At 42.1% G+C, this 144,179-nt stretch overlaps 3 protein-coding genes across 7 annotated transcripts; 1 reads left to right on the plus strand and 2 right to left on the minus strand.

The window, feature by feature from the left end:
- Nucleotides 1–864: 864 nt before the first annotated feature.
- LOC110494319 (rho guanine nucleotide exchange factor 25) lies at nt 865–74,405 on the plus strand. Of its 3 annotated transcripts, XM_036950397.1 has the most exons (16): nt 866–1,288; nt 30,522–30,841; nt 31,118–31,222; nt 42,078–42,205; nt 42,598–42,664; nt 42,926–43,029; nt 43,532–43,601; nt 47,311–47,400; nt 47,621–47,713; nt 48,188–48,238; nt 48,477–48,554; nt 65,561–65,752; nt 65,954–66,134; nt 69,646–69,851; nt 70,843–70,950; nt 73,023–74,405. In XM_036950397.1, the coding sequence occupies exons 1-16, from the start codon at nt 1,195–1,197 to the stop codon at nt 73,137–73,139; spliced, it is 2,004 nt and encodes a 667-aa protein (XP_036806292.1). In that variant the 5' UTR covers nt 866–1,194; the 3' UTR covers nt 73,140–74,405. The 3 variants fall into 3 exon arrangements, with proteins under 3 accessions (XP_036806294.1, XP_036806293.1, XP_036806292.1); XM_036950399.1 differs by lacking the exon at nt 70,843–70,950 and having other exon boundaries at nt 865–1,288; XM_036950398.1 differs by lacking the exon at nt 31,118–31,222 and having other exon boundaries at nt 865–1,288.
- Nucleotides 74,406–75,567: 1,162 nt separating this feature from the next.
- LOC110495185 (transcription factor Sp5-like) lies at nt 75,568–78,067 on the minus strand. The gene is made up of 2 exons (XM_021570502.2): nt 77,703–78,067; nt 75,568–77,316 (listed from the first exon to the last, which is right to left on the minus strand). The coding sequence occupies exons 1-2, from the start codon at nt 77,775–77,777 to the stop codon at nt 76,159–76,161; spliced, it is 1,233 nt and encodes a 410-aa protein (XP_021426177.1). The 5' UTR covers nt 77,778–78,067; the 3' UTR covers nt 75,568–76,158.
- Nucleotides 78,068–94,094: 16,027 nt separating this feature from the next.
- LOC110494320 (beta-1,4 N-acetylgalactosaminyltransferase 1) lies at nt 94,095–119,946 on the minus strand. 3 transcript variants are annotated; one of them, XM_036950401.1, is made up of 12 exons: nt 119,893–119,946; nt 104,184–104,276; nt 103,702–103,924; nt 103,418–103,594; nt 103,023–103,129; nt 102,417–102,454; nt 102,090–102,270; nt 101,861–101,953; nt 101,538–101,725; nt 101,213–101,353; nt 95,315–95,555; nt 94,095–94,718 (listed from the first exon to the last, which is right to left on the minus strand). In XM_036950401.1, exons 3-12 carry the CDS (start codon nt 103,914–103,916, stop codon nt 94,501–94,503), a joined length of 1,599 nt encoding a protein of 532 aa, XP_036806296.1. In that variant the 5' UTR covers nt 103,917–103,924; nt 104,184–104,276; nt 119,893–119,946; the 3' UTR covers nt 94,095–94,500. The 3 variants fall into 3 exon arrangements, with proteins under 3 accessions (XP_036806296.1, XP_036806295.1, XP_021424951.2); XM_036950400.1 differs by having other exon boundaries at nt 119,867–119,919; XM_021569276.2 differs by lacking the exon at nt 119,893–119,946 and adding an exon at nt 119,033–119,395.
- Between the last annotated feature and the right edge of the window lie 24,233 nt (nt 119,947–144,179).

The following is a 144,179-nucleotide window of genomic DNA, read 5'->3' on the forward strand; positions in this document are numbered from 1 at the left end:
AGGGTTTGTGCATGCCTGTGTTAAACTTGTGTGTGTGTGTGTGCACCTATGTGTGTGTGCTGCTGAATGCTGTTGATATGCGCACGTGTTTACATTCAAGCGTCTGTAAATAAATGAGCCTCCTCAAAGATGTCGCCCTGGACTAGACATTTTATATACACCCAGTTATAAATATTGAACTGTATCATTCCTTATACTCTAATCAAACATTTAGGCAAAGATATATGCACTTACATGGAGACCTTAACAACACTACCAGGAATAAAGGAGAACAGAAAGTATACAGTAAACAGGCATACCATGAGGCCAATTAACAATGAGTATTATAAACAACAGATACTTTCCTCAAATGGAGGACATAGGAAGAGAAAGAGTGAGGCAGGGCTGCCAAGGTAATGTCTGGGTGAGAGAAGCAGACCCTGGGTAAATGAGAATGAAACCTGTATGGTGTGGTGAGGGAGAATGGGAAGGATAAAAAAGAGAGGAAAAAACAAGGGGAGGAGGGAACTACATGCTGGAATAGCCAGCGAGCAGAGCTGTAGACTCCACCTTCCTTTCCTCTCTCCATCCCATCTCCTCTTCCTGCCTCCCTCTCTCCTTATATTTCTCTCTCTCTCTCTCTCTCTCTCTCTCTCTCTCTCTCTCTCTCTCTCTCTCTCTCTCTCTCTCTCTCTCTCTCTCTCTCTCTCTCTCTCTCTCTCTCTCTCTCTCTCTCTCTCTCTCTCTCTCTCTCTCTCTCTCTCTCTCTCTCTCTCTCTCTCTCTCTCTCTCTCTCTCTCTCTCTCTCTCTCTCTCTCTCTCTCTCTCTCTCTCTCTCTCTCTCTCTCTCTCTCTCTCTCTCTCTCTCTCTCTCTCTCTCTCTCTCTCTCTCTCTCTCTCTCTCTCTCACATACAGAATGTTAGCCCACTATCTAACCACAGAGAGAGCTCAGTGAGTCGTGGAAAGCATATTGTTTCTCCACGTCTCTCTCCCTCCCTCTTTCACTTTTCCACATCTCGTCTTTGGATATCCTCCTCCTGCTTTGTGACTTAACAGAGAGTGGAACAAGCTTTCTTTCCTATTGTTTGATTTTTTTTATACTGATCTCTTCTGGGGATTACCACAGGAATGCGTTTGTGTATTTGTGGGTGAGTGTGTGTGTCCTGTGCCATGCCCGTCCCTGGACTTTTCGGGACAAGCGGTAGTGAATCAGCATGAAGGGGGGTCACCATCAGCGGGGGTGCGGATGTCAACACCTGTTCCGAAAAGTGCTGGCCATGTGTGGCTGCTGCTATGCCCGTGTCCGAGGTTGGTACATCTCTACATTATGTCCATCATTTTAACCTAGCTACTTCTCTTCACTTTCCTGGTCTCAGATGAGATGGGAGTTTAGTTTGCTTTCCCAGTTATACGTCAGGTGGTCTGTGCAGTCGTGAAGTCTGTGTTTTTCCCTCCGAGATGGATGGCAAGAGATAAAAGTGATAAAAGTGAGATCAGATGATGCAAGAGAATCAGCAGAGCTCAATCGTTTGTTGGTTGATATTCAATCTGTTTTCAGGCCAGGTAACACTAGTAAAGGGGCACCATTAAGTGTAGCTTACTCTTCTCCACTGTCCCATGCTGTTGTTCTGTGATCAGATATTGAGACAGAGATGGTGTGTGTCACTTTTACTGATGCACTGCTACTGATTTGGGACCTCTTACAGCCTCAACTTTACTCACCAACTCTGAGCGTAACCTTCCCCCTGAACCCAATGGAATCTGAATACCGCTCTTCTTATGACTCCATCTCTGAGCGTAACCTTCCCCCTGAACCCAATGGAATCTGAATACCGCTCTTCTTATGACTCCATCTTTCTCCTACACTTTCATTCTCTTTTTGTATCAGTCTGTCTGTCCTTCTTACTCTTGTCTCCTCATTCCTTTGTACTCTTCTCTCCTGCTCTCTCTACGGGCAGAGACAGTAGAGGAGAATTGATAGTGATGTTTTGCTCTTTGCTCAGACTCCAACTCCTCCAAAGGAAATTAAATTAAACACATTTGGGTCCTGGATGTGTTTGCTCTACTCTGGTGTTTGCAGGAGACACAGTGCTAGTCGTATGCTGTGAGCTGTGCAGTGTGTGAAAATATATCATTTTAGACATAGTGTTAGAGAGAATATCAGTTAGGTTATATATAAAGTTAGCTATTGGGTTTAAGTTTCTTGGTGTCCACATCACCCACAAACCATCATGGTCCAAACACACCAAGACAGTCGTGAAGAGGTTACGACAACGCCTATTTCCCCTCAGGAGAATTTGGCATGGGTCCCCAGATCCTCAAAAAGTTCTACAGCTGCACCATCTGGTTGCATCACCGCCTGGTATGGCAACTGCTCTGCATCCGACCGCAAGGCGCTACAGAGGGTAGTGCGTACGGCCCAGTACATTACTGGGGCCAGCTTCCTGCCATCCAGGACCTCTATACCAGGCGGTGTCAGAGGAAGGCCCTAAAAATTGTCAAAGACTCCAGCCACCCTAGTCATAGACTGTTCTTTCTGCTACCGCACGGCAAGCGGTACCGGAGAGCCAAGTCTAGGTCTAAAAGGCTCGTTAACAGCTTCTACCCCCCAAGCCATAAGACTGCTGAATAGTTAACCAAATGTCTACCCAGACTATTTGCATTGACACCCCCCCCCCCCCACCTTTTTTGTAGGGTTTACATATACACTGTGGGCTCTATTTTAACAAACCTAACTATCTATCTAGCGATAGAGCTATAGGATCCGAGGGTGTGTCAGAAATATTTTTGTTATTTTCACAGTGGGGATGATTGGTGTGGTGGTGTGAAAGGTCTGGGTTTTGATTAATAAACAAGTTTTAAGTAGAGAACGACCAATAATCGGCCGAGATAATATCCCGGGCCGATTTTGGCCACTTCGAGTCTATCAGCAATTCTCTATAGATTTTGCCTATAGTCCATCTACACAGCAAGGCTGCTGTTGTGCCAGCCGCCACTCATCGCCTGAGTCACAAACACTGCAGAATGCAGAGGAATATCTAGCTGGGAGAATAAGCAGCAGCAAGCGATCTCATTCTCCAACAGAAAAGTGCAGTATTCAGAAATTGATCTCCTTTTACAAATATTAGTTTAGTTAATTCACTAATAGTGAGGCTTGTGTACGTGCCCGGACATGCATGCAATAAGCAAACTAGCTAAGCAGATAGCTTGTTAGGAAAGAGTAGGATAACTAATCCTTTCATCTGTGGCGTTAGCTACAGTATCTAGCTACTATGCTAGCTAGCTGGCTAGATAAACCTATACAATCGTAGCAGTAGGATCAAGTTACAATCTGCCTATTTTTTGACAGATAGCTGAACTAGCCAATTGAGTTGTTTCAAATGTTTTCCTGGCAGCTGAGATGTTTAGAGATGCTTCCTGGTAGCTGAGTTGTTTATAGATGCTATGTGCATTAGTTCATTATAGCCTACAGTAGTTTGTTAAATAGCCTACAGAAACTAAATCTAGGCCTATTCCATATATTTTTTAATATGTTAAATATGTTTACTGTCCACGTTTTTCTAAGTAATTTCATGGTTTCAATATGGAAATATATGATTAAACATATCATTCACATTGATATAGGCCTACTGTAAAAATGCATTATGTCTGAGCTATGGACTTGCCAAACGTTGTCAATAAGCAAGATGGTGAACAATTCTAATCAAATTCTTATGAAACGAAACAACAACTTGTTTTAAATAGGCTATGTTTAAATACAGTTACAGGCAACATAATTCCTCCCGTGGTCCTATAATATTAAGACAAGGTATATGGAGGGTTTAAGCCACATCCAAACTTTTCACAGGAGCTGGAAAAAGATCCAATATAAAGAGAAAGGGGGAATGTTCACTCACTGCTCCCAAATGTATATCGCTATAGCCTACCATTGCCGTTGATATGGCTAGCAGTGAGTTTGCCACGTGAAAAGTAAACAAACTAAAGTCAAATGGCCTACAAGTGGATTCTGCACCGTTGACGAATTCCCGCGATTTGACAGTTAGGTCCAACAGAGGAAAGTGAAAAATGCATTTTTTAAACAAAATTATAAATAAAAACAATAACCAGTCTTTTTAGTAAATAACTAGATGTTTCTAAACAGACTACCTAAAGTCACTGACACCTTTCCAACCGTGGTGCAAGGGATGGAAAATGTAAAATTTGACACTAGCGCTGCCTTAAAGCCAGTCGAAAATAGAGCCCTGTGACTCTGATCAGGGATGGAGCGTTTACATAGATGCTGTGACTCTGATCAGGGATGGAGCGTTTACATAGATGCTGTGACTCTGATCAGGGATGGCGCGTTTACATAGATGCTGTGACTCTGATCAGGGATGGAGCGTTTACATAGATGCTGTGACTCTGCTCAGTGATGGAGCGTTTACATAGATGCTGTGACTCTGATCAGGGATGGAGCGTTTACATAGATGCTGTGACTCTGCTCAGTGATGGAGCGTTTACATAGATGCTGTGACTCTGCTCAGGGATGGAGCATTTACATAGATGCTGTGACTCTGATCAGGGATGGAGCGTTTACATAGATGCTGTGACTCTGCTCAGTGATGGAGCGTTTACATAGATGCTGTGACTCGGCTCAGTGATGGAGCGTTTACATAGATGCTGTGACTCTGCTCAGTGATGGAGCGTTTACATAGATGCTGTGACTCTGCTCAGGGATGGAGCGTTTACATAGATGCTGTGACTCTGATCAGGGATGGAGCGTTTACATAGATGCTGTGACTCTGATCAGGGATGGAGCGTTTACATAGATGCTGTGACTCTGATCAGGGATGGAGCGTTTACATAGATGCTGTGACTCTGATCAGGGATGGAGCGTTTACATAGATGCTGTGACTCTGATCAGGGATGGAACGTTTACATAGATGCTGTGACTCTGCTCAGTGATGGAGCGTTTACATAGATGCTGTGACTCTGCTCAGTGATGGAGCGTTTACATAGATGCTGTGACTCTGCTCAGTGATGGAGTGTTTACATAGATGCTGTGACTCTGCTCAGGGATGGAGCGTTTACATAGATGCTGTGACTCTGCTCAGTGATGGAGCGTTTACATAGATGCTGTGACTCTGCTCAGTGATGGAGTGTTTACATAGATGCTGTGACTCTGCTCAGGGATGGAGCGTTTACGTAAATACTGTGACTCTGCTCAGTGATGGAGCGTTTACATAGATGCTGTGACTCTGCTCAGTGATGGAGCGTTTACATAGATGCTGTGACTCTGCTCAGTGATGGAGCGTTTACGTAGATGCTGTGACTCTGCTCAGTGATGGAGCGTTTACATAGATGCTGTGACTCTGCTCAGTGATGGAGCGTTTACATAGATGCTGTGACTCTGCTCAGTGATGGAGGGTCTAAACAGACAAACACAGAGTCAGCGATATGCTCGCATCTGGAACTCTGCAGTGTCTCGGAATGTGCTGCTCTCGGATCATTGGATCATGGAAACGCTTGAGTCACAGAGTCACTCTGCCTACATTCCTTCACCCCAAAAAACGTAACCCCCCCCACACACACACACATACACACACTCTGAGCAGCTATCCTTTTCTAAAAAGAAAATGTCCTGTTTCCAAGAATAGAAACAGGATTTATGGGGCGCTGTGGTGAAGAAATGTTATGTTCATTATTTTCTGACTGTCCACAGAAGCCCAGAGCTGATGGCTGGTGGATAGAAAAATGCTTATGTGCTCTAACTTTGGGGCTACAGGTTCTGTGGTGTGGCTCCCGTCTAGTTATGAGGCACATATATCTTTACGGCAAACAGTTGGTTATTGGGGAAAATAACATAATAGGTTGCTGACCACTGTGGTCTATTAGTATGCTGTGGACTTTACTAGAGTTTAAATAGAACATAGACCTTTGACCGGTGTGATACTCTCTCCTCTTTTTGACTAGAGGTCCTCTCATGTCATCAAAGCTCTGCTTTTGGCACCGTATAGCAGTGCTGTGATCCTGCCCTGGCAAAGGAGCCGTACAGGAGAGCTCTCCTCTCCATGAGTTAAAGATGTCACAGAGCTCCTTCCCTGCCAAAGCAGACACATTCATTTCTAATACAGTAACCAGGCAAATGTTATTACTCTTGTAACCACGGCTGTGTGTGTGTGTGTACATGTTTAAGTGTGTTTATACAGTGTAGAGATAATCTCTCTCTCTCTCTCTGCCAGCGCTGTTTTGATTCATTTCCTAATTTACCGCTGGCTAAATATAAAGGTGCTCAGGCTCGAGGCAGAACTGCTGCCTGGCTGACTGAGGATTACATCCGTCTAGTCCTCCATCCTTCCTGCACACATCCTCAAATAAAAACCAGCACACACATACACACACATGCATACATGCATGCACACAGACTGCCGCTCTAACAACCTATTTGGGGTGCTCGTGTTAACCTTTTAACATGTCAGTATAGAGATGATCTGCAGTGCATTCGGAAAGTATTCAGACACCTTCACTTTTTCCATATTTTGTTACATTACAGTCTTATTATCCCCCCTTTCCCTTTCCCTTATTCTAAAATGGAGTAAATACACATTTTCCTCATCAATTTACCCACAATACCCCATAGTGACGATGTAAAAACAGGTTTTCAGAAATGTTTGCAAATGTATAAAAATATATATATATATATATTTACATAAGAATTCAAACCTTTTCCTATGAGATTTGAAATTGAGCTCAGGTGCATCCTGTTTCCATTGATCATCCTTGAAATGTTTCGACAACTTGATTGGAGTCCACCTGTGGTAAATTCAATTGATTGGACATGATTTGGAAAGGCACACACCTGTCTATACAAGGTCCCACAGTTGACAGTGCATGTCAGTGAAAAAACCAAGCCATGAGGTTGAAGGAATTGTCCATGGAGTTCTGAGACAGGAATATGTGAAGGCACAGATCTGGGGAAAGGTTACCAAAAAATGTCTGCAGCATTGAAGGTCCCCAAGAACACAGTAGCCTCCATCATTTTTAAATGGAAGAAGTTTGGAACCACCAAGACCCTTCCTAGAGCTGGCCGCCTAGCCAAACTGAGCAACCGGTGGAAAAGGGCCTTAGTCAGGGAGGTGACCAAGAACCTGATGGTCACTTTGACGAGCTCCAGAGTTCCTGTGTGGAGATGGTAGAACCTTCTGGAAGGACAACCATCTCTGCAGCACTCCACCAATCAGGCCAGTAAAAGGCACATGACAGCCCGCTTGGAGTTTGCCAAAAGGCACCTAAAGACTCTCAGACCATAAGAAACAAGATTCTCTGGTCTGATGAAACCAAGATTGAACTCTTTGGCCTGAATGCCAAGTATCACGTCTGGAGGAAACCTGGTACCATCCCTACAGTGAAGCATGGTGGTGGCACCACCATGCTGTGGGGATGTTTTTCAGCAGCAGGGACTGTGAGACTAGTCAGGATTGAGGGAAAGACGAACAGAGCGAAGTACAGAGAGATCCTTGATGAAAACCTGTGCCAGAGGGCTCAGGACCTCAGACTGGGGCGAATGTTCACCTTCCAACAGGACAACCACCCTAAGCACACAGCCAAGACAACGCAGGAGTAGTTTTGGGACAAGTCTCTGAATGTCCTTGAGTGAACTAGCTAGAGCCCGGACTTGAACCCGATCTAACATCTCTGGAGAGACCTGAAAATAAGTGTGCAGCAATGCTCCCATCCAAGCTACAGTAACAGAGTTTGAGAGTATCTGCAGAGAAGAGTGGGAGAAAACACCTAAAATACAGGTGTGCCAAGCTTGTAGCGTCATACCCAAGAAGGCTTGAGGGTGTAATTGCTGCCAAAGGTGCTTCAACAAAGTACTGAATAAAGGGTCCGAATCCTTATGTAAATGTGATTTTTCAGTGTTAATTTTTTTATACATTTGCAAAAGTGTCTAAAACCTGTTTTTGCTTTGTCTTTATGGGGTATTGTGTGTAGAGTGACGAGGGGGGAAAAACAATTTAATCTGTTTTAGAATAAGGCTGTAACGTAACAAAATGTGGAAAAAGTTAAGGGGTCTGAATACTTTCCGGATAAACTGTATATATATACTTTATCAACAGCCCAAAAAATGTACACGTTATCATTGTTGTGTGTGTGACAAATTATATTTCTAGGGAGTGAGTAAGACCTTTAAACAGGTCAACATACACAAGGCTGCGGGGCCAGACAGATTACAAGGACGTGTGCTCCGGGCATGTGCTGACCAACTGGCAGGTGTCTTCACTGACATTTTCAACATGTCCCTGATTGGGTCTGTAGTACCAACATGGTTCAAGCAGACCACCATAGTCCCTGTGCCCAAGAACACAAAGGCAACCTGCGTAAATGACTACAGACCCGTAGCACTCACGTCCGTAGCCATGAAGTGCTTTGAAAGGTTGGTAATGGCTCACATCAACACCATTATCCCAGAAACCCTAGACCCACTCCAATTTGTATCCCGCCCAAACAGATCCACAGATGATGCAATCTCTATTGCACTCCACAATGCCCTTTCCCACCTGGACAAAATGAACACTTATGTGAGAATGCTATTCATTGACTACAGCTCAGCATTCAACACCATAGTACCCTCAAAGCTCATCACTAAGCTAAGGATCCTGGAACTTAACACCTCCCTCTGCAACTGGATCGGGGACTTCCTGACGGGCCGCTCCCAGGTGGTGAGGGTAGGTAGCAACCCATCTGCCACGCTGATTCTCAAAACTGGAGCTCCCCAGGGTGCATGCTCAGTCCCCTCTTGTACTCCCTGTTCCCCCACAACAGCATGGCCAGGCACGACTCCAACACCATCATTAAGTTGCAGATGACACAACAGTGGTAGGCCTGATCCCCGAAAACGATGAGACAGCCTATAGGGAGGAGGTCAGAGACCTAGCCGGGTGATGCCAGAATAACAACCTATCCCTCAACTTAACCGAGACTAAGGAGATGATTGTGGACTACAGAAAAATGAGGACCGAGCACGCTCCCCTTCTCATCGATGGGGCTGTAGTGGAGCAGGTTGAGAGCTTCAAGTTCCTTGGTGTCCACATCAACAACAAGCTAGAATGGTCCAAACACACCAAGACAGTCGTGAAGAGGACACGACAAAGCCTATTCCCCACCAGGAAACTAAAAAGATTTGGCATGGGTCCTGAGATCCTCAAAAGGTTCTACAACTGCAACATCGAGAGCATGGTTGCATCACTGGTTGCATCACTGCCTGGTACGGCAATTGCTCGGCCTCCGACCGCAAGGCACTACAGAGGGTGGTGCGTAAGGCCCAGTACATCACTGGGTCCACATCGACGGGACAGTAATGGAGAGGGTGGCAAGTTTTAAGTTCCTCTGGGTACACACCACAAACAAACTGAAATGGTCCACCCATACAGACAGTGTGGTGAAGAAGGCGCAGCAGCGCCTCTTCAACCTCAGGAGGCTGAAGAAATTCAGCTTGTCACCAAAAACACTCACAAGCTTTTACAGATGCACAATCGAGAGCATCCTGTCGGGCTGTATCACCGTCTGGTACGGCAACTGCTCCGCCCACAACCGTAAGGCTCTCCAGAGGGTAGTGAGGTCTGCACAGCGCATCACCGAGGGCAAACTAGCTGCCCTCCAGGACACCTACACCATCCGGGCCACTGCCTGTCCACCCCGCTATCATCCAGAAGGCGAGGTCAGTACAGGTGCATCAAAGCGGGGACCGAGAGACTGAAAAACAGCTTCTAAAATTTGATTTGATTTGGGACTAAGCTGCCTGCCATCCAGGACCTTTACACCAGGCGGTGTCAGAGGAAGGCCCTAGAAATTGTCAAAGACTGTTCTCTAAACTCCCGCATGGCAAGAGGTACCGGAGTGCCAAGTCTAGGACAAAAAGGCTTCTGAACAGTTTTTACCCCCAAGCCATAAGACTCATGAACAGGTAATCAAATGGTTACCCGGACTATTTGCACTATTGGTTAGAGCCTGTAAGTAAGCATCTGTTGTATTCGGCGCACATGACAAATAAACTTTGATTCGATTTTTCCTAGCCACCGTGCTTCTGCACCTGCATTGCTTGCTGTTTGGGGTTTTAGGCTGGGTTTCTACACCTGCATTGCTTGCTGTTTGGGGTTTTAGGCTGGGTTTCTACACCTGCATTGCTTGCTGTTTGGGGTTTTAGGCTGGGTTTCTGTACAGCACTTTGTGACATCAGCTGATGTAAGAAGGGCTTTATAAATGAATTTGATTTGATATTAAATTATTCTCACACTGGGCCAGATGAGTACAATAGTGCATTTGGTCCAGTGTCAGTTAGCGTCAGTGTAGAGGGCGATTTGTCTTTGCTCTCATCATAAGGCCGTCTCTCTTGGTTTATGAGCCATCAAAAGCATTAAGCTAGCCATGTGGAGAGATAGATCCAGAGTAATGGAAGCCACATGATGAGAACACAGACAGACGGCAGACAGACAGTGAATTGTCTCTTTCACAGTACAGGCTAGATTGTGGTAGTGATAGGTTGTAAAATAAGTGGTTTGCGTCCCAAATGGAACCCTATCCCCTATATCGTGCATTACTTTTGACCAGGACCCATAGGAATAGGGTGCCTTTGTATTCATCAAAGTGCAGGGAGGTGCCATATGAACAAGTGCTCTGTGCCGTAGTGCAGTAAAGAACACCAGGCTGTTATAATCTGACTGGGACGATCCACCTCTGCACCACCAAGATAACACTGATCTATTAGAGAGCTTATTGCCCAGTGTGTGTGTGTGTGTTGGGGGGGGGGGGACGATTAAAGATCAGCTCTGTCCATGCTGCAGAGACAGAGACACTGCAAATCGAAGGTGTGTGTAAATACACACACAGACAGACATTTGGACAGGGACTGGACGTCTAGTGCCTTCGGAAAGTATTCAGACGCCTTGACTTTAAACCAGAAATATATACAGTGCCTTGCGAAAGTATTCGGCCCCCTTGAACTTTGCGACCTTTTGCCACATTTCAGGCTTCAAACATAAAGATATAAAACTGTATTTTTTTGTGAAGAATCAACAACAAGTGGGACACAATCATGAAGTGGAACGACATTTATTGGATATTTCAAACTTTTTTAACAAATCAAAAACTGAAAAATTGGGCGTGCAAAATTATTCAGCCCCCTTAAGTTAATACTTTGTAGCGCCACCTTTTGCTGCGATTACAGCTGTAAGTTGCTTGGGGTATGTCTCTATCAGTTTTGCACATCGAGAGACTGAATTTTTTTCCCATTCCTCCTTGCAAAACAGCTCGAGCTCAGTGAGGTTGGATGGAGAGCATTTGTGAACAGCAGTTTTCAGTTCTTTCCACAGATTCTCGATTGGATTCAGGTCTGGACTTTGACTTGGCCATTCTAACGTTTTGCATTGTTGCCAAAAAGTTCCATTTTGGTTTCATCTGACCAGAGCACCTTCTTCCACATGTTTGGTGTGTCTCCCAGGTGGCTTGTGGCAAACTTTAAACAACACTTTTTAAAGATATCTTTAAGAAATGGCTTTCTTCTTGCCACTCTTCCATAAAGGCCAGATTTGTGCAATATACAACTGATTGTTGTCCTATGGACAGAGTCTCCCACCTCAGCTGTAGATCTCTGCAGTTCATCCAGAGTGATCATGGGCCTCTTGGCTGCATCTCTGATCAGTCTTCTCCTTGTATGAGCTGAAAGTTTAGAGGGACGGCCAGGTCTTGGTAGATTTGCAGTGGTCTGATACTCCTTCCATTTCAATATTATCGCTTGCACAGTGCTCCTTGGGATGTTTAAAGCTTGGGAAATCTTTTTGTATCCAAATCCGGCTTTAAACTTCTTCACAACAGTATCTCGGACCTGCCTGGTGTGTTCCTTGTTCTTCATGATGCTCTCTGCGCTTTTGACGGACCTCTGAGACTATCACAGGTCAGGTGCATTTATACGGAGACTTGATTACACACAGGTGGATTGTATTTATCATCATTAGTCATTTAGGTCAACATTGGATCATTCAGAGATCCTCACTGAACTTCTGGAGAGAGTTTGCTGCACTGAAAGTAAAGGGGCTGAATAATTTTGCACGCCCAATTTTTCATTTTTTGATTTGTTAAAAAAGTTTGAAATATCCAATAAATGTCGTTCCACTTCATGATTGTGTCCCACTTGTTTTATATTTATATATTTATATATACAGTTTTATATCTTTATGTTTGAAGCCTGAAATGTGGCAAAAGGTCGCAAAGTTCAAGGGGGCCGAATACTTTCGCAAGGCACTGTATATTATTTTAGTTATTTATATTTATATTTATATATTTTAGTTATTTATATTTGATACATTTGGTAAAATGTCTAAAAACCTGTTTTTGTTGTGACATTATGGGGTGTTGTGTGTAGATTAAAGAGGGGAAAAAAACAATTTAATCCATTTTAGAATAAGGCTGTAAGGTAGCAAAATGTGGAAAGAGTCAAGGGGTTTGAATACTTCCAGAAGGCACTGTAAACTTATGTGCACACTATAGAGGGATAACTCTAGCAAGCATTGTGTCGTGAGGGAGTCGTAATATACTAATTTAATAGTTAATGTAGGAGGACAGCATCATCTCTAGGCCATGATGGAGATCCCCAGTGTATTCAACCACCATTCCTCTTGGATGAGCTCCTATTTTTTCTACTGTAATTATCATAAAGCCTGTCAAACAGTGAGAAAATGCTCGTGTTAATGTGACAGTGATAATTAACACTGCCTGCCTGGCGTTTTAAAATAACCCTGTCTGAGTGAGGTCACCATCACCATGGTATTATAGTGTGTATATTCTGAGAGAGAGAGAGAGAGAGAGAGAGAGGGGGGGGGGGGTCTTCTTATCCACCACCCTCCTAGCTCTCTCTCTGTCCCGTGGTAAGCCTGGTTCTGATTTTGTGTGTGTGTTATTGACATGGCTGAGTGTTAGGGTCCGATTTGTCTCTTCTTGGAGCTTTCTGTCCCCCTTTCCACTCTCTCTCTCCTCTGTCTTTCCACCCTTTCCACTCTCTCTCCTCTGTCTTTCCACCCTTTCCACTCTCGCTCTCCTCTGTTTTTCCACCCTTTCCACTCTCTCTCTCCTCTGTCTTTCCACCCTTTCCACCCTTTCCACTCTCTCTCTCCTCTGTCTTTCCACCCTTTCCACCCTTTCCACTCTCTCTCTCCTCTGTCTTTCCATCCTCCACTCTTTGGACACTCTCCTCGTACTTGTAGTTTTCTATTCCTCTGTGTCTTCCTGTTGATCCTTGACCTCTATTCCCTTCCCAACCCCCTGGTGTTTGTTAGTCATCTCAAGACTATATCTATCCCTCCCCACTCTCCCTCTCTCTCTCTCTCTCTCTCTCGCTCTCTCGCTCTCTCTCTCTCTCGCTCTCTCTCTCTCTCGCTCTCTCTCTCTCGCTCTCTTTCCCCTTCTCTCTGTCTCTCCCTCACTCTCTCATCCTCTCTCTCTTTATCCCCCCACCCTTCTCCCAGTTCATCTAAGGAAGTGTAATGTGACTGTCTGTGTGTTAATGTGAACATTGTTCAGCAGCTGTTGTCTGTCAGTGACCTCAGTGTCAGAGATGCAATCATTTGTGTGCATAAATAGGGGGGGGGGGGGGGGGGGGGGGTGCCCAGTGATGTCACTGCATTTTCTCTCTTTGTCATCAGCTTATAAGGCGAAATCAAGTCCCCTCCTTTCATCATGGAAAAATCTGTAGGGGAAACCAGTGTTGCTTGTCACACATTTTACTCTCATGTGTAGTTCTCAGCACCAGTATATCTTACAAGACCCTTTTCAATGAATGAAAGATATTGGGTTGAATTGGGGACTGTCTTTATTCTCATATAGTATTCCAACATGGAGTTATAAGCCATCAAACACACTCTGTCCACTTTTGACAACCAGCCCCATTGTGGGGTTGGTTGTCACAAAGTACGGGGTTGGTTGTCACAATGTTTGTTGCAAAGTACGGGGTTGGTCGTCACAATGTTTGTTGCAAAGTACGGGGTTGGTTGTCACAATGTTTGCTTGTAGCTTTTTCCTTTTTATAACAGGAAATAAAGCAATATAATATGCAGAGTCTTAGGAAGCCTTTTGATGGAAGGATATTCCTAACAAAATTCAGCATTTAATGCCTTGAGAACGACATATGGCAGTTTGAATAAATGTGTGTGTATGCATGTGGGTGTGATAGAAAGAAATGTGTGTGTATGCATGTGGGTGTGATAGAAAGAAATGTGTGTGTATGCATGTGGGTGTGATAGAAAGAAATGTGTGTGTATGCGTGTGGGTGTGATAGAAAGAAATGTGTGTGTATGCATGTGGGTGTGATAGAAAGAAATGTGTGTGTATGCATGTGGGTGTGATAGAAAGAAATGTGTGTGTATGCATGTGGGTGTGATAGAAAGAAATGTGTGGGTGTGAGACAAGAAATGAGAGAGAGGCAACAAACCCAGATGGCACAGATTCCTCTGCCCAACGGATGTATACATGATGCATCTGGAAGATGCAGTTTAGACATTGTTTGCTAATTGTCAAGACGTCTCACAGATGTATTTAGAATATCTACATTCTATATTCTACATCGCTGTTATAATCTGACTTCTGACTGATACGATCCACTTCTGCACCACCAAGATAACACTGATCTATTAGAGAGCTTAATGCCTTACGTCGGCCAGGCATCAGCATCAACCAGACCTCTCTTCACAATTCCAAAGTCCAGAACAGACTATGGGAGACGCACATTACTACATAGAGCCATGGCTACATGGAACTCTATTCCACATCAGGTAACTGATGCAAGCAGTAGAATAAGATTTAAAAAACAGATTTAAAAACACAGCGGGGACTGTGAAGAGACACACACACAGGCACATAAACATGATAAGACATGCACTCTACATACACGTACACATGGATTTTGAATTGTAGATATGTGGTAGTAGAGTAGTGGCCTGAAGGCACATACAGTTGAAGTCGGAAGTTTACATACACCTTAGCCAAATACATTTAAACTCAGTTTTTCACAATTCCTGACATTTAATCCTAGTAAAAACTCCCGGTCTTAGGTCAGTTAGGATCACTACATTATTTTAAGAATGTGAAATGTCAGAATAATAGTAGAGAGAAGGATTTATTTTAGCTTTTATTTCTTTCATCACATTCCCAGTGGGTCAGAAGTTTACATACACTCAATTAGTTTTTGGCAGCATTGCCTTTAAATTGTTTAACTTGGGTCAAACGTTTCGGGTAGCCTTCCACAAGCTTCCCACAATAAGTTGGGTGAATTTTGGCACATTCCTCCTGACAGAGCTGGTGTAACTGAAACAGGTTTGTAGGCCTCCTTGCTCGCACATGCTTTGCAGTTCTGCCCATACATTTTCTATAGGATTGAGGTCAGGGCTTTGTGATGGCCACTCCAATACCTTTACTTTGTTGTCCTTAAGCCATTTTTACACAACTTTGGAAGCATGCTTGGGGTCATTGTCCATTTAACTTCCTGACTGATGTTTTGAGATGTTGCATCAATATATCCACATAATTTTCCTCCCTCACGATGCCATCTATTTTGTGAAGTGCACCAGTCCCTCCTGCAGCAAAGCACCCCCACAACATGATGCTGCCACCCCCGTGCTTCACGATTGGGATGGTGTTCTTCGGCTTGCAAGCCCCCCCCCCCCCCCCCCTTTTTCCTCCAAACATAACGATGGTCATTATGGCCAAACAGTTCTATTTTTGTTTCATCAGACCAGAGGACATTTTTCAAAAAAGTATGATATTTGTCCCCATGTGCAGTTGCAAACCGTAGTCTGGCTTTAATATGGCGGTTTTGGAGCTGTGGCTTCTTCCTTTCAGGTTATGTCGATATAGGACTCCTTCCAGCATCTTCACAAGGTCCTTTGCTGTTGTTCTGGGATTGATTTGAACCAGACCTGCGGAGGTTTACCATTTTTTTTCTGAGGTCTTGGCTGGTATCTTTTGATTTTCCCATGATGTCAAGCAAAGAGGCACTGAGTTTGAAGATATGCCTTGAAATACATCCACAGGTACACCTCCAATTGACTCAAATGGTGTCATATAGCCTATCAGAAGCTTCTAAAGCCATGACATAATTTTCTGGAATTTTCCAAGCTGTTTAAAGGCACAGTCAACTTAGTGTATGGAAACTTCTGACCCACTGGAATTGTGATACAGTGAATTATAAGTGAAATAATCTGTCTGTAAACAATTGTTGGAAAAATAACTTGTGTCATGCACAAAGTAGATGTCCTAACCTGACTTGCCAAAACTATAGTTTGTTAACAAGACATTTATGAAGTGGTTGAAAAGCGAGTTTTAATGATTCCAACCTACTGTAAGTGTATGTAAACTTCCGACTTCAACTGTATATCCTGTTTCCACTGATCATCCTTGAGATGTTTCTACAACTTGATTGGAGTCCACCTATGGTAAATTCAATTGATTGGACATGATTTGGAAAGGCACACACCTGTCTGTATGAAGTCCCACAGTTGACAGTGCATGTCAGAGAAAAAACCAAGCCATAAGGTCGAAGGAATTGTCTGTAGAGCTCCAAGACAGTATTGTGTCAAAGTACAAATCAGGGGAAGTTTACCCAAAAATCTCTGCAGCATTGAAGGTCCCCAAGAACAGAGTGGACTCCATCATTGGAAGTGGAAAACGTTTGGAACCACCAAGACTCTTGCTAGAGCTCGTCAGGGACATGAGCAAGAACTCACTGGTCACTCTTAGAGAGCTCTAGAGTTCCTCTGTGGAGATGGGAGAACCTTCCAGAATGACAACCGTCTCTGCAGCACTCCAACAATTAGGCCTTTATGGTAGAGTGGCCAGACGGAAGCCACTCCTCTGTAAAAGGCACATGACAGCCCGCTTGGAGTGTGCCAAAAGGCACCTAAAGACTCTCAGACAATGAGAAACAAGATTCTCTGGTCTGATGAAACCAAGATTGAACTCTTTGGCCTGAATGCCAAGCGTCACATATGGAGGAGACCTGGCACCATACCTACGGTATGGCAGAATCATGCTATGGGCATGTTTTTCAGCGGCAGAGACTGGTAGACTAGTCAGGATCGGGGGAAAGATGAATGGAGCAAAGTACAATAGAGATCCTTGATGAAAACCTGTGCCAGAGGGCTCAGGACCTCAGATTGGGCGAAAGTTCACCTTTCAACAGGACAACCACCCTCAGCACACAGCCAAGACAATGCAGGAGTGGCTTCGCGACAAGTCTCTGAATGTCCCTGAGTGGCACAGCCAAGAACTCGGACTTAAACCTGATCTAACATTTCTGGAGAGACCTGAAAATAGTTATGCAGCAACGCTCCCCATCCAACCTGACAGAGCTTGACAGTATCTGCAGAGAAGAATGGGAGAAACTCCCCAAATACAGGTATACCGAGCTAGTAGCGTCATACCCAAGAAGACACAAGGCTGTAATCGCTGCAGACTCGAGGCTGTAAAATGTGCTTCAACAAAGTACTGAGTAAAGGGTCTGAATACTTATGTAAATGTAATATTTACGTTTTTCAAAATTTCTAAAAACGTGTTTTTGCTTTGTCATTATGGTGTATAGTGTGTAGATTGATGAGGAAAATAAACAATTGAATCAATTTCAGAATAAGGCTGTAGCGTAACAATATGTGGAAAAAGTCAAGGGGTCTGAATACTTTGAAGGCACTGTGTATGTTTATACTATCCTATGAAAAACACAAATTCCACTCATGTCATTATTTTGTCACGCTGACAGGAACTGAGCAGGTGGATGAGTTCTTTCAAGTAATTCACACATTTTAATCTTAAAATTATTAAACATAACCCTCTAGATTGGGAGCAATAAGCACTTTGAAAACCAACCCATTAGACAACCAACCCCAGTCTCCCCTATTAACAGTTTAATAGGTCACAATTGAAAGAAATTCTTGGCAATTCAATTGAATGCTGGTGATATGTTTATGCAGTACTTGTACTTATCCAGGCCACTGACTTTTCCTCGAACTTGCTCAAGCAACCCAATTGCTCACTCATTTTGTTAATCACACACACAATATTTTCTTTCTCTCCTCCCCATCCTCTCTTCCCTCGGCTCAAAAATTAGTGATCTGTTTATAAACACAAAGTGAGAAAGACTGAGTATGTTATGGAAATGTTTTGCAAAACGTGCTTTGAAACACACAGAGCCCTCCCAGTGAATTTAGCATCTCTCCGACTCCTAAACTACTGCAGCACATAAACTCAGACTTATTACCCATTACGTGTGTGTGCGTGTGTGTGTGTGTGCGCGTGTATGAGCTCATCACTTCCGGTAAATGTAAAAATAAACCTGATACAGAGTAACTAAAAAGGAAATGATGGGGATAAAGTGTGGTTGTGTTGGCACTCCCTCGCTGTTCTCAGTGTGAAAGCCTCTGCTGTGAGTTAGATGGAACCAGGGGAGCTGTCCTGGTTCAGCTGCTCTGGATGGATTGTCAAGATGAAGCAATACTCAGTATGTTGTGTTCACTGCTTCACCACATTCTGACACACTTTCCTAACACACACCAAATAATGCCCTCTGTTTATGATCAGGGCCTGGACTTTTTCATTTTCTTTATATCACGACTCAGGATATGACCCAGATACAGACACAGGAGGCGGATAGTACAGTTCTCAGATTGTTTATTATAAACACTGGGCAAAGGGCAGGTTGAGGACAGACAGAGGTTTGTATTCAGGTCAGAGTCAGGTAGGTACAGGCGACAGGCAGGCCCGGGGTCAGGGCAGGCAAATGGTCAGCACTGGGAAAAACTAGGAAACAGAACTTGAGAAACAGGAAGACAGGCTGGTAAGACCTGACAAGACGAACTGGCAACAGACAAACAGAGGACCCTGGTATAAATACAAAGGGGATAAGGGGCAGATGGGTGACACCTGAGGAGGGGGTGGAGTCAAGCACAAAGACAGGTGAAACAGATCAGGGTGTGACACTTTAGGGTGAACTGGCAAGACAAAAGATTTAAGTGCCTTTGAATGGGGTATGTTAGTAGGTGCCAGGTGCACCAATTTGAGTGTGTCAAGAAATGCAACGCTGCTTGGTTTTTCACACTAACCAGTTTCCCATGTGTATCAAGACTGACCACCACACAAAAGACATCAGACCAACTTGACACAACTGTGGGAAGCATTGGAGTCAACATGGGCCTGGTGGAATGCTTTCAACACCTTGTATAGTCCCTGCCCTAATGAATTGAGGCTGTTCTGAGGGCAAAGGGGGGTGCAACTCAATATGTTTTGTACACCGAGTGTACAAACACCACATATACAGAAAGTATATAGAAAGACCCCTTGACTTTTTCCACATTTTGTTACGTTACAGCCTTATTCTAAAATTTATAAAATAGTTTTCTCCCCCTCATCAATCTACACACAATACCCCATAATGACAAAGAAAAAACTGTTTTGTAGAAAATGTTTGCTAATTTATGAAAATAAAAAATATGGAATTACATTTACATAAGTATTCATACCGTTTACTCAGTACCTTGTTCAAGCACCTTTGGCAGCGATTACAGCCTCGAGTCTTCTTGGGTATGACGCTACTAGCTCGGCACACCTGTATTTGGAGAGTTTCTCCCATTCTTCTCTGCAGATCCTCTTAAGCTCTGTCAGGTTGGATGGGGAGCATTGCTGCACAGCTTTTTTCATGTTTCTGCATAGATGTTCGATCAGGTTCGAGGTCTGGCTGGGCCACTCTTGTACATTCAGAGACTTGTCCCGAAGCCACTCCTGCATTGTCTTGGCTGTGTGCTTAGGGTGGTTGTCCTGTTGAAATGTGAACTTTCGCCCCAATCTGAGGTCCTGAGCCCTCTGGCGCAGGTTTTCATCAAGGATCTCTGTACTTTCTCAGTTCATCTTTACCTTGATCCTGACTAGTCTCCCAGTCCCTGCCGCTGAAAAACACCCCCACAGAATGATGCTGCCACCGCCATGCTTCACTGTAGGTATGGTGCAAGGTGACACTTGACATTCAGGCCAAATGGTTCAATCTTGGTTTCATCAGACCAGAGAATCTTGTTTCTCATGGTCTGAGAGTCTTTAGGTGCCTTTTGGTAAACTCCAAACAGGCTTTCATGTGCCTTTTACTGAGGAGTTCTTGGTCACCTTAGCTTGACCTGGCGGCCAGATCCATGAAGAGTCTTGGTGGTTGCAAACTTCTTCCATTTAAAAATGATGGAGGCCACTGTGTTCTTGGAAACCTTCAATGCTACAGAATTGTTTTAGTACCCTTCCCCAGATCTGTCTCTTGACACAATCCTGTCTCAGAGCTCTACGGACAATTTTTTCTACCTCATGGCTTGGTTTTTGCTCTGACGTGCACTGTCAACTGTGGGACCTTATATAAACAGGTGTATGCCTTTCCAAATCATGTCCAATCAATTGAATTTATCACAGGTGGACTCCAATCAAGTTGTAGAAACATCTCAAGGATGATCAATGGAAACAAGATGCACCTGAGCTCAATTTCGAATCGCATAGCAAAGGGTCTGAATAATTATGTAAATAAGACATTTCTGTTTAAAATGTTTAATACATTTGAAAACATTTCTAAAAACCTGTTTTTGCTTTGTTGTTATGGGGTATTGTGTGTAGATTGCGGAGGATAAAAATAAAAACATTTTATTGAAAAAGCCTGTAACGTTTCAAAATGTGGAAAAAGTCAAGGGGTCTGATAACTTTCCGAAGGCACTGTATAATACTAAAGAGCAATATTTTGATGCGTTGCACTAGAGTTGGCAGTGGCACTTCATATGTAAGATGAACGTATTGGATAGGTGTGCCAAGTTGAATTTAAGACTCCTCTGTCTACACCTGGAGTATTGTACGAAACATTCTGACACACACAAACCCACACACTGACCGGAAACGTCATTTTCATGACATTCCGGTTGTGATCCGGATGGCGTCCCAGCTGTTGCTCTGTTTGAAAAAGGCTGATTACATAACGTAAGCATTTCAAACAAACACCATGAACCCGGTCACTCGCTTCACTCAGGCTTCGCACGTCACCGCTAAAGGTCACCACTTCTGATGAATGAGACACTTACTAGAGCGTACCTAGCGTATTGTAATACTGTAATATTAATAAGATGGTGCCGTACTGGATGGCTGCTGTTTTGCGACCTCTGACCCAACTTATCTACTTTGGTGTTTCCTTTACTTTACTTTCACAAAATGTATCCCCTATCATTTCTTGTAACCGATGATCACTTTTTAACATCAGATTGGCAGTTACTTACCCCAATTCCGGCTTCAATTTAGACTCCTCTGCCCTGGGCTCTTTCTGTAATTACAACCCAATGTTCGGGGTATCAAGAGGAAACGCCTGCGTTAGAGGCAAGAGAGAGGGAGTCCTAGAGAGATTAAGGCAAAGGGAAAACCGACCACCTCTTCCCTCTAGTCTATTGGCCAATGTACAGCCACTTGATCATAATATGGATGACCTCCGAACTCAGATTTGCTACCAATGGGACTCGATTAACTGCAATATTCTCTGCTTTTCTGAAACATGTCTTTCGGACAAGATACTCCCCATGGCTATCCAACTCAATGGACTCTCTATTCGCCGAGCTGACAGGACAATAGAGTAAGGGAAATCGAGAGGGGGAGGGGTTTTCCTCTTCATCAACAACTAATGGTGTGCTGAATCGAGCGTAGTGGTAGTCTCTACTCATTGTTCACCTGTCTTGGAATATCTGATGGTCAAAAGCCAAAACCTTCTTCCTCCCGAGGGAGTTTTCAGTTGTTATCGTGACTGTTGTATACATTCCACCTCAGGACAAGATATATAACAAGCTGGCACTTAACAAACTGCACGAGGCTATAAACAAGCAGTAAAACTTACATCCGGAGGCTGCCTTTCTTGTCACCGGCAATTTTAATTCTGCATCATTAAGACATGTGATGCTCAACTTCCATCAACACGTCTCTTTCACCACTATTGTCAATAAAGTCCTAGACCACTGTTGCTATACCCACAAGCAAGCATACAAGATCCTCCCTCATCCGCCATTCAACAAATCAGATCATAAGTCCATATTCCTGCTTCCTGTTAACAAGCAGAAGCAATAACCGTGACTCACTCTGTTGATAAAGGGTCATCATAATCAGAGATTATGCTACAGGACTGCTTTGCTAGGGGAGATTATGTTCTGAGACTCCACCGATAACATAGACGAGCTAACCACCTCCAACGCCAGCTTCATAAGGAAATGCATCGCTGATATTGTCCCCACAGTGAAGGTTATCTGCTTCCCCAATCAAAAGCCCTGCATTAACACAAAAATTGGCACTAAACTAAAGGACAGGGCTACCACACACAAGGCTATCTCAGACAACCCTGAAGCTAAGGCCGAGGACAGGAACAAGTACAAGTAGCCCTCAGCAGAGTCATAAAAGGAGCAAAAGAACAATATAGGAATAAGGTAGAATCACACACCACACGCTCTGATGCCCGCTGCATGTGGCAAGGGCTACAGTCTATTACGGATTGCAGAGGAAGACACATCCATGATCTGCCCAACGATGTCTCTATTCCAGACGAACTCAATGCATTTTATACACGCTTTGACAATAACAACACGTACCGTGCTTGCGGGCCACACCGACCCAGAGGACTGGGTGATCTCACTCTCCGAGGCCGACGTGAGTAAGGTCTTTAATCAGGTCAACACTCGCAAGGCCTCGGGCCAGACGATATTCCAGGGAGCATTCTCAGAGCATACGCAGATCAGCTGGCAGGCATATTCACAGAAATGTTCAACCTCTCTTTGTCCCAGTCTGACTATCATCATTCCTGTTCCTAAGAACTCTAAAGCTTCATACCACAATGACTAACGCCCTGTAGCACTCACATCTGTAATCATGAGGTGCTTTAAAAGGAAGGTTATGGTACACATCACCACCATCATCCCAGACACCCTAGACCAAGTCCAATTTGCATACCGCTCCAACAGAGCTGTAGATGATGCAATCTCAATCCACACTGACCTCACCCACCTAGATAAGAGGAATACCTATGTGAAAATGCTGTTCACTGACTACAGCTCAGCGTTCAACACCATGGTCCCCTCCAAGATCAGCACCAAGCTTAGGACCCTGTGACTGGACCCTTCCCTCTGCAACTGGATCCTGGACTTACTGTCGGGCCGTCCCCAGATGGTGATGGTAGGCACGTCCGCTACGCTGACCCTCAACATGGCGGCTCCACAGGGGTGTGTGCTTAGTCCCTTCCTGCACTCCCTGTTTACCCACGACTGCATGGCCACGCACAACTCCAACACCATCGTCAAGTTTGCTGATGACACAACGGTGTAGGCCTGATCACCGGTGACGATGAGACAGCCTACAGGGAGGAGGTCAGTGAGCTGGCAGTGTGGTGCCTGGACAACAACATCTCTCTCAACGTCAGTAAGACCAAGGAGCTGATTGTGGACTACAGGAAATGGGAGGAGTGGGCTAGCACGCCCCCATCCACATTGACGGGGCTGCAGTGGAGCGGGTCGAGAGCTTCAAGGTCTTCAGTGTCTCTAAGCACACTCCCAGGACTCTACACACTCACGCACACTGACACTCCAACACACTCATAACATGCACACACATTTATACTGACCCTCCACACATGCACAAACAATCATCATTTCCGCTGCTGCTTCAGTACTGTTTACCATATATCCTGATGCCTAGTCACCTTACATGTGTACAGTTGAAGTCGAACGTTTACATACACTTAGGTTGGAATCATTAAAACTCGCTTTTCAACCACTCCACAAATTTCTTGTTAACAAACTATAGTTTTGGCAAGTCGGTTAGGACATCTACTTTGTGCATGACACAAATAATTTTTTCCAACAATTGTTTACAGACAGATTATTTCACTTATAATTCACTGTATCACAATTCCAGTGGGTCAGAAGTTTACATACACTAAATTGACTGTGGCTTTAAACAGCTTGGAAAATTCCAGAAATTGATGTCATAGCTTTAGAAGCTTCTGATAAGATAATTGACATCATTTGAGTCAATTGGAGGTGTACCTCCAATTGTGGATGTATTTCAAGGCCTACCTTCAAACTCAGTGCCTCTTTGCTTGACATCATGGAAAAATCTAAAGAAATTAGCCAAGACTTCCGAAAATAAATGATAGGCCTCTACAAGTCTGGTTCATCCTTGGGAGCAATTTCCAAAAGTCTGAAGGTACCACGTACCACCTAGAGATTAACATACTTTGGTGCGAAAAGTGAAAATCAATCCTAGTACAACTGCAAAGGACCTTGTGAAGATGCTGGAGGAAACAGGTACAAAAGTATCTATATCCACAGTTAAACGAGTCCTATATTGACATAACCTGAAAGGCTGCTCAGCAAGGAAGAAGCCACTGCTCCAAAACCGCCATATTAAAGGTTTGCAACTGCGCATGGGGACAAAGATCATACTTTTTGGAGAAATATCCTCTGGTCCGATGAAACAAAAATAGAACTGTTTGGCCATAATGACCCTCATTATGTTTGGAGGAAAAAGGGGGAGGCTTGCAAGCCAAAGAACACCATGACAGCCGTATATAATCTTTAAGACACCACATATATAATATTAAAGAGCAATCATTTGATGCATTGCACTGGAGTTGACAGTGGCATTCTTCATATGAATGTATAGATGAACTTATTGGATAGGTGTGTCAAGGTGGATTTAAGAACCCTCTGTTGTCACCTGGAGTAGGGTACTAAAACATTCCGCCATTCAAAACACACACACAAACACGCTCTCCACTGAAAGGAAAAAGGCTGATTACGTAAAGTAAGCATCTCAAACAAACACCGTGATCCCAGTTGCTCGCTTCACCCAGGATTCGCACGTCACCACCAGGTCTAATCACCGCTAAAAGCCACCGCTTCTGAGAAAGCCGCTTCTCAAATGAGACACTTACCAGAGTGTACCCAGCGTACTGTACCTACAGTATCTAACGCTACTGTAAAGACGTTCCTGCTCTTAGTGGCCTCGTGACCAAATGGGAAAGGGAATAAACAACATCATATCTAAATTCCATTATGACCTTAGGAGGCCAGATGGCTGTTTGTTCAGAGTGCTGGGGAGATGTGCCCCTTGCTCAGGGTGGTGTGTGTGTTCATGCGCTCAACGTACAGTGTTTCATGGAGTCACCTGAGGTGAGGTGGGGAGTGGAAGGGAGGGGAGGGAGGATGATTTCCAGTTTGCTTAGCTCTCTGGCAGCTGGGGTGTGTGTGTTGTTTTAACCAGTAGGTCTGATTTCCCACTAGGCTAGCCTACTGCTGGTCTCCTGGAACTGTACGATAGGGTAGGGTATGTGGTGAACACACACACAGCCTGACTGTCTGTGGTGTGTGTGATGGGACTGGACTGCCCCTCTTCTGCCCCAACCCAATCTCTCTCTCTCTCTCTCTCTCTCTCTCTCTCTCTCTCTCTCTCTCTCTCTCTCTCTCTCTCTCTCAGTGGTTCAGAGTGTTCCATCCACTGGCACTTCTCTGCTCCTGTCACAGCGTTCCCTCTCACTCGCCTCTCTCCACTGAGCCTCCCATGTGGATATGACATATGGGCAACATTCTTGCATTTACCACCAATTTTCCTATTCACTGACACTCTGTCATCACTGGTCTCGCATACTATTTGGCGACTCAAAGGTTCAGTGTGGGGCTAGGACAGATCAAACTGAATTACAGTTTTTCTCAATTGCTAAAACACTAAAACCCATTGGCTGAACAAAGTTCTCAGTTGCCTGGACTCATTTAGCTAATTATGCAGTCTGTTGTCAATACCTTAAACCATTTCACATGATAAAACACAATTTGCAGATCTCACTTAGACTTTTCTGCAAAACTCTAAACACATTCTCATTCTCAAAACACATTCTGCACTCTAATGCACATGTCATCCATACCGGTAAACACAAGTGGCGAGTGGTAGAGAACATATGTCACTGATTGAACACAACCACTCAATTGATTTAACCTGTTTCAAATGATGCGACACAACTAATATAAGCCAGTTCAGAGAGCAAACAGGTTGTTGAAGGTGGGAAGGAGAAAGTCTGAGAATGGATACTGTAGTACAGTGCATTGTAGGCTGTATACTGTACAATGGACAAATTGTATGGCCCTGAACATTGTGCTTTCCATTTATTAACAGTACTAACTGCTCAATAGATTTTGACTGGTTGCAGGTTCATAGAATTACAGTATCACAGAGACAAAGGACAAGTTTGTGAGATGCAGGGTACAGTACTGTAAAAATAGGGGTACAAGGAGGAGGAAGAACATAAAACAAAATTGCAAAGAGCAAAGCAGAGTAGTAATTTCTGATCAATTTTGAGCTACTATGATAGAACATGTTTTATTTCATCAAAGGACAACGACAGAAAAATATGATTTTTTATTTTTATTAAAAATGTACTTCTCCCTGAGAATTGTATGTTTTGAACAATGTGTTTTCTATTTCCGGTGTATTGTTTACTGACTGCTTGAGAGTGTTATATAATTTTGATCACTTTGTTTATGATTTGAGAGCAGTGTTTGATTTTGAACACAGGTAAAACTGTTTTGAGGTGAATGTTTCATTTTGCAAGAGGAGTCAGAGGTTATGTAAATAGTGCTCGAAGATGAGGTTTTGTGTTGAATGTTTTCAGGAAATGGAGAAACGTTTCAGAAATTGTGTTTTAGCATTTGAGAAAAACTGTAATATAATTTCTCACTCCTCCCCTCTTTAATCCTCCCCGCCATCCATCAGCCCATTATAGAAATTAGTTTGTGTTGTTCACAGCAGCACGGCAGCAAGTGCTAGATGATACATTACTATAATTACAATGGCCCATCTGAGTTCTGGGTTTAAAATGAATGGCTGCACTTTCCTGGGAAATGTGTCGTTATTTAACAGATTCATCTTCAGTCCATCTTACTTGACCTGTAAAAGTATGACGTGTATTGCAGCAACTGTTTCATATAAAGAGGGGGAAAGTTGACGTAGGTGCAACCAATTTTAACAGACATAAATGTTTGTAGATAAATAAACTCAAAACCCAAATTTAGCAGAACAGTTCGGCCATTTTCCACCAAAGAGAACAGGGCCAAAAATATTGCCACGTTATTAATGGTGTTACCGGCAGCATGGTCTCCTAAAAAAGGGCTGCGTCAGACATTTAGTGTAGAGCTCTGAGTCTCCGCTTTTCTCTGGGCCCCTGAGGCCCTGTTATTATGATTACAGCTTACATCAATATGCTGACAGGACATAGTTAGATTCTGGGAGGTAGCCAAGGTGACAGAAAAGAGCCACAAAGAGCTTAAGCCTTCACTAAGATCAGCAGAACAGAATCACACGTTATTGTTGGGGCAGTGTGTGGGAGATCATGCTGTTTTCCCTAGACTAGAGGCTTAGTGAGCTGAATTCATTTTGTGGTGTGAGTGTGTGACAACACTTCTATTAGCCCACTAATGCTATGCTAGGAGGACAGGATATTATTGGTAGGACCGAGTGTGTGATTATGGCTACTTTGGCTGTCGTGATTTACAGTACATCAGCTTCTTTTTCATCACTACAGAACAGACAGACAGTGTCTCGGTCAGCCTGCTCTTGCTGACTGTGTGTTTTCTCAAGGCCTCTTTCGTCTTCCAAGAGAACCAGACTCTTCCATCTTGTCTTCTTCTGTCCTCTCAAACTATTTTACTGTGTGCTCATCGCTCCATCTCCTGCCTCTGAATTCCTCTCACTCTTTCTCCCCCCCCCCCCCCCCCCCTTCATACCCCTTCCTTTCCTAATTTTCACTGTCATTGCAATGTCTCACTGGAATCCAAATATACATTGGGGTCAGCCAGTATACACCATTCAGTAAACATCAACTCCTTACCCCACTGAGAGAGAGGACGAGGTGGGCTGGGCTCATTGCAACATGGTAACCATACTCTCTTTGAGGACATATACAGTATGTCTTAACATAAACCAACTCCAGTATGTTTACCCCTTTCTCCATGTGGACTCATTCCACACTAGGGTTGAATATTTTCCCAGTATTTTGCAAATGTTCCATCCTGAGAATAATCCCTTTTCTCCCGGGTAACCCAGTATTTCCCGCCAAAACCAGAAGTGTCATTCAAAAGCATTATAAAGCATAGAAATAGGCCTGTCTGGATTTAATTTGAGATTTGGTCGAAAATTCTAACCAAATGCTACCTGAGCCTGAGGAGCCATACATAAAATACATTTTATGAGCCCTACATTAAAGACATTTAATGATCCATACATGAAATACATTTTATGAGCCTTAAATTAAAGACATTCAATGATCAATACATAAAATACATTTTATGAACTCTACATTAGACATTGAATGATCCCAAGCCCAAAAAAGCTCAAATGACTGTGCCGTTATCCAATACATATACTGTATGATATAGGCTACTGCACATTAAGCACAACATAAAAGCATAAAAGATGTAGCTAGCTATATGCTCTCTTGGGGAAATACATGAAACTAGCTGCAGAAGTGTCACGCTCGTCATAATGATTGGACCAAGATGCAGAGTGGTATGTTTCCATCCCTTTTAGAGGGACTTAAAGAACAAAAACAATATAGTGAACAAACGAAACGTGACGCTCAGAGTAGTGATCGCAGGCAACTATACCTAGACAAGATCCCACAAAGCACAACGGGGAAATGGCTGCCTAAATATGATCCCCAATCAGAGACAACGATAAATAGCTGCCTCTGATTGGGAATCATACCAGGCCAAAATAGACATATAATTCCCCTAGAGAACCCACCCTTAATCACACCCCGACCTAACCAACATAGAGAATAAACAGCCCTCTATGGTCAGGGCGTGACAAGAAGGCTAAGATTTTTGAGTGTGAACTGTATTACTGTACTGTATTGTATTATACTGCATTATATGGACTGGAATTAAAGCAATGATATTTGAGTGATAGGTTGTTTTAAAACTCTGCAGCTGCAAAAAAAGATTAAAATCTTTACAATTCAAAAATAAGGTGACCCCCTAAAGCCAGATGGAGCCGGGGAAATTAGACATTAGCATAGACTATGCTGCAGAAAATGCAGGCCTACCTGTCACAAGAAAAAAAGTTACCATGATGAGATGATAGGTCTACATGTGTTGTGAACTGCGCTCTATAGTGAGATGCGCTGTCTGTCCCCACCCCGAGCGTTGATGATTCATCATGCAGAGGCCGTAGAAAAGACAGATTTAGATTGCATATCATTTAACAGTTACATTCCAAGCCATGCTGTTCACATAAATAATGTATTATAATTTACGGTTTCTCGCAGTTATTTATTTTATTTTGTGGCAATAAATCCTGGTAAATCTCCTGTTCCTCCTCTTCCTGTCTCTCTCTCAGTGATAAAATAAATAAATAATAATAAATATGTACATCCAACTTATCGGGTGCAGAAGAAGAAAGTATCAAATGTATCCGGGGCGGCAGGGTAGCCTAGTGGTTAGAGCGTTGGACTAGTAACCGGAAGGTTGCGAGTTCAAACCCCCGTCGTTCTGCCCCTGAACAGGCAGTTAACCCACTGTTTCCAGGCCGTCATTGAAAATTTGTTCTTAACTGACTTGCCTGGTTAAATAAAATAAAAATAAAATAAAAATCCGCAACTCTAGTAAGCTCCCAAGGTGATGTAATCAGACACAGAAAAAAGACAACGTTTCCATCTGAGTTGGATCATGATAACCTAATGAAGATCCAACTCGGATCGAAACATTGTCTTTTTTCTGTGTCTGATTACATCACCAACGGAGCTTACTAGAGTTGCAGACATTCCTTTTCACTCTAAGTGATGACATCACATCGGCAGGCTGACTCGATGGCTGTCGTGTATGAACTCATTTTGGATGTCTAATCAACAGTTCTCGCCAAAGCTTAATTTAGAACGCCTCCTACTCCCCACGGCCCACCTCTCGCTGACTATTATCTAAGCCTGCCTCAAAGCAGTACCCTTCTCTTCATCTACTGCCTTCCATTGTGCTGTAGTAAGTACACAGCAAACACACAGATAGCGCTGCTGTAGATAAACACTGTCCAAATACATGTCTGAAGTATCTAGTTCTTTTAGTTTGTTTCCTTACTCTGTGGAGTGAGTTTCCACCTGTCACTTCCACACAGTCAGAGAATGTGGTTTATTTCGTCCCAGCATGTGACTCCCTGTGCTGCATTGGTAGAAATACTTTATTGGCTTAAAACAGGAAATTGAAGCACATTTTTGTGAGGTGGAAAGGCAATATCTACCTGAGAGCTCTGTGTGGGTTAGAAAAAGGGCCTGGTTGCTGAAGTTAGTAGAGTCATGTTATTACATTAGTCTATAATTCCAAGGTATTCAAAGGAAATAACCAACAGGAAAACCTGTGGGAGCCGTCCATCAATTTTGTCGGACTCAATAACCTCAATATCTGAATAACCAAAACATGTATCTCTCTCTCTTTCTCCTCTGTAGAGTCATACTCGGCGGCGGGCAGTGAGGGCAGCATTACCCTATCCGTAGGCTCCATAGCCCCCCAGGCCTCGGGCAGCTCCAGACCCTGCTCTCCCTCCTCCCCAGGGGGATCGCGGCACTCTGTCAGTGCCCTGAAGAAATGGCTCACCATGCCCGTCTGCAAGCTGAGTGTGGGAGGAGGGGATGGGAAGGGGGTCAATCAGGTCCACAGGCTGGATGGGAAGCAACCCTCTACCCATCTACCTCTCGGCCAGGCCCTAGGAAGGCCTCTGGAGCAGGGGGAGAACTACACCATCCTCCCCTGCACTGATGGAGACCTGGTGAGGCTTCACTATAGTATAATTGCCCTAATATTGCTGGACCCCAGGAAGAGTAGCTTCTGCCTTGGCAGCAGCTAATGGGGATCCATAATAAATACAAATACAAAATATAGCCTGGGAATCCACACAAGGGTTTTTATAAAACTGCAGTTTATGGTTTTAGTTACATCACCTGTTCAGGACAAACTCCTGGCTCTACCAACGACAATATGCATTACGAAGTAACCAGAATATATTAAGTGTGTTTGTGTGTGTTATGTTGTGTATGTTGTGCAGGGGTGGAACGATGGTCTGGTGAGTCCAGCAGCATACTCCCCAGCACACACCCTCTGCCATAGCTACCTATCTGACCTGCTGCAGAACAGGGACACACATATTCTGGTAAGGAGTACACAGGAGTACACAGACAGTGGACACTGCAGTCCTTTGTTAGAGCTCTGAACTCAAAGACTGATTCTGTGTTGGTTGAGAGAACAGAGAGAGAGACTACAGCTGTCAGATCACTCATGTCCCTGTTAGTCAAGCACTGGCACTGAAGCTGAAAGAACTCCCTTTGAAACCCCCATTAATATTTAATAAGGAGGGAGGGAGAGAGGGGGGAGAGAGAGAGACAAAGAGGGAGGGAGAGAGAGAAAGAGAACGAGAGAATCCTGACCCACAGAGGAAGTGAAGGAGAATGGACCATAAGTAGATGTAAAGTCAGAAACAACAAGTCTCTCCTCATGTAACCTGGGCAACAGCTTATTGATTATCGCAACAAAAAAATAGGAAATTAGAGCATGAACATAGAAACAGATCACATAAGCAATGCTAGAGTCATCAACCAAACCAGAGGAGAATTCTAATGTTTATCAAACAAAACAATTTCTCCCACAAATACAATCTGGGAATGCTGTACAGCATATTCAGTATATTTGGCTCAACTTCACCCAAACCTTAACTTCCAAGAACAAATTTGCCTTGTCAATCATTGTACACATAAACACACACAAATACACACTCTCTCCCTCTATCTCTAAACAGGAGAAACCTGTCGACCACCTTCCCAGTAAGCAAAATGACATTTTAGGTGCTGAATGAAAGGTGAAAAGACATCCTTTCCAGACGTCGAAAATGTGTATTCTCCAGATGTCGAAAATACAGTACCAGACATACCTACTCATTCAAGGGTTTTTCTTTATTTTTTACTATTTTCTACATTGTAGAATAATAGTGAAGACATCCAAACTATAAAATAACACATATGGAATCAGTAGGAGTGTGCAAAGCTGTCATCAAGGCAAAGGGTGGCTACTTTGAAAAAGCTCAAATATAAAATATATTTAGATTTGTTTAACACTTTTTTGGTTACTACATGATTCCATGTGTTATTTCATGATTTTGGTGTCTTCACTATTATTCTACAATGTAGAAAATAGTAAAAATAAAGAAAAACCCTTGAATGAGTAGGTGTGTCCAAACTTTTGACTGGTACTGTATGTATTTTTACGGATGTTGAACTCAGGTGAATTTTAGGTGTTGGATGAAAGTTGAAAATACTTATTTTTCAGTCATTTATTTTATGTCCAAATTGCAAATACATTCTCAATTAAGTAAAAATGATATCAGAATCATTTTTCAAGCCTCTTAATACAGGTAAAGGAGCCAACTAAAGATTGCAACAGAATATTTATTATTGCTCCCATTTGTCCCATGTACTTAAGTTCGTTTTTTTTAAAAAGCTTTAAAACTGACAGCGATGATGTGCGAAGTAGTCAAGTCCACAGACTAAATCAACAGACCACTTCAACTACAATGACATACTCTGTAACTGTTACAGATTTATTTTCATGCTATGACTGTGATACATTGGTTGAATGCACTGACTGTACTGTAAGTTGCTCAGGATAAGAGCGTCTACTGAATGACCAAAATGTAATTGTAAAAACAAACCATTACAAAGTATGCTGTGTATTATTGTAATGAGCCCCGCCACCAAACAAGTACACATTTTGGTTGGTGTCCAAGTCTGAACAAATCATAGACTTCTAGGCTATGTTTCCCAAGTTTGAACATTACAGTACTGTACTGCACTGTTTAGTACAGTGGAGAACAGTACAGTACTGTATGGTACGGTACAGGACAGTAATTTAATTCAGTACAGTAGAGTACAGTGCAGTATTGTTTAATTCAGTAGAGTACAGTACAGTAGAGTTTAGTTCAGTAGAGTACATTAAAGTAAAGTAGGGTACAATACAGTACACCATACTTTATTTTTCTTTACTGTACTGTACTGTACTATATTCAACTTTTCTTTACCGTACTGTGTACTGTACTGTACTGTAATGTACTGTATTCTGTATGTTTGGACCGAATATAGGCCGGTCCGGACCGGACGTCTGTGGACATTGAAAGCAATGCCGGTCCAGCCCGGACCAAACCTGAACCAATTATATATGTCTATGTTTGGGCAAGTCGGACTGGACGTTTGTTGACGTTGAAATCAAGCCTGGTCCAGACTGCACCAAAAAAAAAACGTTGCCATCTGTTAAAACTAACCAGCTATCACATAATGTTCTAAGAACCATATGTTTCTTACAGCTTGGTGGGTTAAAACTAACCCAGCTAGCACGTAATGTTCTGAGAACCATATGTTTCTTAGAGCTTGGTGAGAGAGTGGTTGTCCAATGGTTATTTTGTATACAACCTTCCCACAACATTCTGTAAGGGGTGCATGATAGTTGCTTGGCTTTGGAACATTCTCAACCATTCTCAGAACGTTAATAAAACCATCCAGGAAAACTTTCAGGGAACCATAGTATACAATTCTCTGAACCACCATATAACTAAAAATGTACCATCCCAGAACAGGCAAAATGTTCACTTCGGTTCTAAGAACGTTCACATTTAAAATAAATATTTTTCCGGGCAGGAAACGTATATCTTCGTCTCCACAACCAATGGGAACCCAAAAACGTACATGTGATAGCTGGGAAACAACCTTTTGAAAGCCATTGCCCAGTGGGATCAATAGTGTCGGTTATTCCAGGCCGCATTTGGAAGTGATCAAGTAGCAAAGCAGCAGTCAGCCCCGGACAGCCTGTTGCCTCCACAGATTCACTGGAGAGCTGAAAACAGGGTCAGGGCTGGGGGTGAAGGACTGGAGGGGTGGGTGGAGTGGGTAGAGTGGGGTTAGTAGAGTAGAGGTCCGTGGTAGACTATGGTGTGGGGGTTAGAGTAAGGGCCTACAGGGATGCTGGATAGAACAGGGATAGGAAGCAGACCTAGGGGCAGAGAGAGGTGGAGGGAGGAGAAGTGGGTAATTGTGGATAGAACAGAAACCAGGGAAGGCTGGGAGGCTGTCAAGGGAAGGGAAGAGGGAGGTAAAGGAGGACTGGAGCTCAGAATAGGGTATTTTGGATTAGTCTAGATCAGGCTTGGAGAAACTGGAGAATTCAGAGGAAGGAATTAGAGGAAATAGAGGAAGGCTTTAGGAAGTGATAGGGGGACTAGGCCAGGGCTAGAAATGTCTACTCATTCACTCCTTCCTCTTAACTTTTACCAGAACTCCACAGTTTACACAATGGCACATTCTGACCACTGAAACTCTCCATGACTCAGGAGGGTCAATAAATATGTAAATGTTTAGGGCTCTCATCACTGCCCTACATTTACCTCCCCTCCACGGTCAGCAGAGACGTCACCGGGCTGACGTGCCATGAATAGGCTGCTTCACTAGGTCCATCAGGAGCTCTGCCATCCCTTTAACACAGATTAGGTACTGGTGAATATACCTACTGTCTGTGAGCTGCCTGTCAGTGGTAACATTAGGATATGAGGAAGCATGAGCCAAATGCACTACGGACATTATGGACATCAGCGCTCATTTGTGTGTGTGTGTGTGTGTGTGTGTGTGTGTGTGTGTGTGTGTGTGTGTGTGTGTGTGTGTGTGTGTGTGTGTGTGTGTCAGTTTGGGATGTTTATCATGACTGGTCACTGAGAAGGTGGAAGTGATGGAAGGAGGACTTTACCCAGCATTGAAAAACTGATTAAAGGAGAGAAAGAAAAGGAGAACGTGGAGATGCCAGTTCATTGAGATAGAGTGAGAGGGCATGTGAGCTAACGTACAGGGGCATAAGGGAGGATGAAGGGGGACAGCACAAGGCCAGGAGAGAGAGAGTGCTTGTCCATAAACTGACTGAATGGGAGGATAAGTGTAGTAAGGTAGAGAGAGGGATTGTCCATAAACTGACTGAATGGGAGGATTAGTGTAGTAAGGTAGAGAGAGGGATTGTCCATAAACTGACTGAATGGGAGGATTAGTGTAGTAAGGTAGAGAGAGGGATTGTCCATAAACTGACTGAATGGGAGGATTAGTGTAGTAAGGTAGAGAGAGGGATTGTCCATAAACTGACTGAATGGGAGGATTAGTGTAGTAAGGTAGAGAGAGGGATTGTCCATAAACTGACTGAATGGGAGGATTAGTGTAGTAAGGTAGAGAGAGGGATTGTCCATAAACTGACTGAATGGGAGGATTAGTGTAGTAAGGTAGAGAGAGGGATTGTCCATAAACTGACTGAATGGGAGGATTAGTGTAGTAAGGTAGAGAGAGGGATTGTCCATAAACTGACTGAATGGGAGGATTAGTGTAGTAAGGTAGAGAGAGGGATTGTCCATAAACTGACTGAATGGGAGGATTAGTTTAGTAAGGTAGAGAGAGGGATTGTCCATAAGCTGACTGAATGGGAGGATTAGTGTAGTAAGGTAGAGAGAGGGATTGAGTGGTGGTGCAAATAAATACAGAGGCGGCTTAGAAACATAAGATTATATTCTTATTCCTATTCTGAGATGACCCTGTGTATGAGGTGAAGACTCTCACTATTTCAGCCTGATATCACCTAGGCCAGTGTTCCCTAACTTGTAGCCCTGGACAAGTACACTTGTCAACTAATCATCAAGTTCTCAATGAGTAGAATCATGTGACTTTGTCTGGGTCTACAACAAAAATGTACAGTGCATTCGGAGTGTATTCAGACCCCCTCCCCTTTCCCACACTTTGTTACGTTACAGCCTTATTCTAAAATGGATTAAATTAATAAAACATCTTAGCAATCTACACACAATACCCCATCATGACAAAGTGAAAACAGGTTTTAGGAACAATAAAAAAAAAAAGATTAAAAAAAGAAACATGCGCACTGTTCTTGATAGTATCACTGCTCTTGATAGTATCACTGCTCTTGATAGTATCACTGCTCTTGATAGTATCACTGCTCTTGATAGTATCACTGCTCTTGATAGTATCACTGCTCTTAATAGTATCACTGTTCTTGATAGTATCACTGTTCTTGATAGTATCACTGCTCTTGATAGTATCACTGTTCTTGATAGTATCACTGCTCTTGATAGTATCACTGCTCTTGATAGTATCACTGCTCTTGATAGTATCACTGCTCTTGATAGTATCACTGCTCTTGATAGTATCACTGTTCTTGATAGTATCACTGCTCTTGATAGTATCACTGTTCTTGATAGTATCACTGCTCTTGATAGTATCACTGCTCTTGATAGTATCACTGCTCTTGATAGTATCACTGTTCTTGATAGTATCACTGCTCTTGATAGTATCACTGCTCTTGATAGTATCACTGCTCTTGATAGTATCACTGCTCTTGATAGTATCACTGCTCTTGATAGTATCACTTCTCTTGATAGTATCACTGCTCTTGATAGTATCACTGCTCTTGATAGTATTACTGTTCTTTAATGAGCTTTACGTATCGGTACAGATGTTGTACCCAGTGATTTATGAAAACTTGCTTGATGGGTCGATGTCCTCATTGTGGATTTACAGGCGTATTTAATACATTTTATGTACACACGTTAGAATATTTATGTAATGCGCATTGTTATATTTGGTAACCCTTCCTTATTTTCCCTCGACTCCAACACCATTCGATGCATTAAACAGATGTGGGTGGAGCTATGGCTACATAAGGGTGCTAATAAAAACTCACAAAAGCTCTGACGAAGGCCTTTAGGCCGATACGTAACGCTTATTAACAAGCAGTGATACTATCAAGAGCAGTGATACTATCAAGAGCAGTGATACTATCAAGAGCAGTGATACTATCAAGAGCAGTGATACTATCAAGAGCAGTGTGCATGTTTCTTCTTTTTTCTCATCTTATACATCTGCTAACATGCACCTGCAAAAAGATAACTCAGATGTGCAAGTGCCTTTTGAATTTTGAATTACAAAACAAAACAGAAATACCTTATTTACATAAGTATTCAGATCCTTTGCTATGAGACTCGAAATTGAGCTCAGGTACATCATGTTTCCATTGATCATCCTTGAGATGTTTCTACAACATGATTGGAGTCAACCTGTAGTAAATTCAATTGAGTGGACATGATTTGGAAAGGCACACACCCTACGATATAAGGTCCCACAGTTGACAGTGCATGTCAGAGCAAAAACCAAGCCATGAGGTCGAAGGAATTGTCCGTAGAACTCCGAGACAGGATTGTGTCGCGGCACAGATCTTGGGAAGGGCACCAAAACATTTCTGCAACATTGAAGGTCCCCAAGAACACAGGGGCCACAGTGGCCATTCTTAAATGGAAGAAGTTTGGAACCACCAAGACTCTTCCTGGACCTGACCGCCCGGCCAAACTGAGCAATCGGGGGAGAAGGGCATTGGTCAGGGAGGTGACCAGGAACCCGATGGTCACTCAAATCAAAACAAATAACAATTATAATATATTTTTTTAAATCAAAAATATACAATTTTATTGGTCATATACACATGGTTAGCAGATGTTAATGCGAGTGTAGCGAAATGCTTGTGCTTCTAGTTCCGACAATGCAGTAATAACCAACGAGTAATCTACCCTAACAATTCCACAACTACTACCTTATACACACAAGTGTAAAGGGATAAAGAATATGTACATGAAGATATATGAATGAGTGATGGTACAGAACGGCATAGGCAAGATTCAGTAGATGGTATCGAGTACAGTATATACATATGAGATGAGTAATGTTGGGTATGTAAACATAAAAGTGAAATAGTTTAAAGTGGCTAGTGATACATGTATTACATAAAGATGGCAAGATGCAGTAGATGATATAGAGTATAGTATATACATATACATATGAGATGAGTAATGCAGGGTATGTAAACATTATATTAAGTGGCATTGTTTAAAGTGGCTGGTGATACATTTATTACATCCAATTTTTAATTATTAAGTGTCTAGAGATTTGAGTCAGTATGTTCGCAGCAGCCACTCAATGTTAGTGATGGCTGTTTAACAGTGTGATGGTCTTGAGATAGAAGCTGTTTTTCAGTCTCTCGGTACCAGCTTTGATGCACCTGTACTGACCTCGCCTTCTGGATGATAGCAGGGTGAACAGGCAGTGGCTTGGGTGGTTGTTGTCCTTGATGATCTTTTTGGACTTCCTGTGACATCGGGTGGTGTAGGTGTCCTGGAAGGCAGGTAGTTTGCCCCCGGTGATGCGTTGTGCAGACCTCACTACTCTCTGGAGAGCCTTACGGTTATGGGCGGAGCTGTTGCCGTACCAGGCGGTGATACAGCCCAACAGGATGCTCTCGATTGTGCATCTGTAAAAGTTTGTGAGTGTTTTTGGTGATAAGCCAAATTTCTTCAGCCTCCTGAGGTTCATCTCCTTTGTTTTGTTGATGTTGAGTGTGAGGTTATTTTCCTGACACCACAATCCGAGGGCCCTCACCTCCCTGTAGGCCGTCTCGTCATTATTGATAATCAAGCCTACCACTGTAGTGTCGTCTGCAAACTTGTTGATTGAGTTGGAGGCGTGCATGGCCATGCAGTCATGGGTGAGCAGGGAGTACAGGAGAGGGCTGAGAACACATCCTTGTGGGGCCCCAGTGTTGAGGATCAGCGGGGTGAAGATGTTGTTTCCCACCCTCACCAACTGGGGGCGGCCCGTTTGAAAGTCCAGAACCCAGTTGCACAGGGCGGGGTCGAGACCCAGGGTCTCGAGCTTAATGACGAGTTTGGAGGGTACTATGGTGTTAAATGCTGAGCTGTAGTCGATGAACAGCATTCTTACATAGGTATTCCTCTTGTCCAGATGGGTTTGGGCAGTGTGCAGTGTGATTGCGATTGCGTCGTCTGTGGACCTATTGGGGCGGTAAGCAAATTGGAGTGGGTCTAGGGTATCAGGTAGGGTGGAGGTGATATGATCCTTGACTAGTCTCTCAAAGCACTTCATGATGACGTAAGTGAGTGTTACGGGGCGATTGTCGTTCAGCTCAGTTACCTTAGCTTACTTGGGGACAGGAACAATGGTGGCCCTCAAAGCATGTGGGAAAAGCAGACTGGGATAGGGATTGATTGAATATGCCCGTAAACACACCAGCCAGCTGGTCTGACATGCTCTGAGGACGCAGCCTTGCGAGGGTTAACACGTTTAAATGTTTTACTCACATTGGCTGTGGTGAATGAGAGACCGCAGGTTTCGGTAGTGTGTCGTGTCGGTGGCACTGTATTGTCCTCAAAGCGAGCACAGAAGTTGTTTAGTTTGTGTGGGAGCAAGACATCAGGGTCCGCGACGGTGCTGGTTTTCTTTTTATAGTCCGTGATTGACTGTAGACCCTGCCACATACCTCTTGTGTCTGAGCCATTGAATTGTGACTCTATACTGACGCTTAGCTTGTTTGATTGCCTTGCAGAGGGAATAGGTACACTGTTTGTATTCGGTCATGTTTCCGGTCACCTTGCCCCGATTAAAAGCAGTGGTTTGCACTTTCAGTTTTGCGCGAATACTGCCATCAATCCAGGGTTTCTGGTTGGGGAAGGTTTTAATTGTCACCGTGTGCACAACATCACCGATGCACTTGCTAATAAACTCGCTCACCGAATCAGCGTATACATCAATGTTGTTGTTCGACGTTATCCGGAACATATCCCAGTCCACGTGATCGATGCAATCTTGAAGCGTGGAATCAGATTGGTTGGACCAGTGTTGAACAGACCTGAGCATGAGCGTTTCCTGTTTTAGTTTCTGTCTATATGCTGGGAGCAACGAAATGGAGTCGTGGTCATATTTGCCGAAAGGAGGGGGAGGGAGGGCTTTGTATGCGTCGCGGAAGTTAGAGTAACAATGATCCAGAATTTTTCCAGCCCGGGTCGTGCATTTGATATGCTGATAAAATCTAGGGAGCCTTGTTTTCAGATTAGCCTTGTTAAAATGCCCAGCTACAATAAATGCAGCCTCAGGATATGTGGTTTCCAGTTTACATAGAGTGCAATGAAATTCTTTCAGGGCCATCGAGGTGTCTGCTTGGGGTGTGATGTACACGACTGTGATTATAATCTAAGAGAATTCTCTTGGTAGATAATACGGTCGGCATTTAATTGTAAGGAGTTCTAGGTCAGGTGAACAAAAGGACTTGAGTTCGTGTATGTTGTTATGATCACATCACGACTCATTAATCATAAGGCATACACCCCCTCCCTTCTTCTTACCAGAGAGATGTTTGTTTTTGTCGGCGCGATGTGTGAAGAAATCAGGTGGCTGTACCGACTCTGATAACGTATCCTGAGTGAGCCATGTTTCTGTGAAACAAAGAACGTTACAGTCTCTGATGTCTCTCTGGAAGGCAACCCTTGCTCGGATTTCATCAACCTTGTTGTCAAGAGACTGGACATTGGCCAGTAGTATGCTCGGGAGTGGTGGGCGGTGTGCCCGTCTACGGAGCCTGACCAGAAGACCGCTCTGTTTGCCCCTTCTGCGGCGCTGTTGTTTTGGGTCGCCTGCTGGTATCCGATCCAACGTATCCGACGTTGCTCTTATATCCAATATTTCCAATATTATGACTTAAGATTTCCTGGGGTAACAGTGTAACAAATACATTAAAAAACGAAATACTGCATAGTTTCCTAAAAACGCAAAGCGAGGCGACCATCTCTGTCATCGCCAGATGTAGAGTGACACTCTGACAGAGCTCCTTCCAGTGGCCAGACGAAAGCCACTCCTCAGTAAAAGGCACATGGTAGTCTGCTTGGAATTTGCCAAAAGGCCCCTAAAGGACTCTCAGACCATGAGAAACAAAATTATCTTGTCTGCTGAAACCAAGATGGAACTCTTTCAGCTTAAAATGTTTAATACATTTGCAAAACATTCTAAAAACCTGTTTTTGCTTTTTCATTATGGGGTATTGTGTTTAGATTGATGAAGGATTACATTTTATTTGATCAATGTAATGCAAGTAAATTTGGAAAAAGTCAAGGTGTCTGAATAATTTCCAAATGCACTGTATGCTGTTGGGTGTACTCGAGGACTGGAGTTTGGAAACAATGACCTAGGGAACCCCTTTCTGGCACACAAAATGTACCCCTCGTTCTCCCTCTGTGTATATGACTATTTGACTCTATTTATCATTTCGCTTTCAACACCTCCCTCACTCTCTCCAGTACATGTAAAACTCTAAAATAACCTCAGCAGTTTCAATAAAAAGGAGAGAGGGAGAGAGAAAAATTAATAGAGGGAGAGAGAAGGAAAAATGCTTGTTGCTATCGGATTACTGTGGGTTTGGAGTGGCAGAGCAGGCAGTATTTTTCCGAGAGGATAAGTAGTGAGGAGTCTCCCTCCTGGAACAGCCAACAGAATGCTGTCCTTTTCCTGAGGAGTCTCCCTCCTGGAACAGCCAACAGAATGCTGTCCTTTTCCTGAGGAGTCTCCCTCCTGGAACAACCCACAGGGTGCTGGCCTTGTCCTGAGGAGTCTCCCTCCTGGAACAACCCACAGGGTGCTGGCCTTGTCCTGAGGAGTCTCCCTCCTGGAACAACCCACAGGGTGCTGGCCTTGTCCTGAGGAGTCTCCCTCCTGGAACAACCCACAGGGTGCTGGCCTTGTCCTGAGGAGTCTCCCTCCTGGAACAACCCACAGGGTGCTGGCCTTGTCCTGAGGAGTCTCCCTCCTGGAACAACCCACAGGGTGCTGGCCTTGTTCTCCTTATTTCCTCGCTCACATTCCCATGGACGTCTGCTTCCTAGATTAGGAACCAGCCGCCAGCCGCAGATGAGGTCCAGTTAATGAAGGGTCTATTTTTCGGTCGGTCTGTTGGTCTGTCTGTCTGTCGGTCGGTCGGTTGGTCTGTCTGGCCTGGACTCTATGCTCTCTTTGTACAGCAGACATATGCATATAGTCAATGGACCTGGAGTGAATACATGAGCTCACCTCTCCGCCCTCTGCTTTCAGAACCATCAATCTTCCACCATTCTCTCGGAAGAAGAAGATGGCTCCTCCCTGATTGATGACTCAACCAGCCAATGGTCAGCCACAATGGACAGTGAAGAGGACAGGAGGAGTGCCTTAGAGAAGAGCATGTAGGTGGTGGTGACCTCCACGTCAACCAACACTGTGTCCAGTCTTCATAGCCCCTATCTCATTAATGGACTGGACTGTCAGTTTTACACCACAGTATAATTCAGCATCTGAGTGCTCCTGGTGCTTCAGCCATTAAGTCTCTGGTTGCTCCCCAACTGGAACTCTATTCCCTACACAGTGCACTCCTTGTTAAAAGTAGCACACTATAGGGAATAGGGCGTAATTTGGGGCGCAATTCCTATGATGATGAGAGCTAACGGTGTGATGGAAGTGCAGGTTCCACTCTGGGAGAACTCCATCCCTCACTGTTATGAGAGAAGTCACACTGTTTAATGGCTGCCCTCTATTACTGCAGCCAACTCTCTCTGTCTATCTCCCCCCTTTCCCCCAGATATGTGCTGACAGAGCTGATAGAGACAGAGAAGATGTATGTTGACGACCTGGGATTCATAGTGGAGGTGTGTGACAAATCTATCATCTACCAAGTTTGATGCAGACACCTTTCTTAGTTATTTGTATGATCTAAAGTACACTTCAAGTCTCAATTTTTTGTTATTTCATAGCAGTTGCCCTATTTTCTCTACCATATACACAAAGATGACTATAGCCAGATGCTCTTCTGTGAAGTAGCCGTATTTTCCTTCCTGCGGTGGTGTGTGTGACCCCTCAGCACTGATCTATGCATGTATGTGTGTATGTGTGTCCTCTGCTCTGCCCAGGGCTACATGGCCAGCATGGCCAGTCAGGGGATCCCAGAAGACATGAAGGGCAAAGACAAGATAGTGTTCGGGAACATTCACCAGATCTATGACTGGCATAAAGAGTAGGTCTCGTGTGTGTGTGTGTGTGTGTGTGTGTGTGTGTGTGTATGTGTGTGTGTGTGTGTGTGTGTGTGTGTGTGTGTGTGTGTGTGTGTGTGTGTGTGTGTGTGTGTGTGTGTGTGTGTGTGTGTACTGTACCTGTATACGTGTATACTGAGCACCCTTAATCTGAAGTGTTTCCTGTTTTGGAGTGCACACTGAGACTGGAGCATATTTATCAGCACTATCACAGTCTTATTCTGTCACACCGAATGACCGAAAGGGGATGCAACTCAATATTATGAAGGTGTTCTTAATGGTTTTTACTCTCGGTGTAGTTGTGTGTGTGTCTATGTCTCTTCTCCTCTGCCTGTGTGTGTAGAAGAGTGGGTACTGGTTTTTGACCCCCTCCTCTGCCTGTGTGTGTAGAAGAGTGGGTACTGGTTTTTGACCCCCTCCTCTGCCTGTGTGTGTAGAAGAGTGGGTACTGGTTTTTGACCCCCTCCTCTGCTCTGTGTGTCGTAGCTATCTTCTGGGGGAGCTGGAGAAGTGTGTGGCTGAGCCCAACAGACTGGCCCAACTCTTCATCAAGCATGTGAGTCTGTGTGTGTGTGTGTGTGTGTGTGTGTGTGTGTGTGTGTGTGTGTGTGTGTGTGTGTGTGTGTGTGTGTGTGTGTGTGTGTGTGTGTGTGTGTGTGTGTGTGTGTGTCTAGTGTGTGTGCATGCGTGTGAGTGGACGTATGTGTTTGCACGTCTGTGTGTGTGTGTGTCTTTGTGCAAATGAGTGTGTGTGAGTTTGCACAAGTGTGACTCTTTATTTGCAGACACACCATGAAAACCTAGCTCCTTACATTGTCTTTGATTGTGTTTGCTTGTATTTGGAATGAAGTTCCAGGGTTTATCTCTGTGTTTTTCTGTGTGTTTGGTAAGAAGTACTGGTCTCTTCAGAGAACTGTGTTTAGAGTCTCTGTCTCTGACTGCCGCAAGATATGTCTTGATTGTTCAGGCTGCCTGGAGGAGAGGACAGGGGAAAGCCAGTAGAATAATAATAAGTGCAGCATAATTATCAACAGAGCTTTTTACTATGCTGTGGTCACAGCTCACAGATCCAATTACAAAGAGTCAGTGTTAAAACGCCAGACTGTTGATGAAACTGTGGAACCAAATAAGCCAGAATAGCTCAATAAATGACAATGAAAGCAAATAAACAGCTGTGTTGGTACTTAGTGCACACCCACACACAAACAAACTCTCTCACACACACACACACACACACACACACACACACACACACACACACACACACACACACACACACAGCTGTGCTTTGTGTGCTGAGATCAGGATCTCACAGTAAAAATTGGTCCAAGTGAGAGGAAGAGCAGGACCGTGGCAGGAAACAGTCCGTGTACATGCAGGGGCACCCCCCCCCCCCCCCCCATTCCGAAATTGCATTTTTGTCACCCCAGTTTATTCTTGGTGATACAAAACGCGATACAAAACGAGCCAACGGTGTGCTTTAGGACCATGTAGCCTCCCAGCAGTCGGGTAGGCTGTTTGGAGTGTTTATCCGACTGGATAATAAAATCAAAAATATAATAACAATATGTCTCCCCCACTGCTAAAACTAAAGTTGCTCACCTTTCCACACGTACACACATTCATATATTATTTTCTATAGGCAAAAACAGACTTTAATCCCAGGGAGTCGGAAGAGAAAGAGACGGTGTAAGAGAGAATGACGTGCGGTCACCCCTACATCGGCGAGTAGATAAACCGCCTCTACGCTCGATTCTATTGGCGAATGTACAATCACTGGAAAACAAACTGGACGAGCTCTGTTCGAGACTATCCAAACAACAGGACCTGAAGAACTGTCATATCCGATGTTTCTCTGAGTCTTGGCTGAACAAGGACATGGATAATATACATCTGGCTGTTTTTTCTATGCATCGGCAGTACAGAACGGCAGCTTCGTGGAAGCTCAAGGGGGAGGTGTGTGTCTCTATGTTAACAACAGCTAGTGTGCAATCTCTAATATTAATGAACTCTAGAGGTAATGCTCGATAAGCTGTAGACCATACTATTTACCAAGAGAGTTTTCATCCACAGTATATTTTTCGTAGCTGTCTATTTACCCCCACACATCGATGCTGGTACTAAGACCGCACTCAACGAGCTGTATAGGGCCATAAGCAAACAGGAAAATGTTCATCCAGAGACAGCACTCCTAGTGGCCTGTGATTTTAATGCAGGGAAACTGAAATCCAGCTCACCTAATGTCTACCAGCATGTAACCCGTGCAACTATAGGCGAAAAAACTCTAGATCACCTTTACTCCACAAACGGAAACTCATACAAAGCTCTCCCTCCATCCATTTGGCAAATCTGACCATAACTTTATCCTCCTGATTCCTGCTTACAAGCAAAAACTCAAACCGGAAGTACCAGTGATGCGCTCAATAGGGAAGTGGTCCGATGAAGCGTATGCTAAGCTACAGGACTGTTTCATTAGCACAGACTGGAATATATTCCAGGATTAATCCGATGGCATTGAGGAGTTTACCATATCAGTCACCGGCTTCATTAATAAGCGCATCGACTATGTTGTCCCCACAGTGACCGTACATACATATCCCAACCAGAAGCCATGGATTACAGGCAACATCCGCACTGAGCTAAAGGCTAGTTCTGCCACTTCAAGGAGCGGAACACTAATCCGGACGCTTATAAGAAATCCCCCTAAGACCTCCAATGAGCCATCAAACAGGCAAAGCGTCAATACAGGACTAAGATTTAATCCTCCTATGCCAGCCCTGATGTTTGTCGGATGTGGCAGGGCTTGCAAACTATCACGAATTACAAAGGGAAACCCTGTCGGGAGCTGCCCAATGACGCGAGCCTACCAGACGAGCTAAATTACTTCTATGCTTGCTTCCAGGCATCAACACTGAACCATTCATGAGAGCACCAGCTGTTCCGGATGACTGTTTGATCACTCACTCTGTAGCCGATGTGAGTAAGACCTTTAAACAGGTTATCTTTCACAAGGCTGCGGGGCCAGACGGATTACCAGGGCGCATACTCAGAACATGTGCTGACTAGCTGGCAACTGTCTTCACTGACATTTTTAAATTACACCTGAAATGTCTGTAATACCTACATGTTTCAAGGAGACCACCATAGTCCCTGTGCCCAGGAGCTCCAACAATGAGACAACCTATAGGGAGGAGGTCAGAGACTTAGCAGTGTGGTGCAAGGACAACAACCTCTCCTTCAACTCTTCCCCCTCAGGAGGCTGAAAAGATTTGGCATGGACCCTCAGATCGTCAAAAAGTTATATAGCTGCACCATTGAAAGCATCTTGACTTGCTGCATCATCACTTGATATGGCAACTGCTGGGCTTCCAACCACAAGGCGCTACAGAGGGTAGTGCGTACAGCCAAGTACCTCACTGGGGTTGAGCTCCATGCCATCCAGAACCTCTATACCAGGCGGTGTCTGAGGAAGGCCCTAAAAATACACTGCTGCCTAGTCACTTTATTCCTAGTTATATGTACATACAGTATCGACCTCAATTACCTCGTACCACTGCACATCGAATGCAATTTTATTTTATGTGATACACACACCAGCCCTCTCCCACACAACAGCAGCAGGGGAGAGAGAAAAAGAGAGTAATAAACAGAGGGAGCACTTCAATTGATTTTGTGTAGTTTCACAGTGCCTTGCTGTCTCCCCCTCTGTCTTCCTCTCTATTTACTGTATCTATCTCCCACCTCAGTCTCTCTCCCACCTCAGTCTCTCTCTCTCTCTCTCTCTCTCTCTCTCTCTCTCTCTCTCTCTCTCTCTCTCTCTCTCGCTCTCTCTCTCTCTCTCTCTCTCTCTCTCTCTCTCTCTCTCTCTCTCTCTCTCTCTCTCTGTCGTCCCAGTTCCTTCATTACTCCAACATGTTTAATTAAGCAAGGGCGAATTAAATGGTTCCCACCAAGCCGCCGGAACCATTTAATAAGGCAAAGTTCCTGCTCTTATTTAACAGACTTCAAAAGAGCCTGGAGGGTAAGGAGAACAGAGTCAAACTTATGGGGATAAGAGGTTTAGAGCAGCCATGCTGGGAAAGGCACTTAACCTACACACCAACACACACACACAGACCTGCTCACACTACCACTCTCTCTCTCACACACACACACACACACACACACACACACACACACACACACACACACACACACACGGACCACATGCGCCACCATCTGGTATCGATCTCTCATCATCTCTGTGTTTGTTTTTGGACCTCTAGGAGCGGCGTCTCCACATGTACGTAGTGTACTGTCAGAACAAGCCCAAGTCAGAGCACATTGTCTCAGAGTATATCGAGACCTATTTTGAGGTGAGTGACTCTTCACAGTACAACTACATGGACAGTTTAAGAGCAGTTTAACCCCACTTAGACATTGTTCTAGCCCAATTCCTCTTATTTATCTAACTCTGGTTTTGACTGTGTGTATCTTCAGTGCTCATTCTTTATCTTGGTTTATGTCTGACTGACCCAAACCTGCCCTTAGTTCTGTATATGTTGCTATGAGGAGCTAACCTATCTGGTTCTGTAGGAGCTGAGGCAGCAGCTGGGCCACAGACTACAACTCAACGACCTGCTTATCAAACCAGTACAGAGGATCATGAAATACCAACTACTGCTCAAGGTGTGTGTGTGTGTGTGTGTGTGTGTGTGTGTGTGTGTGTGTGTGTGTGTGTGTGTGTGTGTGTGTGTGTGTGTGTGTGTGTGTGTTTAGAATGTTTAGAATACAATTAGCATGATGTCATCTAGCCCTAGATGATTTGAGTCTTCACGTAATAGAGATGTATTGAGTGACCTGTCACTGCATGAGATGATGAAAAAGAAAGGCAGAAAGGCAGAAATAGATTGGGAGTCACTGGAGAATAAGCAGGCCATCCCGCAGCATTGTGGAAGCTTTAGCTGTGATTTAGAGATTAATGTTGAAAGCTTTTGTCCCAAGAGTCACAGGTCCTCTCATCAGCTCCCTAATCTCACAGTGGATAATATGTAACTCTTACGTGATGAAACACAAGATATAGCTCAGTCCTATTTTGTAGACTAATCCTTTTAGAGTCCCTCCAAAACATTCAATAAACTGTCCTCTAATTGGATCCCTCAGGACTTCCTGAAGTACTACACCAAAGCAGGAAGGGATACCTCAGAGCTGGAGGTGAGAGTTCTCCCAAAACTATGGTACAAACCGTCATGGTCAAAACATTTCCAATACTCACTTGTGATATTACTATAAACTGCACACACAGTTTAATCTCCCTGCTCTATTGAAGAAAGCGGAAAAAAAGGTACTCTTTTCAGTTACAAACCATAATTGTCTTTGCAATCCCACACCATCTCTCTCTCTATTTCATGTCCCTCATTCCCTATCTCCACCCCTCCTCCTCTACCCACAGAGAGCGGTGGAGGTGATGTGTTTCGTGCCCAAGCGATGTAATGATATGATGAACGTGGGCAGACTGCAGGGCTTTGAGGTGAGATACCAACACCAGACTCTGTTCTCCACATGATGTTGTGTTTTCATACATTAAGGGAACATTTCGGCATTTCGTGTATGATCAGTGAGAAAGTCCATATTGCAAATGTACGGTCCCTTACCCGACGTCCGAAATCGTTTGTAAAATTTGCGGTCGGCGTCGGGACGTGCGGTAGGGCCGGACCTACCGGGAAGTCGTCGAATGAACTTTGTCGGACTTTCGGTTTCCGTTTAAAAAAAAAAAAAAGTTTCGGACCGTTTTTCCGCCGTCCCGGACACTCCCACCAGATGGCATACGGAATCATATGGCAATTTGGCAAAACATCACGAATCGCGACGGGGCCTTATCTCAAAAACTGAAAATATTTCGAAGCCGAAACTTGGCGAGCGTAGGGTTGGCGTAACGGGCAGTTGGCCCCGAACGGGATGGCGTCTAGGCCTCGACGGTTTTTGAGCTACGGCCATTTTTCTGGGATTAAAGGCTTAAAATGGAAGTAGAGAAATTATTTTTCCACTTCGGGTCAAAGCCAAGGAGCCTCCGGTGTCAATAAAAAAAGAACCAGCCATTTATCTATCGTCATTTAAGAGAAACGGAACAATGACAAATTGGTGATGGTCACAAAGAGGCGTTTTTTTTTTTTTCAACGGTTACAGATCCAGTTGCAGGGTGTTCATACGAATATTTTTAAAGTGTGCTGCGGAGCTCTGCAACATTTCTGTGATTTTCTATGATTTTCTGAAATAACACAATAACCGACCATTAGAATAGTAGGCCCAAAATGAAGCCTGCCCCACAATGTCATTTGCTTTTGAGTGACAGTGAGAGAACCGTTAGGGTGAGAAGAAAAATTCCACCACATGAATGTTCCTAAGGTCCTCCCGATCTCAACAAGCCTAACCTTGACCGTGTGGCATTAACCCTTAACAGTAAAACAGTGTTTTTTGATCTCACAGATTACAGTGTCATCTCTCCCCATAGGAATACATTGCCTGCACCCCTAATTTCAACCTGAGGCCTATGTGGGTTATGAATGCCGTATGAACCTGTCTTCGGTACCAGTCCATCAGGCCACTATGAGGTCTACCTGTGTCGATTCTAAGCTTCCTGGACCAACCGGAAGTGGTTAAAATGCCCCTAAAAGTGTTTACCCATACACTGCATGCAGTTTGATAGACATAGTGCATTCAACCCTGTGTAGATCAGTCAATTCTTAACGTAAGGACTTAAAACTCAGGATTCTGTAACAGCATACCCCAATGAGGATATGTGGTGACTTATAGCTTCCTGTGCCAACCGGAAGTGCCATAATTGGTGTCTCAGGGGCTGTTTCGAAGGGTTAAAAAATTCAGATCTGTCCAAAACTTCATATATGTGATTAGGCAACCCCCATGAACTGTAAATCAGTAATTTTTCCCAAAAAAAATCAAAGGAAAAAAAAATCGCACTAAAACACAACTTGGATGGAGGGACGTATTGGGGTGCGTAGAGACAGACAGTGGCCGCAATAGTTAGCTTTGTTCTAGCTAAAAAAGAACGGTCGGACCTAGAGTTCCGAAACTTTAGAAACCTGTTCTAGACCTCCGGGCCATGGTGCGTGGCGAGTTACGTGGCTCTAGACGGTTCTCGGACCGAGAAACAGCCTCGTACATTCGCAATAACTTCAATTCATTTTTGCATCACGAAAATGACGACGTTTAGAAAAGTCTCAGAGACGCAAGGCTAGGTGCGTTGAAACCGGCTCGGCCCATAGAGACGGACCCCAAAGTTTCTGTCCGATAGCTCGTTCAAGGACCCCGTAGCAAGGCATGGAAAATAGTGGATTTTCAGCACCAATTAGGGTTTTTCTCGGACACCAAATGACCTATCGAGCCGAAACTCGGGATTCGGGGTCGCCTCACATAGGACTTCACATAATGTCCGAACTGGACCCGCAGCTAGAACGTAACTATGTGTTTTACCTTTTTATTATGTTTTAAACTAGAGGCGCTGTGAATTATGGGACTGCTCTGACATATATGATAGTTGGCATCTAAATGAGTAGGAAACAGTGGGTTTGGTGTCATAATGACATCTAATTGACTGATGGACACTGACTTGCTAGTTGACTTTTGTACATTTGCAATATGTTTAAACAGAGAGGGACCATCACCAAAATGGCATTCTGAAATCAACACAAAAAATGGCATCACCATAGTCTCCAGACTGTGCTGAGTTCAACGAGCTATCCCGCTTGACCGTAGCTCGCTCGGTCTAGGCGCAGCAACCATTAGAATATTAGGCCCAAAATGAAGCCTGCACCACAATGTCATTTGCTTTTGGGTGAGAGTGAGAGAACCGTTAGGGTGAGAAGAAAAATTCCACCATAGGAATGTTCCTAAGGTCCTCCCGATCTGAACAAGCCTAACCTTGACCGTGTGGCATTAACCCTTAACAGTAAAACAGTGTTTTTTGATCTCACAGATTACAGTGTCATCTCTCCCCATAGGAATACATTGCCTGCACCCCTAATTTCAACCTGAGGCCTATGTGGGTTATGAATGCCGTATGAACCTGTCTTCGGTACCAGTCCATCAGGCCACTATGAGGTCTACCTGTGTTGATTCTAAGCTTCCTGGACCAACCGGAAGTGGTTCAAATCACCCTAAAAGTGTTTACCCATACACTGCATGCAGTTTGATAGACATAGTGCATTCAACCCTGTGTAGATCAGTCAATTCTTAACGTAAAGACTTAAAACTCGGGATTCTGTAAGTGGCCATGTCAATCAAGACATGTGGTGATTTATAGCTTCCTGTGCCAACCGGAAGTGCCATAATTGGTGTCTCAGGGGCTGTTTCGAAGGGTTAAAAAAGTCAGATCTGTCCAAAACTTCATATATGTGATTAGGCAACCCCCATGAACTGTAAATCAGTCATTTTTCCCCAAAAAAATCAAAGGAAAAAAAAATTGCACTAAAACACAACTTGGATGGAGGGACGTATTGGGGTGCGTAGAGACAGACAGTGGCCGCAATAGTTAGCTTTGTTGGAGCTAAAAAAGAACAGTCGGACCTAGAGTTCCGAAACTTTAGAAACCTGTTCTAGACCTCCGGGCCATGGTGCGTGGCGAGTTACGTGGCTCTAGACGGTTCTCGGACCGAGAAACAGCCTCGTACATTTGAAATAACTTCAATTCATTTTTGCATCACGAAAATGACGACATTTAGAAATGTCCCAGAGTCGCAAGACTAGGTGCATTGCGAACGTCTCGGCCCATATAGACAGACCCCAACGTTTCTGTCCGATAGCTCATTCAAGGACCCCGTAGCAAGTCATGGAAAATAGTGGATTTTCAGCACCAATTAGGGTTTTTCTCGGACACCAAATGACCTATCGAGCCGAAACTCGGGATTCGGGGTCGCCTCACATAGGACTTCACATAATGTCCGAACTGGACCCGCAGCTAGAACGTAACTATGTGTTTTACCTTTTTATTATGTTTTCAACTGAAGGCGCTGTGAATTATGGGACTGCTCTGACATATGTGATAGTTGGCTACTAAATGAGTAGGAAAAAGTGGGTTTGGTGTCAATTGATATCCATTTGGTGTCATAATGACATCTAATTGACTGATGGACACTGACTTGCTAGTTGACTTTTGTACATTTGCAATATGTTTAAACGGAGAGGGACCATCACCAAAATGGCATTCTGAAATCAACACAAAAAATGGCATCACCATAGTCTCCAGACTGTGCCGAGTTCAAGGAGACGCCCCGCTTGACCGTAGCTCGTTCTGAGTGCAGCAAACTTGAAAAAAAGAAGGCCCAAAATGAAGCCTGCACCACAATGTCATTTGATTTTGGGGGGCAGTGAGAGAACCGTTAGGGTGAGAAGCACAATTCCACCACATGAATGTTCCTAAGGTCCTCCCGATCTGAACAAGCCTAACCTTGACCGTGTGGCATTAACCCTTCACAGTAAAACAGGGTTTTTTGATCTCACAGATTACAGTGTCATCTCTCCCCATAGGAATACATTGCCTGCACCCCTAATTTCAACCTGAGGCCTATGTGGGTTATGAATGCCGTATGAACCTGTCTTCGGTACCAGTCCATCAGGCCACTATGAGGTCTACCTGTGTCGAATCTAAGCTTCCTGGAGCAACCGGAAGTGGTTAAAATGCCCCTAAAAGTGTTTACCCATACACTGCCTGCAGTTTGATAGACACAGTGCATTCAACCCTGTGTAGATCAGTCAATTCTTAACGTAAAGACTTAAAACTCGGGATTCTGTAAGTGGCTATGTAAATCAAGACATGTGTTTACTTATAGCTTCCTGTGCCAACCGGAAGTGCCTTTAATTGGGTCACACTCTCTGTTTCGAAGGGTTAAAAAAGTCACATCTCTCCAAAACTTCATATGTGTGACTAGGTAACCCTTCTGAACTGTAAATCAGTCATTAATCCCAACAGATGTCAAAGAAAAGCTCCCTGACACACACACAGGAAGGATGGAGTGATAAAGTGCGGTGCTTAAAGACACAGAGAGCAGGAAATGGCATTACCATAATCCCTAGGCCGTACCGAGTTCAGCGAGATATCCCGCTTGACCGTAGCTCGCTCGGTCTAGGCGCAGCGAGCATTAGAATAGTAGGCCCAAAATGAAGCCTGCACCACAATGTCATTTGCTTTTGGGTGACAGTGAGAGAACCGTTAGAGTGAGAAGAAAAATTGCACCACATGAATGTTCCTAAGGTCCTCCCGATCTCAACAAGCCTAACCTTGACCGTGTGGCATTAACCCTTAACAGTAAAACAGTGTTTTTTGATCTCACAGATTACAGTGTCATCTCTCCCCATAGGAATACATTGCCTGCACCCCTAATTTCAACCTGAGGCCTATGTGGGTTATGAATGCCGTATGAACCTGTCTTCGGTACCAGTCCATCAGGCCACTATGAGGTCTACCTGTGTCGATTCTAAGCTTCCTGGACCAACCGGAAGTGGTTAAAATGCCCCTAAAAGTGTTTACCCATACACTGCATGCAGTTTGATAGACATAGTGCATTCAACCCTGTGTAGATCAGTCAATTCTTAACGTAAGGACTTAAAACTCAGGATTCTGTAACAGCATACCCCAATGAGGATATGTGGTGACTTATAGCTTCCTGTGCCAACCGGAAGTGCCATAATTGGTGTCTCAGGGGCTGTTTCGAAGGGTTAAAAAAGTCTGATCTTTCCAAAACTTCATATGTGTGATTAGGCAACCCCCATGAACTGTAAATCAGTCATTTTTCCCAAAAAAAATCAAAGGAAAAAAAAATTGCACTAAAACACAACTTGGATGGAGGGACGTATTGGGGTGCGTAGAGACAGACAGTGGCTCCAATAGTTAGCTTTGTTGGAGCTAAAAAAGAACCGTCGGACCTAGAGTTCCGAAACTTTAGAAACCTGTTCTAGACCTCACGTAGATGGTGCGTGGTGAGTTACGTGGCTCTAGAAGGTTCTCGGACCGAGAAACAGCCTCGTACATTTGAAATAACTTCAATTCATTTTTGCATCACGAAAATGACGACATTTAGAAATGTCCCAGAGTCGCAAGACTAGGTGCATTGCGAACGTCTCGGCCCATATAGACAGACCCCAACGTTTCTGTCCGATATCTCATTCAAGGACCCCGTAGCAAGTCATGGAAAATAGTGGATTTTCAGCACCAATTAGGGTTTTTCTCGGACACCAAATGACCTATCGAGCCGAAACTTGGGATTCGGGGTCGCCTCAGCTAGGCCAACACATAACATAAGAAATGGACCCGCAGCTAGAACGTAACTACGTGTTTTATGGTTTTTTTATGGTTTGTACCGAAGGCGTTGTGAATTTTGGGCCAGCTCTGAAGTATGTAATAGTTGGCTACTAAACGAGTTGGAAAAAGTGGGTTTGGTGTCAGTTTGTATCAGTTTGGTGGTCAGAATGATATCTAATTGACTGATGGACTCTTGTCCACTTGACTCTTGTACATTTGCAATATGATTCTATAGTGAAAAAACATCACCAAAAGCGACATTCTGAAATCAACCCAAACGAGCGATTGAGATGACCCAGAATCACTGCAAAGCCATCCCGAGTTCATCGGGCCAGTCAATTTCACATTCCTGCAGGATTTTTATAGCATGACAAATTCGTGATGGTACCTGCCCATTAAAACATATTGCAAATGCACAGTGACTTTGAAAAAGTAGGAAACAAAAAAAAATACATCTAAAATTTTTTGAGCATGACAAATTCGTGATGGTACCTGCCCATTGAAACATATTGCAAATGCACAGTGACTTTGAAAAAGTAAGGAAACATAAACAAAAAAACATCAACACATTTTTTGGGTAACCAGTTGCATATTTTAGATCACAAGATGACAAAGGTATAGTTTGAGCAAAGTAAAGCTTGAATTTATAGCATGACAAATTCGTGATGGTACCTGCCCATTAAAACATATTGCAAATGCACAGTGACTTTGAAAAAGTAAGGAAACATAAACAAATTCGATAAACAAATTCGTGATGGTACCTGCCCATTAAAACATATTCCAAATGCACAGTGACTTTGAAAAAGTAAGAAACAAAAAAAATACATCTAAAAAATTTTGAGCATGACAAATTCGTGATGGTACCTGCCCATTGAAACATATTGCAAATGCACAGTGACTTTGAAAAAGTAAGGAAACATAAACAAATTCGATAAACAAATTCGTGATGGTACCTGCCCATTAAAACATATTCCAAATGCACAGTGACTTTGAAAAAGTAAGGAAACAAAAAAAAATACATCTAAAAAATTTTGAGCATGACAAATTCGTGATGGTACCTGCCCATTGAAACATATTGCAAATGCACAGTGACTTTGAAAAAGTAAGGAAACATAAACAAATTCGATAAACAAATTCGTGATGGTACCTGCCCATTAAAACATATTCCAAATGCACAGTGACTTTGAAAAAGTAAGAAACAAAAAAAAATACATCTAAAAAATTTTGAGCATGACAAATTCGTGATGGTACCTAACCATTGAAACATATTGCAAATGCACAGTGACTTTGAAAAAGTAAGGAAACATAAACAAATTCGATAAACAAATTCGTGATGGTACCTGCCCATTAAAACATATTCCAAATGCACAGTGACTTTGAAAAAGTAAGAAACAAAAAAAAATACATCTAAAAAATTTTGAGCATGACAAATTCGTGATGGTACCTGCCCATTGAAACATATTGCAAATGCACAGTGACTTTGAAAAAGTAAGGAAACATAAACAAATTCGATAAACAAATTCGTGATGGTACCTGCCCATTAAAACATATTCCAAATGCACAGTGACTTTGAAAAAGTAAGAAACAAAAAAAAATACATCTAAAAAATTTTGAGCATGACAAATTCGTGATGGTACCTGCCCATTGAAACATATTGCAAATGCACAGTGACTTTGAAAAAGTAAGGAAACATAAACAAATTCGATAAACAAATTCGTGATGGTACCTGCCCATTAAAACATATTCCAAATGCACAGTGACTTTGAAAAAGTAAGAAACAAAAAAAAATACATCTAAAAAATTTTGAGCATGACAAATTCGTGATGGTACCTGCCCATTGAAACATATTGCAAATGCACAGTGACTTTGAAAAAGTAAGGAAACATAAACAAATTCGATAAACAAATTCGTGATGGTACCTGCCCATTAAAACATATTCCAAATGCACAGTGACTTTGAAAAAGTAAGAAACAAAAAAAAATACATCTAAAAAATTTTGAGCATGACAAATTCGTGATGGTACCTGCCCATTGAAACATATTGCAAATGCACAGTGACTTTGAAAAAGTAAGGAAACATAAACAAATTCGATAAACAAATTCGTGATGGTACCTGCCCATTAAAACATATTCCAAATGCACAGTGACTTTGAAAAAGTAAGAAACAAAAAAAAATACATCTAAAAAATTTTGAGCATGACAAATTCGTGATGGTACCTGCCCATTGAAACATATTGCAAATGCACAGTGACTTTGAAAAAGTAAGGAAACATAAACAAATTCGATAAACAAATTCGTGATGGTACCTGCCCATGAAAACATATTCCAAATGCACAGTGACTTTGAAAAAGTAAGAAACAAAAAAAAATACATCTAAAAAATTTTGAGCATGACAAATTCGTGATGGTACCTGCCCATTGAAACATATTGCAAATGCACAGTGACTTTGAAAAAGTAAGGAAACATAAACAAATTCGATAAACAAATTCGTGATGGTACCTGCCCATTAAAACATATTGCAAATGCACAGTGACTTTGAAAAAGTAAGGAAACAAAAAAAAATACATCTAAAAAATTTTGAGCATGACAAATTCGTGATGGTACCTGCCCATTGAAACATATTGCAAATGCACAGTGACTTTGAAAAAGTAAGGAAACATAAACAAATTCGATAAACAAATTCGTGATGGTACCTGCCCATTAAAACATATTCCAAATGCACAGTGACTTTGAAAAAGTAAGGAAACAAAAAAAAATACATCTAAAAAATTTTGAGCATGACAAATTCGTGATGGTACCTGCCCATTGAAACATATTGCAAATGCACAGTGACTTTGAAAAAGTAAGGAAACATAAACAAATTCGATAAACAAATTCGTGATGGTACCTGCCCATTAAAACATATTCCAAATGCACAGTGACTTTGAAAAAGTAAGAAACAAAAAAAAACACATTTAAAAAATTTTGAGCATGACAAATTCGTGATGGTACCTGCCCATTGAAACATATTGCAAATGCACAGTGACTTTGAAAAAGTAAGGAAACATAAACAAATTCGATAAACAAATTCGTGATGGTACCTGCCCATTAAAACATATTCCAAATGCACAGTGACTTTGAAAAAGTAAGAAACAAAAAAAAATACATCTAAAAAATTTTGAGCATGACAAATTCGTGATGGTACCTGCCCATTGAAACATATTGCAAATGCACAGTGACTTTGAAAAAGTATCGAAACATAAACAAATTCGATAAACAAATTCGTGATGGTACCTGCCCATTAAAACATATTGCAAATGCACAGTGACTTTGAAAAAGTAAGGAAACAAAAAAAAATACATCTAAAAAATTTTGAGCATGACAAATTCGTGATGGTACCTGCCCATTGAAACATATTGCAAATGCACAGTGACTTTGAAAAAGTAAGGAAACATAAACAAAAAAACATCAACAAATTTTTTGGGTAACCAGTTGCATATTTTAGATCACAAGATGACAAAGGTATAGTTTGAGCAAAGTAAAGCTTGAATTTATAGCATGACAAATTCGTGATGGTACCTGCCCATTAAAACATATTGCAAATGCACAGTGACTTTGAAAAAGTAAGGAAACAAAAAAAAATTCGATAAACAAATTCGTGATGGTACCTGCCCATTAAAACATATTCCAAATGCACAGTGACTTTGAAAAAGTAAGGAAACAAAAAAAAATACATCTAAAAAATTTTGAGCATGACAAATTCGTGATGGTACCTGCCCATTGAAACATATTGCAAATGCACAGTGACTTTGAAAAAGTAAGGAAACATAAACAAATTCGATAAACAAATTCGTGATGGTACCTGCCCATTAAAACATATTCCAAATGCACAGTGACTTTGAAAAAGTAAGAAACAAAAAAAAACACATTTAAAAAATTTTGAGCATGACAAATTCGTGATGGTACCTGCCCATTGAAACATATTGCAAATGCACAGTGACTTTGAAAAAGTAAGGAAACATAAACAAATTCGATAAACAAATTCGTGATGGTACCTGCCCATTAAAACATATTCCAAATGCACAGTGACTTTGAAAAAGTAAGAAACAAAAAAAAATACATCTAAAAAATTTTGAGCATGACAAATTCGTGATGGTACCTGCCCATTGAAACATATTGCAAATGCACAGTGACTTTGAAAAAGTATCGAAACATAAACAAATTCGATAAACAAATTCGTGATGGTACCTGCCCATTAAAACATATTGCAAATGCACAGTGACTTTGAAAAAGTAAGGAAACAAAAAAAAATACATCTAAAAAATTTTGAGCATGACAAATTCGTGATGGTACCTGCCCATTGAAACATATTGCAAATGCACAGTGACTTTGAAAAAGTAAGGAAACATAAACAAAAAAACATCAACAAATTTTTTGGGTAACCAGTTGCATATTTTAGATCACAAGATGACAAAGGTATAGTTTGAGCAAAGTAAAGCTTGAATTTATAGCATGACAAATTCGTGATGGTACCTGCCCATTAAAACATATTGCAAATGCACAGTGACTTTGAAAAAGTAAGGAAACAAAAAAAAATACATCTAAAAAATTTTGAGCATGACAAATTCGTGATGGTACCTGCCCATTGAAACATATTGCAAATGCACAGTGACTTTGAAAAAGTAAGGAAACATAAACAAATTCGATAAACAAATTCGTGATGGTACCTGCCCATTAAAACATATTGCAAATGCACAGTGACTTTGAAAAAGTAAGGAAACAAAAAAAAATACATCTAAAAAATTTTGAGCATGACAAATTCGTGATGGTACCTGCCCATTGAAACATATTGCAAATGCACAGTGACTTTGAAAAAGTAAGGAAACATAAACAAATTCGATAAACAAATTCGTGATGGTACCTGCCCATTAAAACATATTCCAAATGCACAGTGACTTTGAAAAAGTAAGAAACAAAAAAAAATACATCTAAAAAATTTTGAGCATGACAAATTCGTGATGGTACCTGCCCATTGAAACATATTGCAAATGCACAGTGACTTTGAAAAAGTAAGGAAACATAAACAAAAAAACATCAACAAATTTTTTGGGTAACCAGTTGCATATTTTAGATCACAAGATGACAAAGGTATAGTTTGAGCAAAGTAAAGCTTGAATTTATAGCATGACAAATTCGTGATGGTACCTGCCCATTAAAACATATTGCAAATGCACAGTGACTTTGAAAAAGTAAGGAAACATAAACAAAAAAACATCAACAAATTTTTTGGGTAACCAGTTGCATATTTTAGATCACAAGATGACAAAGGTATAGTTTGAGCAAAGTAAAGCTTGAATTTATAGCATGACAAATTCGTGATGGTACCTGCCCATTGAAACATATTGCAAATGCACAGTGACTTTGAAAAAGTAAGGAAACATAAACAAATTCGATAAACAAATTCGTGATGGTACCTGCCCATTAAAACATATTCCAAATGCACAGTGACTTTGAAAAAGTAAGAAACAAAAAAAAATACATTTAAAAATTTTTGAGCATGACAAATTCGTGATGGTACCTGCCCATTGAAACATATTGCAAATGCACAGTGACTTTGAAAAAGTAAGGAAACATAAACAAATTCGATAAACAAATTCGTGATGGTACCTGCCCATTAAAACATATTCCAAATGCACAGTGACTTTGAAAAAGTAAGAAACAAAAAAAAATACATCTAAAAAATTTTGAGCATGACAAATTCGTGATGGTACCTGCCCATTGAAACATATTGCAAATGCACAGTGACTTTGAAAAAGTATCGAAACATAAACAAATTCGATAAACAAATTCGTGATGGTACCTGCCCATTAAAACATATTGCAAATGCACAGTGACTTTGAAAAAGTAAGGAAACAAAAAAAAATACATCTAAAAAATTTTGAGCATGACAAATTCGTGATGGTACCTGCCCATTGAAACATATTGCAAATGCACAGTGACTTTGAAAAAGTAAGGAAACATAAACAAATTCGATAAACAAATTCGTGATGGTACCTGCCCATTAAAACATATTGCAAATGCACAGTGACTTTGAAAAAGTAAGGAAACAAAAAAAAATACATCTAAAAAATTTTGAGCATGACAAATTCGTGATGGTACCTGCCCATTGAAACATATTGCAAATGCACAGTGACTTTGAAAAAGTATCGAAACATAAACAAATTCGATAAACAAATTCGTGATGGTACCTGCCCATTAAAACATATTGCAAATGCACAGTGACTTTGAAAAAGTAAGGAAACAAAAAAAAATACATCTAAAAAATTTTGAGCATGACAAATTCGTGATGGTACCTGCCCATTGAAACATATTGCAAATGCACAGTGACTTTGAAAAAGTAAGGAAACATAAACAAAAAAACATCAACAAATTTTTTGGGTAACCAGTTGCATATTTTAGATCACAAGATGACAAAGGTATAGTTTGAGCAAAGTAAAGCTTGAATTTATAGCATGACAAATTCGTGATGGTACCTGCCCATTAAAACATATTGCAAATGCACAGTGACTTTGAAAAAGTAAGGAAACAAAAAAAAATACATCTAAAAAATTTTGAGCATGACAAATTCGTGATGGTACCTGCCCATTGAAACATATTGCAAATGCACAGTGACTTTGAAAAAGTAAGGAAACATAAACAAATTCGATAAACAAATTCGTGATGGTACCTGCCCATTAAAACATATTGCAAATGCACAGTGACTTTGAAAAAGTAAGGAAACAAAAAAAAATACATCTAAAAAATTTTGAGCATGACAAATTCGTGATGGTACCTGCCCATTGAAACATATTGCAAATGCACAGTGACTTTGAAAAAGTAAGGAAACATAAACAAATTCGATAAACAAATTCGTGATGGTACCTGCCCATTAAAACATATTCCAAATGCACAGTGACTTTGAAAAAGTAAGAAACAAAAAAAAATACATCTAAAAAATTTTGAGCATGACAAATTCGTGATGGTACCTGCCCATTGAAACATATTGCAAATGCACAGTGACTTTGAAAAAGTAAGGAAACATAAACAAAAAAACATCAACAAATTTTTTGGGTAACCAGTTGCATATTTTAGATCACAAGATGACAAAGGTATAGTTTGAGCAAAGTAAAGCTTGAATTTATAGCATGACAAATTCGTGATGGTACCTGCCCATTAAAACATATTGCAAATGCACAGTGACTTTGAAAAAGTAAGGAAACATAAACAAAAAAACATCAACAAATTTTTTGGGTAACCAGTTGCATATTTTAGATCACAAGATGACAAAGGTATAGTTTGAGCAAAGTAAAGCTTGAATTTATAGCATGACAAATTCGTGATGGTACCTGCCCATTGAAACATATTGCAAATGCACAGTGACTTTGAAAAAGTAAGGAAACATAAACAAATTCGATAAACAAATTCGTGATGGTACCTGCCCATTAAAACATATTCCAAATGCACAGTGACTTTGAAAAAGTAAGAAACAAAAAAAAATACATTTAAAAATTTTTGAGCATGACAAATTCGTGATGGTACCTGCCCATTGAAACATATTGCAAATGCACAGTGACTTTGAAAAAGTATCGAAACATAAACAAATTCGATAAACAAATTCGTGATGGTACCTGCCCATTAAAACATATTGCAAATGCACAGTGACTTTGAAAAAGTAAGGAAACAAAAAAAAATACATCTAAAAAATTTTGAGCATGACAAATTCGTGATGGTACCTGCCCATTGAAACATATTGCAAATGCACAGTGACTTTGAAAAAGTAAGGAAACATAAACAAATTCGATAAACAAATTCGTGATGGTACCTGCCCATTAAAACATATTGCAAATGCACAGTGACTTTGAAAAAGTAAGGAAACAAAAAAAAATACATCTAAAAAATTTTGAGCATGACAAATTCGTGATGGTACCTGCCCATTGAAACATATTGCAAATGCACAGTGACTTTGAAAAAGTAAGGAAACATAAACAAATTCGATAAACAAATTCGTGATGGTACCTGCCCATTAAAACATATTCCAAATGCACAGTGACTTTGAAAAAGTAAGGAAACAAAAAAAAATACATCTAAAAAATTTTGAGCATGACAAATTCGTGATGGTACCTGCCCATTGAAACATATTGCAAATGCACAGTGACTTTGAAAAAGTAAGGAAACATAAACAAATTCGATAAACAAATTCGTGATGGTACCTGCCCATTAAAACATATTCCAAATGCACAGTGACTTTGAAAAAGTAAGGAAACAAAAAAAAATACATCTAAAAAATTTTGAGCATGACAAATTCGTGATGGTACCTGCCCATTGAAACATATTGCAAATGCACAGTGACTTTGAAAAAGTAAGGAAACATAAACAAATTCGATAAACAAATTCGTGATGGTACCTGCCCATTAAAACATATTCCAAATGCACAGTGACTTTGAAAAAGTAAGGAAACAAAAAAAAATACATCTAAAAAATTTTGAGCATGACAAATTCGTGATGGTACCTGCCCATTGAAACATATTGCAAATGCACAGTGACTTTGAAAAAGTAAGGAAACATAAACAAAAAAACATCAACAAATTTTTTGGGTAACCAGTTGCATATTTTAGATCACAAGATGACAAAGGTATAGTTTGAGCAAAGTAAAGCTTGAATTTATAGCATGACAAATTCGTGATGGTACCTGCCCATTAAAACATATTGCAAATGCACAGTGACTTTGAAAAAGTAAGGAAACAAAAAAAAATACATCTAAAAAATTTTGAGCATGACAAATTCGTGATGGTACCTGCCCATTGAAACATATTGCAAATGCACAGTGACTTTGAAAAAGTAAGGAAACATAAACAAATTCGATAAACAAATTCGTGATGGTACCTGCCCATTAAAACATATTGCAAATGCACAGTGACTTTGAAAAAGTAAGGAAACAAAAAAAAATACATCTAAAAAATTTTGAGCATGACAAATTCATGATGGTACCTGCCCATTGAAACATATTGCAAATGCACAGTGACTTTGAAAAAGTAAGGAAACATAAACAAATTCGATAAACAAATTCGTGATGGTACCTGCCCATTAAAACATATTCCAAATGCACAGTGACTTTGAAAAAGTAAGAAACAAAAAAAAATACATCTAAAAAATTTTGAGCATGACAAATTCGTGATGGTACCTGCCCATTGAAACATATTGCAAATGCACAGTGACTTTGAAAAAGTAAGGAAACATAAACAAAAAAACATCAACAAATTTTTTGGGTAACCAGTTGCATATTTTAGATCACAAGATGACAAAGGTATAGTTTGAGCAAAGTAAAGCTTGAATTTATAGCATGACAAATTCGTGATGGTACCTGCCCATTAAAACATATTGCAAATGCACAGTGACTTTGAAAAAGTAAGGAAACATAAACAAAAAAACATCCCAAAATTCATTTTTTGGGTTACCAGTTGCATATTTTAGATCACCAGGTGCACATTTCAGGTCACCAGGTGCACATTTCAGATCACCAGGTGCACGGAGGAAAATATTTACTTTTGACTTTGACTTTTGACTTCCTATGACATCATATTGCAAATGGAGAAAACATATGCCTTATGCACAAGTAAAACAAAAAGAAATATGTAATACAAGTTGACCAAGGTATAGTTTGAGCAAAGTAAAGTTTGAATTTTGAGCATGACAAATTCGTGATGGTACCTGTCCATTAAAACATATTGCAAATGCACAGTGACTTTGAAAAAGTAAGGAAACATAAACAAAAAAACATCCCAAAATTTTTTTGGGGGGTTACCAGTTGCATATTTTAGATCACCAGGTGCACATTTCAGGTCACCAGGTGCACATTTCAGATCACCAGGTGCACGGAGGAAAATATTTACTTTTGACTTTGACTTTTGACTTCCTATGACATCATATTGCAAATGGAGAAAACATATGCCTTATGCACAAGTAAAACAAAAATAAATATGTAATACAAGTTGACCAAGGTATAGTTTGAGCAAAGTAAAGTTTGAATTTTGAGCATGACAAATTCGTGATGGTATCTGCCCATTAAAACATATTGCAAATGCACAGTGACTTTGAAAAAGTAAGGAAACATAAACAAAAAAAATCAAAAAAATTTTGTTGCACATTTTAGATCATCAGTTGCACGGAGGAAAATCGTTACTTTTGACTTTGACTTTTGACTTCCTATGACATCATATTGCAAATGGAGAAAACATATGCCTTATGCACAAGTAAAAAAAAATATGATAATAAAGCATGACTAAAGTATGTTGATAAGGTTCTTATACATGTGTTATTGACACAAAAATCGAAAGAATTTTGAAAAAAGGTCAAGAAAGCACTTTTTTAAGGATGTATGAAGTTTTTTACCAAATTTTGACATTTTTGACTTTTGACTTTTGACTTCCTATGAAATCATATTCCAAATGGAGAAAACATATGCCTTATGCACAAGTAAAAAAAAATATATATATATGATAATAAAGTATGACTAAAGTATGTTGATAAAGTTCTTATACATGTGTAATTGACACAAAAATCGAAAGAATTTTGAAAAAAGGTCCAGAAAGCACTTTTTTAAGGATGTGTGAAGTTTTTTACCAAATTTTGACATTTTTGACTTTTGACTTTTGACTTCCTATGAAATCATATTGCAAATGGACAAAACATATGCCTTATGCGCATGTACTTAAAAAAAATATATATATGATGACAAAAGTATACTCATACAGTTCTTACACATGTGTAATTGACAAAAAACTCGAAAGAATTTCGAAAAAAGGTCCAGAAAGCACTTTTTTAAGGGGTTTTAAGTTTTTTTTTTAAAATTTCATTTTTCAAAATTTGGCTTTTGGATGTTGACTTGGGTGCCATTTGCAATATGAAATGCCCCGGTGGAACGCACACGCCCCCTATTGGAATTTTGAAGTGTTACAATTGGCAATTGCCATATGGCATTTGCAATATACTTTGCATGAATCAACGCCAAATTGGGTGGTATTGGCCATCGTGTATATGGTTTGTCCAATGCCAATATCCCGCCATTTGTTTTTGTCCAAATCAGGGGGGTATTCCCTTACTTATGTGTATGTCTCTCTTCTCTCTCTCTCTCTCTCTCTCTCTCTCTCTCTCTCTCTCTCTCTCTCTCTCTGTGTCTCTCTCTCTCTCTCTCTCTGTGTCTCTCAGGGGAAGATCACAGCCCAGGGGAAACTGCTCCAGCAGGACACCTTTACAGTTAGTGAGCAGGACAGCAGCTTCCTGTCCCGTGCCAAAGAGAGGCGGGTCTTCCTGTTTGAACAGCTGGTCATTATCAGTGAACCAATCGATAGGAAGAAGGGCTTCTCTCTGCCAGGGTACACCTTTAAAAACAGCATCAAGGTGAGAATGACCTGTGTACATGAATTTGCTGATAACTACTTTATTGAGGAAGAGCGTACTTACTACTGTGTGCCTGTGATATGATGTTGTCCCACTATCTTAAGATTAATGCACAAACTAACTGTAAGTCGCTGTGGATAAGAGTGTCTGCTAAATGACTAAAATGTAAATGTGTGTGACCCCTGTCTCTCTGTGCTGCAGCTCAGTTGTCTGGGTGTGGAGGACCACTGTGAGGAGGACCCATGTCGTCTGGTCCTGACGTCCCGCGGGTCTGATGGGAGCGTTGCACGCTTCGTTCTGCAGGCCTCGTCCCAGGAGACTCGGAGGGCCTGGGTCAACGACGTTGTCCAGATCCTGGAGACCCAGAGGAACTTCCTCAACGGTACTGCTGCTTACCACCACGGGCCACATACAGTGGGGCAAAAAAAGCATTTAGTCAGCCACCAATTGTGCAAGTTCTCCCACTTAAAAAGATGAGAGATGCCTGTAATTTTCATCATAGGTGCACTTCAACTATGACAGACAAAATGAGAAATAAAATCCAGAAAATCACATTGTAGGATTTTTAATGAATTTATTTGCAAATTATGGTGGAAAATAAGTATTTGGTCACCTACAAACAAGCAAGATTTCTGGCTCTCACAGACCTGTAACTTCTTCTTTAAGAGGCTCCTCTGTCCTCCACTCGTTACCTGTATTAATAGCACCTGTTTGAACTTATTATCAGTATAAAAGACACCTGTCCACAACCTCAAACAGTCACACTCCAAACTCCACTATGGTCAAAACCAAAGAGCTGTCAAAGGACACCAGAAACAGAATTGTAGACCTGCACCAGGCTGGGAAGACTGAATCTGCAATAGGTAAGCAGCTTGGTTTGAAGAAATCAGCTGTGGGAGCAATTATTAGGAAATGGAAGACATACAAGACCACTGATAATCTCCCTCGATCTGGGGCTCCACGCAAGATCTCACCCCGTGGGGTCAAAATGATCACAAGAACGGTGAGCAAAAATCCCAGAACCACACGGGGGACCTAGTGAATGACCTGCAGAGAGCTGGGCCCAAAGTAACAAAGCCTACCATCAGTAACACACTACGCCGCCAGGGACTCAAATCCTGCAGTGCCAGACGTGTCCCCCTGCTTAAGCCAGTACATGTCCAGGCCCGTCTGAAGTTTGCTAGAGAGCATTTGGATGATCCAGAAGAAGATTGGGAGAATATCATATGGTCAGATGAAACCAAAATATAACTTTTTGGTAAAAACTCAACTCGTCGTGTTTGGAGGACAAAGAATGCTGAGTTGCATCCAAAGAACACCATACCTACTGTGAAGCATGGGGGTGGGAAACATCATGTTTTGAGGCTGTTTTTCTGCAAAGGGACCAGGATGACTGATCCGTGTAAAGGAAAGAATGAATGGGGCCATGTATCGTGAGATTTTGAGTGAAAACCTCCTTCCATCAGCAAGGGCATTGAAGATGAAACATGGCTGGGTCTTTCAGCATGACAATGATCCCAAACACACCGCCCGGGCAACGAAGGAGTGACTTCACACACAGGAGAAGCATTTCAAGTTCCTGGAGTGGCATAGCCAGACTCCAGATCTCAGCCCCATAGAAAATCTTTGGAGGGAGTTGAAAGTCTGTGTTGCCCAGCAACAGCCCCAAAACATCACTGCTCTAGAGGAGATCTGCATGGAGGAATGGGCCAAAATACCAGCAACAGTGTGTGAAAACCTTGTGAAGACTTACAGAAAACGTTTTACCTCTGTCATTGCCAACAAAGGGTATATAACAAAGTATTGAGATTAACTTTGTTATTGACCAAATACTTATTTTCCACCATAATTTGCAAATAAATTCATAAAAAATCCTACAATGTGATTTTCTGGATTTTTTTTCTCATTTTGTCTGTCATAGTTGAAGTGTACCTATGATGAAAATTACAGGCCTCTCTCATCTTTTTAAGTGGGCGAACTTGCACAATTGGTGGCTGACTAAATACTTTTTTGCCCCACTGTACATGCAGTGCATTCGGAAATTATTCCACATTTTGATAAAACTGATGAAATAGTTTCCCCCCCTCATCATCTACACACAATACCCCATAATGACAAAGCAAAAACAGGTTTCTAGAAATTTTTGCAAAAAAAACCCAACCTTGGCACACCTTTATTTGGGGAGTTTCTCCCATTCTCCTCTGCAGATCCACTCAAGCTCTGTCAGGTTGCATTGGAAGCATTGCTGCACAGCTATTTTCAGGTATCTCCAGAGATGTTCGATCAGTTTCAAGTCTGAGCTCTGCCTGGGCCACTCAAAGACATTTAGAAACTTGTCTTGTCTCGAAGCCACTTCTACGTTGTCTTGACTGTGTGCTTAGGGTTGTTGTCCTGTTGGAAGGTGAACCTTCGATTCAGTCTAAGGTCTTGAGCGCTCTGGAGAAGGTTTTCATCAATGATCTCTCTGTACTCTGCTCTGTTCATATTTCCCTCAATTCTGACTAGTCTCCCAGTCCCTGCCACTGAAAAACCTCCGCACAGCATGATGCTGCCACCACCATGCTTCACCGTAGGGATGGTGCCAGGATTCCTCCAGATGTGATGCTTGGAATTCAGGCCAAAGAGTTCAATCTTGGTTTCATCAGACCAGAGAATCTTGTTTCTGATTATCTGAGAGTCTTGAGGTGCCTTTTGGCAAACTCCAAGCGGGCTGTCATGTGCCTTTTACTGAGGAGTGGTTTCCGTCTGGCCACTCTACCATAAAGGCCTGATTGGTGGAGTGCTGCAGAGATGGTTGTCTTTCTAGAAGGTTCTCCTATCTCCACAAAGGAACTCTGGAGATCTATCAGAGTGACCATCGGGTTCTCGGTCACCTCCCTGACCAAGGCCCTTCTCCCCCAATTGCTCAGTTTGGCTGGGCGGCCAGCTCTAGGAAGGGTTTTGGTGCTTCGTATCGTCTTCAATTTAAAAATGATGGCGGCCCATGTGTTCTTGGGGACCTTCAATGCTGCAGCAATTTTTCGGTACCTTTTCCCAGATCTGTGCCTCGACATAATCCTGTCTCGGAGCTCTATGGACAATTCCTTCGACCTCATGGCTTGGTTTTTGATCTGACATGCACTATCAACTCTGGGATATTATATATACAGGTGTGTTCCTTTCCAAATAATGTCCAATCAATTTAATTTATGGCAGGTGGACTCCAATCAAGTAGTAAAAACATCTCAAGGATGATCAATGGAAACAGGACGCACCTGAGCTCTATTTCGAGTCTCATAGCAAAGGGTATGAATAGTTATGTAAATTAGGTATTTTTGTTTTATTTTTTATAAATTTAGCAAACAATTCTAAAAACCTGTTTTCGCTTTGTAATTATGGGGTAGTGTGTGTAGATTGATGAGGAAAAAAATGTATTTAATAAATTTGAGAAAAAGGCTGTAATGTAACAAAATGTGGAAAAAGTCAAGGGGTCTGAATACTTTCCGGATGCACTCTGTGTGTCCCAAATGGGATCCTGTTCCCTATTTAGTGCACTACTTTTGAACAGGGCCCATAGGACTCTAGTCAAAAGTAGTGTTCTAAATGGGGAGTAGGGTCCCATTTGGGACAGACATTTGTTTCTCTAGTTTTTCACACACAGGTAAATGTCCATGGGAAATTGAGGATTTCAGGATATTTTTAAGCTGTGTTTTATAGAATGAATGAATTGATTGATTCATTTTATTAAATGATTAACTGCATTACTTGATTGATTCTCCCTTATGGATACATTTTATAGATGCTCAATAAATAAATTAGTGGTGCCATTTGTTAGGTGTCAACTTTCTGGTTTTGTCTCAATTCTTATCCCTCCAACTATCCTCCTGTCGTCTCCTATCTCCTGTGTACCGTAGCTCTCCAGTCTCCTATAGAGTACCAGCGCAGGGAGAGTAAGTCCAACAGCCTGAGAGGAGCCATGAATGCTCCCGTTGTACCGACCTCTGGCCTGCGACCCCACTCCTCTGCCTCCATTGACCGCCACCGGCTACCCAACCTGCGTTCTTACAATACCTCCCTGCCCTCCCTCCACCTGCCCAGCCAGCCCCCTGCAGACACACAGGTACTACTACCCAACTGACTGCAACAATACACTCACTAGGCTGATCTGATAGTCATAGCAAGTGAAGATTAAATAGTGTCAGCAACTACTGGATAAAATATATTTAATTTAAATCCCACATTCTCTCTCTCTCTCTCTCTCTCTCTCTCTCTCAATGAAATTAAATTCAAGGGGCTTTATTGGCATGGGAAACAGTAAATATTACACTCACACAAGTTCCAATATAATAAATGCATTTCAAATGTTATATTATGTCTATATACAGTCTTGTAACAATGTGCAAATAGTTAAAGTAAAAAAGGGAAAATAAATTAACTTAAATATGGGTTGTATTTACAATGGTGTTTTTTTTCTTCACTGGTTGCCCTTTTCTTGTGGCAACAGGTCATAAATCCTGATGCTGTGATTCCACACTGTGTTATTTCATCCAATAGATATGGGAGTTTATCAAAATTGGATTTGTTTTTGAATTTTGTGCGTCTGTGTAATCTGAGGGAAATATGTGTCTCTAATATGGTCATACATTTGTCAGGAGGTTGAGAAGTGCATCTCCATTTCCACCTCATTTTGAGGGCAGTGTGCACATAGCCTGTCTTCTCTTGTGAACCAGGTCTGCCTACGGCGACCTTTCTCAGTAGCAAGGCTATGCTCACTGAGTCTATACATAGTCAAAGCTTTCCTTAATTTGGGTCAGTCACAGTGCTCAGGTATTCTGCCACTGTGTACTCTCTGATTAGGGCCAAATAGCATTCTAGTTTGCTCTGTTTTTCTGTTAATTATTTTCAATGTGTCAAGTAATTATCTTTTTGCTTTCTCATGATTTGGTTGGGTCGAATTTTGTTGCTATCCTGGGGCTCTGTGGGGTCTGTTTGTGTTTGTGAACAGAGCCCCAGGACCAGTTTGCTTACTGAACTCTTCTCCAGGTTCATCTCTCTCTCCCTCTCTCTCTCTCTTTGTTATTCAATCCTCTTTTATCTTTTATCTCCTTCAGTCCCCGCTGTATCTTAGCCCTGCGACACCCCATCCCTCCCATCTCCCTCTGACCAGCCCTCAACAGCTTAGCAATGGCCTGCGCCCCCCTGCCCAGCACAGCTTGCAGGTACTCAACCACACTGCAGGGAAATACTATTATCCCCAAGTCCTATTTTGAGATTGACCACAAATTTCTACAGAAATATAATTGATTTACAGTACAGGAAAGTGTGAGTTATTTAACTTAGGACTCACCACCATAAGTAGGATCTCTGTCATTAACCTCCCAATGCTCCCATAAACTCTTTCATCACTTCAGATCACAAACAGATCAGCAAATAGTTTAGTTTATAAATAGCTCTTTACTGTTTTATCATATAATCCCCCTGGACATTGGCCTGGGGTTGTTGTGGTTGTCAGTGCTAAAGGGAAATGACTGGGGCATCCCTCTCATTCTTTCCTAATGGGAGATATCCTGTTGTTGTTCCCAGCCAGGGTTACAATACTAACAGCACCCTGGCAGGCTGTCACACTGATATGTGGTCAGTTCCTATAAAAACACTATAGAACCCATAAAGCAGGGGTAGGCAACTAGACTCAGCTGCAGGCCAATTTTTTTTGTCAGAGCAGATGGTCGGGAGGCCGGAACATACTTATAATAATTTGTACACTGCAAATTGATCACAACTAAGGCGGCAGGTAGCCTAGTGGTTAAGAGCGTTGTGCCATTAACGCTAAGGTCACTGGTTTGAATCCACAATTGCCAAGGCAGAAAAATCTGCTGTTCTGCCGTTGAGCGTTAACCCCCAACAACAACTGCTCCATGGGTGCCCATGACGTCGTTTAAGGCAGCCCCCCGCACCTCTCTGACTCAGAGGGTTTGGGTTAAATGCGGAAGAGACATTTTGGCTGAATGCATACTAGGTATTCCCTTTCCCTTCTTTCAAGCCAAAAATAGATTATATTGGAAAATAACATGATCACATATCTCTTTTTTGATTTATTTATGGGAATACATGGGAACAGATGTTTCAGTTCCTGGGGATAACTAGCTTAGTGCCCTGGCTGGTAGTTTATTCTATTTAGCCAGACTCTCCCCAGGCTGTATCACTACCGGCCGTGATTGGGAGTCCCACAGGGCGGCGCACAATTGGCCCAGCGTTGTCCGGGTTAGGGTTTGGCAGGGGTAGGCCATCATTGTAAATAAGAATTTGTTCTTAACTGACTTGCCTAGTTAAATAAAGGTTAAAAAATAAATGTGGAGGAAATGGGTTTGATTACAGGACTCCTATCAGAGAGGCTTATCAAGCTGTTTCCACACTTCATTTTAGTTCCTCCTCTGTCTCCCTTGTAGACAGACAAATAGAGAACCCTTCGGGCCTTTGAAAAAAAGTTTAATGTTGCCCTATCAGTGGATAGATTTGAAACTGTTCTGGTGTATTTGGAAACCTACAATTAATATAGAGGTGAGAGGACTGATATCATTGGGGGCAACCCACTGTTCCTAGGCTGTCATTGAAAGTAAGAATTTGTTCTTAACTGACTTGCCTAGTAAAATAAATAACAATTCTGTATCATACTTGTATTTCCTGCAATAGGTTGATTTAGGGCAGAAGGCTAAGTGAGTTCAGACTGCAACCTTGTACTGCTAGAGTGCAGTAAGGTCACTCTTCCTGTCTCCACCCAGGGTTGATGTAAGGACAGGATCTTGCTTTAGAACCACTCAACATACCACCACGTTTGTCTTTCCTCTTTCCTCTCTGCAAGGGTCTCAATAACATTTTACTGCAGTGGGCTAAATCACACAGTGTTTCTTGGTAGTCTTAAATGTACTTTGAAACTAAAGTATACACATGGTTATGGGTTTAAAAACCCTGTACCATGTCAGATATAGAGTTGAAATGTATTCAATTTTGAGTTTGCATCCCAATATTACACTTTATATATATCAAAGAGGCAAATATAACAAAACTGTTTGACATAGAAATTAAAATCATAAAAAAAGTGTATTAATTATGAAATCATGAAAATTATGAATAACATTCCACCCATGAGGCCACTAGGTCATTTGACTGCAGGAAATGGTTTTAAAGGCTTTGATATAAATGTAATTGACATATTAAGCCTCTTGGCCCTAGTATGACTTCACTATGTGCATGTAACTGAACATGCTGCCTCTGTCTTATCCTGTCTTCTCAGGGGGGTACTGACAGATACCATGGACCCATGCCGGGGGAGGGAGGAGATTATGCACCAAATCACTCTGGCAACCATGATCAGCTGACAGATCTCTCTCTGCATGAGCATGAGTGCTGATGATGTGTGATGACCTTTGGCCTCACATACTGAATGAGGGGGTGTATGGTGAAGCTGCCCCTAGATGCTGATATTAGTTTAGTTTTGCATTATCCCCAGTAATGGCTAAGGTTCGGTTTGGGCGATGGGGAAGCTGATCCTAGATCTGTGCCTAGAGGAGACTTCACCCTGGAGTTAATGAGGGGCAGGCTGAGAGACCCCTGGCTAGCCTGGCTCTACTCCACAGAGGACAGGCAGGGGGCCTGGGGCGGGATCACTCCTTGTGATTACCCTAATATTGCTATATTACTATTACTATGGTATCTCTAGCTTGTAATAAGGATTATTTTGTGTGTATTTCTGTCTTTATATTATATTTTCTACTATTTTGAAACCTCTACTTACTATTGTGATGTCAGAAGTGAAGCAGAATTGCAGCCCTCTATGGTGTTTCTGTGAGAGAAATTGAAAAGTAACCAGTGGTCTCTGATGTTGACAGTGTGTTTGTGTGCGCATGTTGGTATGTATGTGTGACTGCTACATTGCATCTGTGATGCGATGGTAGCTGTTCACATTGCAAATGGTTTCTACAGTACAGTACCCCTAAGTTTGTCAAGAGTTAATACATGATTGAACTTCATATGGTGACATTTTTAACACAATTTGGTTTCATAAAGAAATGAGACATTTGGGACCGCTTCTTAAGTCGCCAACTCTTTACTGTTGCTTTAATCTTAAACAGGCAAACCATATTATCATTATGCTACTGCTACGTGTGACAGCTTCGATCACGTTGTACAAGAAGGGAAGCAAAGACTAGTGGGCGATAATGGCATGTCTATTCTCTGTCTCTCTTTTTATATAGCTAACCAGTACGCTCCTATCCTGAATTCATCCTCATCACTATGTCATGAAGCAGCCTTTGGGTGAAGAGTGTTGACATACAGCAATGACATTGTGGTCCTTATACAGTTTTGAAATGGATTGTGGGACGGAATCTGTCTAGGAGTTGAGCAGCTGCAGTCATGACTGTCTACTCTATGCATACAGAAGCAGCACAGTAATAATTGATACGTTTTCCTTCATTTTAGCGGCTACTTTAACACTGCCATTGTTCCAACGTTATCTGAAGAAAACACACGGAAACTCACACAAAGCCCACTCATAGCTGAAGGAGAGAGAGGAAAAGGGAACAAAGTTCAAGGGGTTGTTCATCTGTCAATGTCATTATGAATGTAAATAATATTCTGTGGGACCATATCAATAAAAACAAAATGCAACACTGCACTGCTGTTTGTCCCCCTATCATTCTTGTGATCTTGGTCGTGGTCATGTTATAAGACCGTCAAAAAGGAACTGGTAGTGAGAGTTCTTATCCTGAAAAACCCGGAACGTCCTTGCCCATTTCCTTCACCTAGCTTACACACTTAACTGTTGCCTTTGTGAAATGAATACTACCACTCTCAACAATCCCACAAAACAATACAAAAGTGAACAATAGGGCCAATAAGCAAGAGTAATTTGATGTATTCCGCATCAAATGGAACAACGTTTCACACATTCATAGGTGTTTGCTTGCGGTTCATTTTGCCTACATGACAGTCTTTGAGTGTACTGGAAAAATACTGTAGGTATTTAGCGCCATCAAATGGTGAGTTGAGGGACAACTTTAAATGCTCAATATAGGGCTCCTGATGGTAGATTGCATATGGCTGGCTACCTGAGGATAGAAGATGCTCACACACATCTTCAAATATAGCTTTTCAGGTGGAATGCTGAGGTTTCTGGCAATGTATGTCAGATTTGGCAAGAATGGAAAAAATGCGAACGGGGAAGGGTGGGATGATAAACTGTCACCACGGCTAAATCAAAGGACACTGGTATCAGCTGGGGGCCAATAAACAAGGAAGTTTGCTTCCTTGTTAGAGCTCTCTGTTGCTATACCTCTACCCATAGAGAGATTATTATCTGGCTAAATAGTAACTGACAACAATTGACAACATCGCAAAACAATCATTTGATCTATCATTATTGAAAAGTGTTATCTTTTTTTGTTTTATTTTAATGAAATCAAGCTGTTTTTTACTCTAACTTAGTTTTGCTTATTTGAGATTGTATGCTCATGTAATGTAGATCAATGTCTATCGAATCACACTACTATTTGAACTTTCTGGCAACCAAATTCCAATGAATTTGCAATGTCATTTATCCTATGCATTTCAAATTAATTCATAAGACGTTTTATAATTACAATAAAAATGTTTTAAAAAATACACACTTAAAAATAAGCCAATAAGCCAATACTTTTAACTTATCAAAAATAGGCTTAATTAATAGCACAATAAATTCTAGTGTTTTTTTTTGTTGGTTAGTTTTATTTGACAATTGAAGATACATGAAAAATGATATACCCGGCAACAGATACACATAACACAAACTGTCTAAAATATAAACACAATAGTCAAAAGAGCATTGTGGTGTAATTAGTGTTTATTATTGAAAATCGTAACACTGAAAATACTCTGCTGGCAGACTGAATGAAAATAACCATAGTAAACAGCATTATTTCCATGAATCTTTGTACTCTGACTTCCTCTCTGATGTCTTTGGTCATTCTCTGAGACCACTTATCTCCATTAGGGGTCCATGAGAAAGGGATATTCAATCACCTCAGTCCTCCTGCTTTTATTGCGAGTCTCCACACAGGCAGGCAGGCATGCTGAACAGAACGGCCTCTGAAGATCACAGGCCTCCTGCTGGTGGCCCGGGGACAATGCTGGCTACAATGACCATGACAAACACGTTGTCAAGACAATGGTTTGACAGTGTAAAAGTTTGTGTGTTTGCACGAAGTTATTTTTTTTCAAGAGAAAGGCCATTGAATCACTGGTCTGCCCTTGACTCTCAGTCTCCACACTGGCCCTCCTGTCTTTCTGAGGGTCTCATCACCTGGACTCCACACACAGAGACTGGCGCTGGGGGTCTCAGAATACAGCACACTGACTGTGAGTCCCTTGGCTTACCTCTCTTGGTCTTTTCTCTACTCCTTCTTGATGTTCCTGTCTGGTCCTCTGCTACCACCCGGTCGCTGTGGAGCCTCCTGCTGGGGGCCCTGGCTATCCCTTGTGTCTGGCTGTCCCCTCTTACCCTGGTGGGTCTTCTCATGTTTTGCTAGGTGGTCGCTCCGCATGAACCTCTTCCCACATGCCTGACAGCTGAAACGCTTCTCCCCCGTGTGTGTGCGCAGATGCCTCTGCAGCTCGTCCGAGCGTGTGAAGTTCTTCCCGCAGAAGAGCCAGCTGCAGAGGAAGGGCCGCTCCCCAGCATGCCAGCGCAGGTGGGCCTTCAGGTGGGACGTCTTCTTATACACCTTGCCACACTCGGGCAGGTGGCAGATGTGGAGCCTCCTCCGGCCTGGTTCTTCTGGGTTTGCTGGAGCCCCTGTACCCCCAGAAGTGGACTGGCAGTTGGGGCACTTGCAGCGCCTGCAGCGACGTGTGGAGCCCAGCAAGCCCTTGGATGAGCCCTGGAGGAGGGCCGTGATCTGAGGCTGGTGCCCCAACACCAGCTGTCTGCCCAGGGCAAAGGGGTGAGGGTGGTGATGGTGGGGGTGGCTGTGAGGTTGGTGATGGCCATGGGGGCTGCTGGTTGTCTGCGGCAGGCTCCACCATTGCTGACCTTCCTCTGTATACCCACTAGGGTGGTAGGGGTGTCTTGTTGTGGAAACTTGGAGGAAGTTAGGAAAGTTCTGCCCAATACTATTGTTCTGGTGGTGGAAGTATGGGGTATGAGAGCTACCCTGGACCTGAGGAGCGAGCATCTTTCCTGGAGAGAGATCAAAGGCGTGGGCAGTCGGGGTGGAGGAGGGCTCAGCCGGAGGGGTGAGAGGCAGCTCATGGAGGTGGTGGTGGTGGTGGTGGGGGTGAGGGCCCAGTCCACTCTGGATGTGGCCAGGAAAAGATACTTTTGGCACTGTCAGAGTTGCCACCTGTTGGACCCCAAGACTAGAGCTCTGGACCACATCCCCTCCCCACAGCTGGAGCATCCCAGTCATGGAGCTCATGGTCCCCTCATAAGGATGGTGTTGCCGCTCCTGCCCCACTCCACTGCCTCCCAGATGGGCTTGGCCACAGGTTCTGGCCAGGAAGGAGGATAGGGGATGGGGCTCGTTCTCAGGAGAGGAGCTGGCTATGCGGTGCTGTGGAGTAGAGAAATAATGGATGTTTGACATGCTGTACACTATTGAATTTGATACTCTTGAGTAAAAAACAAGATACAAAATCAATATATTATAGTGATTACCGAGAAACAATAGAACAGTGGTGACCTTTTACAGTGGACCACAACATTTCTATTTCTAAAATATATGTTATACTTTTTCTATGTATTTAATGAACTAAACTAAAGTAACAGTAAAATACTGTTAACAAATGAATAAACCAGACGAATTCCTAAGAAGATACTGGGAGAAAATGAATCACTTATTGCACGTGGCACTTTAAAAATGTACTCTAAGTAACACTGAAATGTCTCTCCTATACCAAATTTGCTCCAAAATTATTCCAAACATATTTTCCTCCTCACCTGTAAGAAAGGTTGTAGAAAGTGATCGGTCCCCGGCAAAGCGGCCATCAGTTTTTGTGTCTCCACTAAGCGCATCTGCGGCCAATGTAGCTTTTTGACTGGTCGCAGCGCACCGAAACAAAATCTTATCTAGAAAACGAGATTTGGCAGTGTCTGAATTCTCATCCAGTCAGACTCCTTTACTGAAAAAATAAATAAACCCCATAACGTGTTCTATAAATTATCGTGAAGAAATAAAAATACCATAGAATAAAAACAGATTGTAGAAACAATTCCAAAATCCGGGCTCCGGTGGTATCCCTTCTGCAATCTATCTCTCCCAGTAATTTTAGGTGACAAACTTTCAGCAACCTTGTCTTCACTGATTGCCTCGAACGCTATATCCTTTGAAGTGCGACGAGACCAATCGACACATTCTTGGCAGCATCTTGTTATGGAGAGATGTCCTCTGCGGGATCCCTTTCACGAGTGGGCCTACAGAAAAGTAGGAACTGTGTGTGCGTGCGTGTGTGTCAGGGAGAGAGAGAGAGAGAGAGAGCGAGAGAGATAAATAAATTATTTTTTCTCCCCCACTATTCCTACTACAACTATTTGCACATTGTGAAAAAACACTGTAGGCTACGTAGATATGTCTTTATGTTTTTCTAACCTTTTTAGTGCAATGTTTACTGTTAAGTTTTTATATTTTTTGGTTGATGTTGTAAATTTGTTTCTTCTCACTTTTGTTTATTGTTTATTTAACTTGCTTTAGCAATGTAGACATCTGTTCCGCATGCCAATAAAGCCCTTTTGAATTTAAATTAATATTGAATTGAGAGAGAGAGAGAGGGAGAGAGAGAGATAGTTGATTTCTTGGTTAATTCACGTTAGTTGACAACTCAACCAAACGTAAATGAAAAGTAGACATTGAACATACCCAGTGGGGTATGCCTACTAGGCGGATACTTCATTGCAAAGTGTTTGGAAGTGATTTGAGCTGGTGGTTGACGTTTTTGGGGGGTTTCCTTCTTAATTCTGTATAATAATCCAGGATCAAAGAGCCCCAATAGCATCTGAAAGTCAAGCAAACTGAAGGTTTTCCTCCCCTCTGACGAGCTCCCTCCCACTGGTTCAAGTGAAGGCCAATATCAAATCTTATCGCAGATGCAACATTTTCTACGTGGTGACCATTTTGCTTCTTCAAAGGACTCTGCAAGAAGTGTCAAGTTACATTGGCAAAGCAAAGTGCTTTAAATTTACAACAGACTTTATTTTCTTTCGATTGAGCCTATTTTCTGGCATGTGTATTTGTTTTATTTCTTTACTATATAACTATAACACCATATTTCAGGAGCCAATAACCATTGTGTAGTTATTTGTCAATTTATTCTTCCATATCTCTTTTACTCGCATTTCCATTTCAAGGTGTATTCTTCGAAATTGGTAGGACAAAGGACATTTCATTGTAAAGGATGTATTAGGTAGATCTAGTTTGCTTCTTCTGTCAGTCCCAACATCTCTATGGCATCCCACATAGGCCTATACCTAGCTCTACACTAAGGACTGTGATTTGACAAGATGGTCATAACAGATGTGAGGGACAGGCTCTCCCTGTGCCAATAAACCTAGAGAGCCATTATTAGCTGTTCAAGAGTAATTGGGCACAGTTAAGAGGCCATTATGTTATATATTATGTTTTATACATCTTATAAGTCCATAAGTGCCGTTCGAAACATGATTGTTTTGATCGTAAAGAGTTTTATAATATAAAAGGTAGCTAGTGGAAACCCATTCTTACGGCATCGATAGCGCGTCGATTCCCGCCTGCACTGATTGAGGGACGAGCGTGGCGTAGGAGTGACACCTCCATCTATGTAAGACAATGGAGCAATCATTTATCACACCAGTGGATAACACAAACTCTTTTGGCAGATTTCTTCAACGTTTGTCATGAATTCTTCACATAATTGGAATATGGAAATTAAATCCAATAGAAAATGTTGTAAATTATGTTTAGAGGTTATTGTACAATAGGGTATAAGATGTTTGATTCACATATCAATCTATGGATAAAGCCAAGCAAATAAGAACCAAACAGAAACTTGTAGATCAATATTGAAGCAGTAGTCCTGGGTCTCATTCATACAGCCGCAGCGGTGTGTTTCATCATCGCTACAGAGGATGTCAATTACATTGCTTCGCATTTCCTGTCCCACTGCCCCCTCTCCCCCTCCCCCTCCCCCTCCAACCCCTCTCCTTCTAACTCGTTTCTCTCACTGATCCCAGATGACCGTCTTTGAAGTGCTAACGACTCTCTCTCTTCTCACTTTGAACTGTGAAGCGCACAATGCTCCCGTGGTCGTGCCCAGCGTCCCCTGTCTCACACCGTGGCGCGTTGAGCTGTTGCTCTGTGCTGCGGAGCATCATTTAAATACACCTGGATCCAGATGGAACTCTCCCTGATCTCCAGCTTCCCTGGGTTCCCAAGGCACGGGCGGGGAGAGATCCCAGGGATCATTAGAAACAACCAGGTTAGATGTTTTTTAAATGTATTTTTATTTAACTAGGCAAGTCAGTTAAGAACAAATTCTTATTTACAATGATGGTTTACCAAAAGGCAAAAGGCCTCCTTGCGGGGCCTGGGATTAAAAAATATATAAATATAGGACAAAACACACATAACAACAAGAGAGACAACACTATATAATTTGATTATTTTTTTATTTAACCTTTATTTAATCAAGTAGGCCATTGAGAACAAGTTCTCATTTACAACTGCGACCTGGCCAAGATAAAGCAAAGCAGTGTGACAAAAACAACAACACAGAGTTACACATAAACAAACGTACAGTCAATAACACAAAAGAAAATAACAAATAGAAAAATCTATGTACAGTGTGTGCAAATGTAGAAGAGTAGGGAGGTAGGCAAAAAAATAGGCCATAGGGGCGAAAATAATTACAATTTAGCATTAATACTGGAGTGATATATGTACAGATGATGAAATGCCAGTAGAGATACTGGAGCGCAAAACAGCAAGAGGGTAGTAATAATATGAGGATGAGGTGGTCTGGTGTGCTATGTACAGATTGACTGCGTACAGGTACAGCGGTCGGTAAACTGCTCTGACAGCTGATGCTTAAAGTTAGAGAGGGAGATATAAGACTCAAGCTTCAGATATGTTTTTTTTTTATGCTGGAGCGCGTGCTACGGGTGGGTGTTGCTATGTTGACCAGTGAGCTGAGATAAGGCGGGGCTTTACCTAGCAAAGACTTATAGGTGACTTGGAGCCAGTGGGTTTGGCGACAAATATGTAGTGAGGGCCAGCCAACAAGAGCATACAGGTCGCAGTGGTGGGTAGTATATGGGGCTTTTGTGATAAAACGGATGGCACTGTGATAGACGACATCCAGTTTGCTGAGTAGAGTGTTGAGGGCTATTTTGTAAATGACATCACAGAAGTCAAGGATCGGTAGGATAGTCAGTTGGCGGCCAGAGTGAAGGAGGCTTTGCTGCGAAATAGGAAGCCGATTCTAGATTTCATTTTGGATTGGAGATGCTTAATGTGAGTCTGGAAGGAGAGTTTACAGTCTAACCAGACACCTAGGTATTTGTAGTTGTCCACATATTCTAGGTCAGAACCGTCCAGAATAGTGATGCTAGTCGGGCGGGAGGGTGCAGGCAGAAATTGGTTGAAGAGCATGCACTTAGTTTTACTTGCATTTAAAAGCAGTTGGAGGCCACGGAAGGAGAGTTGTATGGCGTTGAAGCTCATTTGGAGGTTTGTTAGCACAGTGTCCAAAGAAGGGCCAGATGTATACAGAATGGTGTCGTCTGCGTAGAGGTGGATCGGAGAATCACCAGCAGCAAGAGCGACATCATTGATATATACAGAGAAGAGAGTCGGCCCAAGAATTGAACCCTCTGGCACCCCCATAGAGACTGCCAGAGGTCCGGACAACAGGCCTCTATCTGAGGAGTAGTTGGTGAACCAGGCGAGGCAGTCATTTGAGAAACCAAGGCTGTTGAGTCTGCCGATAAGACTGCGGTGATTGACAGAGTCGAAAGCCTTGGCCAGGTCGATGTATCCTGCTGCACAGTACTGTCTTTTATCGATGGCGGTTATGATATCGTTTAGGACCTTGAGCGTGGCTGAGGTGCACCCATGACCAGCTCAGAAACCAGATTGCATAGTGGAGAAGGTACGGTGGGATTTGAAATGGTCGGTGATCTGTTTATTAATCTGGTTTTCGAAGATTTTAGAAAGGCAGGGCCGGATGGATATAGGTCTGTAACAATTTGGGTCTAGAGTGTCTCCCCCTTTGAAAAGGGGGATTACCGCGGCGGCTTTCCAATCTTTGGGGATCTCAGACATAAAGACAGACCTAAAGACAGCAACATAGCAAGGCAGCAACACATGACAACACAGCATGGTAACAACACAACATAACAATAACATGTTAGCAACACAAAATGGTAGCAGCACAAAACAGGGTACAAACATTATTGGGCACAGACAACAGCACAAAGGGCAAGAAGGTAGAGACAACAATACATCACACAAAGCAGCCACAACTGTCAGTAAGAGTGGCCATGATTGAGTCTGAATGAAGAGATTGAGATAAAACTGTCCAGGTGGAGTGTTTGTTGCAGCTCGTTCCATTGGCTAGCTGCAGCAAAATAAAAAGAGGAGCGACCCAGGGATTTTAATATAAAAAAAAAAATCAAACTATTTCACCTTGTGTGTGCTTTGGGGACCTTTAACAGAATGTGACTGGCAGAACAGGTGTTGTATGTGGAGGATGAGGGCTGCAGTAGATATCTCAGATAGGGGAGAGTGAGGTCTAAGAGGGTTTTATAAATAATCATCAACCAGTGGGTCTTGTGACGGGTATACAGAGATTACCAGTTTTTACACAAGAGTATAGAGTGCAGTGATGTGTTCTATAATGAGCTTTGATGGCAAATCTGATGGCGAATGGTAAAGAACATCTAGCCGCTCGAGAGCACCCTTACCTGCCGATCTATAAATTACATCTCCGTAATCTACCATGGGTAGGATGGTCATCTGAATCAGGGTTAGTTTGGCAGCTGGGGTGAAAGAGGAGTGATTACGATAGAGGAAACCAAGTCTAGATTTAACTTTAGCCTGCAGCTTTGTTATGTGCTGAGAGACGGACAGTGAACCATCTACTCCTAAGTACTTGTGTAAGATGACAACCTCAAGCTCTAAACCCTCAGAGGTATTAATCACACCGGTGGTTACGTCCATCATCCATTTTATATGATATGTTACGAATTTCAGTTCGTATGATATGTTACAAATTGCAATTAGTACAATATGTTAAGAAGTAGCTAACTGTATGATACGTTATGACTTCCAATTGTTTGTGGCCAACGTTAGCTAGGTGGCTAATGTTAGTTAGGTGTCTATGGTTAGCTAAGATAGGGGTTAGGGCTAGGGGTTAGGGTTAGTATTAGCATGTTAGCTAACCCTTCCCCTAAGTAGTTACAAAGTAGCTAAAAAGTAGTAAGTAGTTGCAAAGTTGCTAAAATGCAAAAGTTGTCCGTGATGAGATTCAAACATCCAACCTTTGGGTTGCTAGACACTCATGTTATACACCTGCCCATCCACCCCTACCAATCACTCTACTTTCCTTAAGTAACCCTCTGTCTTATGTAACCATTCCAAATCTAAGATATATTAATTTGAGTGTTCTGGATTTACATTTACTATGTTACATCTAGTCTATGAGACCAGGCTGTTAGAACAGGCTGGGTGGAGGGGTAGGGTACCACATCAACAAACAGGCTTTCATACCTCTCTCTCTGGCATTAATGAGAGAGGTCCTGACTGAAATGTTGACATTCCCTCCTTTGGCACCTCCAACGTGAACACTTGATTCATGTAGTCAGTGAATGAGTGAGGAAAATATGGTTTTGTTGTTTCTTCTTCTTGATCTCAAGCTTCTGCGTGTGATGGTTGAGAATACTTGGATGGGTTTGTTTTGGAAACCCTCTGGCACTGCCCACTGTCCAGACAAAAGAGATTGGGATGTTATGCATCTCCTGAATTAGAAAACTTTATGGCCAGTTGGATTTTTTTGCTTGCTGTGAGATTACATACAAAAGACATAAGTAGACACACTCACTCGCAGAATTGAAAAAGTATGCATAATGAAAATCATACACATGGGCATTAGAGGAAGTTGGGAACGACAAAACAAGAACAGCTTACAGAAAGATTGCAGTCTGTCTTTAGTGTGAAATCCATCCATTCCCGAGGGAGTATTCAGAACCTTATAATGTCATAACTGCCCAGCCTGAAGGGCCATTCTAAACCAGATCAGCCTGTAATGTTCCCAGCTGCTTTGGCCATCTGCACCATCTTTAAAGCCAGTCACTCACCAGGGCTTTTGCTGTCTGTGTCATAAAGCTGATTTCACACCCCTGGTGTTGCCTTGAATAGGCCACCATCACCATGACCACACATCCTAAACCTGACCCACCCATCCAACCACCCTCTCACTAAACTGTAGTAGACTATACCACAGAACCAAGGGAAATCAGTTGACACAATGACACATGGGTTTTGGGCTGATTTTCAGCAGTGACACAGTTGGACAGAGAATAGAGATTGTGAGACAACACCCTTGCAGTAAGTCTATTGAATAGAGGAGAATAGAGAGGTTAGATCTTTTGAAAAAACCCTGCATGCTTTCTCCAAGATTCCTTTCTGTATCCTTCTGTAAGATCATTAACATGTCACATACTGTAATCTTCAAGGTAACTCACAGATGCAGATTTGAGATAATTAGGCTAGGCTATATGGCTATCCTTACCTGTCAACAGTTGCATGCTGAAGAGGGCCTGGTCGGTTTTATATGATGGGCGGAAAACATTACTCTGAATTCTAGTGGAATATTAAACAGCACTACAGAGAGTGTAGCTCCGTGTATCATCCTGATTTTGTAGAGGAATCAGATCTGTTTTGGACTTAATCAAAACAACTTAATTTCATTTAAAATAAATGCTTTGATCAAATCATATATGTGATTTCATTAGCATCCCTATACGCCAGACCTCTCTCTCCTAAGTGCTTGCGTGATTCATGAATAATTCATATTTTAAAGATTATTTCATATACACATTTTATATTAAGGTAATTCATGATCTGTTATATTAAAGGAAATTTCCACCCATAAAACTATATTTTGGTATTTGTTTCATTAGTCCATTGTTGAAATCATCCCAAAATGTTTTGCTTATCAGCGCTCAAGTTTTCAAGACTTGTACCTTTCAAAATACAGAAATCATCCTTCTATTATGCAAAATTAAACATATGACTCAAAATGCATCATACAGGGATGATTTCTGTATTTTGAAAGTTACATATCTTGAACATTTGAGCACTGACAACTGGGACTATGTCAACAATGGACTAATGAAACAAATACGAAAATATAGTTTTTGGGTGGAGTTTTCCTTTACGGTTAATAAAATATGGAAATGTAGTATGTGCCTTTCCAAATCATGTCCAATAAATTGTAGAAACATCTCAAGGATGATCATAGGATGCACCTGACCTCAGGTCTCACAGCAAAAAACTTTCTGTACTTTTTACCCCAATTTTGTGATATCCAATTGGTAGTTACAGTCTTGTCCCATTGCTGCAACTCCCATACGAACATGGGAGAGACGAAGGTTGAGAGAAAAATATCCTACAAAACACGACCCCACCAAGCCGCACTGCTTCTTGACACACTGCTCGCTTAACCCAGGCCAGCCGCACCAATGTGCCAACAGCTGGCAACCTTAGTCAGCGTGCATGCACCTGTCTCGCCACAAGGAGTTGCTAGAGCACAATGGGACAAGGACATCCCAGCCGGCCAAACCATCCCCTAACCCAGACAACGCTGGGCCAATTGTGTGCCGCCTCGTGTCTCACAGTCGCAGCCGGCTGCAACACAGCCTGGGATGCCTTAGACCACTGCGCCACTTGGCTGGATGGTATTTGTGTTTTTTATTTTAAGAAATTTGCAAACATAACCTTTTTTCGCTTTGTCATTATGGGGTAATGTGTGAAGATTGATGAGGATTTTTTTTATTTAATCCATTTTAGAATAAGGCTGTAACGTAACAAATGTGGAAAAGTCAAGAGGTCTGAATACTTTCCGAATGCACCGTATATCACTGAGTTGGATAACACAAACTGCTCCATCTGTCAAATAGAAAACGTTCATGGGTATTGGAGGAGCTTGAAGTTTGTTTTGTATTTTGTTTTTTGGGGGTTGGTTACAACTTCAGAAGCCAGATCAGAGACCCCCTGATCAAAGGGGACACCCGGGTTAGTTTTGGAATACATGGGGAGTAACACTCAACTCTTTGATACTCCACATCAATATTTTACTTCACCAATCACCTGGCATGCTCCTTCTCTTCTCCCTCCTCAGGACAAGGGAGGGAGGAAGGGGAGAGACTGAGGGGAGGGAGGGTGGAGACTGAGGGAAGGAATGGAGGGTGAAATGATACGAAGCTGATGTAAAGAACCAACATGCAAAGCCCCATAATTCTGTCCCAGGTTTGCTTAGAATATTCTCTCTCTACTGTACCATATTATGTATATTCTCACAGAATCCACGATTCAATGTTATCAGTAACACAAAGAAAACACATAGACCTACAACTGTTCCATGTAAGCATATTGTTTTTGACTGACAATGCAAATACAATTAAATGTTATTTGTCACATGTGCAACCTTACCGTGAAATGTTTACTTACTAGCCCTTAACCAACAATGCAGTTAAGAAAATAGTTAAGAAACTATTTACTAAATAAACTAAAGTTAAAAAAAAATAAAAAAATAAAAAAAGTTAAACAATAGGATCAGCTTGGCAGATGTGTTGTTGCCTACCCTTGCCACCTGCGGGCAGCCCGTCAGGAAGACCAGGATCCAGTTGCAGAGGGAGGGGTTTAGTCCCAGAGTCCTTAGCTTAGTGTTAAGCTTTGTGGGCACTATGGTGTTGAACGCTGAGCTGTAGTCAAGGTGGGAAAGGGCAATAAGGAGTGCGATTGAGCGTCATCAGTGGATCTGTTGGGGCGGTATGTGAATTGGAGTGGGCCTAGGGTTTCCCGGGACGATGGTGTTGATATGAGCCATAACCAGCTCTCTATGGTGCAGCTGTATAACATTGAGGATCTAGGAACCCATGCCAAATCTTTTCAGATTGTTTGACACCCGCACTGTGAACTAAATCCTCAGAACTAAATCCTAGGCTACCTGGGGCGACAGGTAGTGTCTAGTGTTTAGAGCGTTGAATCCCCGAGCTGACAAAGTAAAAATCTGTCGTTCTGCCTCTGAACAAGGCAGTTAACCCACTGTTCCTAGGTCGTCATTGTAAATAAGAATTTGTTCTTAACGGACTTGCCTAGTTAAATAAAGGTTAAATAATTTATTTTTTAAAAGATATGAAATTAAGTTAAATGCAATACATTATATACCAGTCATTTCTATTGGATACAACATAATACGAAACACAACCAAAACAAACTGCAAATGCATCCAATAAGTTTGTAGAGTCACAAGCTTGATGTAGTCATTGTGTGCTATAGTATTATGGGACACAATACTACACTTTTGATGACTTTAATAGGCTATAAGTGAATTTGTCTAAATACTTATGACACCTTCAAATGGTGGTGCTTTCATTTCTAAATTGCAAAACAGATATGTATGAAAATACCCTCAAATAAAAGGTGACATTCTGTACCGTCGCCTCATATGAAACATTTGATCTCAAATCCAAAATGCTGGAGTATAGAAACTTACTAAAAGTTTTTGCTTCACTGTCCAAATAAACACGTATGGGAGTGTACACTGTAGAGAAAAAAAGAGTTGATTGCCGGCTGGTGGACAATATCATACTGGAGATGATCTTGGGCCACCAAAATCTCCTGATTAGGTCAATTTCTTGACCCCCAATGTTATGGGGGCTCATTGACTATTTAAAAAAAGTAATTTTGAGAAGTTCAGTTTGTAAACCCAGGATATAAGGTAAACTGAAGCACCATCTATACTCAATGCAAATGCTTTGTTGTTCGTATGCAAAATGGTAGCAAGCCAATCCAATGATCTTTTCTCGCTAATTGTATGACGGGGGACTGAAAAGGCAGATGTTGCATTTCAACGTGTCAGAACACATGATTGGGATGAATGCTAAGCGTGGCTTCAAAGCACGGAGACACGCTTCTAACCAAATTGGACAAATCAATCACTGTTCACCTAGGACTGTGCATGAGGATAAGATGCATCTGTATCCTTTGGGGTTTGGTGTTTCCAAAGGGCATTGAAAATACATGTAATTTTCATCTATAACAACACGCAAAACCCAGTAATTACACATCAGTAATGACAAAGTGGTAAGTATAATATTTCACCTATCCACATATCAATATATTCATGTATTCCATGTGCACACATATTTCATAGATATGTCATTCAGTCTCCTCGTCTTAGGGGCAGAAACTACTCGTCTTAGGGGCAGAAACTACACAGCCGACACGTTGTTTTTCCTTCCACAACTTGTTGCATGTGATATATAACATGAATGGCTGGCTAATGAATCAGTGGTCTAAATATTTAATGAACTTTAGAGCATCTGTACTGTACGCTCTCTTGTCCACGACAGCCACAGGAGCAACATGTTTCTCTTTTAACTGATTCCAGCTGATTTGCACACCAAGGTAGATCCAGAGGCTGGCGCATCAAATCCTTCTAGATTAGAATAAACAGAATGAGAGAAATCAAAAATGGAAATTAACTCTCACTTGTGTTCTCCCAGATCAAAGATGTGGAATTATTTACCTTCTTGCAGTTTGATTGATCTTCAAATGAGAAGGAAAAAGGAGAGTGGGAGACATACAAGGGAACACTACAGGTGGAAAGGCCTGTGTTATGTCTGAAGTGTGTGTATTCCTTTCCTAAAATTATTATAAGAAAATCTGGTGAATGACTTCTTTCTTGATAGTTTTCTTCTTCTCGGAAGATGGTGAGAAAGTGGTAAATCCAGACCTAAGTAGAACACCCCGTGCCATGTCATTCATACTAACACAGGTGTACAGGATGTTCAAATGTTTATGGATGGATACATTTTTAAAGTTGATTTTCTCTAACTCAGAAGCTTCCTTTTGCTATAAACCAGAACATTCTACAAAATGTTGGATGAAATCAACACAGTACCATGCATCAATGGTATCTTTCATCAGACTTTACAATCATGTTTAAAAGAAAATAGAGCTATAATGCAGCAGGTTGTTGTGATTATAGCTGTCAGATTGGAATATTCAGACCAGTGGTTCTAGGCAGAAGCAGGCAGAAAAATGTTTAACCAACATCCTCAGTTGAACAATGGAAATCACTGTCCAAATCTTTTCAACTAATTTAAGTCAAGAGAGTTGAATTCAATCAAACCCTACATTACGCAGTGTCTTTGTTTACGAAGTACTGCCCCCACACACATGCAGCACACTTCTCATATTGAAAACTGGAAGCATCTGCTTGGGGAGACTATCTGGTATGAGTCACAGACATTACTCATGGAAGAGGAGCTACTGCCCAAATAGGCTACTGCAATCAGAGTTCGACTGAATTGAGATCTCACTGAGTGTTAAACATCCACCTTCAGGGAAGAAAAATCTAAAGCAGACATATCACACAAAATATTATCTGTTAAAATATTCCTCCATTCAAAAAGGACAAAATAAAAAGTTATCTAATCTATTTCTGGCAGTGGTAGTTCATAACAAATGACTGTCCACAGAAATGATTTTGTTTGATTTTAAGAAACAATATTCCCATGCAAGGGGGCCATCTTGTGGTCATGGTACAAAATAACATCATGTGATCCTGCTGTCGGCATGGGCATGGCCACACCACAGATACACCACTTCTACCCTTGGTAGAAGAACTGTCAAAATAAAAGGTTTTGCTGCCTTGATACTTTGGTGTGACTGTGACCATTTCCTTATCATTCATATCATCACACTGTGTGTCATCCTAACATTGTCTCTCCAAACATTTCCTTCTGTGTTATACGCACAGTGTTTCTACTGTACCTTACTGAGTCTCAAAACTCAAACTGTGTCATTCTTACCATTACTCTTTCAATATGTGTTTATTTCCATATAGAATTGAGCACTTTGGCCAAACCAACCCTTCTGTTCAAGGCAGCATATACAGTGCCTTCAGAAAGTATTTAGACATTTTGTTGTGTTACAGCCTGAAGTTAAAATGGCTCACACACACACACCCAACCCCATAACGTCAAAATGCTGTTGTGTTTGTATAAATTTGTACTAACTAATTAAAAATGAAAAGATTAAATGTCTGGAGTCAATAAGTATTTAACCCCTTTGTTATAGCAAGCCTAAGTAAGTTCAGGAGTAAACATTTGCTTAACAAGTTACATAAGTTTCATGGACTCTGTGTGCCATAATAGTGTTAAACATGATTTTTGAATTATTACCTCATCTCTGTGCCCTAAATAAAATGTAAAAAATACATTGAATATCCTTTTGAGCAAGGTGAAGTTAGTAATGAGACTTTGGATGGTGTATCAATACAACCAGTCAGTCACTACAAAGATACAGGCGTCCTTCCTAACTCAGTTGCCAGAGAGGAAGGAAACCGCTCAGGGATTTCACCAAGAGGCCAATGGTGATTTTAAAACAGTTACTGAGTTTAATGGCGGGTGATAGGAGAAGACTGAGGATGGATCAGCAACATTGTAGTTACTCCACAACACTAACCCAATTGACAGAGTGAAAAGAAGGAAGCCTGAACATAATTTTTTTTCTCCAAAACATGCATCCTGTTCGCAAGAAAGCACTAAAGTAATACTGCAAAAAATGTGACAAAGCACATTTTGTTTTTAAAACAATACAACACATTACTGAGTACCACTGTCCATATTTTCAAGCATAGTGGTGGCTGCATCATGTTATGGGTATGCTTGTAATCGTTAAGGACTGGGGAGTTTTTCAGGATAAAAAAATAAACAGAATGGGGCTAAACACAGGCTAAATCCTAGAGAAAAACCTGGTTCAGTCTACTTTCCACTAGACACTGGGAGATAAATTCACCTTTCAGCAGGACAATAACCTAAAAGACAACGCCAAATCTACACTGGAGTTGCTTACCAAGAAGACAGTGAATGTGGCCAAGTTACAGTTTTCACTTAAATCTACTTGGAAATCTATGGCAAGACCTGAAAATTGTTGTCTAGCAATGATCAACAACCAATTTGACAGAGCTTGAAGTATTTTGAAAAGAATAATGGGTACATTTTGCACAGTCCAAGTGTAGAAAGCTCTTAGAGACATACCCAGAAAAACTCACAGCTGTAATTGCTGCCAAAGGTGCTTCTACAAACTACTGACTCAGGGGTGTGAATACTTATGTAAATGAGATATTTTCTGTATTTAATTTTCAATAAATTAGCAAAAATTTAAAAAAAATATATTTTCACTTTGTCATTATGGGGTATTGTGTGTACTGTAGATGAGTGAGAAAAAAATATTTAAGCCATTTTGAATTCAGGCTGTAAAAAAATGTGGAATAAGTCAAGGAGTATGAATACTTTCTGAAGGCACTGTAAAAATGCAATCAATCAATCTCAACTCCCATTAAAAGGCATGCATGGACAGAAGTGTTCCTTTTTATGATGCTTGGAGTAGAAAACAGAGTGGGATAGAACCCAGATAGACATATTGCAGCAGACCAGGAGAAATAGGGATATTGTTCCGAGGTTAGATCCCAGATCAGATGGATGAGCCTCATTCTCCTCAAGCATGGGCCAGTCAGGGGTGACAGTGACACAGAGGGTTCTGGGTAAGGGGCAGTGGTGGAAAACTTTTACTTTTGATCCTTAAAAATATTCTTAAGTATCAAAAGTAAAAGTATAAATAATTTATGTTTAGCAAACCAGATGGCACAATTATTATTATTTTTTTTTACGGATAGCCAGAAGCACACTCCAACACTCAGACATCATTTACAAACTAAGGATTTGTGATTCGTGAGTCCGCCAGATAAGAGGCAGCAGGGATGACCAGGGATGTTCTCTTGATTAATGTGTGAATTGGACTATTTTCCTGTACAGCTAAGCATTAAAATGCAAGTACTTTTGGTTGTCAGGGAAAATGTATGGAGTAAAAAGTACATAATTATCCTTAGGAATGTAGTGAAGTAAAAGTAAAAGTTGTCAAAAATATAAACAGTAAAGTACAAATACCCCCCCCCCCCCAAAAAAAAACTACTTAAGTAGTACTTCAAAGTATTTTTACTTAAGTACTTTACACCACTGGTAAGGGGCAGGAAAACGAACCAAACAAAAATATAATTCAACCTCAAACCACCTGGAAACCCTTTGGCACAACCAACCAGGGTGAATTAACCACACATTTAGAGTCTTGAATGTGTTCATCTTCCATGTGCTGTGTCTGAGAGATTCTCACATGCTAAGAAGTGTCCTCTCTACTGACTGTCAATCCCATCCTCAGTCTCCTAAGTCCCCATTTGGCTGACCCATAGAGCTCAGTCCAGCTCAAACTGTGTAGTACAACAGGAATGACAGACTACACACATCTCTGATCTCTTGGCAACAGTATGGAAACTTTTTCACCTCATTAAGTCCTGTAAGCGGCTAATGCTACTTCTTGCTCCTTTTCCTAAATGTCAACCAATTGTGCCATCGATAGGAATTCAGCATCTTTTTGTTCTCTGTCTCTTTAACAAAAGGACTCAGTGGCAAAGCGTCAGATAAGATTTGAGGTACACAACGCACATACACTGCATTAGGAAACTATTCAGACCCCTCGACTTTTTCCACATCTTGTTACGTTACAGCCTTATTCTAAAATGTATTCAATTCGTTTTCCCCCTCATCAATCTACACACAGTACCCCATAATGTGAAAGTGAAAACAGGTTCAGAAATGTTTGCAAATGTATAAAAAAAAAATTAAAAACAGAAATACCTTATTTACATGAGTATTCAGACTCTTTGCTATGAGACTCAAATTGAGCACAGGTGCATCCTGTTTCCATTTATTAAATTCAATTGATTGGACATGATTTGGAAAGGCACACACCTGTCTATAAAGTTCCCACAGTTGACAGTGCATGTCAGAGCAAAAACCAAGCTATGAGGTTGAAGGAATTGTCCATAGAGCTCCGAGACAGGATTGGGTCGAGGCACAGATCTGGGAAGGGTACTAAAGAATTTATGCACCAATGAAGGTCCCCAAGAACACAGTGGGATCCATCATTCTTAAATGGAAGAAGCTTGGAACCACCAAGAATCTTCCTAGAGCTGGCCGCCTGGCCAAACTGAGCAATCAGGGGAGAAGGGTCTTGGTCAGAGAGGTGACCAAGAACCAGATAGTCACTTTGACAGAGCTCCAGAGTTCTTCTGTGTAGATGGGAGAACCTTCTAGAAGGACAACCATCTCTGTAGCACTCTACCAGTCAGGCCTTTACGGAAGCCACTCTTCAGTAAAAGGCACATGACAGCTCACTTGGAGCTTGCCAAAAGGCACCTAAAGGATAAGATAAGATTCTCTGATCTGACAAAACCAAGATTGAACTCTTTGAACTGAATGCCAAGCGTGAAGTCTGGAGGAAACCAGGCACCATTCCTACGGTGAAGAATGGTGGTGGCAGCATCATGCTGTGGGGATGTTTTTCAGCAGCAGGGACTGGGATACTAGTCAGGATCGAGGGAAAGATTAACAGAGCAAAGTACAGAGAGAGATCCTTGATGAAAACATGCTCCAGAGCGCCCAGGACCTTAGACTGGGTCGAAGTTTCACATTCCAACAAGACAACATCCATAAGCACACTGCCAAAACAACTCAGGAGTGGCTTCAGGACTAGTCTCTGAATGTCCTCGAGTGGCCCCGCCAGAGCCCGGACTTGAACCCGATCAAAAATCTTTGGAGAGACCTGAAAATAGCTGTGCAGCGACAGTCCCCATCCAGCCTGACAGAGCTTGAGAGGATCTGCAGAGAAGAATGGGAGAAACTCCCCAAATACAGGCGTGCCAAGCTTGCAGCATACCCAAGAAGACTAGAGGCTGTAATTGCTGCCAAAGTTGCTTCAACAAAGTACTGAGTAAAGGGTCTGAATACATATGTAAATGTGATATTTCAGTTTTGTATTTTTAATACATTTGCAAAAAAAATTAAAAAACCTGTTTTTGCTATGTCAATATTTATTTTACTAGGCAAGTCAGTTAAGAACAAATTCTTATTTACAATGATGGCCTAGGAACAGTGGGTTAACTGTCTTGTTCAGAACGACAGATTTTTACCTTGTCAGCTCGGGAATTCAATCTAGCAACCTTTCGAATACTGGCCCAATGCTCTAACCACTAGGCTACCTGCCGCCCCAAGATGTGTGTAGATTAATGAGGGGGGAAAAACAATTTAATACATTTTAGAATACGGCTGTAATGTAACAAAATATGGAAAATGTCAAAGGGGCGAATGCACCTTAAATGCCTTAAAATTATCTCTACCTTGAGTTTACAATCAAGAGTACACAAGTGAAGAGCAAAGTTACGAGAAATGACGGCTTTGCTCTGTTTGAATGACAATCCCTCTAGAGTGAAACAAGCAAGGCTGTTTTTAAGGGAAAGCATTAATGTGGTTGTCTAAAATCTTATCTGATGGGACACATCGGGCAAGGGCTTCTTTGGCAACTCAGGAAGAGCAGGAATCTCGAACGAGAGGAGAAGCTACAGGTAAAAAAACATGACATTTAATTGTGAGTCAAACACTGGAAGTGGTTCTTAAAATAGAGGAGGCCATTTTTGGTGTGTGTGGCGTCCGAGGAGGCTGGTGGGTAGCGGAACTTGGCGTAAGTCTTGTCACTCTCTGATTGGCTGACCCAGGGAAGCTTGATCTTGGTGGCGTGATTTACGATGACATCATCACAGGATCCCACGTGAAGCGAGCCAAGGCCATCAATGAAAAACTCTGAAAAGAACCAATGGGTCAGAGCAAAAGGAAAGAGGTTTGTTTTTATGCTGAGGGCACTTCAGGTATCACACAATTTATATGAACAAATGCAACTCACCAACATGAGAAGAAGCTATTTTGTTCCCTCCTCAACCTTTTGGATAACTGTTAATGACTATTAAGACTGCAAAAATGGGTTTTGTGGTTTTGTGCCCAAGTATCCAAATGTTCTCTTCCATTTGGTTTTGAAGTACTGTTACTTATATGACCTTCTTCCAAATGTAGATGGTGCAGCTCAGGGGTTAAATTGGGAATTCAGGGGTGGAGGAGCCCTATTTGGAGGGGTTAGGATGAGGGTTGAACCAGTGTTGAACACAAGGTTAGGGTTATGTCAGGATTAGTGTTAAGGTTATGGCTAGGGTTGAACCAGGTTGTAGACATGAAGCTAGGATTAGGGCTGGGGCTAGTACTTTTATCCTACTTTCTATCCTACTCCTCTTTGGACCAGTAAGGTGCAGGAGCCCAGCTCCAGGTAGCTCAATTTAACCACAGGTGCAGCTTATGTTATGGACAGGTACACCCTGTGTGGTGCTGTGCTTTGGGGCCATACTCACCCAGGTGAGCCACTCTGGCCAGGCGGGGGTCGAAGCCCACCTGCTGGACTTTGTCTGTGCGTGCCAGGAAGAAGTTGATGACCCCGTCAGTGACCACACAGTTTGGGAAGCCCTGTATGATGTGGTGGAAGGCCCTCCGCATGTGAAGGCAGTCGCCCTCCTCCTCCTCCCCTTGCTCAATGGAGATGGTCTGCCTGTAGGTGGCAGTGTAGCCTGTGGCCTCCCGCACTGCACCACCCACCTAAAACACACACACACAATGCATTAACTGATCCTGACACACACATACACACCAGCTTTTCACAAATACTGTGTAGTGTGTACAATGAATAAACGAACATCAGGGATACTTCCAATAGTCTGAAATTGATATTGAGTGCATGCTGTAGTGATTTGATATACAAGGAAACCGATGGAAACCTTTGGACCCGTTGGATCACTTCATTCCAAAGGACACAATCAACAAACAAAACTAAAATAAGAAGCAGAAAACGGAGAAATATCTGCCTCTTATGTTTTTCTGGCTGTGCTTTTGTGGGCCGAAGAAAGAACTCATTAAACGTATACACCAGACCAGCTGCTGACATGTGTAACCCATAGACTTCCCGCTCAAGAGCTGGAGTCCCAGTCTGTGGCACACAAGAGGTCTATTCTATTCCCCCAGCCCATAGTAAGGTATCAGAGTTGGATTCGGGCTCCAAACAAAACCCCCTTCATTCATCCTTATGTGGATGTCCGATTTTTGGGGCTTTTGTGTTTACTTTGTTAACTTTTTACTTTTGTTCATGCATAATATTGCTGTGGTGTGCATGTGCTACAAAGCAAGAATATGCCCGTGAAGAATAGAGGGAGATGGAGAGTGTGTTGTCAAAATTGCTTGCATCTCAAATCAAATCAAATGTTATTGATCACATACACGTGTTTAGCAGATGTTATTGCGGGTGTAGCAAAAAGCTTGTGCTTCTAGTTCCAACAGTGCAGTAATATCTAACAAATAATATCTAACAGTTTCCTAAACATATACCCAAAATACACATAACTCTAAGTAAGGAATGGATTATGAATGAATATATATATATATATATATATATACACATACATCAGAGCGTCATTGGACTAAGATAAAGTATTGCATAGTATAGAGTACAGTATACACATATGAGATGAGTAATGCAAGATACAGAGAGATTATTAAAGTGGCTAGTGTCTGGGTTTGTTTTCTTTTGTAACTGGAGAACAAGGCCGGGATTCAATCTTCTCGCTTGTAGCTTTTAAAGGCAAAGCTACTGTGTTTCGAGAGACAGGATGTGGCTAGTTAGGTCATCAACAGAGGGGAACGCCACTTCCTCATTTTCCTAATTTGTCATCTTCACAAGACAGCTACTATAGGAGTTTATTTCAATACTCTTTTCATGATGTACTGTAAACTCAAATCATTTTCAAACGTTAATTGAACTTGTGTGTGTCTGGCAAACGACTGGAGTGCTGATTGTGTTCCCTCATAGTACCCAAGTCGGAATGTGCTGAATCGAGTAGGAGCTGTTTTTGGCTCTGCAGAGTAGCTCCCAGTGAGTCCAGAGAATGCTCCTGAACTGGCCTTGACTGTTGCACAGAAAGTGTTGAATTATGTCTTAGTAAAATATCTCACAGACACCACCAACTAAAATAAAAAATAAAAAAAGAGTATAACTATTTTGATCATTCATAGTCACGGGAAATAGGGATGCCAAAGGTGCTGCAGCACCCCCTGAAAAATCATAATAAAATACACATTTAAAAAAATATATCGTTTTTCTTCCCTAGAAGTTGTACACTGGGCCTTTACTAGTACTGTATTAACAGACGGATATAGCCTTCTGTAGCATGGGATTTTCTTCCTCTCCAGTTTATGGAACACTTCACATGAAGAGTCACTTGTGGATTAAAATGTTCATTATGATACACTCACACACAGTGATTTTAACACACAACTACACTGTGTGTGTTCATTTTATACAGTAATTATTATTCAACATGTCCTTATTCGGGATTTGAACTCACAACCTCTTGGTTAACAGTATTCCGATCATCCTGCTACACCACCACGTCGGTGTCAGTAACTGATTTCACTTATATTCCTACCGTTTGGACTATAAAGTACATCTCAGCTTTGTTAATAATAAACTAAAAAAATTAATTAGATTTATCATAGTGATTCAGGTGTAACAGTAAAGCAGATTAATATGCACCACCAACATTATACAGCTACACAGAAAACCTTCAAATTGAGGAATTAAATAAATGTAATCAATGATGAGACAATAGTCAGAACTGAGAATAACTGACAGTTCGCACAAACGCATATATTTGACCATGCCCGAAAAATATGCTAATGCCCCTCCAGTACATTACCCCCACCTATAACTTAAAGTGCAGTGATGATCATACTTTATATACAAAATATTATGTAAAAAAATGTCCCATTATACCTACAAGGTACCGAACTGTGAAGTGCATCTCTGACCTTTTTGTATCCCAGAGAACACTAGTGTACTCTAACCATAACATGTATGAACCTGCTGGCACTGCAGAAACATTGATGCACTCCCAACCAATATGTTTAATCCCCAAAGAATGAATGTATGCTCTACAATGTATGTTTAATCCTCAAAGAATGAATGTATGCTCTACAATGTATGTTTAATCCCCAAAGAATGAATGTATGCTCTACAATGTATGTTTAATCCCCAAAGAATGAATGTATGCTCTACAATGTAAAGTGTCCTTGAGGACTGCTAGTTTTACATTACTGTTACGTTGGTTGTGATAATTGGACAATTATTTACTTGATTCTGGGAGGCTTTCAACAAAGTGCAGAAATTCATTCTTGCCAATAAGTCTGTGGCCTATAACTCTTTCATGCTGACACATCTGGCAGTGTAGCTGCACTGTAACATGACCCTGTTGTGGTCACGGTACAAAATTATACAATTACAGTAAATTAAATCAAAATACAGCAGCATACTGTAATTTTATAGAAATAACACCATGTTTTCATATACATTTACTTTGTTTTTACTGTAACTTTGGGCAAAGTGCAGTGTATTCTTAGCAATAAATATACAGTGCCTTCGGAAACTATTCAGACCCCTTGACTTTTTCCACATTTTGTTACAGCCTTAATTCTAAAATTGATTAAACAGTTTTTTCCCCCCTAATCAGTCTACACACAATACCCCATAATGTCAAAGCAAAATTAGATTTGTTGAAATTTTAGCAAATTTATTACAAATAAAAAAACTGAAATATCACATTCACATAAATATTCAGACTCTTCACTAAGTACTTTGTTGAAGTGCCTTTGGCAGCGATTACAGCATCGAGTCTTCTTGGGTATGACGCTTGGCACAGCTGTATTTGGGGAGTTTGGATGGGGAGCATTGCTGCACAGCTATTTTCAGGTCTCTCCAAAGAAATTTGATCGGGTTCAAGTCCTGGCTCTGGCTGGGCCAACCGAGGACATTCCGAGACTTGTCCCGAAGCCACTCTTGCGTTGTCTTAGATGAGTGCTTAGGGTCGTTGTCCGGTTGGAAGGTGAACCTTCACCCCAGTCTGAGGTCCTGAGCGCTGGTTTTCATCAAGGATCTCTCCTTTGCTGAGGATTTTTTGTTTTATTTAATCAATTTTATAATGTGGAACAATTCAAGGGCTCTGAATACTTTCCATTATATCCACATAATTGGTGGCGCAACAGGAACTTAAGGTAGCTAGCAACCAAGCGGTTGTGAGTTCAAATCCCAAGTGAGGTTGAGTCCCAAGTAATCAACATACAGCATCATACTGTCCTTTCACATCATTTAGTTGTAAAAATACAGTGTCATGGTATCACATGTTGAAATTTTGCCTAACCATGTTGTCACATTTATTTCACACGAGATTGTGTTTTCACATGTGATCACCTGTTGTCGTGTACAGTCGTGGCCAAAGGTTTTGAGAATGACACAAATATTAATTTTCACAAAGTCTGCTGCCTCAGTTTGTATGATTGCAATTTGCATATACTCCAGAATGTTATGAAGAGTGATCAGATGAATAGAAATTAATTGCAAAGTCCCTCTTTGCCATGCAAATGAACTGAATCCCCCAAAAACATTTCCAATGCATTCAGCCCTGCCTCAAAAGGATCAGCTGACATCATGTCAATGATTCTCTCGTTAACACAGGTGTGAGTGTTGACGAGGACAAGGCTGGAGATCACTCTGTCATGCTGATTGAGTTTGAATAACAGACTGGAAGCTTCAAAAGGAGGGTGGTGCTTGGAATCATTGTTCTTCCTCTGTCAACCATGGTTACCTGCAAGGAAACATGTGCCGTCATCATTGCTTTGCACAAAAACAGCTTCACAGGCAAGGATATTGCTGCCAGTAAGATTGCACCTAAATCAACCATTTATCGGATCATCAAGAACTTCAAGGAGAGCGGTTCAATTGTTGGGCGCCCAAGAAAGTCCAGGAAGCGCCAGGACCGTCTCCTAAAGTTGATTCAACTGCAGGAATGGTGCACCACCAGTATAGAGCTTGCTCAGGAATGGCAGCAGGGAGGTGTGAGTGCATCTGCACGCACAGTGAGGCGAAGACTTTTGGAGGATGGCCTGGTGTCAAGAAGGGCAGCAAAGAAGCAATTCTTTCCAGGAAAAACATCAGGGACAGACTGATATTCTGCAAAAGGTACAGGGATCGGACTGCTGAGGACTGGGGTAAACTCATTTTCTTTGATGAATCCCCTTTCCGATTGTTTGGGGCTTCCGGAAAAAATCTTGTCCGGAGAAGACAAGGTGAGCGCTACCATCAGTCCTATGTCATTCCAACAGTGAAGCATCCTGAGACCATTCATGTGTGGGGTTGCATCTCAGCCAAGGGAGTGGGCTCACTCACAATTTTGCCTAAGAACACAGTCATGAATAAAGAATGGTACTAACACATCCTCCGAGAGCAACTTCTCCCAACCATCCAGGAAAAGTTTGGTGATGAACAATGCCTTTTCCAGCATGATGGAGCACCTTGCCATAAGGCAAAAGTGATAACTAAGTGGCTCGGGGAACAAAACATCGATATATTTTGGGTCCATGACCAGGAATCTCCCCAGACCTTAATCCCATTGAGAACTTGTGGTCAATCCTCAAGAGGCGGGTGAACAAACAAAAACCCACAAATTCTGAAAAACTCCAATCATTGATTATGCAAGAATGGACTGCCATCAGTCAGTTAATTGACAGCATGCCCAGGTGGATTGCAGAGGTCTTGAAAAAGAAGGGTCTACACTGCAAATATTGACTCTTTGCATCTTCATGTAATTGTCAATAAAAGCCTTTGACACTTATAAAATGCTTGTAATTATACTTCAGTATTCCATAGTACCAACTGACAAATATCTAAAGAAACTGAGGCAGCAGACTGTGAAAATGTATATTTGTGTCATTCCCAAAACTTTTGGCCACGACTGTAGTTTCATGTTATCACATGTTACTTCACATGTTGCTTCACATGTTGTTATGTGATCAAATTAGATCACACGAGATCATGTGTTCATGTGAAATTCTTGTGTTTTTTACAGAAGGGTCAGCAAATTATGTCACCACCAAAAAAACTCATAAAAGGAGGGTAGGATTGAACAGTCCCATGCTATATTAAAATCACTAGCAGCAATACAACACACCTGGGTTCAAACACTATTTGAAATGGTTTCACCTGTGCTTAATTGAGCTTACCTGTTGCAATGGAAGCAACTGAAAAGTCTCAAAAGGGCAAACCCTTCTCTCTTCAGGCAGGCTAACACAAACGCTCAAAGTATTTGAAATATTTCAAATAGTATTTGAACCCAGGTCAGCAATACAGTATGGCATGGCCTGTGCCCCCTCACCAGATCCAGGGTGGTCTTCTCCAGTACGTCCACTAGTTTCTCCAGCTTGGTGTTGGCCGTGAAGATGAAGTCATCATCCACCCACAACAGATATTTAGTGGTCACCTGGGAAACAGCTAGGTTCCGTCCTGCAAACCATCCCTAGTTGTTGTGGCAGAGAACAGGATGTGGGACAGAGGAAGCCAAAGCTGCGATAAGACAACTAAGGAAATCTTAGTCAACTATTATTTAAGCAAACAATGTTATTGCTAGACAAAAAACAATATGTGACAGGTACACTGGTTCCTATACATTAAAAAGAGGCAGCAATGTTTAAAAAAAATACCTTTCCAAATGGCATGATGTAATGTTCGATGTAGGGGCCAGAGACAGTCTTGGGGTTTTCGCTGTCATCAGCTATTACTATGGTAACAGCGGGATAGTATCGTCGCACGCTGTCGATGAGATCTTGGAGCTTGTCATAGCGCAGGAAAGTTTTGGTTGCTATCGTAACAAGGGCACTGATGTTGTATTCTAGATTGGGAACAGAGAGAGACAAAGTTAGGGTCTTTGACATTACACGTTGATCTCCGATGGGATTTAGTTTATTTTTTAGTTAAGTGTTGTGCTGTTGTGAGATGCAGTCGACAGTTGTATTTGTCCACATACCCCCTTTGGGTCCTGTGTTGTAGAGTTTTGGAGTTACACGATGACGGATCTTGATGGTGAACATGGCTTGGTGTCCCTCGGTCTCAAACTGCACTGAAAGACATAGCGAGAGTATTTTCAACCTCATTACCACAAATATATTACAGACAGCATTTGGTGTAGGTCTTTGTTAATGGACACAACCCAGAAAGCAGTAGTACAGCAGAAAGTCAGGTGTGTCTGGCCTCACCTGTGTCTGCTGTACTAGGGTGGAATAGTGTGTTGGTGTAGGAGACAAACTGTAACTGCCGGTTCAGGTTGGGCAGCAGGCTGCTCATCAGGGTCATGTGCATCTCCCCGTCACCTTTGACCTTTACCCCCTCAACCTCCGCTGCCACATTTAACACTCCCAGGGTGGAGGTGAAGTTGACCTAAGAAGGAAAATAATTAAGAGGGAGACAGGGAACAAAGAAGATAAAGCAATAAGGAAATATGCCGTTTTTTACTTGACAAAGACCAGACAGATGAAATAGTACTGGAAATGATAACTCAAACCAAAAATTATCTGTCTACTTACTGTGTACAGCTCTCTGGGAAGGTCTTGTAAGGCAAGCCCTGAAAACATTTGGCATATATTTACTGGCATATTTGATGAAGCTGCTGGATGTTCATCCAATCCAAATACACTGCATCAACTGTCAGCTGGAGTAAACTCTTTCTCTGTTGTGCAACAAAATCCTATTCTCTGCTCTAAAACAGTCTTCCAGAACAGCAGGTTATCAAGGTAGTAATAATGGTAATGGTAGAAATAGGAGTTGTCAGCGGTTGTAATAATAGTACATGTTAGATGGTTGGAACACCTATTGTCAGCCTCTTTAAAAGACTGAGTTTTACCTCCCTGTAAGAATACCCTGATAAAGGTAATTTGAGACCGATACGTTGGTGAATAAGATCTATTAAATTGTTGTAAGCATCGAGATTACTTGTACATTAGTTTTTTTTTATTATGTATTGTTGTAAGAGGACAGTCTTTCCCTGAATGTGTTGCTTCATCTAACTACACTTCACTTTCTGTGTTTCCCATATTATATCAGGTTTCCTTGACAATTGAGGTTTTAAATATCAAGGAACCTTCCCGTTTATATCAAGGTAAAACTAAACTAATCCCTGTTAGAAATCAGACCTGGGATGAGTATGGTTTTGAGGGGCCGTACTTCCACCCCCTGTGTTGGGTACTGCAGAGGATTGTTGGCCTCGGCCACAATGAGCATATCTACCGGAGTCTGAGACCTGGAGGGGGACAAATACACATCAGGTGAATAATCAGTATTCACAGCTATTACAGCTAGAATGAAGCTTCATGAACTCTATTAGGCTATTTGTTTCAAAGATGGGGTAATGTTGACATCATATCCTTCAAAAAAACTACAGTAACTTTAACCTAAGCCTAAGAATGTACAAGCTTGGAAATAAATCACATGAAAGGACACAGCATCTTCCCCTAGTGTAAGGAATAACTGAGATGATATATGGGATGTCGTTTCAGTTCTGTGCTGGTATACAGTTCTGTGCTCTCACCTCATCTGGAAGCCCTGGTACTCCTTGGCCCTCCGTCTTTTCATCTCCTCCAGCTCAGAGGCATCAAAAGCAGTGTGCAGGGGGTGGGCCGACACCCGTGGGAACAGCAGCTGGGCAAAGGGCAGGGTCACGCCACCACTCTCACCCTCACACACGCACCCGTTACGTGCCAACAGACTGGAGAGAGATGAAAGGGACAATAGGACTCCATCAATTAAATGACAATGAAAATGACAATGAAATACAATATCGGAATTATTTCAAAGGCCTTATTTCAAACTGACCCTGCAACACTCTCCTTCAGGTGATAGGGGATGTTGGCAGATCTTTGGTCCGGTTCTGGGAGCCTCTCCTCCAGGTGCCTCTCTACTATAGGCCCTGGTCTCTGGCGGACATCCACTGTGGTGTAGGCCCTGGTGGGCCAAGAATGGAGGAGGGCAACCACCAACACCACTGATGCCACAATGGCCAACAACACTGTCTTCCTCAGGGAACGCATCCTAAAAACTGGCAAAGCACACAAGGACAAACAGGAACGTGCTGCGGTCACCACTTGCTATGGTGGTGAAGTCCAACAGTATGTGACCATATCTGAGGTGACAAGATTAGCCTAATTGCTGGATGAATTGAATGCTGCCATGATTCAGTTATCTTCAGATACAGCAAATGGCAGCTGAGAGTATCACATGACATCTGATTTAACATTCTAAACAATTTTGTATTTGTTATACACCCATTACAGGAAAAGAGAGAGCTGGTATCATACCCTATTGCCTGTATCCACTCAGAGAGAAGATGTCTCCTGTAGGCCATAGCATTCCCCAAAATCCCATAATGAACAGGCAAGGACTTTCCCCATCTGCAAAGCAATAACAAATCAGTTATGTTTTTTCAGCAGTATAACAGAAGTAACTTCTCAGGACATTGTATTATAAATGGCCCAGTGAATAATATTAACATTGGTGAAAATAAAAACAATAGATTTAGGTGGGAGGAAACTGCAACATGTAGGTACATCAAAGGTAAGGATGTTTAGCAGATATGATGGCCTTTCATAGTGATAAAGAGCTGTTAACACAACCGTCATCAAAACCATTCAGCTAACACAAGAGAGATGCTGAGCAACATCTACAGCAGGGGGAAAGATAAGGCTCTACACAGGAGAGATAACACTTTCCAGGTTGGTGATAGTTTTTATGATAATTCCTAGAGTGTTCAGATAATCAAACAATTCTAATGACTCAGTTTTAAAAACAGAAATGAAAGATCACTCTGGGTCATACTTAGGTCGCTACATTACCTACTTCCTTTGAAGAATGCATCTACTGTAGCGATATGCCACTTCTGACACCAGTGCAGTGAATTCAGGGGTCGCTGCGACTGTCACTGAAGCACCGACTGATGATGAAATATACAAGCCTCATTGAATTGGCTCATATGAAGCTTGGATGTCATAATCGTCTGTCAGACTATCATGTCTCTGTGGCGGTGAATTATATTACTAAGATTTTAGTATTTTTATTCATGAGAGATATGAACAGTTTATTTCTAAAATGATATAGCCACCCATTCCTCACGTTTTTTTCACCAGAAATGATTGCCTATGGGTACCTTCACATGTGTGTAAAATATTACTATTCTCCAATTTTTAATTTATAGATTTTAGGTGTGTATTAAAATGTTTGTTTTTTTGCAAAATATTACATATCCATCGTTTAGCTGGAATGTTTGTATATTGTATATTCGACTGTGATATTTGGTTCTCACCTAGCCATTTTAAGATGACTCACTAAGTCGCTCTGGATAAGAACGTCTGCTAAATGACTAAAATGTCATATATATATATATATATATATATATATCTCAGTCCTTGACTAATAATGTTCTGTACTTTGTGTTATTTCACATTTCATGTGGACCCCAGGAAGAGTAGCTGATGCTTTTGCAGAGGCAAATTAGGATCCTAAAAAAAAATAGTACTTTATCAAATAACAAAAAGCTTTTAAATCATGTTCAGATACATAATGTTGCTCTAATGTAGAATGTCATTCATTGAGCGTTACATACTGCTTCATAAAAATCAAGTGCTATTTTCATGTAAAATTTCATGGAATGCCTTTTGCTTCATTGTTTATGTGTTTGTTGGTAACCCACTCTTTAATGATATGCACACCATTATAGAGTGTGGCTTTAAGGAAGAGTACCTTGTACATCCATCCAAACAAAGGACATACAAATAATCCTACTTTGTGGTACCTTGACTGGTCTAAATGATTTACAGAAGGGCTGTAAAGGAAGTAGCCTGACCCCTTGCCATTAGGCTTAGGCTTGGTTTTTTAAAATACATTTTTCACAAAGCACGATAAAAAAGTTATATAGTCTATGAAATTAAAAACAGAAGTCCATACCTGTTTTTAACTTTCAATGTAGACAAATAAGTCAGGGGCATTTTATTGACACTATGAATATTTCTACTTTAAGAAGGCACAACAATGTTTCCAATGGAAACGAATGATGTAATATACTGTAACCAGCCAGGCAGTCGGCCAGTCATTCATTTCAGTGATCATTATCACAGAGCACACAGATTTCCCTTTAGACTATAGCTGTACTGATTAATTTGGTTGGAGTGTGTGTATAGAAGTGAGGGAGAGTGAATGTGTGTACACAGGGGGTAGCGAGAGTATGTGTACACAGGGGGTAGCGAGAGTGTGTACACAGGGGGTAGCGAGAGTGTGTGTACACAGGGGGTAGCGAGAGTATGTGTACACAGGGGGTAGCGAGAGTGTGTGTACACAGGGGGTAGCGAGAGTGTGTGTACACAGGGGGTAGCGAGAGTGTGTAGAGGGGGTAGGGAGAGGACATAGATCACCATCACATCCCAACACCAAACCGCAGGTGAGGAGTTGAGAGTTTTTCTTGCTCCAAGTCTACCTCTGGGGAGAGGTGGGACAGCACCTTGAATCCTCTACACCACACTCTTCGAAAAAAGGTTCAAAAATAGTTATTTGGCTGTTCCCATAAGCAAACCCTTTTTGGTTCCAGGGAAAACCCTTGTTGGTTCCAGTTGGAACCCTTTTTGATTTTGGGTTCCATGTAGAACCCTTTGTGGAAAGGGTCCTACATGGAAGACAAAAGGCTTCTACCTGGAACCAAAAATATTTCTTCAGAGGGTTCTCCTATGGGGCCAGCCGGGGAACCCTTTTGGGTTCTAGATATCTCCTTTTTTTCTAAGTGCATGATGACATGGAACAGTCAATAATGTGGGAGATCCATCAGCTGTCAGGTTCTTATTGTTCCTGTGGGAATGGTATGGCCGGTGGGACTGAGCAGGGATGCCCATCCTGCCTTTAGTGTGGGCAGTAGGAAGAGATCAAAATAGGGAAAAGGCCATTACATTTTAGTCATCTAGCAGATGTTCTCATCCAGAGCGACTTACATGTAGGGTTAAGTGCCTTGCTGAAGGGTACAGACAGATTTTTCACCTAGTCTGCTTGGGGATTCAAACCAGCGACTTTTCAGTTACTGGCCCAACGCTCTTAGGGGCAGATTCCGACCCGAGTTAAGCGTGCGTAAATGGAACGTAATTTGTTTCCCTATGAGCCTTTTTTCCCTATGAGTATTCTGACCTTGAACTTAAGCATGTGAAAAGCATGCTATTCACCCGCTATTCATTTGGGTGAAGATCAAATAGATGAAGGTGTGGCGGAGGTGTCTACAGATACCCGATTTCTGACCTTGACTGAATTCCCTAATAATGCCACCATCTTTACGTGCAAGAAAACCATGAATAAGGTCTAACCAACCTCCCGGTTCCAAGTGGAAAAAGCATCTACTTAATTTTTCCCCCGATAGAAATAACACAATTCTCCATGCACTGTAATTTACAACTTGTTAAGAGCTATTGATCAGAGCTAGGTAAATTAGTAATCTGTTTTGATAAGGGAATCTGTTTCCACAAGGGAATTGTAAATATAAAATGACACTTTATTTAGATCTATTTTACATTATAATTGCTGGAGACAAATGTGAAACCAGCCATATGACAGAAAACTGAAAAAGTCACCCATCAACTTTCCAACAGTAAGGTTTATGAAATGCTGTGCCATTATGCAGAATTGAAAATCTATGGCCTTTTAACCTCTAAACCGGGACAGTTGTTGCTAACGTGCGCTAATGTGACTGCAATGACGTTGTATACAACTGCCAACTTTACGGGACATAGACATGTATTATATGGGAAGAAAGCTTAAATTATTGTTAATCTAACTGCAGTGTCCAATTTAACAGTAGCTATTACAATGAAAACAATATCATGCTATTGTTTGCAGAGAGTGCACAACAACAAAAAACTTAGGCAACTGGTTTGATACATTCACCTCTGAAGGTAAATAATATATTTACATTCAGTAATCTTGCTCTGATTTGTCATCCTGAGGGTCCCAGAGATAAAATGTAGCATTTTGTTTGATAAAATAAATTTTAATGTTCAAATGTAGGAACTAGGTTCTACAGTTTGATCCCACTGCTGTCACTGGCTTCCCACCCACCCCACCCTGCCATTTAGATGTGTGAAAGTTAGTGTATAAGCTAATGAGCCATCATGTATGACATTACTAGGAGTGTGTAAACTAAAAAATAAATATTACCACAGTATTTTTGTATGTTCTCTACAGTTATGTACTTATGTATCAATTGACCAATTCAGCACATTTGGGCAAACTCCTGGCAGACTTGACACAAAATATTGTGCAGTAACGTAATTCTTCACTGGATCAGTCTGAAACTTTGCATACACACAGACACAACATTTAAATGACACCTAGATTCCTATCTGAAAGTATGGCCTTTCTCTTGTATTTCAATGATGGAACAAAACATTTTTTGAAAACCATTGTTTTTTTTTATATATTATTTTTACCAGATCTAATGTGTTATATTTCCACAAACGTTAAAGTGTTTCCTTTCAAATGGTATCAAGAATACACATATCCTTGCTTCAGGTCCTACGCTACAGGCAGTTAAATGACACCCAAATTTTAGGCGTAAATTGAAAAAATGGGTACGATCCTTAAGAGATGGGCAGTCTTGAATATCTTAGTTATAGGCTACCACGACTTTCTCTGTCTCCTATTTCTATCATGTTAAATATTAGCCACTATCAGTATCACCCATAAGTAGGACTAAAAACCACACATATAATAGGTGCAATAGGTGAGGGTGTTGCCTACTATTCTGTGGTGGAAAAGGTACCCAATTGTCATACTTGAGTAAAAGTATAGATACCTTAATAGAAAGTTACTCAAGTATAAGTCACCCAGTAAAATACTGGAGTAAGTCTAAAAGTATTTGGTTCTTAAAAATCCTTAAGTATCCAGAGTAAATGTAATTGCTAAAATATACCTATGTATCAAAAGTATAACTAAAAGTATAAATAATCTCAAATTCCTTCTATTAAAGCAAAGCAGGCGGCACCATTTTTTAAAAATGTATAGTTAGCCAGGAGCACATTCAGACATCATTTACAAAAGTCACATTTGTGTTTAGTGAGTCCACCAGATCAGAGGCAGAAGGGATGACCATATGTTGTCTTGATAAGTGCATGATTTGGACCATTTTCTATGTCCTGCTAAGCATTCAAAATGTAATGAGTACTTTTGGGTGTCAGGCAAAATGTATGGAGTAAAAAGTACATTATTTTCTTTAGGAATGTAGTGAAGTAAAAGTAAAAGTTGTAAAAAATATAAATGGTAAAGTACAGATACCCCAAAACACCTAATGCAATATATTTAGGAAATGGAGTGAGACATTCAGAGGTATTGGGAGGGTTTTAGTGAGACACCGCTGTGTTTAGTCACGGGTCTAATATTGAGAGGAGCGGGAGGACTGAGGACTGTGTCCTAACCTGTCATGGAGGGGAGGGATTCTTTGTTTCAATTGTTGTAATACATTTTGCAGGGTCATTGGGATGGAATGGCAATCTGAAGAGTTTTGTAATTTTATATATAGTAGATATGTTTGCTGTTTTTTCTGGAATATCTGGTTTACAATTATTTAGTTGGTAACTAGACAGTCATTTTATAGCTATCATAAGTTACTTTTCTCTTTTATCCATCAAACTGGTATTCACATCACCACAGATGGATTTTGGCTAATTTAATGATCATTTCCTGTAATCTGAGCGGTTCTAATGAGCCAAATAAGCAAATGAAATGTCTTGACTTATTACATAGGAATAAAGTTGACAGTGCTCTATTGGAAGAGACATCTTTTGGAGGGTGATGTCCATAGACGTCAAAACCAATACTACAAACTGGAAGCTGATTCCTGCTTCATATCTAAATCAAAAGGGGTGCTCATTCTACATAAACGCATTCTACACCTTACAATTGAAAAAAAGTGGAAATGATAAAACAGATTTACTTACATATGTTCCACACTGTATGGAAGGAAATAGCATTTGTATCTATTTATGCTCCTAACTCATATGACAAATATTTTCTCCCTTCTGTAACCAGAAGCCTGCTCAATTTACCAGATTATACGCTTATTATTGGAACTGACATGAATGTCATTATTGATTCTAAGATAGAAGGTCCAGATCTATCTCATAGCTCATCACGAGTGAATGCTTCCAATGCACTTAAACAATTTCTTAAGTATCTTAATGACTGTTGGAGATTTCATAATCCCACAACTAAGGACAATATACGCTTTTCTGCTAGATTTAAGACTGATATTACAGGTAACATGGAATTTATAAAAACATTACCGGCCGTTCTATCGGAAAATAATCACATTTTTTGTAAATTTCAAATCTTCCCAATGAAAAAGTATGCAATGAAATGGAGGTTTAATAATACTTTACAGAAATTAAGATGTCAGGAGATCAGTAAATTGTAAAGTCATTGTAAAATGCTTGAAGACTGTCAAAAACAACTATTCAGAGAGAGAAATTGAGCTAAAAACAAGTATACTTGAACTTAATGACCTGTAGCGACGTTGAGCAGAATTCATTATGCAGAGGGTGCGACAAAAATACAATTTTCAGGGGAGTAGGCCTAGCCACTTACTGGCGCTACAGCTTAAAACAACGTCAATACAGCTGATCTCATCCCCTAATAAGGATCCTACAGAAATAAACAACTTTTAGAGCATAATATTCCGATTTATACGGTTCCTCACATAGCTTTGATACTTCTGCTTGTCAGCAGTTTCTGGAGAACCTTACGCTGCCCAAACTCTCTCAGGAAGAAACAGTTGTATTAGAGGAACATGTCACTTTATCTGAACTGAAAGCTGCTCTTTTATATATGAAGAAAGATAAAGTGCCTGGTATTGATGGAATAACTCCTGAACTCATTCTCAACTTTTGCGATGAGCTAGGACCAGTTATTCTTGAATTGCTTAACATTGCTATTGAAAAAGGACTAATCCACAGAGACATTAATACAGCTATTATATCCCTAATCCCTAAGAAAGGAAAATACCTCACAAATTGTGCAAATTTTCAGCCAATCAGTTTAATCGGAACAGGAAATAAGTTGTATGCTAAAGTTCTAGCCATGCGCCTAGAGAAAGTTATTGACAAGCTCATACATCCTGACCAAACAGGGTTTATTAAGGGTTGCCTGACAGCCGATAACATGCTCCGCCTGTTTCATGTCGTTGCCGAGGCTTCCAATCTGGATACCCTGTGTAATCATTAGATGCAGAGAAAGCCTTTCACCCCTTAGAATGGGAAAATGTATGGCTTGTTCTTTAACATTTTAGTCATGGGGCTAGATTTATACATATGAATGTGAATCCTTCTATTATTTGTACTGGCACTATCCATTCTAAGCCATTTACCATACAATGAGGATAAAACAAGGTTGTCCCACCTCTCCTATGCTATTTGCTCTCTCTTGAACTGCTAGCACAAAGCATCAGTCAAAATGTCTTCCTCACATATCAAAATCAAACAAACTTAACAAAATATATGTCCTCCCAACTATACATTTTATGAGTTCCATGTTACCATTGCCTCCTCCGATAGAGTCAAAATTAGACCAATAGCCTGTCACAAAGAAGTTCATTTGGGGGAGAATGAGACCACAGATTAAACATGCAACACCACAGAGAACAAAAGCATTTTTGTTACATTACAGCCTTATTCTAAAATGGATTAAATAAAAAATCTTCAGCAATCAACACACAATACTCCATAATGAAAAAGCGAAACAGGTTATGAAACTAAGACATTTTTTATTTAATTTTTAAATGTTAATACCATATTTACATAAGTATTCAGACACTTTGCTATGAGACTCAAAATTGAGCTCAGGTGCATCCGGTTTCCATCAATCATCCTTGAGATGTTTCTACAACTTGATTGGAGTCCACCTGTGGTAAATTCAATTGATTGGACATGATTTGGAAAGGCACACAGTGCATGTCAGAGCAAAAACCAAGCCATGAGTTTGAAAAAAATAGTCTGTAGATCGCCGAGACAGAATTGTGTCACGAGGCACACATCTGGGGAACGATACCAAAACATTTCCAAGCATTGAAGGTCCCCAAGAACACAATAGCTTCTATCATTCTAAAATTTGGAACCACCAAGACTCTTCCTAGAGCTGGCCGCCCGGCCAAACTGAGCAATCGGGGGAGAAGGGCCTTGGTCAGGGAAGTGACCAAGAACCCGATGGTCACTCTGACAGAGCTCCAGAGTTCCTCTGTGGAGATGGGAACCTTCCAGAAGGACAACCATCTTTGCAGCACCTCAACAATGAGGCCTTTATGGTTGAGTGGGCCGAAGGAAGCCACTCCTCAGTAAAACACACATGACAGCCTGCTTGGAGATTGCCAAAGGGCACCTGAAGACTCTCAGACCATGAGAAACAAGATCCTCTTGTCAAGGCACAAGGCGAGACCCAAATGCAGACACAGGAGGCAGATGGTTGGAGTCTTACATTGTTTATTAATCCAAAGGAGTAGGCAAGAGAATGGTTGTGGACAGGCAAAAAGGTCAAAACCAGATCAGACTACAGAGTGGCAGACAGGCTCGTGGTCAAGGCAGGCAGAATGGTCAGGTAGGCGGGTACAAAGTCCAGAAACAGGCAAGGGTCAAAACCGGGAGGACTAGTAAAAGGAGAATGCAAAAAGCAGGAGAATGGGGAAAACGCTGGTTGACTTGGAAACATACAAGACAAACAGAGAGACAGGACACACAGGGATAAATACACTGGGGAAAATAAGCAACACCTGGAGGTGGTGGAGACAATCACAAGGACAGGTGGAACAGATCAGGGCATGACACCTCTAGTCTGATAAAAAACAAGTTTCAACTATTTGGCCTGAATGCCAAGCGTGACATCTGGAGGAAACCTGGCACCATCCCTACAGTATAGGGTGACCAGACGTTCCCGTTATCCTGGGACAGTCCCCGTTTTTGGAGCTGGAGCCGTCCCCGGAAATGTCCACGTTTTTAACTGCGCGTTAAAAACAGACCGCAAAGTGAAATATTTTACTTGGCAAGAAAGACCGGGCAGCAGAGACTACCGGTTGACGTCTCAATTGCGTTGTGATTGTTTTGTCCAGCAGAGGGGGCTGCTCGCTATAGCAGCTTCATTCACTATTCTTCTACTAACTACTTACAATCGTTTGAGACACTAGCTAGTGACGTTATTATGTCATAGTTTTTTAAATAGATAGATGATCTGCACTGTAAGGTTTTAAATAAGTTATGCTAGCTAACGTTAACTATGTAGACTAAGTTAGCTAGCTACTGTTATAGCTAGGTTAAAAAACGTTCACATGTAAACATGCAGTGGACGGGCTATTTTGAAAATATGATTGTATTAAATGAATGCACAATGAATTCTGAGAATATTTTTGTAGATTACAATTTTAATGCTTTGTCATTATAATAAGTAGTGTGGAAATATAGTTAGAAATGTTCATGGATAACATTAGCAGAAGGAGAGGAGGAAGACTGGATGGGAAGAAGAGTGAAGGAGACAGAGGAAGAAAGGTAAAGATGATTACAGAGCCTGCCAATTTATTATTCCAAACAATGTTTTTGAGATAGAAATGAGGCAAGCAATGGGAATCTGTTAACCAAAGTATTTGATCTAATAGTATGCTATTTAAGTTGAGAGTAAGAAGAGTGACACAAGGAGAGTGAAGAACAGACAGAGGAGATACAATGACTCTTTCCAAGAAACGGAAATGCACTTTATGAAAAACATGAGAGAATTTCCATTTATACGCTCAGGTCAAGACAATAAAATGGTTCACTGCACTCTTTGTAATTCCTCTCTTTCAATTGGCAGCCGGAGAAGAACGGCAGTGGTAGAACATCAGCAGATGAAAAAGCATAAAGCCTCTCATTGCCCGTGTTGGTATGTCCTCTGTCACCACATTCTTCAAGAAGATAGAGCCTTCCCAAGAAAAATATGGTTTAGCAGTGCAGGAGGGTGTCTTTGCATACCACACTATGTGACACAGTCATAGTTACAGATCTATGGACTGCACAGCACAACTGACACGGAAGCTTTATGAGCCAAAGTTTACATGTGCTAGGACAAAATGTGACACCATAGTGAGTAACGTGTTAGCAACATGGGCAACTACTTTGGTAACACAGGACCTAGACCAGGTTGAATGTGTGTCCCTGTCCATTGATGTGTCCAATCATGGACATGTAAAGCTGCTGCCAATAGTAGTCAGATATGTAAGATATATGATGGTGTAACGGATGTGAAACGGCTATCTTAGTTAGCGGTGCGCGCTAAATAGCGTTTCAATCGGTGACGTCACTTGCTCTGAGACCTTGAAGTAGTAGTTCCCCTTGCTCTGCAAGGGCCGTGGCTTTTGTGGAGCAATGGGTAACGATGCTTCGTGGGTGTCAGTTGTTGATGTGTGTAGAGGGTCCCTGGTTCGCGCCCGGGTATGGGTGAGGGGACGGTCTAAACTTATACTGTTACAATGGCAGCACATCTGTGGAAACAAAACTGCTTGATTTTGTTTAATTGAATGGAGAAACAGCAGAGAAAATTGCAGCTGAGGTCCTGGTGGTCATCCAAAAATGTAACCTGGAAAACATTCTCTGCCGACAACAAATACCAGCTTTGGAGGACTGAATAGGCTGGAAAGGGTCAATGTCCATACCAAAGTTAAAAATGCTCTGCAGCGGGAGATGGTTGGCTTAGGTTGTCCTGTGGTTGGCTTAGGTTGTCATAACACGGCCAGAACAGCTTTGGATATGATGTTGAGTACCTGATCAAAGATATTTGGAATATGTTCAGATTTTCACCGTCAGAGTAGAAAGAATGAAGGGCTTTTGTGAGTTTGTTGGCCAGGAGTACCATAACATTTTAGGACACAGCAATGTTCACTGGATGTCCATGCTCCCTGCTCTAGAAAGAGTGCTGAAAATGTATGTGCCATTGAAATCCTTTTTTATTTCTGAAGACAAATGCCCTGTTGTCCTGTGAACAATGTTCGAAGATCCACTGACTGAACTTTGGCTGGCCTTTGTCCATGGAAACTTGACCGTATTCAGTGACACGATCAAGATGCTTGGAGACCAGGACCACTGTGCTGTGGAGTCCGCTGCAATTCTGAGAAACGTTGAGGCAAAATTGACTGATGACAACTTCATTCCAGTTTTGGTCAGAGGACTTCTGAGAGAGCTAGAGGAAAATGGAGCCAAGTCTAAAGACAGCTTTCTCAAAACATCCCAATCATTCTTCACTATGGCTGTGAACTACTTGCAAGCATGGGGAAAGCACACAGATAATCTAAAAGATTTACATCGTCTCCTTTTAAAAAGGCAACTTCTGCGTGAAGGCAGTAGGCACTGTGTAACGAGGTTACTGGCCTGCAAGAGTTCCTAAAGGGGGGATCGCTTGAAGAATGGAAAACATCTGAGACAGCGCTCAGTCAGAGATGGAGCACGGTGGTTACCGACTTCAAAGAGAATGACATCCCACACACTAACCTGGCTAGATTAGCGTCTGGAAGTAACACACCAGTCGAGAGTGTTCTCCCAAATGAATACTCTATGGACAGCAGCATGAAATAGGTTCACTGTTCCTACCATCAAGGCCATGCTTATTGTGAAGATGAACTCCTGGCAGGGGAGGTTGAAGTTTATGGAGAAACTGGCCAAAGACAGAGCAATCCTGAAGAAAATACATTCTGAGAAATATACAGATTAGGTTGGTATAAGTATATTATGTAGTTACCAATCTCATCAGCATCTTATTTCTTTATTATGTTGTTAAGTATTTCACATATACTATTGTCTGTTTTTTCAATTTTGCTCATGTTCTCTTCTGCACTTATACTACCCAGACTACCAGGACCACTGAATGGCTGTTCAAATTGGACAGTTCTGTCTTGTCGGTGTGTTTCTGTAATATATTTGTTTTCTCTGTCGATCAGTGTGCCTGTTAGACTAAATACATGAAACCGGAATTGTCCCCCTTTTTTATTTGATAGATAATAACATTGGATATTTTAATTATATATTGACCGCCGAACTGGAAATGTCCCCGGTTTTCATTTCAGAAATCTGGTCACCTTACTACAGTAGGCTGTCATTGTATATAAGAATGTGTTCTTAACTGACTTGCCTAGTTAACTGACACAATAGAGATATGAGAACGGCAAGAAATACTCAATTGACTGAATGATTAAGCCTTAACGTAGCACAAACATGAAGAACTGGAAAAATAATTACGTGGTAATAGCGATTGCTGACTTCTCTAGCTATGCATTTGTTGGCATAGCAACATGAGACAAGTGAGCTAGCCAGCTACCACCAGATAAAGTTATCACACAAACGTTGTAAACGTAACTCAGTTGTAAAATACAATGAGTTTATAGAATCTATATAAACTTTCAACAACATAGGTTATACTGAACACTGCTGAAGAGCTAATCAGTTAGCTAGCTAACAGTTATGATGATGACTTAGCTAGCTGCTAACGTTACTGTCCCAATCATCCAGCTAGCCCGAAAGCTAGTTCACTAGCTAGCTAGCTTGCTGGTGCTCCATTGTCGAAGTTCATAATGATCACAAGTAATTCAATCAAATGTTCCTTAAAACTCCTTGAAGTTGTGGATAAATCCTCTTGACCAGTTCACTTATTCCCCGGTGCTTGCATGGCCCCGTTGTTTAGTATTCCTCTAAACAGGACCAGCGGCGTGGTGCTCACTGCGGTGCTTGTGGTTGTCCTCTCCCGGTGATGCCACAAACTCCTCGGCGTCTTGTGCTGTGGTGAATGACAGGCACTCTGTCCTGTTTGTGGGCCGTAGCGTTACTGGATAGATGAGGAGTGACTGGATGCCCCTAGTCTGAGTTTGTTCCGGACCTCGTTGAAGGTTTTGCGGCATTGGGAGGTGTGCGTGCGGTAGTACCTTACCGACGTGGTGAATGTGCTCTGCTGCTCTGGCTCCTTGTAGAATGGCTTGGCAGTCGTTGTACCGGAAGACCTTGAAGATCAGCGTCTTCTGTCTGAATCATTACTAGTTCCAGATCCCGAGTAGATGCGCTGGGCTCTTTCTATCTCAACCTTGTTGAAATCTCATCTCGGACAACATTAGCATTTTAGCAACTTTGCATGAACTTACTACTATTTAGCTGCTTTGCAATTATTTAGCATGTCAGCTAACCCTTCCCCAAATCCTTTAACCTAACTCATAACCCTAACCTTAATCCCCAACCCCTAGCCTAGCTAACGTTAGCCACAACAAATTGGAATTTGTAACATATCATACGTTTTGCAAATTCATACCATAGTGTACGAATTGTAATTTGTGACATATTATACAAAATGGATGATGGACATACCAAAATTAATACATATACAAAATATAACATGCCATTTGAAACATAATATTATTCTAATTGGAGTGTCCTAGATTTTGATTTGACAAAGTTTTGATTTTCCAACTCTTTTTGCATATAACCTAATGCTTGTAAACCTATCCAAATCAACCCGGTTTCCATAAGGGATGGACATTTTACTCAAGACAAAGGTTTTAGTCCCCTAAAGGTTCATGCACGTCACCTGGGTTGGGTGCTAATTATTTTTCTAACTTACAGACACATCCAATTACCAATGCTTTTCACCATGATGCAAAGGGAACCCCTGAGAGCAGTGTGTGTGTGTTTTGCATAATGCCTACTCAGAGGTGGAGTGGTTGTTCTGCTTTGCTTAGCTGCCTAGTTCTACTGGTTATTGGGGATGGAAATTAGGTGTGTCAGAAGTGTTCATCTCCATGTCTGGACTGGACTGCTGGAGTATATAGCCTAGTGTTGTAGGCCTATGTGTGCTTTTAAGAGAGAGGAGAGGAAAAACAGGTGCATTTAATTTACTTAGTTTAGCTAATTATGCATGCATGGTGATTTATAAGAACATATGCATTATTAGGGTGTGGCTAATTAGGAGACACAAACCTTCTTGCAAACAGTCTTATGTAGAGTAGGCTAATAGTAGGCCTATTGTGTAATGCTGTATGATGTGTTGGCTATAGTGAAATGTAGGCCACTCACAGGTGGTTGGTGGCACCTTAATTGGGGAGCGCAGGCTCGTGGTAAATGCTGGAGCAGAATTGGTGGAATGGTATCAAATACATCAAACTCATGATTTCCATGTGTCTGATGCCATTCCATTTGCTCCGTTCCGGGCATTATTATGAGCCGTTCTCCCCGCAGCATCCTCCTGTGCAGCCATTATCTAGACAGACATGGTCTCAAATCACTGATGCAGAAGACGTGCTCTGCATATTGACTGAGAATATGATTATCAGCATGGGAATCCTCTCAATATTCCAAGGTTCTTAAAAACACGTTTACAGTTTATAGGCTAGCGCAAGAACAGGACCGCTACCTGAAAAAGAGCATATGGGCTATACAGAATCAAACAGGGATGAAACAAAATGTAGGAAGGTGGGTTGGCTACCTGTATCCATGCCGGTGCGATGTCTAGCACCATCTGTGTTCCTCCCTACTAAATTACAGGATGCTTATTTTACCTTCAATCATCGACAACATCTTATCCTTGCGCTCCGATATTCTTCCAACGCCGCAACCCACAGCCCAAATGAGGAAAAACGCACTTATGGTGTCGTTCAGATCTAATCATAATGTGGAGCAATTTCAGGCCAACGCACGTCAATGGCCAGTATTGAGATATAATATGATTTGATTCAGCCTTTCTCTCACAGGCCTCTCAGCTAACCGGGTGGTGACTGCACATACTGTAGACAAATACAGGTCTGATTAGCCTGCTTGTCTATTAGGCTTTAATGGAGATTTCCTCACTACAAATAAAATATTGCTGCAATTGCGCTCGTAAGTCGCCAACGCCTCTTATGATATTAAAGCTATATTTAGGATAGATAGGGTAGATTGTGTATAACACACATAAATGCTTTGAAAGGTACGCATTTCATGATTGTCTCGTTACAACATTTTAATTAAAAGGACACATTGAAAAAGACGAAATGAAACATTAATCTTACCTTAACATCTCTAGTAATCAGATTGTCCTTCTCTTGAAATAGCCATCAATATGCTCATAATGCATGCGTAAAATATTTGTGTAAAAATCTACTTACATTCCATTTATTTGAATCCGGCAGTCACACTGTTTTAATTCCAATAGATTATATACTTCGTCCCAGCAGCTGTGTACTTGCACCTCGCCTCTGCGTTTTTCCGACAAGACTCGTGGCTTAAAAGGACGCGAGAGGGATATGCCACGAGCGCCCAATTGGAATCGCAGCAGAATGAAGGTAAAGCTTCGATCACACCGACAGTGTCTTTGCATTGCTTTGCGATGACATTCATTTCCAATAAAACGCTGCGTTTACCTTGCAGCATTGCGTTGCAGAGGTAGTTGTAGTTCATTGGGTGTGGTGCATACGTTGAATTTATCTAACGTATGCGTCAAACTGTATGTGCAGACGGCTTGACAGAAATGGTAGGATAAGGTAAATGTTGAACTAAAGTCGGTGTGATCGAAGCGTATCTCCTCCATGCGTCCACAACCGCATGCAACCCGCATGCAACCCATGCAGCAGCGTTAAGCCTCAATCACACCACACCATTTTCATTATGGTACACCAGAAGTACATTCATTTCCAATTGAACATATGCTCAAACTGTATGCTAGACAGCTTGACAGAAATGGTAGCAGAAGATGAATGTTAAGTATATAATCTATAGAAATTAAAACAGTGTGACTGTTGGATTCAAATAAGTGGTATGTAAGCAGATTTCTACACAATTATTTTACGCATGCATTATGAGCATATTGATGGCTATTTCAAGAGAAGGCTGCGTTCCATTGGAACTGAATGTACTTGTGGTGTACCACAAAAAGAATAGCTGTCGGTGTGGTGTGATGTGATCGAGGCTTAACGCCTTGAAAAATAGAAAAGTCCTCTCACTGTCAACTGTGTGTCACGAATATTACCGAAGGGGACTCCCCTTCTTGTTCGGGTGGCGGTCGTTGTCGCCGGTCTACTAGCTGCCACAGATCCTTTGTTCTGTGTTCGTTTGTTTTTTTCTAATTGGTTTCACCTGTTCCTTGTTTGGTTGTTAGGGTGGGGTTATTTAAGTTCATTCAGCCCGCTTCGTGTTTGTGCGGGCTTGTTCATCTGTATGTGTTAGAGTGGATAGTGTTTTCATTTGGGTTTCTCGCTGTCCTTGTATTTTCATGATAGGGTACTTTTTGTTCTGTAGTTATACCTGGTTTGGTATACTATTTTTGTTCCTGTGATTATTTTTGGACATTAAAGTGTGTTTTTCCCGCATCCTTTGCTCTCTGCGACTGACTCCACACCTATTCACTCATTGAGCGTTACAGAAGCCCACACCTTTATGATGGAGTCAGCAGGAGCAGCGACCACCCCTCTCCCCACGATGGAGGAGAGAGTCCTTCATCACACGTCCATCTTCCATCGCATCGGATCAGCGATGGATCAAATGATGGAGAGGATGGATCGTTGGGAGAGGAGTGGTCTCCCTACTACCCCACCTACCCTCCCACCAGCAACTCTACCATCTCCCCCAGCGGGATCTGGTTCCAGCGCTCTGCGCATTACGCCTGCGAGGGAGTACGATGGTGCAGCGGCGGGGTGCCAGGGATTCCTGCTTCAACTAGACCTCTACCTGGCCACCGTTCGGCCGGCTCCCTCGGAGGAGGAGAGCGTGAGTGTCCTCGTCTCTTGCCTTACGGGTAGAGCCCTGGAGTGGGCCAATACTGTCTGGAACGGGCCCGACTCAGCGAGGGGCAACTACCCAGAGTTCACCCGCCGTTTCCGGGCCGTGTTCGATCACCCTCCGGAGGGCCTAGCGGCGGGTGAGAGGTTGTTCTATCTCAGGCAGGGGACGAGGAGTGCGCAGGACTTCGCGCTGGATTTCCGGACCTTGGCCGCTGGAGCAGGGTGGAACGACAGGGCCCTGATAGACCATTACAGGTGTAGCCTGAGAGAGGATGTCCGCAGGGAGCTGGCTTGTCGGGACACTACGCTTAGCCTGGATGAACTGATAGACCTGTTGATCCAGTTAGACCATCTGCTAGCTGCTCACGGACGTTCTGAAAGGTTCCTGTTAGTTCCACCTCCTGACCCTCCCGCTCCTATCCCGATGGAGCTAGGAGGGGCCGCATCTAGGGAGATCGGAGGAAGAGGCTCCTCCTGTACCAGTTGTGGCCGGAGAGGGCACACTTCAGGTCGGTGCTGGAGGAGTTCATCTGGGAGTCGAGAGGGCAGGCAGAACACTCCTCGGTTACCCCAGGTGAGTCAGCACCACACTCTCCCAGAGTTTCCTGTTGGTCACATGTTTTTATTAATTTGTTTCCTTACATTTTTTCCCTCTCTCCAGCATAAGGCGCTAGTCGATTCAGGCGCAGCTGGGAACTTTATAGATCGCGGACTCGCTCAGAGGTTGAGGATTCCGTTAGTAAAAGTAGACCCCCTTTTTCCCTTGCACTCTTTAGATAGTCGACCATTAGGGTCAGGGCTGGTCAGGGAGGCCACAATTCCTTTGGAGATGATTACGCAGGGGAATCATAAGGAGCGGATTAGTCTGTTCCTTATCGATTCACCTGCGTTTCCGGTGGTGCTGGGGATTCTCTGGCTGGCTATTCACAATCCAACGATTTCGTGGAAACAGGGAACTCTCCAGGGGTGGTCTGATGAGTGTTCAGGCAGGTGTGTAGGAGTTTCCATCGGTGCGACAACGGTGGAGAGTCCAGACCAGGTTTCCACCATGCGCATTCCCGCTTAGTATGCCGATTTGGCTATCGCTTTCAGTAAAAAGATAGCGACCCAATTACCACCCCATCGACAGGGGTGTTGCATGATAAACCTCCAGGTAAACGCTGCACTCCCCAGGAGTCATGTGTATCCTTTATCCCAGGAGGAGACGTTGGCTATGGAGACATATGTCACCGAAGCTCTGGGACAGGGGTACATTCGGCCCTCCATGTCACCCGTCTCCTCGAGTTTCTTTTTTGTGAAGAAAAAGGATGGTGGTTTGCGTCCGTGTATTGATTATCCTGTTGACTGGTGAGGGTTTCCTTTTGGGAACGACCCCTCCCACATTCAGCTGGAACGTGGCGCACGGAACGCAAAAATATTCTTAGAAATATTTAACCTCCACACATTAACAAGTCCAATACCTAAAATGAAAGATAAACACCTTGTTCATCTACCCAGCATGTCAGATTTTTTAAATGTTTTACGGCGAAAACACACCACATATTTATATTAGACCACCACCGAAACGAAGACAAGAGGCAGCCATTTTGTCCCAGAAAATATAAAATTATAAAAGCAGGATTAAAAAATAAATCATTCACTAACCTTTTGAAAATCTTCATCAGATGACAGTAATAGGACATGTTACACAGTACATTTTTTTTTCAATAATATGCCATTTATATCCATAAATGTCCATTTACATTGAATTCATGTTCAGAAAATACTGAAAAATGTCCGCAGAAAATATAGATAGCGCCGCAAGATAACGTAAATAGACATCATAAACTTTGACTAAATATACATGTTCTACATTTAGTTAGAAAGATACACTGCTTCTTAATGCAATCGCTTTGTTACATTTATTTTTAACGTTACAGAAATCGCTCACTATTCAATATTCTGAGACGGCGCTCAGACATAAGCAATATTTCTCCGCTATGTTGGAGTCAACAGAAACACACAATTTCAGCATAAATATTCCCTTACCTTTGATGGTCTTCGTTCAGAATGTACTGGAAGGGTTCATACTTACCCAAAACATCGTTTGGTTTCAAGTCTTGTGTCTTTGTATTAGCATCTGCTAACAATATCAGCTGAAATGCACCCAAAATGGCCTCTGGTCCCGAAAAGTTGCGCATCAAAACTTCAAAATTACATATTATATGTCGACTAAACAGGTCAAACTAAGTGCAGAATCAAGCTTTAGGATGTTCTAAACGTACAAAACAATTTTCAATTCAACCGGTCATTGTTAGTTCTCCTCCGGAGTGCTGGAACAAAGGAATGAATGGGACCAATTCGCGCCCTAACGCACAGGGATTTTCTCGCGACACGCACTCAATTCACTCCCATATGGCCAAAACTCGCGGGATTTGAACGATTAAACGCTCAATTGAATGAGGACATCTAGTGGAAGACATAGAAAGTGTCCCCAGATCCATAGCTGGTTGGGAAGGGTGGGGGCGATCACGTCAAAGTTGCCCCAACTTTCATGATCCCAAAACTAGTTTGGAAGAATGCCTGCCCTGTGAGTTCTGCTATACTTACAGACATAATTCCAACGGTTTTAGAAGCTCATTGCTACGGCAGTGGAATCATTTCACGGAGCGCAGTTCTTCACGAAACTGGATCTCAGAAGTGCGTATAATCTGGTGCGTATTCGGGAGGGAGATGTAGTGCTAAATGCGGTTTTCCACTCATTTGGCCATTATGAGTACCTCGTCATGCCGTACGGGTTAAAGAATGCTCCAGCTATCTTTCAATCCTTCGTGGATGAGATTCTCAGAGACCTGCACGGACAGGGTATGGTAGTGTATATTGACGATATTTTGATCTACTCCGCTACACGCACCGCGCATGTGTCTCTGGTGCGCAAGGTTCTTGGGCGACTGCTGGAGCATGACCTGTATGTGAAGGCGGAGAAATGTGAGTTTTCCAAACGAGCCGTTTCCTTCCTGGGTTATCGCATTTCCAGCTCGGGGGTGGTAATGGAGGGTGACCGCATCAAGGCCGTGCGTAATTGGCCGACTCCGACCACGGTAAAGGAGGTGCAGCGGTTCTTAGGGTTTGCCAATTACTACCGGAGGTTTATCTGGGGTTTTGGTCAGGTAGCAGCTCCCATTACCTCACTGATGAAGGGGGGGCCGGTGCGTTTTCAGTGGTCAGCAGAGGAGGACGGAGCTTTCCGTAGGTTGAAGGCGCTGTTCACTGAGGCGCCGGTGTTGGTGCATCCGGACCCTTCTTTGGCGTTCATAGTAGAGGTGGACGCATCCGAGGCTGGGGTTGGAGCGGTGCTCTCACAGCGCTCGGGTACGCCACCGAAGCTCCGCCCCTGTGCTTTTTTTCCGAAGAAGCTCGGGCCAGCGGAGCGGAATTATGATGTGGGGGACAGAGAGTTGTTGGCTATGGTTATGGCCCTGAAGGTGTGGAGACGCTGGCTTGAGGGGGCTAAGCACCCTTTCCTTATCTGGACTGACCACCGTAACCTGGAGTATATCCGATCAGCTACGAGACTGAATCCTCGTCAGGCAAGGTGGGCCATGTATTTCACCAGATTTCGTTTTACTATCTCGTATCGACCAGGTTCCCTCAACACTAAGGCCGACGCGCTGTCCCGCCTCTATGACACTGAGGACCGGTCCATCGATCTTACTCCCATCATTCTGGCGGCTAAGCTGGTGGCACCAGTAGTATGGGAGGTGGACACGGACATCGAGCGGTCGCTAAGGGAGGAACCTGCGCCTCCACAGTGTCCGGAGGGTCGTAGGTACGTGCCGCTCGCTGTTCGTGATAAATTGATTCGATGGGCTCATAGTCTACCCTCGTTGGGTCACCCAGGTATTTCAAGGACAGTACGAGGTCTTAGGAGGAAGTACTGGTGGCCCACCTTGGTGAGGGGTGTGCGACTCTGTCTCCTCCTGTTCGGTGTGTGCCCAGAGTAAGGCTCCTAGGCACCTGCCACAAGGGAATTTACAACCCCTCCCCGTTCCACAACGGCCGTGGTGGACCCATCTATCGGTGGATTTTCTTACTGACCTTCCCCCCTCTCAGGGGAACACAACGATCCTGGTCGTTGTGGATCGGTTCTCTAAGTCCTGCCGTCTTATCCCGTTGCCCGGTCTCCCTACGGCCCTGCAGACTGTGGAGGCCCTTTTCACCCATGTCTTCCGGCACTACGGGGTGCCCGAGGATATAGTTTCTGATCGTGGTCCCCAGTTTACCTCCCGTGTGTGGAGGGCATTTATGGAACGTCTGGGGGTCTCGGTCAGCCTGACCTCAGGGTATCACCCGGAGAGTAATGGGCAGGTGGAGAGAGTGAACCAGGAGGTGGGTAGGTTTCTGCGGTCGTATTGCCAGGACCGGCCAGGGGAGTGGGCGAGATATATCCCCTGGGCAGAAATGGCCCAGAACTCACTAAGCCACTCCTCTACCAACATGTCACCATTTGAGTGTGTGTTGGGGTACCAGCCGGTCCTGGCACCATGGCATCAGAGCCAGACTGAGGCTCCTGCGGTGGAGGAATGGGTGCAGCGCTCTAAGGAGACCTGGAGGGCCGTCCAGGAGTCATTACGCCAAGCGAGTGGACGGCAGAAGAAGAGCGCTGACCGTCACCGCAGTGTTTGCACCGGGGGACAGGGTCGGGTTCTCGACCCGAAACCTGCCCCGCCGCTTGCCCTGCCGGAAGCTGGGTCCGCAGTATGTAGGGCCATTTAAAGTCCTGAGGAGAATAAACGAGGTTTGTTATCGATTATTACTTCCTTCGTATTATCGCATTAACCCCTTGTTTCCTGTGTCTCTCCTCAGGCCGGTGGTAGCTGGTCCCATGCAGTAAGGTGAGGTTCTGGAGGTCCCTCCGCCCCCTCTGGACATCGAGGGGTTCCCAGCGTACACGATACGAGCTATTCTGGACTCAAGACGCCGGGTGAGGTGCCTGCAGTACCTCGTTGACTGGGAGGGGTACGGTCCGGAGGAGAGGTGCTGGGTCCCGGTGGGGGATATTCTGGATCCATCTATGTTGAGAGAGTTCCATCGCCTCCATCCGGATCGCCCTGCGCCTCGGCCCCCGGGTTGTCCCCGAGGCCGGCGTCGGCGAGCTGCGCGTCGGGGGGGGGGGGGATACTCACGAATATTACCGAAGGTGACTCCCCTTCTTGTTCGGGTGGCGGTCGTCGTCGCCGGTCTACTAGCTGCCACCGATCCTTTGTTCTGTGTTCGTTTGGTTTTGTCTAATTGGTTTCACCTGTTCCTTGTTTGGTTGTTAGGGTTGGGTTATTTAAGTTCATTCAGCCCGCTTCTGTTTGTGTGGGCTTGTTCATCTGTATGTGTTAGAGTGGTTAGTGTTTTCATTTGGGTTTCTCGCTGTCCTTGTATTTTCACGATAGGGTACTTTTTGTTCTGTAGTTATACCTGGTGTGGTATACTATTTTTGTTCCTATGATTATTTTTGGACATTAAAGCGTGTTTTTCCCGCATCCTTTGCTCTCTGCGCCTGACTCCACACCTATTCACTCATTGAGCGTTACACTGTGTTTATTTTCTGCAACTTAACATGTGTAAATATTTGTATGAGACAACTGAGACTGAACAAGTTCCACAGACATGTGACTAACAGAAATTGAATAATGTGTCCCTGGACAAAGGGTGAGTCAAAATCAAAAGTAACAGTCAGTATCTGGTATGGCAGCCAGCTGCATTAAATACTGTAGTGCATCTCCTCCTCATGGACTGCACCATTTTTTGCCAGTTCTTGCTGTCAGATGTTACCCCACTCTTCCACCAAGGCATCTGCAAGTTCCCAGACATTTCTGGGGGGGAATGGCCCTAGCCCTCACCCTCCGATCCAACTGTTCCCTGAAGTGCTCAATGGGATTGAGATCCGGGCTCTTCGCTGTCCATGGCAGAACACTGACATTCCTGTCTTGCAGACAATCACGTACAGAACGAGCAGTATGGCTGGTAGCATTGTCGTGCTGAAGGGGGGAGGATGAGGGAGGAGGAAGTCTTCCCTGTAAGGCACAGCTTTGAGATTGCCTGCAATGACAACAAGCTCAGACCGATGATGCTGTGACACACCACCTAAAACCATGACGGACCCTAAACCTACCAATCGATCCCGCTCCAGAGTACAGGCCTTCGTGTAACACTCATTCCTTCGACGATAAACGCAAATTCGACCAACAACCCTGGTGAGACAAAACGATGACTCGTCAGTGAAGAGCACTTTTTGCCAGTCCTGTCTGATCCAGTGACGGTGGATTTGACCCATAGGCAACGTTGTTGCCGGTGATGTCTGGTGAGGACCTGCCTTACAACAGGCCTACAAGCCCTCAGTCCAGCCTCTCTCAGCCTATTGCGGACAGTCTGAGCACTGATGGAGGGAGTGTGCATTCCTGGTGTAACTCAAGCAGTTGTTGTTGCCAACCTGTACCTGTCCCGCAAGTGTGATGTTCGGATGTACCGATTCTGTGCAGGTGTTGTTACACATGGTCTGCCACTGCGAGGACGATCATCCTGTCTTCTTGTAGCGCTGTCTTAGGCGTCTCACTGTACGGACATTGGAATTTATTGCCCTGGCCACATCTGCAGTCCTCATGCCGCCTTGCAGCATGCCTAAGGCACATTCACGCAGATGAGCAGGGACCCTGGGCATCTTTCTTTTGGTTTTTTTCAGAGTCAGTAGAAAGGCCTCTTTAGTGTCCTAAGTGTTCATAACTGTGACCTTAATTGCCAACCGTCTGTAAGCTGTTAGTGTCATAACGACCGTTCCACAGGTGCATGTTCATAATTGCTTTTATAGATAATTGAACAAGCATGTGAAACAGTGTTTAAACCCTTTACAATGAAGATCTGTGAAGTTATTTGGATTTTTACAAATTATCTTTGAAAGACAGGGTTCTGAAAAAGGGACATTTCTTTTTTTGCTGCGTTTAGCAACAGTAACTATCTATCTATTATACCTGCAGTTAAACAAATAAATCTTAAATCTTCTTCAGGCTAGGGTATATTTTTCTCCATTCTGCCTGACTGACGTGCCCAAAGTAAACTGACTGTTGCTCAGGCCCTGAAGCCAGGATATGCATATAATTGGTACCATTGGAAAGAAACCACTCTGAAGTTTGTAGAAATGTTAAAATAATGTAGGAGACTATAACACAATAGATATGGTAGGAGAAAATCCAAAGATAAAATAACCAGAAATGTTCTGTTTTTGAGAGTCCATGCTCTTCCATTAGAACGTATAGGGAAAAATGTAATCCAGCTCATAGTATGCACTTCCTATGGCTTCCACTGGATGTCAGTAGTCTTTGTTCAAGGTTTCAGGCTTGTTTCTTCCCAAACGAGGAAAAATTATGAGTTTTAGTACTGTTATACAGACTTGGAAATTAGTTTATGCGCGCGCGCACCTGCTAATATCGTTTTCCTATTGAACATACTTCTTTCCGTATTAAATATTATAGTTTAATTGCATTTTAGGGTACCTGAGGATTCTATAGAAACGTATTTTGACTTGTTTTAATAAAATTTAGTGGTAGCTTTTTGGATTCCTTTCTCTGCATGTTGAATGAGTGGATTACTCAAATAAATGGCGCCAACTAAACAGACTTTTTGGGATATAAAGAAGGATTTTATTTAACAAAATTACACTACATGTTGTAGCTGGGACCCTTTGGATGACAAATCAAGGAAGCTTTTCAAAAAGTAAGTGAATATTTAATCGCTATTTGTGAATTTATGAAACCTGTGCTGGTGGAAAAATATTTTGATGTGGGGCGCCGTCCTCATGGCACGGCATGCTTTCACTGTAAAGCCTATTGTAAATCAGACAGTGCAGTTAGATTAACAAGAATTTAAGGTTTTAACTGATATATATAAGTATGTTCCTAAATGCTTAATATCCATAATTTTTATGATTATTTATTTGAATTGCGGGCCCTCCAGTTTCACTGGAAGTTAAGGGGACCTTAACAATTAAGGTCCCCTTAATCAGTAATGGGGAGGGTCTTTGGGACCCTAAGCCCTTCACTCAACAACCACCATCATTAACAATGCCTTGTAGCAGTACAATGCAGTCTATGACTGTAGCAATAAACTGTAGACCTCTATACTCTTAGAAGGGTTGTCTTGAACAACAAGGGGTCCTGGAGAAGACTTGCCTACCTTCATCAGGACAGAAGGCACCCCAACTTTATTTTCATTTTGTAAAATTTTATAATTAAAAAAGGATTTTAAACCAACTTCAGGAAAATTAATAGGCCTAATGTTGAGGGCAGCATGGAACTTGAAACTCTTGACCCGCTCCACTACAGCCCTGTTGATGTGAATGGGGGCGTGTTCAGCCCTACTTTTCCTGTAGTCAACAATCAGCTCCTTTGTTTTGCTCACATTGAGGGAGAGGTTGTTGTCCTGGCAACACACTCCCAGGTCTCTGACATTCCTATAGGTTGTCTCATTCTTGTCGCTGATCAGGCCTACCACTGTTGTGTTGTCAGCAAATTGAATGATGGTGTTGGAGTCGTGCTTGGCCACGCAGTTGTGGGTGAACAGGGAGTACAGCAGGGGACTAAGCATGCACCCCTGTGGGCCTGCCGTGTTGAGGATCAGCGTTGCAGATGTGTTGTTGCCTACCCTTACCACCTGAGATCCAGTTGCAGAGGGAATTGTTTAGTCCCAGGGTCCTTAGCTTAGTGAAGAGCTTTGTTGGAACTATGGTGTTGAACACTGAACTGTAGTCAATGAACAGCATTCTCACATAGATGTTCCTTTTGTCCAGGTGGGAAAGGGGAGTGTGGAGTGCGATTGAGATTGCGTCATCTGTGGATCTGTTGGGGGTGGTATGCAAATTGGAGTGGCTGGAGGGTTTCCGGGATGATGGTGTTGATGTGAGCCATGACCAGCCTTTCAAAGCACTACATGTCTACCGACATGAGTGCTACGAGGCGGTAGTCATTTAGGGAGGTTACCTTGGATTTCATGGGCACAGGGACTGTGGTGGTCTGCTATAAACATGTAGGTATTACAGACTCGGTCAGGGAGAGGTTGAAAATGTCAGTGAAGACACTTGCCAGTTGGTCCGTGCATGCTCTGAGTACACATCCTGGTAATTAATCTTGCCCCGCAGCCTTGTGAATATTTACCTGTTTAAAGGGCATGCTCACATCGGCTACGGAGAGCGTGATCACAGTTAGTTGTCTGGAACAGCTGGTGCTCTCATTCATGCTTCAGTGTTGCTTGCCTCGAAGCATAAAAGGCATTTAGCTCATCTGGTAGGCTTGCGTCACTGGGCAACTCGCAGCTGGGTTTACCAATTATGGTATCAAACTCTAAAAATTCACTTGAATTTAGCTTACCGGAGACATCTCCTGGCATTCAACTGTGCTGATGGTATCCATCCTGGCAATCAATCCATCTGGAGCAGTTAATCAAACTGACTTCAGTCCAGACAGAAGTAGCCATGGAATTCCTCTCCAAACAGTCAAAACTCTTGAATGAGACGGTGGAACTCTCCTGCCTGCTTTCAGGACTTCAACCATCCCTAGACCCACATAGACCTGTGCTTTTGGCGAGACTGGTCCAACAGCGAGATCATGACCACCTTCCTCAACGTTGGTCTCATTGTTAAAAGCCTACTATCTACTATATTGACTATTTATTATTGTAATTCTATCCAAAACTATGCATTTCTAAGGGAAATTATATTATAGGCTGTCACAAATGTGTAGATGTCATGGAATAAATAATATTTATGCTACTCTGCAAATTAATTAATTAAAAACTTCAAGAAATTCTGTCGTAAAGATTTTTTTTTTTTAGAATAATAGTGAATATATCACAACTATGAAATAACACATATGGAATTATTTAGTAACCAAAAAAGTGTAAAAGAAATCAAACTATATTTGAGATTCTTCAAATAGCCACCCTTTGCCTTGATGACAGCTACACACTCTTGGCATTCTCTCAACCAGCTTCACCTGGAATGTTTTTCCAACAGTCTTGAAGGAGTTCCCACATATGCTGAACACTGGCTGCTTTTCCTTCACTCTGCAGGTCGACTCATCCCAAACCATCTCAATTTGGTTGTGGTTGTGGGATTGTGGAGGCCATGTCATCTGATGCAGCACTCCATCACTCTGTGTGTGACGTCCAAACTCAGTAGCTCTACACTCACTAAGTTGACTGTGCCTTTAAACAGCTTGGAAAATTCCAGAAAATGATGTCATGGCTTTAGAATCTTCTGATGGGCTAATTGACATCATTTGAGTCAATAGGGGGTGTTCCTGTGGATGTATTTCAAGGCCTACCTTCAAACTTAGTGCCTCGTTGCTTGACATCATGGGAAAATCTAAAGAAACCAGCCAAGACCTAAGAAAAAAAAATTGTAGACCTCAACAAGTCTGGTTCATCCTTGGGGGCAATTTCCAAACGCCTGAAGGTACCACGTTCATCTGTACAAACAATAGCACACAAGTATAAACACCATGGGACCACACAGCCATCATACCGCACAGGAAGGAGACGCGTTCTGTCTCCTAGAGATGAATGTACTTTGGTGCAAAACATGCAAATCAATCCCAGAACAACAGCAAAGGACCTTGTGAAGATGCTGGAGGAAACGGGTACAAAAGTATCTATATCCACATTAAAACGAGTCCTATATCGACATAACCTGAAAGGCCGCTCAGCAAGGAAGAAGCCACTGCTCCAAAACCGCCATAAAAAAAGCCAGACTACGGTTTGCAACTGTATATGCTGCAACATCTCAAGACATCAGTCAGGAAGTTAAATTTTGGTCCAAATGAGTCTTCCAAATGGACAATGACCCCAAGCAAAGTTGTGGCAAAATGGCTTAAGGACAACAAAGTCAAGGTGTTAGAGTGGTCATCACAAAGCCCTGACCTCAAACCTACAAAAAATGTGTGGGCAAAACTGGCCTACAAACCTGACTCAGTTACACCAGCTCTGTCAGGAGGAATGTTTGGTTTGACACAAGTTAAACGATTTAAAGGCAATGCTGCCAAATACTAATTGAGTGTATGTAAACTTCTGACACACTGGGAATGTGATGAAAGAAATAAAAGATCAAATAAATCCCTCAACTATTATTCTGACATTTCACATTCCTAAAATAAAGTGGTGATCCTAACTAACCTAAGACAGGGAACTTTTACTAGGATTAAATGTCAGGAATTGTGAAAAACTGAGTTTAAATGTATTTGGCTATGGTGTATGTAAATGTCCGACTTCAACTGTATATGTACATATTTTTATTCCATCCCTTTACTTAGATTGGTATGCATGAGGTAGTTGTTATGAAATGGTTAGATTACTTGTTAGATATTACTGCACTGTCGGAACTAGAAGCACAAGCATTTTGCTAAACTCGCATTAACATCTGCTAACCATGTGTATGTGACCAATAAAATTTGATTTGATGAAGCCAACCCACCTTCCTACATTTTTTCATTTGGCTGTTTGATTCTGTATAGCCATCAACTATTTTCAGGTAGCCATACTGTTCTTGCGCTAGCCTAGCCTGTAAATGTTTTTTCAGAACCTTGAAATATGGAGAGGATTCCCATGATGCCATATTCTCAGTCAATATGCACAGCACCTCTTTTGCATCAGTGATTTGAGACCATGTTTGCCCTAACAGTGGCCTACATTTCACTATAGCCTACACATTATACAGCATTACACCACAGGCCTGCTATTAGCCTATTCAGCCCTATCTTAAGCATCTGTTCTTATAAATCACCATGCTTGAATAATTAGCTCCACTAAGTAAATAAAATGCATCTGATCTTCCTCTCCCTTAAAAGCACACAATGAAAATGGACTGCTATATACTCCAGCAGTCCAGACATGGAGATGAACACTTCTGACACACCTAATTTCCATCCCCAATAACCAGTAGAACTAGGCAGCTATGCAAAGCAGAACAACCACTCCACCTCTGAGTAGGCATTATGCAAAACACACACACACTGCTCTCAGGGGTTCCCTTTGTGTCATGGTGAAAAGCATTGGATGTGTCTAAGTAAGCAAAATAATTAGTACCTGATCCAGGTGAGGTGCATGAACCTTGAGGGCACTGAAACCATTTACAGTCTTGAGTAAAAGGTACATCCCTCACCCTTATGGAAACGGAGTTGCTTTGGTTAGGCCTACAAGCATTTGGTTCTATGTAAAGAGAGTAGGTTGAACCAACTTGGAGTCAGGGGTCGACGTAACATTGTAAATGTATATCTGTGACTCTAATTAGTATGATGTGTTTCGTATGGTATGAATAATTTGTGGTTGTCCATCATCCATGTTGTATTGCAATTCATACGATCTGTTACAAAATTGCAATTTGTACAATTTATGAATTTGCAAAACGTATGACATGTTACAAATTTCAATTTGTTTTGGCAAATGTTAGCAAGGTGGCTAACATTAGCTAGGCTGGGGGTTAAAGTTAGGGTTAGGTTAAAGGGTTAGCAAACATGGTAAGTACACTGAACAAAAATATAAATGCAACAATTTCAAAGATTTGACTGAATTACAGTTCATATAAGGAAATCAGTCAATTGAAATAAATTCATTAGGCCCTAATTTATGGATTTCACATGACTGGATATATATACAGTGCTGTGAAAAAATATTTGCCCCCTTCCTGATTTCTTATTTTTTTGCACATTTGTCACACTGAAATGTTTCAGATCAAACAAATTTAAATATTACATAAAGATAACCCAAGTAAACACAAAATGCAGTTTAAGTGATGATTTCATTTATTAAGAGAAAAAAAGCGATCCGAACCGTCATGGCTCTATGTGAAAAAGTAATTGCCCCCTAAACCTAATAACTGGTTGTGCCACCCTTAGCAGCAACAACTGCAATCAAGCGTTTGCGATAACTGGCAATGAGTCTTTCACGCCGCTGTGGAGGAATTTTGGCCCACTCTTCTTTGCAGAATTGTTTTAATTCAGCCACAATGGGGGGTTTTCGAGCATAAACCGCCTTTTTAAGGTCACACCACAGCATCTCAATCGGATTCAAGTCCGGACTTTGACTAGGCCACTCCAAAACCATATTTATTTTTCATGATTTAACAAGGGGGGGCAATTACTTTGTCACATAGGGCCATGAAGGTTCGGAGGTCTCCGGGGGTGTCCTCGGATGGGGCCACAGTGTCTCCTGACCCATCCTGTCTCAGCCTCCAGTATTTATGCTGCAGTAGTTTATGTGTCGGGGGGCTAGGGTCAGTTTGTTATATCTGGAGTACTTCTCCTGTCCTATTCGGTGTCCTGTGTGAATCTAAGTGTGCGTTCTCTAATTCTCTCCTTCTCTCTTTCTCTCTCTCGGAGGACCTGAGCCCTAGGACCATGCCCCAGGACTACCTGACATGATGACTCCTTGCTGTCCCCAGTCCACCTGGCCGTGCTGCTGCTCCAGTTTCAACTGTTCTGCCTTATTATTATTCGACCATGCTGGTCATTTATGAACATTTGAACATCTTGGCCATGTTCTGTTATAATCTCCACCCGGCACAGCCAGAAGAGAACTGGCCATCCCACATATGCTCTCTCTAATTCTCTCTTTCTTTCTCTCTCTCGGAGGACCTGAGCCCTAGGACCATGCCCCAGGAATACCTGACATGATGACTCCTTGCTGTCCCCAGTCCACCTGACTGTGCTGCTGCTCCAGTTTCAACTGTTCTGCCTTATTATTATTCGACCATGCTGGTCATTTATGAACATTTGAACATCTTGGCCATGTTCTGTTATAATCTCCACCCGGCACAGCCAGAAGAGAACTGGCCACCCCACATAGCCTGGTTCCTCTCTAGGTTTCTTCCTAGGTTTTTTCCTAGCCACCGTGCTTCTACACCTGCATTGCTTGCTGTTTGGGGTTTTAGGCTGGGTTTCTGTACAGCACTTTGAGATATCAGCTGATGTACGAAGGGCTATTTAAATAAATTTGATTTGATTTGATAGCTTTTTCCCTTAATTTAATTTATTATCACTTAACTGCATTTTGTGTTTACTTGGGTTATCTTTGTGTAATATTAAAATTTGTTTGATGATCTGAAACATTTAAGTGTGGCAAATGTGCAAAAAAAATAAGAAATCAGGAAGGGGAAAATACTTTTTCACAGTACTGTATACAGTGCCTTGCGAAAGTGTTCGGCCCCCTTGAACTTTGCGACCTTTTGCCACATTTCAGGCTTCAACCATAAAGATATAAAACTGTATTTTTTTGTGAAGAATCAACAACAAGTGGGACACAATCATGAAGTGGAACGATATTTATTGGATATTTCAAACTTTTTTAACAAATCAAAAACTGAAAAATTGGGCGTGCAAAATTATTCAGCCCCTTTACTTTCAGTGCAGCAAACTCTCTCCAGAAGTTCAGTGAGGATCTCTGAATGATCCAATGTTGACCTAAATGACTAATGATGATAAATACAATCCACCTGTGTGTAATCAAGTCTCCGTATAAATGCACCTGCACTGTGATAGTCTCAGAGGTCCGTCAAAAGCGCAGAGAGCATCATGAAGAACAAGGAACACACCAGGCAGGTCCGAGATACTGTTGTGAAGAAGTTTAAAGCCGGATTTGGATACAAAAAGATTTCCCAAGCTTTAAACATCCCAAGGAGCACTGTGCAAGCGATAATATTGAAATGGAAGGAGTATCAGACCACTGCAAATCTACCAAGACCTGGCCGTCCCTCTAAACTTTCAGCTCATACAAGGAGAAGACTGATCAGAGATGCAGCCAAGAGGCCCATGACCACTCTGGATGAACTGCAGAGATCTACAGCTGAGGTGGGAGACTCTGTCCATAGGACAACAATCAGTCGTATATTGCACAAATCTGGCCTTTATGGAAGAGTGGCAAGAAGAAAGACATTTCTTAAAGATATCCATAAAAAGTGTTGGTTAAAGTTTGTAACAAGCCACCTGGGAGACACACCAAACATGTGGAAGAAGGTGCTCTGGTCAGATGAAACCAAAATTGAACTTTTTGGCAACAATGCAAAACGTTATGTTTGGCGTAAAAGCAACACAGCTCATCACCTTGAACACACCATCCCCACTGTCAAACATGGTGGTGGCAGCATCATGGTTTGGGCCTGCTTTTCTTCAGCAGGGACAGGGAAGATGGTTAAAATTGATGGGAAGATGGATGGAGCCAAATACAGGACCATTCTGGAAGAAAACCTGATGGAGTCTGCAAAAGACCTGAGACTGGGACGGAGATTTGTCTTCCAACAAGACAATGATCCAAAACATAAAGCAAAATCTACAATGGAATGGTTCAAAAATAAACATATCCAGGTGTTAGAATGGCCAAGTCAAAGTCCAGACCTGAATCCAATCGAGAATCTGTGGAAAAAACTGAAAACTGCTGTTCACAAATGCTCTCCATCCAACCTCACTGAGCTCGAGCAGTTTTGCAAGGAGGAATGGGAAAACATTTCAGTCTCTCGATGTGCAAAACTGATAGAGACATACCCCAAGCGACTTACAGCTGTAATCGCAGCAAAAGGTGGCGCTACAAAGTATTAACTTAAGGGGGCTGAATAATTTTGCACGCCCAATTTTTCAGTTTTTGATTTGTTAAAAAAGTTTGAAATATCCAATAAATGTCGTTCAACTTCATGATTGTGTCCCACTTGTTGTTGATTCTTCACAAAAAAATAGAGTTTTATATCTTTATGTTTGAAGCCTGAAATGTGGCAAAAGGTCGCAAAGTTCAAGGGGGCCGAATACTTTCGCAAGGCACTGTATCTATCTATATATATATATACAGTATATATCTGTTGGTCAGAGATACCTTAAAAAAAATGTGTGGCGTGGATCAGAAAACCAGTCAGTATCTGGTGTGACCACTACTTGTCTCATGCAGCACAACACATCTCCTTCTCAAAGAGTTGATCAGGCTGTTGATTGTGGCCTGTGGAATGTTGTCCCACTCCTCTTCAATGGCTGTGCAAATGTGCTGGATATTGGCGGGAACTGGAACACGTTGTCGTTACATTGATCCATAGCATCCTAAACATGCTCAATGGGTCACATGTCTGGTGAGTATGCAGGCCATGGAAGAACTGGGACATTTTCAACTTCCAGGAACTGTGTACAGATCCTTGTGACATGGGGCTGTGCATTATCATACTAAAACATTAGGTGATGGCGGCTGATGAATGGCAAGACAATGGGCCTCAGGATCTCGTCACGGTATCTCTGAGCATTCAAATTGCCATTGATAAAATGCAATTGTGTTTGTTGTCCGTAGCATATGCTTGCCCATACCATATCCCACCGCCGCCATTGGGCACTCTGTTCACAACGTTGACATCAGTAAACCCCTCGCCCACACAACGCCATTTGTCCGGTACAGTTGAAACCGGGTTTCATCCGTGAAGAGCACACTTCTGCAGCGTGCCAGTGGCCATTGAAGTCGGTACCCACTGAAGTTGCTTACTACCCTAGTGAGGGCGACGAGCACGCAGATGAGCTTTCCTGAGACGGTTTCTGAAAGTTTGTGCAGAAGTTCTTCGGTTGTGCAAACCCACAATTTAATCAGCTGTCCGGGTGGCTGGTCTCAGACGATCCAGCAGATGAAGAAGCCAGGTGTGGAGGTCCTGGTCTGTAGTGATTACACGTGGTCTGCTGTTGTGAGGCCGGTTGGACGTACTGTCAAATTCTCTAAAAGTATGTTAGAGGCGGATTATGGTAGAGAAATTAACCTTCAATTCTTTGGCAACAGCTGTAGTGGACATTTCTGCAGTCAACATGCCAATTGCACACATCCTCAAAACATGAGACATCTGTGGCATTGTGTTGTGTGTCAAAACTGCACATTTAGGAGTGGCACAAGGTGCATCTGTTTAATGCGGTTTAATCAGCTTCTTGATATGCCACACCTGTCAGGGAGATGGATTATCTTGGCAAAGGAGAATACTCACTAGCAGGGATGTAAAGAAATTTGTGCACAACATTTGAGAGAAAAAAGCTTTTTGTGCATATGGAACATTTCTGGGATCTTTTATTTCAGCTCATGAAAACACTTGACATGTTGTGTTTTATATGCATACATGTTTTTTTTACCTACTTGGAACTGGTAGGTTCCCTAGCAAAGTATCTAAAAAGTAGTAAGTAGTTGCTAATTAGCTAAAATGCTGAAGTTGTCTGTGATAAGATTCGCAAACTTTGGGTTGGTAGACATTTGCATTACATGCCAACCAACCACCCTACTTTTGTTTTTATCTTAAGTAACCTTCTGTCTTATGTAACCATGCCAAAACATGACATATCATATTAATTTGAGTGTACCCGGATTTACATTTAATATGTTATGTCTAGTCTATAAGACCAGGTTGGTTGAACTTCTGTAGGTTGCCAGGGCAGGGCATCATGTGATTTATGAGGGCTGAGTAGTTGCTTAGTGCTGACCCTCTTCTGGGGGCGGCAGGTGGTTCGTAGTTCATGGCCCCCTTACGGCTTTAAAATGTATGCCTTTCATACATCTTTCCAACATACTTCTCAGTATTTGGTATTCAGACTTACCTTATTCAGTCGCATAATTCTACCTTGGGCACTCTGAATATATTTCATTCCACCGCTGAAAACCCTCCCACTTGCTGGCCAACAGATTTTTTTGTGGAGTTTTCATTCAATAGTGTTTTCGTACTTCTTAGTTTGAATTTTGTCGACAGACTAGAATAAAGCAAGAGAACGGGTTCAGATCAATTAAAAAAAGCCATCTAAAGATATGCATATTTGTCTCTGTTTCAGCACCAATTGGTAGAATTAAAAATACTCTGATCTTGTATATTATTTAGGTTTAGGAAAGTATTTATGAAGCATAAAAAAACAGGTTTGGAGAGTCTTTACGCTCAAAAGAAAAAAAGGGTGGTTTGACTCATTCAGAAAATTGCCACATTCAGTTCCAAATACAGCGCCATGCGTCTGGTTCAAACTGTTACGGCTAGGTCTGCACTCCGCTCCACAACAATGTTTATCATCAACTGCTACTAATGATCCTCAGCAACAACCACGCTGCCATGACGGCGTTTACAGATGTAGTAAATGAAAGTAAATGAAACAATGTAATTAAATGGAATAACAATGTAGGCTATACCAACTGAAGGAACTAACAGTAAATTAGCAGTTGAATATGTGTGGTTATTAGCCTACTGACGGTCGATACTGATAGTGGCTAATCAGTGTAGGCTGCTGAGGGGAGGACGGCTCATATTAATGGCTGGAACGGAACTGAATGGCATCAGACTATGTGTTTGATGTATTTGATACTATTCTACTCATTTCGCTCCAGCCATTACCACAAGTCCGTCCTCCCTAATTAAGGTGCAACCAACCTCCTGTGTGGCTAATATTTAACATGATAGAAATAGGAGACAGAGAAAGTCGGGCGAGCCTATAATTAAGACATTCGAGAGTGCTCATCCCTGCAAGTTAAAAGGCTGTACAATTTCAATTCTGCATAATGGCACAGCATTTCATTAACTTTACTGTGGGGAAGTGTATATGTTATTATTCAGTTTGCTGCCGGATGACTGGTTTCACATTTGTCTCCGGCGATTATAAGGTCAAATTATCTAAAACAAGTGTCATTCATATGTACAATTCACTTATCCAAATGGATTACTCATTTACCTAGCTCTTATCAAGTTCTAATTTACAGTGCATGGAGAATGGTGTTTTTTCTATTGGGAAAAAATTAAGTAGATGCTTTTTCCAACTTGCAACTGGTAGGTTCCCTAGACCTTATTAATGGCATTGGTGGAAAAGGACCCAGTTGTCAAACTTGAGTAAAAGTAAAGATACCGTAATAGAAAATGGCAAGTCACCCAGTAAAATATTACTTGAGTAAAAGTCTAAAAGTATTTGGTTTTAAATATACTTAAGTATAAAAAGTAAATGCAATTGAAAAAAATGTAAAGTAAAAGCAAATTCCTTATATTAAGAAAACCAGACAGCACCATTTGTTTAAAAAAAATATATAGATATATTTTTTTACAGATAGTCAGGGGCACACTCCAACAATTTACAAACTAATGATTTGTGTTTAGTGAGTTCACCAGATCAGAGGTAGTAGAGATGACTGGGGATTTTCACTTGATAAGTGTGTGAATTGGACCATTTTCCTGTCCAGCATTCAAAATGTAATGAGTACTTTTGGGTGTCAGGGAAAAACATTTCTTTAGGCTTGTAGTGAAGTAAAAGTAAATATAAATAGTAAAGTGAATTACAGATACCCAAAAAAACTACTTAAGTAGTACTTTAAAATATTTTTACTTAAGTACACCACTGATGTACACCACTGATTAATGGTTTCCTTGCGCGTCAAGATGGTGGCATTATTTAAGGAATTAAATCAAGGTCAGAATATGCTTATCTGTAGACATCTCCGCCACATCTTCATTTATTCTATCTCCACCCCAAACGCATAGCGGGTGAATAGAATGCTATTCTCATGCTTAAATTCAAGGTCAGAGTACTGTTGGAATCCGCTAAACTTTGAACATTGAGACATTAAATAAATGATAGAGACAAAGCCTTGAATAGAAAGAGTTTGTAAAAAGCCAGAAGGTTTTGGAATATGTTTGATGGAGGAGAGGAGAGCGATGTGTTGATATAGGGAAGACAGATGGATATCTGTGGATTAAGTGAAGGAGGGTTGGAGGTCAGGAGGTGAGGGGTGATGTCAGTTCCCCTTAAGGGAGTAATCAGAGTTGGTATCTGGTTACCTTCTTTCCTGTGGAGAGCCATAAAATGTAAGGATTGGAGAGAAAGGGGAGTGTATTAAGTAGGATGCATATAAACTGTGATGTCTGAAATCTTTTGCTGTCTGTTTACAGCTGTACAGAACCTTTTGGGGAATGATTAAACTTGGTTAAAGCTTCTCTAGTGTCCGTGAGTGATTTACTTTGAAAAATAAGAACCTAACAGTACGCATAGAGAAAAAAAGAGAATTAAGTTCCATTTATGCATGCTTAACTTGGGTCGGAATCGGCCCCTAAGAGCATTGGGCCAGTAACTGAAAGGTCACTGGTTTGAATCCCCGAGCCGACTAAGTGAAAAATCTGTCTGTAACCTTGAGCAAGGCACTTAACCCTAAATGCTCCTTTAAGTCACTCTGGATGAGAGCGCCTGCTGAATGACTTAAATGTAATGGCCTTTTCCCTATATTGATCTCTTCCGATTGACCACACTAAAGGCCGGTTGGGCGCCCAGCCCCACTGGCAATACCATTCCAGCAGGACCAGTAAGAACCTTGCAGCTGAGGGAACTCCTATGTTGTTGGCTGTTCATGTCATGATCTCAGTTCAAGTCATGATATCATCATGCACTCTTAGAAAAGAAAAAGGTGCTATCTAGAACCTAAAAGGGTTATTCGACTGTCCCCATAGGAGAACCCTTTGAAGAAACCTTTTTGGTTCCAGGCAATGGCGGAGGTGTTGCTAACAGCAAATTTCAATTGACAAAAAAAATGACGTTTTCGACTTTTGAGTTTCTAGTCATGAAATTATGCAGCCTACTCAATCACTTTTATAGCTACTGTTTACAGGCCTCCTGGGCCATATACAGCGTTCCTCATTGAGTTCCCTGAATTCCTATCGGTCCTTGTAGTCATAGCAGATAATATTCACATTTTTGGTGACTTTAATATTCACATGGAAAAGTCCACAGACCCACTCCAAAAGGCTTTCGGAGCCATCATCGACTCAGTGGGTTTTGTCCAACATGTCTCTGGACCTACTCACTGTCACAGTCATACTCTGGACCTAGTTTTGTCCCATGGAATAAATGTTGTGGATCTTAATGTTTTTCCTCATAATCCTGGACTATCGGACCACCATTTTATTACGTTTGCAATTGCAACAAATAATCTGCTCAGACCCCAACCAAGGAGCATCAAAAGTTGTGCTATAAATTCACAGACAACACAAAGATTCCTTCATGCCCTTCCAGACTCCCTCTGCCTACCCAAGGATGTCAGAGGACAAAAATCAGTTAACCACCTAACTGAGGAACTCAATTTAACCTTGCGCAATACCCTAGATGCAGTTGCACCCCTAAAAACGAAAAACATTTCTGATAAGAAACTAGCTCCCTGGTATACAGAAACAACCAGAGCTCTGAAACAAGCTTCCAGAATATTGGAACGGAAATGGCGCCACACCAAACTGGAAGTCTTCCAACTAGCTTGGAAAGGCAGTACCGTGCAGTATCGAAGAGCCCTTACTGCTGCTCGATCATCCTATTTTTCCAACTTAATTGAGGAAAATAAGAACAATCCTAAATTTATTTTTGATACTGTAGCAAAGCTAACTTAAATGCAGCTTTCCCCAAGTGAGGATGGCTTTCACTTCAGCAGTAATAAATTCATGAACTTCTTTGAGGAAAATATCATGATTATTAGAAAGCTAATTACAGACTCCTCTTTAAATCGGCGTATTCCTTCAAAGCTCAGTTGTCCTGAGTCTGCACAACTCTGCCAGGACCTAGGATCGAGAGAGACACTCAAGTGTTTTAGTACTATATCCCTTGACACAATGATGAAAATAATCATGGCCTCTAAACCTTCAAGCTGCATACTGGACCCTATTCCAACTAAACTACGGAAAGAGCTGCTTCCTGTGCTTGGCCCTCCTATGTTGAACATAATAAACGTCTCTCTATCCACCGGATGGGTACAAACTCACTAAAAGTGGCAGTAATAAAGCCTCTCTTGAAAAAGCCAAACATTGACCCAGAAAATATAAAAAAACTATCGGCCTATATCGAATCTTCCATTCCTCTCAACATTTTTAGAAAAGGCTGTTGGCAACTCACTGCCTTCCTGAAGACAAACAATGTATACGAAATGCTTCAGTCTGGTTTTAGACCCCATCATAGCACTGAGACTGCACTTGTGAAGGTGGTAAATTACCTTTTAATGGCATCAGACCGAGGCTCTGCATCTGTCCTCATGCTCCTAGACCTTAGTGCTGCTTTTGATACCATTGATCACCACATTCTTTTGGAGAGATTGGAAACCCAAATTGATCTACACGGACAAGTTCTGGCCTGGTTTAGATCTTATCTGTGGGAAAGATATCAGTTTGTCTCTGTGAATGGCTTGTCCTCTGACAAATCAACTGTACATTTTGGTGTTCCTCAAGGTTCCATTTAGGACCACTATTGTTTTCACTGCATATTTTACCTCTTGGGGATGTCATTCGAAAACATAATGTTAACTTTCACTGCTATGCGGATGACATACAGCTGTATATTTCAATGAAACATGGTGAAGCCCCAAAATTGCCCTCGCCAGAAGCCTGTGTTTCAGACATAAGGAAGTGGATGGCTGCAAACTTTCTACTTTTAAACTCAGACAAACCAGAGATGCTTGTTCTCGGTCCCAAGAAACAAAGAGATCTTCTGTTGAATCTGACAATTAATCTTAATGGTTGTACAGTCGTCTCAAATAAAACTGCGAAGGACCTCGGCGTTACTCTAGACCCTGATCTCTCTTTTGACGAACATATCAAGACTGTTAATCCATGCTTTTGTTACTTCTAGGTTAGACTGCTGCAATGCTCTACTTTCCGGCTACCCGGATAAAGCACAAAATAAACTTCAGTTAGTGCTAAATACGGCTGCTAGAATCCTGACTAGAACCAAAAGATTTGATCATATTACTCCAGTGCTAGCCTCCCTACACTGGCTTCCTGTCAAGGCAAGGGCTGATTTCAAGGTTTTACTGCTAACCTACAAAGCATTACATGGACTTGCTCCTGCCTATCTCTCTGATTTGGTCCTGCCGTACATACCTACACGTCACAAGACGCAGGCCTCCTAATTGTCCCTAGCATTTCTTAGCAAACAGCTGGAGGCAGGGCCTTCTCCTATAGAGCTCAATTTTTATGGAATGGTCTGCCTACCCATGTAGGCAACCTTCAAGTCTTTAAGTCTTTACTGAAGACTCATCTCTTCAGTGGGTTATATGACTGAGTGTAGTCTGGCCCAGGAGTGTGAAGGTGAACGGAAAGGCTCTGGAGCAACGAACCACCCTTGCTGTCTCTGCCTGGCCGGTTCCCCTCTTACCACTGGGATTCTCTGCCTCTAACCCTATTACAGGGGCTGAGTCACTGGCTTACGGGTGCTCTTTCATGCCGTCCCTAGTAGGGGTGTGTCACTTGAGTGGGTTGAGTCACTGATGTGATCTTCCTGTCTGGGTTGGCGCCCCCCCTTGGGTTGTGCCGTGGCGGAGATCTTTGTGGGCTATACTCGGCCATGTCTCAGGATGGTAAGTTGGTGGTTGAAGATATCCCTCTAGTGGTGTGGGGGCTGTGCTTTGGCAAAGTGGGTGGGGTTATATCCTTCCTGTTTGGCCATGTCCGGGGGTCTCATCGGATGGGGCCACGGTGTCTCCTGACCCCTCCTGTCTCAGCCTCCAGTATTTATGCTGCAGTAGTTTGTGGCGGGGGGCT

This window comes from Oncorhynchus mykiss, chromosome 17, assembly GCF_013265735.2.
Source record: "Oncorhynchus mykiss isolate Arlee chromosome 17, USDA_OmykA_1.1, whole genome shotgun sequence".
NCBI lineage: Eukaryota > Metazoa > Chordata > Actinopteri > Salmoniformes > Salmonidae > Oncorhynchus > Oncorhynchus mykiss.

Excerpts from the sequence above, each read along its gene's own strand:
- LOC110494320 (XM_036950401.1), bottom strand. The coding sequence starts at position 103,916 with ATGCGTTCCCTGAGGAAGACAGTGTTGTTGGCCATTGTGGCATCAGTG. Across the intron at positions 103,595-103,701 it reads CTGAAGGAGAGTGTTGCAGG|TCTGTTGGCACGTAACGGGT; the intron begins GTCAGTTTGAAA and ends ATCTCTCTCCAG. Across the intron at positions 101,726-101,860 it reads CAACACAGGACCCAAAGGGG|AATACAACATCAGTGCCCTT; the intron begins GTATGTGGACAA and ends TTCCCAATCTAG.
- LOC110494319 (XM_036950397.1), top strand. The coding sequence starts at position 1,195 with ATGAAGGGGGGTCACCATCAGCGGGGGTGCGGATGTCAACACCTGTTC. Across the intron at positions 42,206-42,597 it reads AGTGCCTTAGAGAAGAGCAT|ATATGTGCTGACAGAGCTGA; the intron begins GTAGGTGGTGGT and ends CCTTTCCCCCAG. Across the intron at positions 70,951-73,022 it reads CTGCCCAGCACAGCTTGCAG|GGGGGTACTGACAGATACCA; the intron begins GTACTCAACCAC and ends CTGTCTTCTCAG.
- LOC110495185 (XM_021570502.2), bottom strand. The coding sequence starts at position 77,777 with ATGCGCTTAGTGGAGACACAAAAACTGATGGCCGCTTTGCCGGGGACC. Across the intron at positions 77,317-77,702 it reads TTCTACAACCTTTCTTACAG|CACCGCATAGCCAGCTCCTC; the intron begins GTGAGGAGGAAA and ends TCTACTCCACAG.